The sequence below is a fragment of the Erinaceus europaeus genome, chromosome 3 (genome assembly GCF_950295315.1).
Source record: "Erinaceus europaeus chromosome 3, mEriEur2.1, whole genome shotgun sequence".
Taxonomy (NCBI): domain Eukaryota; kingdom Metazoa; phylum Chordata; class Mammalia; order Eulipotyphla; family Erinaceidae; genus Erinaceus; species Erinaceus europaeus.
In genome coordinates this window covers 42,642,808-42,746,069 of record NC_080164.1, presented here as the reverse complement: position 1 = coordinate 42,746,069, position 103,262 = coordinate 42,642,808, and the positions used below count along the sequence as shown (strand labels likewise).

At 40.9% G+C, this 103,262-nt stretch overlaps 2 protein-coding genes and 1 pseudogene across 5 annotated transcripts; 2 read left to right on the top strand and 1 right to left on the bottom strand.

The window, feature by feature from the left end:
• The first annotated feature begins 24,164 nt into the window (after window positions 1-24,164).
• On the top strand, window positions 24,165-46,793 carry ACTG2 (actin gamma 2, smooth muscle). The gene is made up of 9 exons (XM_007518944.2): window positions 24,165-24,317; window positions 33,788-33,949; window positions 34,614-34,742; window positions 37,099-37,209; window positions 37,463-37,547; window positions 39,737-39,898; window positions 40,666-40,857; window positions 44,319-44,500; window positions 46,572-46,793. The coding sequence occupies exons 2-9, from the start codon at window positions 33,824-33,826 to the stop codon at window positions 46,713-46,715; spliced, it is 1,131 nt and encodes a 376-aa protein (XP_007519006.1). The 5' UTR covers window positions 24,165-24,317; window positions 33,788-33,823; the 3' UTR covers window positions 46,716-46,793.
• A 3,016-nt stretch (window positions 46,794-49,809) lies between these two features.
• Window positions 49,810-101,471, top strand: DGUOK (deoxyguanosine kinase). Of its 4 annotated transcripts, none has more exons than XM_060187070.1 (7): window positions 49,810-50,018; window positions 69,554-69,666; window positions 83,638-83,825; window positions 91,190-91,337; window positions 98,658-98,773; window positions 99,917-100,016; window positions 100,854-101,471. In XM_060187070.1, the coding sequence occupies exons 1-7, from the start codon at window positions 49,877-49,879 to the stop codon at window positions 100,857-100,859; spliced, it is 813 nt and encodes a 270-aa protein (XP_060043053.1). In that variant the 5' UTR covers window positions 49,810-49,876; the 3' UTR covers window positions 100,860-101,471. The 4 variants fall into 4 exon arrangements, with proteins under 4 accessions (XP_060043053.1, XP_007519003.2, XP_016041828.2 ...); XM_007518941.3 differs by lacking the exon at window positions 100,854-101,471 and adding an exon at window positions 100,438-100,698 and having other exon boundaries at window positions 49,811-50,018; XM_016186343.2 differs by lacking the exons at window positions 49,810-50,018; window positions 69,554-69,666; window positions 100,854-101,471 and adding exons at window positions 78,191-78,295; window positions 78,725-78,866; window positions 100,438-100,698.
• Window positions 77,839-78,615, bottom strand: LOC107522304 (large ribosomal subunit protein uL11-like; annotated as a pseudogene).
• Window positions 101,472-103,262: the final 1,791 nt, after the last annotated feature.

Below are 103,262 nucleotides of genomic sequence, written 5' to 3'. Positions count from 1 at the left end.
AACATGTACACTCAACCAGGTATGCCACCACCCAGCCTCTCTTTTTCTTTCTTTTTTTTTTTTTTTTTTGCCTCCAAGGTTATCACTGGGGCTGGGTGCAAGCACCACAAATCCACTGCTGCTGGAGGCCATTTTTCCCATTTTGTTGCCCTTGTTGTGCTTATTGTAGTTGTTATTGTTGTTATAGCAGTTGTTGTTGGATAGGACAGAGAGAAATGGAGAGAGGAGGAGAAGACAGAGGGGGGAAGAAAGATAGACACCTGCAGACCTGCTTCACCACTTGTGAAGTGACCCCTTGTAGGTGGGGAGCTGGGGGCTCAAACCTGGATCCATACACCAGCCCTTGCACTTTGCGCCATGCACGCTTAACCCACTGTGCTACCACCCAGCTCCCTTTTTCTCTTTTCTTTACAGCTTCTAAGATTCTCGAGTGCAGTCTAGGTTGAAAACCCACTGTGCCAGTCACTTATATCTAACAATGCCAAGTCTCTTTAATTTATTTGCACATCTTTTTTTGAAGTATTTATTTATTCCCTTTTGTTGCCCTTGTTGTTTTATTGTTGTAGTTATTGTTGTTATTGATGTCATTGTTGGATAGGTCAGAGAGAAATGGAGAGAGGAAGGGAAGACAGAGGGGGAGAGAAAGATAGACACTTGCCGACCTGCTTCACCAATTGTGAACCGACTCCCCTGCAGGTGAGGAGCCGGGGGCTCGAACTGGGATCCTTATGCCTGTCCTTGTGCTTTGCGCCACCTGCGCTTAACCTGCTGTGCTACCGCCCGTCTCCCTATTTGCACATCTTAGCCACTCATCAAATGTTAGTTGAGCCAGAAATAAATTTAATGTATCAGGGATTGCAGTCATATTCATCTTTTACTTCTATTTTTGACTAAATGGCCACATTTTCTTGCCTCTGCACCTAGACACAATCAGTCTCCGTGGCTGAACTGGTGCAGGAATAAATCTCTAGGTGCCTTCTTCATACCTGCTAGAGTCTAGCTAGCACGGAGATAGTTGGTACAGGACCATTTTCCTGTCTCTTCACCCTGTCTTTCTGAGAGAGAGAGTATCAAGTTTTTCCACAAGGGAACCCAGGAACTGAGTAGCCCTGTGAGTGATAGAAGGAGCCAGAGTTGGAGGGAAAGAAGTATTAGGGGTAAAAGGGAAGCAGATCATGAAACTCTAGGAAAGAAACTTATATTGAGTGTGGCTACTCAGTAAAGAGACTGGGCTCTTGAGTTTCAAGGAGCAGAAGCTTTTCTTCTGCTCTCCCAAGCTATTCAAGTGCCACACTTACTGGTTCATGCTACCTGGGGAGAGAGAGTGTCTGGTTGCATCCTAGTGGACATGAGAGGCACAGACCCTCCACAGTGCTATGAAATAGTGTAGAAGCCTTCTGAAGCTGCTTGGTTGGGTGTCAGGACAGGGCTGTTTTTTTGTTTTTGTTCCAGGTGATCACTTTCACACATTCTTATGTAAATGCAGCCTAAGAGGAAAAAGCCATAAAGCTTTGGTGATGTTCTTTTGGGTGTCTTCAAAGGTGCCCATGGGGCCAGGAGATGGTGCATCTGGTTGAGTGCACATGTTAGAATGCACAAGGACTCAGGTTCTTTCCCCCTGATTCCCACCTGCAGGGGAAAAGCTTTATAAGGGGTGAAGCAGTGTTGCACGTGTCTCTCTGTCTTTCTCCCTCTCTATCTCCCCTCCCCTCTTGATTCCTGACTGTCTCTATCCAATAAATAAATAAAGATAATAAAAATTAAAAAACAAAAAAGATGCCCACTAGAGCAGCATGGATTCCCACATGTACTTCATGCCATCCCCACCCTGGCAGCATGCTAACTTACACCTTAAAATAATTTGTTCCTTTGTGGGGATAATGTGTTGGTGGATATTTTTTGCTTGAGAGGCAAGTTTTTCATTTTTTGTTCTGGTACCCCAGGAGTTTAAATCATAATGCCTTTTGACTGTTGATCACATGGCAAAGTCGTGTTTTTTTGGTTTTTTTTTTTTGTTTGTTTGTTATATGGAGGGTAGGATTAGTAGTTTATAGTCAACAGGAAATACAATTGTTGATACATGTGCAAAATCTCTTAGTTTTCTGAGTGCAAAACACAGTAATCCCCTGCCTAAGTCCTCCTCCACCATCCTGCATCAAGATCTGAGACACACCAAACTCAGTTCAAGTTGTGCTTTTTTGTTTCCTTTTCTGTTCTTTTTCCTCAACTTCTGTGAGTGAGATCATTCCATATTCACCCTTCTTTTTCCAATTTATCTCAACAAATTGTGCTGTTATAAACATAGGTGTGCATACATCTTTTTGAATGGTTGAGTTTGGTTCCTTAGGATATATCCCTAAGAAGAAGAATCGCCCAGTCATAGGGTAGGTCCATTTCTAGCCTTCTGAAATTTCTTCAGTCTGCTCTCCATAGGAATTGAACCAATTTACCAAGCAGTGCAGAAGGATTCCTTTGCCCCTATGCCTCTTCAGCATTTGTTGCTATCATTTCTGATGTGTGCAAAAGAATGAAATTGAACCACTACATTTCACCAAAGTAAACTTTGAAAGGATCAAGTACTTGGATATTAGACCAGAAACTAGCATATACTTGGAAGAAAATATTGGCAGAACTCTTTTCCATCCAAATTTTATAGGCATTTTCAGTGATACAAATTCAATTGCCAGGAAGACTAAAACAAAAATAAACCAATGGGACTATACCAAATTAAAAACCTTCTGCACAGCAAAAGAAACCACCACCCAAACTAAGAGACTCCTTATAGACTGGGCAAAGTTCAATGGTGATAAGATTCACTGAATTCTGCAACCTTGGTCTGTTTCAAATGGATTTTTTTTTTTTTCCAAATGGATTTTGAGAACACTTTTAGGATCAGAGCAGATACAGTCTCCCTAGAAAGCAGTTTGTCAGGGGGCTGGTGGTGACACAGCAGGTTAAGTGCACATGGCACAAAGTGCAGGGATTGGTCTAAGGATCCCTGTTCGAGCCCCTGGCTCCCCACCTGCAGGGGGTCGCTGCACAAGCAGTGAAGCAGGTCTGCAGGTGTCTGTCTTTCCTCCTCTTTGTCTTCCCCTCCTCTCTCCATTTCTCTCTGTCCTGTCCAAAAACAATGACAATAATAATAACCACAACAATGACAACAACAATAATAATAACCACAACAATGATAAAACAACAAGGGCAACAAAAGGGGGAAAAGTAGTCTCCAGGAGCAGTGGATTCGTGGTGCAGGCATTGAGCCCCAGCAGTAACCCTGGAGGCAGAAAAAAAAACAAAACTGGACTTTAAGGTGGGAGAACTATGAGGCTGGAAGATAGCTCATTTGTTAGAGCACAAGCCTTTCCATGTGCATAGCCTTGGGTTTGAGCCCTGACACTACATGAAAGGACCATGCAGTGAGGGAGGGGGGAAACTCCATGGCTGTTGGAACAACTCTATGGTATCTTTTTCTCTGTGTGTGTCTCTGTCTTCCATAAGTAAGTAATAAAAAAGTCACCCCAGTTGCATGAGAGAGGTCCAGATTCAGTTTCTAGTGCCACCAATATCCAGAGCTAAGTGGGAGCCCATTCATCAGTGCCCTAATGCATGTGTGAGACCTTGGGTTCATTCCCTAATGCAACAATGAAACAAAGAATTGTTTGATAAATTTATAATGTCATTATTTGAGAAATTAGTAAAGTAACCAAAAAGGAAAAAGAAAAGAAAAAAAAACAAAAAAATGAAATGAGCAAGGAGACACAACAAATTGTTCTTAAATCTGTAAGTTTGAACACAAATTTACAAAAACTTGATCTTTGGGGGGATGCAGACTTAAGAGACTTACACATGTATAATTCCATTCCTGCAGGTCAACTTTTCCATTTTTTATTTCAGACAGAGAAGTAAAGGGAGTAAGAGAACTAGCATAGCATCACTCTAACATCTACAGTTCTCCCCAGGTGCCAGGGCTCAAACCTGGGTCCTTGTGCTTGTTGAGGTGCACTCTACTAGCTGAGCTATCTCTCTCTTTTAATTCTTTATTATATTTATTGGATAGAGACAGGCAGATATTGAGAGGAGGGAGAAGTTAGAGAGGGAGAGAGACAGAGAGAGACCTGTAGCCCTTGTGAAGCTTTCCTCTGCAAATAGGTCACAGTACAACATGGGCGTTCAACCAGGTGCACCACTACCTGACCCCAAAGAGCTATCTCCTACTAGATATCTAGCCTCCAAAACCTAACTTGAAAAAAATCATTCTAAATTTAATTTGGAATGGACTAGGGAGATAGTGTAATGGTTATGCAAAAAGACATGCATCAAAGGTCATAGGTTCAATCTCTAGCACTTCCATAAGCCAGAGCTGAACAGTGTTCTGGTAAAGAAATAAATAATCTGAAATAAATGAAATACCCATTTTTTAAAGTTTAAAGAAGTATGTTGGGAGAAATTTTATTGCCAGATAACTTATGAACCAAGTTAAAATAGGTGTACTGATAGAAGATTGAAGAATTAGCAAACTTGTTTATTGTTGTAAGTAGTAAGACTGAGTTACTGGGCTGGAGAGATATTATAGTAGTTACGCAAAAAAGTCTTTCAGTGGTCCAGGAGGTGGCACAGTGGATAGAGTGTTGGACTCTATCCACTAAGCATGAGGTCCTAAGTTCAATCCCCAGCAGTACATGTACCAGAGTGATGTTTGGTTCTTTCCTCCTATCCCTCTCATTAATAAGTAAAATATATATTTAAAAAAAAAAGCCTTATGTCTGAGGCTCCAAAGCCCCAGGTTCAGTTTCTAGCACCACCATAAGCCAGAGTAAGTTGCTGAAGGCCACAGAACTCCATATGAGTGTTGTCATATTTCCAAACCTATACACAGCCACAGGAAATACTGAACTCAAATATACACAGATACATGCATTCATAAAAACAAATGAGTATACTAAAATATTAATAATAGATATAAGTGATGAAATTATGGTATATTGTTCTTTTTCTCCCCTCTATACTTTTTCTTTTCCAAATATTCTAGAGAGAACATGGATTTCTTTTATAATTGGACAAAAAGGACAATGCCTACTATTTTCAGAAACCAAAACTCCACTGCTCGTTCAATGTAGGAATCCAGCCAAAATCTTATTCTTGGACAGCATCAGTGAAAAGACCTTGGGAACACTCTTGGGCACAGCAGAAAAGGCATGTCATATATGGAAACCTTCCATGGGAATGACCTCACCACTGGAACCTATTCAACATAAACCATGCCTGTAAGAGTTAGTAGAGATCTGTGGACAAAACCTCCAGTGTGCAGAGCCTAGAAAGAATAGACCAAAAGAGAAAGAACTTCTGGGAGTGTGACTTGGAGAAGTCTGGTGTGTGTACCTCTATTTAGCCAATCTCTATCTGAGATCAGTTTCTAGAGAAAGATAGCTTTTCTCCGCTTCCCTCTTCGCTGGTGGGGTGGGTGGGGGTGGACACCCTACAATAGTGCAGAGTTACTTATGTCTTTTACCTGGGCCTTTGTGAGAATGTAGGCTATTAACTTGTGTTGAACAAACAGTAATGGGGTTTGGATGGGTGAACGAAGTAGAAACAGCACATCAGACTACTTTCAGGTGTCCCTAGGTCATTCCTGTGGTTAGCTTCCTTACTTCTGGCAGACTGCTCTCTCCACTTTAGTTTGCACTTTAAAAATCCAGCCAGCATCATAACTGAGGCACTCTTGTATCAAAATATAACCCAGCCCATCTGTAGCATTGGCCCCTATGCCACTTTGAATACCCCGTAATACTCCTGACTGCCATATTTAGACATCTGCATCTAGGAGTTCTCTTACCACACCTAGTAGTTATAAATTATTTTTAATTGCATCATGCTAGCCTCAGGACAGACAAATGCACACAAATATTTGAATTCACAGACCCACTGTTGCTCTTTAAGTACAAGGCTCTGATTATGGCCCCTGGAACTTCAGTATAACCTAGGAAGAAATTATATGATGAGAACAGAGCCCTATTGTTTTCTGTTTGGGGAAGGTTTTTGCTGGTACTCCATACCTGCATCATTCCACTGCTTCCAGTGGATTCTTTTTCTTTTCCCCTATTTTTTGTAGATAGAGGCTGACAGATACCACAGAACCATAAGCTAGTCCTGCTGTTCATGAAACTTCTCTTGTGCAGATGCTCCCATGTGGTGGCCAGGGGCTCAAGCCTGGGTCTTCATGCATGGTAAAGTGTGCATTCTCACAGGGGATCTGTCTCCTGGCCCCCAGACTCCTGTGTTTGTATTCTCACTACTCTGACAGACAATTCAATTATTTTTAAGAAAAATTTATTATCTTTATTTATTGGATAAAGACAGCCAGAAATTTAGAGGGAAGGGGTGATAGAGAGAGTGAGAGACAGAGAGACACCTGCAAGCCCTGCTTTACCACTTATGTAGATTTCCCCCTGCAGGCAGGGACCGGGGCCTCAAACCTGTAGTCTTGTGCATTGTAACATGTACGCTCAACCAGGTGTGCCATCACCCAGCCCCAGAGAATTCAATTCTAACTGGTATTCAGCTACAGCTGGATCTAGTGCCCATACCTATCAAGACCAATTTTATATACTGCTGTTAGATCATTCCTAGTTTTGTTCATTTTATGAAGTTTTTTCCATATAGTAACTTTGAAAGCTATAGGTCTATACCCTATCATCTTGATAAATGCTGCTAGGAAAAAAAAAACAACTTTCAAGTTCCAAAAAAAAGGTCCCAGAAGTGATTCAACTTCATCATTGGACCAATTGATGTGACCAAGGGCCTGGGTCAAGTGACTACCCCCATCTCAGTTATATGCATGGGGGTTGGTGAGTGTTCTTTCTCCCAAGGAAAATGATAACATTAAGAGTAGAAGGTGGAATAGAGGCTGGACAGACAAAAGGTGATGTTTACAATAGGTATGTAGGGGAAAAAAAAAAAAGTTAGGGACTGCTATCACTACTGTGGACAGCCCAAGGTAAGCAAGCTAATAAAAGATAAATGGGAATGCCAAGTGCTATTGACTTTAGACAATAGCCTCTGAAGGGGTGGGGGTCTTACTTTGAGGAAGTATGCATGCTTCCCATGCATGAGGTCTTGGGTTTTGATTCCTGAGACCTCCTACTCCCACTCACCCAACAGTGGATCTTAAACTGTGGTGCAGTAACTCACTTCCAAAAAGTTGGGTCACACTTGCAGGCCATTCATTCAGTTTTTTTAATTTAGTAAATTTGCATTTACTAAGCACATATTGTGTGTGCAACACTGTTCAAAGTTCACAGAAAGTTGTTAGTGTTCTTCTGTCTTCAAAGAACAAATAGTGGAATATGCTTAAAGAATCATATTCCCATGAAATAACATAGGAGCAACTTCATAATTGATGAGACCAACACCAACTTTACACAGGAAGATCAAGGGTACCCAAACAAGGGCTAAATGACCATTTCTTGTTTAATATATACTCTATTTTAATAATTTGTACTTCTTGTAGCTTATTTGTGCTTTACATACTTTCAATAAAAATATTTACTCTATGCTTACTAAATGTCAAGCTCATGCTAGACTGAATACCTAACAAAAATGTTTTCCAATATATGTAAATTGTTGTCAAGAAAAACAGTGAATTGGGGTCCAGGTTAAGCATCTGATTAAGTGCACACACTGTAGTGCACAAGGATCTGGGTTCAAGCCCTGGTCCCCACTTGCAAGGGGAAAATCTTCATGAGTAGTGAAGTAGAGCAGCAGGTGTCTCTGTCTCTTTCCCTCTCTATCTCTTCCACCATTCTCAATTTCTTTCTGCTTCTACCCATTAATAAATAACATAATATTAAAATTTAAAAAAGAAAAGCAGTGAATGCAAGAACATGAGAATATTGAATATAAGTGTGTAACAAAGAGAATTCAGTAACAGAAGATATAAATTATGGTCACTTACATGTTGCCCAGCCACATGGTATGTGATGTCATAAGTAATATAAACGTGTAAATAAAGAGCATGTAGAGGGTTCTGTTTTTCAATATAAAAGATGACATCTCTCTAAAGCACAATATTTAGATTTTTATTACCTTTATTTATTTATTGGATAGAGACAGCCAGAAATTGAGAGGGAAGGAGGGAAATAAAAAGGAAGAGAGAGAGACATACAGACCTGCTTCCCCACTTGACAAAGCTTTTCCTCTGCAGGTGGGAACTGGGGCCTCAAACCTGGGTCCTTGCGTACTGTAATGTGCTCTCAACCACCTGGCACCTAGCATAGTATTTAGTACAAGGAATTCTGTTGAATCTAGGGTAAGCAGGGAGTCAGAGTAATCTACAGTTCATCTAATTAAAGTGAATCTGGTTGAAACTAACTATTTTGCAATTATCTATGGTAAAATATGGGCTGCATCATTTTTTTTATTTTTATTTATAAAATGGAAACACCGACAAGACCATAGGATAAGAGGAGTACAGTTCCACACAATTCCCACCACCAGAACTCTGTATCCCATTCCCTTCCCTGATAGCTTTCCTATTCTCTAACCCTCTGGGAGTATGGACCCAGGATCATTATGGGGTGCAGAAGGTGGAGTGGAAGGTCTGGCTTCTGTAATTGCTTCCCCACTGAACATAGGCATTGACAGGTTGATCCATACTCCCAGTCTGTCTCTCTCTTTCACTAGTGGGGCAGAGCTCTGGGTAAGCAGGGCTTCAGGACACATTGGTGGGGTCATTTGCCCAGGAAAGTCTTGTTGGCATCATGGTAGCATCTGGAACCTAGTGGCTGAAAAAAAAAGAGTTAACATATAAATCTATACAAATTGTTGACTAATCATGAACCTAAAGGCTGGAATATTGCAGATGAAGATTTTGGGTCACTGTTTTGGAAATAGTTAATAGGTCTATTCCAAAGGGCTGCATCAATTTTAAAATGATTTGGGGTTGGGCAGTGACACACTTGGTTAAGGGCACCTTGTACTAAGTGCAAGGAACTGTGCAAGGATCTAGGTTTGGGCCTCCCCCCCTACCTTCAGGGGGGATGCTTCACTAGCATCTTTCTTCTTCCCTTTCTATCTCCCCCTCCTCTCTCAATTTCTCTCTGTGATACCCAATAAAATGAAAAAAATGGCCAATAGGAGCAGTGGATTCCTAGTGGTGGTACCACGCTCCAGTGATAGCCCAGGAGGCATCAAATAAATAATAAAACAATTGCCAGTTTCTCTAGTGACATTTTAATAAACACTTATTGACAGTGAACTTGTAATCTTTGACAAACGACTGGTATCAGGTACCATTATTTTTTTAATGTTATTAGTGATTTAATAATGATTAACACGATTATAACGGAGGTACAATTCCATACAGTTCCCACCACCAGAGTTCCATGTCCCATCCCCTCCATTGGAAGCTTTCCTATTCTTTACCCCTCTAGGAGCATGAGCCAAAATTCTTTATGGGATGCAGAAGGTGGGAAGTCTAGCTTCGGTAATTGCTTCTCCACTGAACATGGACATTGGCAGGTGAATCAATACTCCCAGCCTGTTTCTATCTTTCTCTAGTGGGGTAGGGCTCTGGAGAAGTGTTTTCGGGACACACTGGTGAGGTCGTCTGCCCAGGGAAGTTAGGATGGCATCATGGTAGCATCCGCAACTTGGTGAATGAAAGTTGGTAAGATATTGCCGGGCTGGGAGTCGGGCTATAGCGCAGCGGGTTAAGCGCAGGTGGCGCTAAGCACAAGGACCGGCATAAGGATCCCGGTTCGAACCCCAGCTCCCCACCTGCAGGGGAGTCGCTTCACAGGCGGTGAAGCAGGTCTGCAGGTGTCTATCTTTCTCTCCTCCTCTCTGTCTTCCCCTCCTCTCTCCATTTCTCTCTGTCCTATCCAACAACGACAACAACAATAATAACTACAACAATAAAACAACAAGGGCAACAAAAGGGAATAAATAAATAAAATAAATATTTAAAAAAAAAAAAGATATTGCCGGGCTGAACTTCACGGATGGGAGAGAGAGAACCAGGGACTCATGGCTGGGTGGTATGCATTTCAGTCTTCATTCATGCAGAACGCAGCACAATCTAGGCCATCTAAACTAAACTAAACACAATCCTGTCCATATATATATATATATATATATATATATATATATATATACTCACCAAGTAGGGTGTGAACAGGATGTGACATAGAGAGGGTGTTGCAAAAAGAGACTGGTGAAAATCAGGGTGTGACGAGAGGGGGCAGAGCAAAAAGACATCATGAACCAGTGGGGATTAAACCAATGCTCTGCAGGCAGGGCGGTGCTCAGTTAACAGTAGTTATGTAAACAGAATACAGTGTTAAGCAGGGGAGATTAAACCAATGAAACAGAAGGGGTCTTAGAAGCATACCAACAAGATACAACGCAGGACAAATTGTTTAATAAACAGGAACTCAAAAGCAGGACTAGAGCAAATGAAAATGGTCTGAAACAAGATCCGACACTTGGCTTCCAAACTGTTTTTTGTTTTGTTTCAATACAGCTTACTAAAGTGGGGTAAGGGAGTCTACTAACTACACTGATTCCCATTTTACTGCAGAAACTACTTAAAGTAACCACAGGGAGCCAGGCAGTGGCTCAGTGGCTTAAGTGCAAAGCTCTTAAGAATCCCAGTTTGGAGTATGGACCGACCAGTCAACGCCCATGTTCAGCGGAGAAGCAATTACAGAAGCCAGACCTTCCACCCTCTGCAACCCACAACAAAACCTGGATCCATACTCCCAGAGAGATAGAGAATGGGAAGGCTATCGGGAGGGGGTGGGATGTGGAGATCGGGTAATGGGAATTATGCAGAATTGTACCCCTCTTATTCTATGGTTTTGTTAATGTCTCCTTTCTTAAATAAATAAAAAATAATAATATCAGTTATTCAACTACAAAAAAAAAAAAGAATCCCAGTTTGAACCCCCGGCTCCCCACCTGCAGGGGAGTCGTTTCACAGGTGGTGAAGCAAGTCTGCAGGTGTCTATTTTTCTCTCCCCTCTCTGTCTTCCCCTCCTCTCTCCATTTCTCTCTGTTCAATCAAACAACAACAACAGCAATAACAACAACAACAATAAACAACAAGGGCAACAAAAGGGGAGAAAATAAAAAAAAAATTTTTAAGTAACCATAAAGTGTTTTTGTACAGGTAAAGTCACAGAACAAGCTTTTGTAGTATGAGTGTCCTTTCTTTATGAGTTTGGAAATAGCACAGGAATTCATGCCTAGATTATAACTTAAACATCAGAAGTTTTCATATGTAGCCCTTCTTTCTGCCATGACTAGATACTAGTGACTGTTAAATATATATACAGATAAGTCCTTTATCCAGGGAAATAAAGCCATATCACTAGAGTTAAGGTTTTTGTTTGTTGTTTGTTTGTTTTTTAAGCAAAGGACTATACAACCAGCTCACTCAAAGATGATAGCAGACTTTATTTTAATGAGTGAAAAAGTTCTGGTGTTAGGACTCAGCCCAGATCAACCTTCAGGAAAGCTGTCTCCCACAACCCCAACCAGCTCTGGTTCATAAACTACAATAGCAGTGCCAAATCAATTTGTCCATGGATCATATTAAGGAAAGGTTTTTTAAAAAAGTTGCAGATGATTTGATATTATCCTTAGCACTGTAAATCAAAAATTATGACTATGACCTAGAGAATAAATCTAGAGGTTATTTAAAGTGCTCTCACTCCTTATGTCAAATACTAGTCTGAGCATCCTAGACTTGTACAACTTACCTGCTTGCATAACTTTTGAGTAGAATGATGAATAAACTACTAGACTTTGAATCTGAGACACAGATTGTCCTTATTCAAGGACTCTGGGTCTATTCAAGCAGAGTTAAAATAGTAATAGTAGTAAACAATACATAAAACTAGGGATCACAACCACAATTCAAGAAAAGCATTAACAGCTCTTCTAGGAGCAAATGATCCACCTAGACACTAGCTCAAGTGTTTTGTCTGGGTAGTAATGTACCATAACTGGGCTCTGGTCGAAAGAGGTTTTCCCCATATTTATGAAACGTGGGCAGTTAACCTTGTTTTGTGAGGGCTGAAGGAAGTGAACTTCCTATGTGTTACTCAGCATTTAGTCCCACACAAACTCACTTTCTAGGAGAACAGCTCTGAAGCCTCTTTGGGAGGGAAGCTGCCCTTGTTGCCAGACTCCATTCTCACCACAAGTTGTTACTGAACTAAGATATTTTTAAGTGGAGAGGAAATGTGTTCTAAACTTTAATAAGGCCCTGAATGGCATCTTTTTGTTTTTCTTCATAACTCTACTTGACTTGTTTAAGGTTATTTTGGTTACCCAAAAATTCTTTTTCTTTGCTGATAACTTTTCTAATAAAAATGTCTGTTATCAAGACTTCTTAAATCAAGTGCAGGAAAAATAAATCCAGCATTTGAAATAACATTTCAAAATTAAGGCTGATTCCAAGTGCTTCACATTATGCTGTTACAGGAGATCCTCACCTTCAGAGCACTATAGGTATTGCTTTTAACAGTTCTCAGTTTATATCAAGTTTCAAGTATGGTTTTCCACTCAGCACCAGTGAGGAAATAACACTGAGGTTAGAAGCAGGTTGTGGGGCTAGATTGGCCTGGGATGGATTTCTGACTTCATCACTGGCTCTGTTGCTTCAGTAAGTGCCCTACTCTCCTCAGCTTCAAAGTCCTTAACTCAATAGAATGAATAATACCAGGGTGAAATAAAGAGGGTGCTTAGTATAATTTTTAGCATTTAATAAATTCCAGCAACCAATAATAACAGTAATGGAAATAATAATGGGACCTTAAGGTTAATAGCTTGCTATAAATCGTCTTATGGGGACCCTAGTCTTGCAAGGGACCATGTTTGTGTGCTTAGAAATGGACAGGATTCTGACAACCCATGTTCAGCTGAGCCTCTGAATGCTGAGGTCATTCCCAGGGAAACAACAGCCCCTAATCACTTAGGGACTTTCATTTAAAAAAATACTCCTTGGGGCCAGGCAGTGGCACACCTGATTAAGCACACATTATAATGCATTAAAACCCAGATTCACACCCTGGTCCCCACCTGTAGGGTAAAAGATTCACAAGTAGTGAAGTAGGGATGAAGATATCTCTGTCTCTTTCCCTTTCTGTCTTCCCCCCAATTTCTCTCTGTCTCTATTCAACAAAATAATTTTTTTTCTTCCAGGCTTATTGCTGGGGCTTGGAGCCTGCACTATAAATCTGCACTGTTCCTGGAGGCTATTTTCCCCCCTTTTGTTGTCCTTGTTGTTATTATTGCTGTCGTTGTTGGGTAGGACAGAAAGAAATTAAGAGAGGAAGGGAAGACAAAGGGGGAGAGAAAGATAGAAACCTGCAGAGCCGCTTCACCACTTGTGAAGTGATCCCGCCTCATGCCTGCAAGTGGGGAGCAGGGGGCTTGGACCAGGATCCCTACGCAGGTCCTTGCACTTCATGCCATGTGCGCTTAACCCGCTGCCCCCCCATAATTAATAAGTATTTTTAAAAATGCACCTAAGGATGTTACAGCTACCTCAGTGGGTAAATGCATGCCTCAACATTTATGAGGTCATGGCTCCATATTTGTCACTGCATTTGTCACAAGCTGCTAATCTGTTTACTCCTCTGTCGTTAAAAAAATAAACAAGTGGGGCCAAGTGGTCGTGCATCCAGTTGCACACACACATCACTAAGTGCAAGGACTGCAGTTCAATCCCTGATCCCCAGTTGCAAGAGGGAAGCTTTACAAGTGACTACACGTTGCTGCAGGCGACTCTTACTCTCTTCCTCTCTTCTTTTCCCTCAAGTTTTCTCTGTCTCTATTCAAAATCAGTAATACATAAATAAACACTACTTTCAAAAGACAAAAATCACTCCTTTGGGAAAGCAAACCTCATTGTCAGAGGTAGCTTGATTATTAAATGAAACATTCAGCAGGCAGGCTACCAGCCCTGTTTTTGAAGTTCTCCAGTCCCCTCCCACCTCCTTCCCTAGGAATCAGGAGTGGCACACACCAAGGACTTGCCAGTAAGTATGGGAGTGGGGGCGGGGAAGGGAATTGCCTGATAAGGAAAGGAGAGAGGATACTGGAGTCCAATAACTAGGATTTCCCCCAGGCCAGCCCAAAGCTTCGGCCTCTTGGAAACTGAAGAGGGACATTGTCTATGTCTAGCTCCTAGAAGGCTAGTGGGAAAAGAACATGTCATGTGTCTTCATTTAGCAGTTAGGTTTCAAAGTTCTCTCTCCTCTGGCTGTCACTTCTCCATTTAGCACTGACTGTTCAAATACTAACTTTCCTGTAACGATTATATGATATGGGGGGTTAGTGAGTCTTGTGGATATCCCCCCCTGCCCCCACTCATATTTCCTTTGTGCAGGAAATATGATCTAGTTCAAACCCGTTCGTTTCCCCTTATCCCCTCAAGGGCTACACCCATACATAGCCCTTCTCCTGAAGGGTCAAGAAATCTTAGACTTCTCCACTTGTGCCCTGTCTCCTGTCTCTTTCCCCACCCCAGCTCAGGTATGCACAGGGCAACTCAACTATTCCTGGACACCTGCATCTTCTGTGTGTCCTCTAAGAATTTGAACTTGCTTGACTGGGTGGGGCAGTGCCCTCCAATCCTCACAGAGAGAGGAGAGTGTGTCCCTCACAAGGGTGAGGATTCTCACTGGGACATCAGTCTCTTCTCTATAGCTTTCTCAGATACCAAGGGAGAGGGGAGCAGCTACTGCTCCCCCAAAGGAAGATGATTCAGTTACCTCTCAGTAAGCCCTGGGGGAGGTTTGGGCTCCATTTCTACCCATCTCCTAGAGCCTGTTGTATACCCTCGTGGGCCATAATGACAATTTCAGGGAAACAGAGAAATAGTCATTCAACATTCTATACACAGGTAAGATATTCCTGTTGTTCAAATCCTAGTAAGTTTTTTGTCTCCTTGTCCTAATAGTTACTGAGTAAGCTGCGTTAAGATTTCCTCATACACACTTATCTTGTTAGATATATACTACAACCACAAAGATTCCCAAGGTGAAGTTCACTCATAGCACTCCCCAAATGTCCAAAACTCAGCTGGATGATTCATGGTAGCGGGTGGCTGTGTTGCTACTTTCCCCGGTTTAATGATAGTAGGTAGAATACCCCGTCTTTCAGGCAGGGGTAGATAGCATAATGGTTATGCAAAAGAGACTGTCATGCCTGAGGCTCTGAAGTCCCAGGTTCAATCCCCTGTACCACCATAAACCAGAGCTGAGTAGTGCTCTGGTAATAAAGTAAATAAAAAAAAAAAAAAAGAAAGAATACCTGCCTTCTATTTGTGAGGCCCTAAATTCAATTACACACACACACATACACTCTAATAGGATAATAAATTTATCTGTATCTCTTTTTTTTTGTTGTTTTATTCACACTCACACATGTGGACTGATTCTTCTTATTATAAAATGTCTATCGTCAGAACTATTTTCCTTAAAATTTTGCATTTATTTGTTGATTATCCACATATATCAGATAGTCCTATAGGCAGGGAGATACAGTGGTGAGGAAAAACATTGTTGCTTCCTTGGAGCTGGTATTCCAGTGGCAAATGAAAAATGATGCGAAGTAAAGAACTGCATTAGTTTAAAGGCACTGGGTAGAGTATATCACTTTTTTTATTAATGATTTAATATTGATTTCCAAAATCGTAAGATTAGTAGGGTTATAATTCCATACAGTTCTCACCACGGTTCTGTGTCCCATCCCCTGCCATTGGGGACTTCTTTTTGTTTGTTTGTTTGTTTTAATCTATCTATATCTATGTACATATATTCCCCTACCTCTTTTTTTTTTTTTTTTTTTTTGCTTTTAGGGATATTGCTGGGGCTCTGTGCCATGCTGACACTTCAAATCCACTGATCCTGACAGGCATTTTTTCCACGTTATTGATAAGACAGAGAAATTGTGAGGGGGCTCAACAATTTGTTTGGCTTCATTTGTTAACTCTCTTTTCAGTCACCAGGTTCCAGATGTCATCAAGATGCCGGCCAGGCTTCCCTAGACTGAAGACCCCACCAATGTGTCCTGGAGCTCCGCTTTCCCAGAGACCCACCCTACTGGGGAAAGAGAGAGGCAGACTGGGAGTATGGACCGACCAGTCAGTGCCCATGTTCAGCGGGGAAGCAATTACAGAAGCCAGACCTTCCACCTTCTGCAACCCACAATGACCCTGGGTCCATGCTCCCAGAGGGATAGAGAATGGGAAAGCTATCAGGGGAGGGGGTGGGATATGGAGATTGGGTGGTGGGAATTATGTGGAATTGTACCCCTCCTACCCTATGGTTTTGTTAATTAATCCTTTCTTAAATAAAAAAGGAAGAAAAAAAAAAAAATTGAGAGGGGAAGGGAAAGATAGTAAGGGAGAGAAAAGGAAGCTGCAGACCTGCTTTGCACCTTGTGAGGTGTCCCTCTTGCAGGTGGGAGGCAGGGGGTGGGGTTCAAACCTGATCTTCGAGCTGGTCCTTATGCTTTAGTTATTATGTGTGCTTAACCAGGTGTACCACCGCCCGGCTCCCTCCCCCCCATTTTTTTTTTCCAACAGTCCTGCCTTCACTGCCTTTCTGGGTAATCCCTACACCTATTGCTACTTCCAGGTGTCTTTCCTTTTTTTCCCTTTTCCCTCAGATAATTGAAACCGTGCCTGGCTTCCTCTAGTGTTTTCCATATTTGTTTCCCTTTCATTTCTAGTATAGAAACAAGTTTCCTGGTGACAGATGCTTCCGGTCCTGGTGGAATGTGGGTACAGAGCCCTCTCGTTTATTTCCCCTATCATTTACCCCTCCAGGAGTATAGACCAAAATTCTTTTGGATGGGCAAAAAGTGGGAATTCTGGCTTCTGTAATTGCTTCTCTACTGGACATGGGCATTGGCAGGTAGATTCATATCCCCAGCCTGTTTCTATCTTTCGCTAGTGGGGTAGGATTCTGGAGAGGTGGGGTTCTGGGACACATTAGTGGGGTCATTTGCCCAGGGAAATCAGGATGGAATCATTGTAGCACCTGTAATTTGGTGGCTGAGGAAGTTGTACTTCTACGGATGTCTTAGTTTTAGTTGATGATGTTTGTTAAGTTTAATCATTGTAGTTATTTGCTTTTTAGGGGGAGCATCTGTCATAATCGTTGGTATTCCATGGTCATGCATCTCACAAATCCTGATATTACTTTTCTAAGTAAGTGTTTGTATTGAAAATGTCTGGAATATGTCTAGTTCATAGTGACTATCTGGGTAGTAGGGATGTTTATCTTTTACTTTGTAGTTTTTTTTTCCTGAGATGTTTTGAATAAGTATAATTTTTAAATCAGAAGAAAATTGGGCTGGGGAGATATCCCAGTGATAGTACACAGGACTTGCATGGCAGAGATTCCAGGTTCAAGCTCTCATACCACCAATAACAAGACCTGAATGGTGCTCTGGTTAAATAATAATAATAATAATAGCTAGGGGGTTGGGCAGTAGCACAGTTGATTAGATTAAGCACACATGTTGCGAAACTCAAGGATGGGCATAAGGATCCTGGTTCGATCCCCGGCTCCCCACCTGCACAGGGTTCGCTTCACAGGTGGTGAAGCAGGTCTGGAAGTGTCTGTCTTTCTCTCCCCCACTCTGTCTTCCCTTCCTCTCTCCATTTCTCTCTTCCCTATCCAACAACAACAACAATAATAGTAACCACAACAACAATAAACAACAAGGACAACAAAAGGGAAAAATAGCCTCCAGGAACAGTGGATTCGTAGTGTAGGCACTATGAGTCCCGGCAATACCCCTGGAGCCAAAATAATAAGAAGAAGAAATAAGAAAAATAGTAATGAACATTTATTACTAAATAAATGTTCATTAAACTAAAAATAGTAATAAACATTTATTTATTCCCTTTTGTTGCCCTTATTTTTTATTGTTGTTGTTATTATTGTTGTTGATGTCGCCGTTGTTAAATAAGACAGAGAGAAATGGAGAGAGGAGGGGGAAAGAAAGATAAACACCTGCAGACCAGCTTCACCGCCTGTAAAGCAACTCCCCTGCAGGTGGGGAACCAGGGGCTCGAACCTGGATCCTCATGCAGGTCCTTGCACATTTTAAGCCACTATGCTACCGCCCAACTCCTACTTTGACAAAAGTTTATGTTTTAGAGAGTGAATAAGTGATGCTTACTATTTCTTTCCTTCAAAGAAATTAAAAGATTTATAATGGTCATGCAGGAGACATTTTTTGATGTTAAAAACAAATGGACAGGGGACTGGGAGATAGATTACCCCAAGGGATGCACAATTTATTATGTGCAAGAATCCAGGATTGAGTTCCCAGCACCACATGGGAGTACCATGCAAAAAAAAAAAAATTATGAGCAACTGAGCAGTGCTGTTGTATCTTTTTCTCACCCTCTTTCTCTACCGCCATCTCTCTATCTCTTTTTGAAGGAAAAAAAAAAGAGTTTTATAAGAGTGGTGGACTCATGCAGACTGGAAGACCCAGCAAAGTCCTCATAACAAAAATAAATAAATGCACAAATGTAAACCAAAACTACAATGACATTAAGTAGCCAAAATTTTTTATTTGTTGCTTTTGGGAATGCAATTGGACAGTAGTCTGCAAATTTCTTATCAAGCTTAACTTGTTTATACCCTATGATCTAGCAATCAGTCACACTCCTTGGTATTTACTCAAATGAGCTGAAAACACACATCGATACAAAAGCTTGGGTGAAGATGTTTAGAACATTGTTATTCATACTTGACAACTTGGAAGCATCTAAGATGTCCTTCAGTAGGGAAATCAATTAATAAATTGTAATAATCAAACCATGAAATATTACTCAGCATTAAGAAGAAGCTACCAAGCCTTAAATTAATATGACTAAGTGAAATAAACCAATCTAAAACTTTGCATATCATACAATGACAAGCATTTGACATTCTGAAAAGAGATAAAACTAAAGAAACAGTGAATGGGCCAGGCAGTGGTGCACCTGGCTAAGCACACACACTACAGTGTGGAAGAACCCAGGTTCAAGTCCCTGGTCTCCACCTGTAGGGGGAAAGCTTCACAAGTGGTGAAGCAGGGCTGCAGGTGTCTCTCCATCTCTTTCCCTCTCTATCTACATTTTCCCTCTTAAATTCTATCTATCCACTAATTTAAAAAATTTAATATGTTGAAAAAAAGAAACAATGCAAAGGTCAGTGGTTTCCAGAGGTTTGAATGGGTAAGGAAATAGAATGAGCACAGATGACTGTTAGGGTAGTGAAACTATTCTGTTTAGTTTCACAATGATGGATACAAGTTCTTATTGGTTTCTTAAAAACTAAAGATTGTACAATATTTCAAAATGAACTTGAAATAACAACAAGATAGAGAAAATGACCGCCAGTAGCAGTGGATTTGTAGTAGATAAGTACCAAGCCCCAGAAATAACCCTAGAGGCAAAAAAAAAAAAAAAAGTGAACTTGATATTGCACCAAAGCAAAGGGCTCTGGGGAGGGAGGTGGATGGAGGAAAAGAATAAAACTTTGGGGGCCTGATACATAATGAAATTATGTGCATATGTCAATGACTGCACTGTAAAGCATTAAACCCCTCAATTAAAAAAAAAAGAACTTGAATGGAAACTATGGACTTATGGACTGCAGGTGATAATGGTATGTCAGTGTAGTCCATCAATTGAAAAAAAAAAAAAAAAAGGACCATTACATTAAGGATACTGATGGTGGAGGAGGTTGTAGATACATGGGGTGGAGGGTATATGAGACATCTCTGTACTTTCTGCTCAAAACTTTTCTGCACATCTAAAAATTCTTTTGAATTTTTTTAATTACACATGTGATGCCTCCTCAGAAAAATTAAGATGACTACTATTAAAAAGTGGTGGTAAGGCTGCCCAAGAGTTGGTGCGGTAGATAAAGCATTGGATTCTCAAGTATGAGTTCCTCAATTCAGTCCCCAGCATTATATGTGACAGCGTGATACTATGGCTCTCTCTCTCCCTCTCTTTCTTTCACTAATTAGTAAACAATTAAATCTTTTTTTTTTAAGTGTTGGTGAGAATGTGGAAAAATTGGAACTCTGTGTACTGTTGGTAGAAATGTAAAATTATGTACTGCTGTGGAAAATTGTTTAGCAGTTCCTGAAAAAAATTAAAATAGAACTACCAGGGTCCTAATACATGGTAAAGTGTGTCCTATCCCCAAAAAGAATTTTGGTCCATACTCTCAGAGGGAGTAAATTATAGGAGAAATAAAACAGAGGGCTCTGTACTTCCATTCCACCAGGATCCAAAGTGTTTGTCACCAGGAATCTTGTTTTTATATCAACAATGAAAAGAAAGCAAATCTGGAAGTCAGGAACTGTTTCTCTTACCTGAGAGAGAAGAGGAAAAGAAAAAGAAAGACACTTGGAAGTAGTAAGAAATGTGGGGGTGACCCAGAAAGGAAGTGAAGGCAGGTGGGATATATATATATATATATATATATATATATATATATATATATATATATAGGTCATGTTCATCAGTGTTTCTAATATTCTTGATTGATTGAGCAATTTCATTTTAAGAAATTTCCTGTGTAGATATACTCACACATGAACATAAAGTCACAGGTATAAAGTTTCATTAATTGTAGCAATGTTTGTACGAATGAAAAAATCTGAAGTGACCCAAGATCTCATTAGTAGGATATTGGTTAAATAACTTATGCCATAGCTCTACAGTGAAAAATGCCACTGATTTTTTTAAAATAGTATGAATTGATTTGGAAAGACATCCAAGAGGATTACTAAGAAAACATGATAAGTTAATACCAGAACAATGAAAAAAAAGTGTGACAGCATAATTTCATTTCTACAGTGTGAAGTTGGTAGAAAAATCTAAACTATTATACATTATACTGTGGCCATTACTACCTAAAAGTATATGGCAGATTGTGAGGAATGTTTCCTTTCAAATTTGTGTTCTCTGTGATTTTTTTTTGTATTGACAGGAGGAAAATAATACAAAAAATTGTTAAGGGTGGGGTTCCTCAGACTATATAAGAAGTTAAGTACTTCCATTACTGGTTTAGTCTCTGACCTCCTCTACCTCTTCACTCCATGAAAGTTAAGGTTGGAGGACCAGGTGGTGGCATACCTGGTTAAGCACACATACTACAGTGCACAAGGACCCAGGTTCAAGCCCCTGGTCCCCACCTGCAGGAGGAAAGCTTCACACAAGGTTAAGCAGGGCTGCAGGTGTCTTTCTGTCTCTCTTAACCTCTTTCCCTTTCAATTTATCTCTGTCTCTATCCAATAATAAAAATAAATAAAAATAAAAATTTTTTAAAAAGAAGATCAAGGTTGACTCAACTTTTTTTTTTTTCTTTAGCATTTCCTGAAAGCTATGGTTTATTTAGGAGCTGCCTTTTCTGATTTCTAGGCTCTTTGAACCCTGAATTACAACTAGTTCTCTTTATTTATCAGCTTATTGTGCCAAGTAGGTGTGAACATCTACTTTGTCCACAGTGTTGAGTGATTAGAAGGGAACTGTATGAGGCTGTATAGCAGATCAAGAGTCCAACTTACATTGCATAGGCCAGAATAATACTGTAGTCCTCTCTCATAAATAAATAAGTAAACCTTAAAAGGGAGGGGGGAACTGAGCTGACACTAAAGGGAAATAATGCCCACATGAAGTCCCATCCAACGCAGAGGCGATCGGTACCCAGGGAGGGACAGTCTAGTAGATCTCAGGACCTGGGCATTAGCTCTCAGTTGCCTGGATCAGTCAGGGCTGACAGTAATCTGTCTTTGCTGGACAGCTCCCATTTCATTGGCTGCTTTGCATATCCCAAGCTCTACAGTGATTTTCCAGGGTCCTGAAAGGCTCAAGGAAACTTCCCGTGGGATCTGAAATTCAGACTTAGTCCAGGCACTCAGGCCAGTAGGCAAAAGGTGAGTCTGAAGTCCTGAGCTGTGTCACCTGGACACTATAGGTAGCTACTAGATACCTGCTTCTTCTGGTGAAGGGTAGGTATCCTGGCACCTGAGTTGGGGCAGAATTGTTAAGACACAAGACTGTTGAACTTCACCCTAGGGTTTCTGACTTAATAGATCTGAGTGAAAGGCCAAAAGCTATGTTTCTAACATACTCCCAGGTCATGCTAATCTTGTCTTTAGGGGAATGGGAGACACACCTTGTTAACCATAGAGTTTGAAGATGGCAAGAGGCAGGAAGGTCCTCCCAGAGGCTGTTATGGAACCAGAGTGTCAAGCAGATGTAGAATCAGGAAAGTTTCTGAATAGAAACCCACCAGGAACAAATGCCTGGTGGTTGTGGACCTGAGGGAGACCAAGAAGGCTGGACTGTCAGTGGTTTGGGAGGATAGATATTAGCTGGAAAGACTCTTAGGTCAGGAGACAAAGCAGCACTGAAGGGAGGGGAGCAGGGATCCTTTTTGCAACATCATCTATGTGTGGTCGTCCACTAAGCAATTAGTAGTTTCTTTTTAAAAAAATATTTAATTTATGGGAGTCAGGCTGTAGTGCAGTGGGTTAAGCACAGGTGGCGCAAAGCACAATGACCGGCATAAGGATCCCAGTTTGAGCCCTGGCTCCCCACCTGCAGGGGAGTCGCTTCACGGGCGGTGAAGCAGGTCTGCAGGTGTCTATCTTTCTCTCCCCTTCTCTGTCTTCCCCTCCTCTCTCCATTTCTCTCTGTCCTATCCAACAACAATAACAACAAAAATAACTACAACAATAAAACAAGGGCAACAAAAGGGAATAAATAAATATTTTAAATAAATAAATATTTAAAAAATATTTAATTTATTTCTTAATACAAGGTAGTGGCAGTGTGGGGAGATCCAGAGCATCCTACTGTTTCTTTTCTTTTTTTTCCCCTTTTCTTGCCCTTGTTGTTTTACTGTTATTGTTATTATTGTTGTTGTTGATGTCCTCATTGTTGGATAGGACAGAGAGAAATGCAGAGAGGAGGGGAAGACAGAGGTGGGAGAGGAAGAGAGACACCTGCAGACCTGCTTCACCACCTGTGAAGTGACGCCCCTGCAGGTGGGGAGTTGGGGGCTCGAACCGGGATCCTTACGCCAGTCCTTGGGTTTCGTACCGTGTGCGCTTAACCCACTGTGCTACCGCCCAACCCCTAGCAATTAGTAGTTTCAATGTGATCAGCTGTGAGGCACTGAGCCTGTGGAATATGGACATGGAGTAATTTCCACAATGCTGGTACTGACTATGTAAGACAGAAACAACACTGATAAAGAATTAATAAACTACGGAAAATCAGAGCAAAAGCCACTGGACTGTGGAACATTCTACAAGCTTACAAGTCTTGTTAGGTGTTTCTCAATCCTAAAGCAGTTCTTTGGGTCTGCAATTCCCCCCTATTAAGGGTTGGTAGAGGGAAGGGCTCTGGTAAGGAAAGGAGAAAGTTAGAGTAGAGGGAAAAGGTCAAGCTGTGAAGTTCTAGGTAAATCAACCTAGGGCTTTGGAGCTTGTGTGAGGAGTAGCAGGCAAATAAGGCAGATTTCCTTCCCAAATGCAGATGCCATTTCCTTTTACCAACCTACCTTCATCCCTTCCTATCTCCCTTCCTTCTTTCTTTTAGTAGAGGTCTTTATTATCTCTTTAAAAGAGAGACCAAAGCTCAGCTCTGAGTTATGGGTAGTGATAGGAATTGAACCTTATAACCTCAGGCATGAAAGCCTTTTGCATAGCCATTATGCTGTCTCCCCAGCCTTTCTTTTAGCTTTTACTTGTCTAAGCTTTGCACTAGACAAGGCACAATTGCGCCCACTTTGGGGATATGCATGGCATCCCAGGTGGACCTGGGGTGGGGGGCAGCAGGCATCTGGGCCCTTGGAGGGAGGTGTGGGTGGAGGAGGCCTACTGCCATTCTTGGTATGGTTGTCTCTGCATGAGCAGAGCGACATCTGGCTTCACTCTGTGCAGCTTATAAGGCCTGGTGTGAACTTTGTTTATGCAAGAGCAGCATAAAAGGAACAAATCCACCCAGCACTGGGGCTGTTGCCATTTGAGACCTTTTGCATACATTTTTCAAATGATAATTCACTCCCCCCCCAACTCCTTTCCTCACCCCACCCCCTAGTCCGATTTATTGAAAAAGACACCTTATATGGTAATATTGCTAACACACTGTCAGCTGGCCTTTTTAGGGACGCTGTTTAAAGAAGATCCGCCTCTGGGGTTTTATATTGCTCTGGTATTTATGCCAAAGACACACCAGCCCTCAGTCACTGAGAGAAGGCCCTCTCGAACACTTGGTGAGTATACTGCAGCATGGCTTCCTTTCTGGGGCTGCCTGGCCCCTGGGATGCTTCCAGATTGGCTTGACTTCTGTGACGCTGGCCCAGGTCACATGTTAGGGTCCTCAGGGGGCAGTGGTTCCTGCAAAACATTGCCTGCCTGCCTGCCTGCCTGCCTGCCCTCCTGGAAGAGGCATTTGTGGTCATGGGGCATTCTGGGGCTGGGGCAATCCTCTAAGTGGTTACTGGTGTGCTAGCATAGGTACAGTCTCTGCTAAGTCTGCTCACCATGAACCAATGTAGACTCATACCTGATCTTCTCTGCCATGGCTCAGAATGTCTGGGAGGCTGTTTAAGACTAAGTCTTCCCAGGACATTTGAATTCAAATCCCACAATGGTCCCAGTGTTCATGAGTCTTTTGCTGGGAGATGGGAATGAATTTTCTGCAGCCCTCCCAAGTGTCTTGCTGTGCTGTTTGGTTGGGGAAAATGGAGGAAAGGGGTTCCTCAGTTCTCAAAGTTTTCTCTACAGGATGGAGACCCTCTAGGGTGGGGTAGAAGCAAATGATGTATGGCATCCTGAAGTTTGAGAGTTGAAAGGAAAGTGAGAGCCAGCTAATTCATTCTCCTCAGATGGGAATACCAAGACCCAGACAAGTTAAACAACTTGTCCAAAAGACAATCCCAGCCATGAAGCCAGATGGAAGTAAAAGTAGTAATTGTTATTGACAACTTTGTTGTAAAGATAAAATGAAATGATAATCCTATATAGTGCTCAGTCTGATGTTGTCAGGGCCTGGAGACTCAAACTAAGAATCTCCAGGAGGGCTTGCTTATTTTAAAACACAGATTTCCTGCACCACACCCCAGTTTCTGATTTGATGAGCTGGGGGTTCTGTGTGTGGGAGTGGGAGGTGGGGGGCTGATCATCTGCATTCCTCATAAGTACCTTTCTGCTGATAAGGAACCACACCTTGCAGAAGAAGGGTGGGCCCAAGTGCTTACTTTGATTATTTGAACAGATTTGGACTTTGATGTTAGCCCTTGAGTTGAAAAGACAGAGCTTCCTATGACAGAGAGGAGTGGGTGCTGGAGAAACTGCTTAGATAGAATCTTCCTGGTAGGTTTGAGAAACCAAGTATAACACTTTCACCTTAAGGCTTGATTTCTTTGCTCTTTCCCTTTGTTCATTCCACCAACATTTCTCTAGTACTTATAATGTGACAGGCACTGAATTTGCCCCTTAGTGAGCACTTCTGCAGTCACTGAGAGAGACTGGGGATGAAAAACTTGAGAGCCCTGGAGTAAAACAATGTAAGACAGGTATAAAGCTCAGGGGAAGCCCAGGAGTTATCAGGGAAGGCTTCCAGGAGGAAAGGGTACCTGATCTAGGCTCTGCAATAAGATTACTCCTGGTATAGAGGAAACATAGCTTTTAGAATTCTAATTGCTTCAACTGAACTGAGATTTCAAGGCAGGAAACAGGGAAGGCTAAGATGAGAGGGATGAGTGAGGTCAGATAAGCAGGGTTTTATACATAAAAGGATTGAGCAGTGAGGGACCACAGTTGGGTGATGGCAAGACATGTGCCCTTAGAAGGGACTGCTCTGGCAGTCGAATGGACTGGACTAGATCAGGAGCACTGTAGTAGTATAAAACTGTCCTAATTCAATGGTGTGGAATGACATAGAAGTAAAATTAAGGGAGTCGGGCTGTAGCGCAACGGGTTAAGCGCAGGTGGCGCAAAGCACAAGGACCGGCATAAGGATCGCGGTTCGAACCCCGGCTCCCCACCTGCAGGGGAGTCGCTTCACAGGCGGTGAAGCAGGTCTGCAGGTGTCTATCTTTCTCTCCCCCTCCCTGTCTTCCCCTCCTCTCTCCATTTCTCTCTGTCCTATCCAACAACGACAACAACAATAATAACTACAACAATAAAACAACAAGGGCAGCAAAAGGGAATAAACAAAATAAATATTTTAAAAAAAATAAAAATTAAAAAAAAAAAAAAGAAGTAAAATTAAGAGGACCTGGGGATTGATTGGGAGGGAAGAGGACAGAGTCAGGGTGTGGGCATGGGCTCCAGTCACGTGGTGTTATATTCTGAAGTTTCAGTCTACTTAGAGAATGCTGAAGCAGTCCTGGAAAGGGAGATGACGTGCTGATCCTGGGCTGGAACTGAGCCTGGGAAGTAAACGAGAGGCCCAGGAGAAGGTAAAAGATCAGGCCCAAACAGCAGATTCCTGAGACTCAGAAGTTATTACCAACCAGAGGTTTTAAATGTAATTCATATTTATCAACCAAGTCAAAGTATCCTGAAGTTAATTAATTGATTATATTTGTTTGTTTGTTTTGGTTGGTTGATTGGTTTTTTGTTTGTTTGTGTTTTTGCCTCCAGGGTTATCGATGGGGCTTGGTGCCTACACTATGAATCCACTGCCCCAGTGGCCATTTTTTTCATCTTTTTTTTTTTCCATTGTTGTTGTTGTTGCTGCTATTCTTGTTAGAACAGAGAGAAACTGAGAGGGGGGAGGGAAGCGAGAGGGGGAGAGAAAGCACCCCCCCCCCCCACCGCAGGTGTGGAGCCTGAGGTTTGAACCGGGATCCTTGTGCTTTGCACTATATGCACATAACCCAGTGTGCTACTGCCTGGCCCCTTGAAGGTGTTTTTTTTTTTTTTTAATGAAATTATTTCTTGCTGAACCCTATATGTGATGCAGATTCTGAAAAGGCAAAAGATTTATGTCATCTGAAGAGAAACCAGAATACTGGGATGAAAATTCTAATAGGCAGCTACTGATATATTATTTGAAGCCCTCACTTCAAAATATGTCCCTAACTGATGTTTGGTGTCTCATGACTAAAGAGACCTTCCTTTCATGGCTTGAATTTTCTACTAACATGAAAATGTCTTTAGGAACTGTCATAAGTACAAACTTTAATAACCAATGGTTTATGAAATTAATCCTTCCGTTCCTCCCAGTATGTAAAACTTAACCCTACGAGTATGTGTTAATGGTGAAAACTAAGAGAGATAATAAGAATGACTACTTTTGCAGACTTTGACAACAGGGGTTAGCAAACGTTTTTTCTATAAAAGGTCAGAGAGTAACTATTTTAGACTTTGTGAAAGATAGTAAATATTTCAGACATTGTGGGCCTCAAATCTTTATTGCTGATTCCTGAAAATTGGTAGAGTCGAATAGTTGCAATTGCATTTATAGACACTGAAATGTGAATTTCATATAATTTTCTTGGGTTATAGAATATTATTTTTTTTGCTTTTTTTCTTTTCTTTTCTTTTCTTTTTTTTTTGCCACTACCAGGGTAATTTTGGGGTTTCGATGCCTGGACAACAAATCCACTGCTCCAAGTTTTTTTTATTTAACAAGGCAGAAACTGAGAGGAGAGAGGAAGACAGGGAGGAACAAAGACAGAGAGACACCTCCACTACGTCTTCACTACTTGTGAAGCTTCTCCACTACAAATAGGGACCAGGGGCTTGAACCCAGGTCCTTGTGCATAGTAATGTGGACACTCAACCAGGTAGGTCACTACATGGACTTTTCTTTTTTTGCCTCTAACCATTTCTTTTAATGTCAAAACCAGGCTTACTTTGCAGGCCTTAATCTGTCAACCTTAATTTTCATTTGCTCCATCATCCCGAGAGATAGCTATCATTGTTTCCATTTCATAGCTGAAGCAACTGAAGTCCAGAGAGCAAGACACAGGGCTGAGACACTAGAAAGAAGATGTCCTAACAGAGAAGGGCAAAGAAAGGAGAGATGGAAGGAACTCTGAAGCTTAAACTTATTTCTGGGGTGGGGGTAGATAGCATATGGTTATGCAAAGAGAGTCTCATGCCTGAGACTCCGAAGTCTCAGGTTCAGTCCCCCATACCACCATAAACCAGAGCTGGGAGGGAAAAAAATTAACTTATTTCCTGGCAGAGGAGAGTTTAGCATCTCTGTCTCATTACTTGCTTGGGGTTAGCCAGGAAGGTGAATGAGTGAAGAAATTCTTTGCGCTCATTATGTCTTTGGGATTTTGGCCACCTTTTGGGACGGGGGTGGGGGGTAAGGAGGAGGGAACACTGTGTTTCCAGTTCTGTGAAATCCTCAATGAAGCCCAGATGTAGGAGTTGCTGAAAAAAACAGAACAATTCACTTGGCTTTCCGCAAGTGCAAATCGGCTGTGACCCCAGGAAACCACAGTGACTTTGGTTAGGCTTCAGCTAACACGCTCAAGTCTAGCCACAAATTACCAGCAAGCAGCTGTGGATGGTTTAGAATTTCTCCTGGCAGTGACATTCAGGAGTGTGTGACTCCCTGCTAAAAATCTCCCATCCTAGGCCAGCCAGGGGCCCCTGTGGAACCTTGACTCCAAGCCCATAGCCCCAATCCTGCCTTTGCCTCCCTCACTTCTCATTTGGTTCTGTCTTGCAGAGAGCAGATTTAAATCCACTGAAAGTGCTACAGAATGGTGTGTTGACAGCTTAAAGTCGTTTTGTGGCTTCTTTCAACTGCTGCTTGGGAAACAAAGTCCAACACTCTTTTTCTTTGTGTATGTGGGAGGGGAGCCCCAGGGAAGACAAAAGGGTTTATTGAAAAGCCAGACAGGCTTGAACTATAAATCACACAGAAAAGGGGACAGAGAGGACCCTTGAGAGAGGGTCACAGGGTATAGCTTTGAGACTTGGTTGTCTTCTAGCTTTAGAGGTTCCTTCCCCCTCCAGGTACACCACCTGCTATAACAGGGAAGCAGAATTGTTTGTTGGACAGCCTGTGCAGAAAAAACTGTTCCCTGTGGTCCCAAATCAGGTCCTGGTGATTGTGCTGTCATGAGACTTCATTGTAGGAACTCTCATATGCCAGAGCACTTCAGACCATGTATGGGAGGCCTACTCTGGTAATGGAATTATCAGTCACCTTTTTTTTTTTTTTTTTTTGCCTCCAGGGTTTATCACTGGGGGTTGGTGTCAGCACTATACATTCACTGCTCCTGGTAGCCATTTTTTCCATTTTATTGGTTAGGACAGAGAGAAATTGAGAAGAGAAAAGGAGAGAGAAAGACACCTGCAGACCTGCTTTGCTCACCTGAGGCTCAAACCCTGAACCTTGTGTGCTTGCACTTTGTACTATGTGCACTTAACCCAGTGCACCACTGCCCCATCCCTCAGCCAACATTTATAGAGCATCAACTACCTGCTAAACAAGTGAGCTAGAAGAGGCTATAAACATAAACCTAGAGGTGGTCCTGCCACAGGAGGGATAAACAGCTCATAGAAAAGAACACTGACCCTTTTGTCTTAGAACATTGGCAGCCAACAGGAGAGGGGGATGGTGGGTTGAGAAAAAACACCAAACATGGAGAAGTTATGGCAGTTTCACTAAGGTGGTGAGGAGGGTGCATACACAGGTTTTTGGAGTTTGTCCTGAGTTGATGCTGGTGCTGCTGCTTCCCCACAGAACTGGAGTTGGTTCTTTCTCACCTCAGAGACTTGGTGTCCAGATCTGCAGAGTAGAACCAAAAACATCTTCCCTCAAGAATCTTGTGAAGATTAAATGAATAATGTATATGACAAGCCACTATTTAAAAAATTATTTATAAAAAAGGAAACACTGACAAAACCATAGGATAAGAGGGGTACAACTCCACATAATTCCCACCACCAGAACTCCATATCTAATCCCCTCCCCTGATAGCCTTCCTATTCTTTAACACTCTGGGAGTATGAACCCAAGGTCATTGTGGGATGCAGAAGGTGGAAGTCTGGCTTTTGTAATAGCTTCCCCGCTGAACATGGGCGTTGACAGGTTGATCCATACTCCTAGGCTGCCCCTCTCTTTCCCTAGTGGGGAAGGGCTCTGGGGAAGCAGAGCTCCAGGACACATTGGTGGGGTTGTCTGTCCAGAAAAGTCTGGTTGGCATCATGCTAGCATCTGGAACCTGGCAGTTGAAAAGAGAGTTAACAGGAGTCAGGTGATAGATAGCACAACGGGTTAAGCGCAGGTGGCACAATGCACAAGAACTGGCATAAGAATCCCAGTTGAAGCCCCCAGCTCCCCACCTACAGGGGAGTCGCTTCACAAGCGGTGAAGCAGGTCTACAAGTGTCTTTCTCTCCCCCCTCTCTGTCTTCCCCTCCTCTCTCCACTTCTCTCTTTCCTATCTAATAACAACAACAATAATGACAACAGTAAGACAACAAGGGCAACCAAAGGGAATAAATAAATAAATATTTAAAGAGAGAGTGTTAACATACAAAGCCAAACAAGTTGTTGACCAATCATGGACCTTAGGGCTGGGATAGTGCAGATGAAGAGTTGCGGGGGGGGGGGGGGGGTCCTCCATTTTGTAGAAAGCTAGTAGACATATTTTAGTTATATTCCAAAGGGCTTGTGGCTATACTAGTTTTTTTTTTTTCTTTTTTTCCCCTGAGACTGAAATCTGATATGCAGGTGGATCCAAGTTATTGTCTGGGGAGATGATGTCATGACTTGAAAAAGGACCAGAAAGCTGGATCAGGGAAGAGAGTAGCTCCCTAATATGGGGAAGGGGTATAAATATTGTTGACTGTAAACCCCATTGATTTGATATGATCTGGAGCCCATATTCTGGCTAGGAGCCTATATGACCTCTGCATCCCTGTTGATCTGAGCTCACATCCTGTGGTCATGAGTAGGAACATTCCAAGCTGCCCCAATATGGACCCATCTTCCTCGGGTGTAGCATAGAGTATGTTGTCCATCCTCCCTTTGTAGGATGGAACATTCTCTACCATTGTTGATCCAACTTCAGGGTAAGGCCCTATGGGGGCCCACAAAGGGGTCTATTGTGTTGTCCCTCATAGAAATGATGGTAACAATAGAGGAATTTATTCCAGGTCTAGGACCATCATATCTGTTTGGGAATCTCAGGACTCCCCGATTAGACCCCCAGCTGATAGGGCAAGCCACCATTTTTTAAAACTTTTTTTATATTTATTTATTTTCCCTTTTGTTCCCCTTGTTTTTTTATTGTTGTTGTAGTTATTATTGTTGTTGTTATTAATGTCATTATTGTTGGATAAGACAGAGAGAAATGGAGAGAGGAGGGGAAGACAGAGAGGGGAGAGAGAGATAGACACCTGTAGACCTGCTTCACCACCTATGAAGCAACTCCTCTGCAGGTGGGGAGCCAGGGGCTCAAACCGGGATCCTTCTGCCAGTCTTTGCGCTTTGCGCCACCTGCGGTTAACCTGCTGTGTTACCACTGCCTGACTTCCCTTGCAAGACACCATTTTTTAAATTTTGTTTTTCTTTAAGCCACCAATTTTTTTAAATTAAAAATACATTACCAAAAATGGAAATAGAACATCCTGCTGTGTTTCACCTAACAAAGCACAATTTCTGTTGTGTTAATTATTCTGTCTTCTCCGATGTATGCAGGTTTCTAGTAACTAGTTTACAAACCAATGTGTTATTCATGAATAATTTTGAACATTAGGCTGTTTCTGATTTAGGTAACTTTGTTTACTTATTTGTTTAGCTGTCTTTACATAGATAGGGCATCATGTATGCATAATTTCAGTGCTTTGGTCCACTTTTGTCATTCAAATGGGGATAGAGAGGAGAGAGGAAGAGAGACACTTTATCTCCAGAGATTCCTTCTGTGCTATGGCACCTCCCATATGGTACTGGGGTTTGAGCTTGGGCTGTGTGCATAGGAAGGCACTTGCCCTACCTAGTGAGCTCTCTCTCTAGTCGCTGCTTTAGCTAATTTCAAACAAAGCTACATTTACCTGGCTCTTGGCCAGATTACTCACTCACCCTTCTGTTTCTCAAGAATAAATTCCTAGGAGTGTTTTTGTGTAAAGAAAAGTTTACCATCATCATCATCATTGCTGAGATAGAGAAACAAAGTAACAACCCACCTTTTTATGTGATACTAGGGATCAAACCCAGGGCCTTACATGTGTAAGATAGGAACTTTTGCAAGGGTACATCATCAACCCAGATACACACATTGTAAAGACTAGATCTTTTCTTTCTTTTTTTTTTTTTTTCCTTTCTCTCTCTCTGTTTCTTTCTTTTTTTAAAGATATTTTCTAATTACCCTTCTGAAAACTAGTATAAGTTTGTCACTTGTCCACTATGAGTGTGAGCCCACTTTCCCACTTTTCCTAGCAAGGGTGACCTCAAGAACCAGACACAGTATTTCAGCCAGAATTGAGGCCACAGTACACACTGTGAGTGTCCACAAGACCTCAGGTTCTGTTCACAGATGCTGTACAAGAGCATTCACACTTTAGTTGCTAGGTTCACATGCAAAACCTCATATTTACCCAGTTGAACATAATCTTGTTAGGTTTAGCTCATTTTTCTTTGCTGCTGCTTCTTTTTATTTATTTATTTATTTATTTGGAAAGAACCAGGAGTGAATATATCACTGCATCCAGGTTAAACTTGACCCATTAATTAACACCTTTCAGCCACAGTAACTCAGGAAGCTATGTAGATCTGACTTTTGTCTTACCTTTAGTTAAATATCTGATAATTTAGATCTTTGAGTACCTCCAAATTGTGTTTATGAGTTTTTCTAGTTTAAGAGTGTCCATTTCCCCACAGTTTTGCAAATACTTTTTCTAACACTTTGGATCTTAACAACAATGTGAAATGATTTTAATTTATTTGTACTTCTCTGAAAATTAGTGAAGTTGAACATCTATTTTTTTATAATTTGTGGATATTTTTGTTTCCTTTTCTAATAATTATCTATTAGTAGTCTCTCTCTCTCTCTCTCTCTCTCTCTAGGTTACTTCCTTCCTATTGATCTGTAAGAGCTACTTATATGTAATAAAAAATAACCCTTTACTATGTGTCTTGTAAAATTTTTCACCACCTTCCTTAACTTTCCTGTTTTTTAACCATTTGGTTAAAGCTTTATTGCCACTTCATGTCTTTAAAGGGCTAGTATATTTGTTTGCTAGGATTGTCTTAGAAATGTACCACAGACTGGATGACTTAAACATAAGTTTACTTTCTTATAATTCTGGAGGTGAGAAGTTCAATATGAAGGTGTCAATAGGTTTGGGGTCTTCTGTGATCTTTCTCCTTTGCCATTACTATGTCTTCACATGGTCTTCTTTCTGTGCATGTCTGTGTCCTAATTTCTTTGTTATAAAGACATCCATCCATCCTTTTGAATTTGTCACTTTAGCCCCTAGTCATATTGGATTAATGACTTAATTTTACCTTAATTACCTCTCTAAAAATTCTTTCCTCACATCCAGCCACATTCTGAGACCCTGAATTTTGAGGAGGGAACAATTCTACTTACCAGAGTAGAGGGAAGAAGCACAAATACTAGAAAGAGGGGTCAGGTGCACAGCTGTCCCTCCAAGAACTGGTTCCTCATCGTAAGTGGAATCAGACCCCAAAGTCAAGAAGACTGTTTTCAACAAGATTTTGACAAATTACTGACTAGTTGTCTTCCTCCTCAACCCTCAAGGTGCTCCAGCCTCTGGTTCACTCAGCTACACTCATCATGTGTGAAGAGGAGACAACTGCACTTGTGTGTGACAATGGCTCTGGCCTGTGCAAGGCTGGCTTCGCAGGAGATGATGCACCACGAGCTGTCTTTCCATCCATTGTGGGTCGTCCTCGCCACCAGGTGTGTGTTATCTGGACCCAAAGCCTTGAACCCCTAGGAATAAACACTATGTTGTAGAAACTGTGATGGTCTCTCTCACTCTCTCTCTCTCTCTCTCTCTCTCTCTATCTCTCTCTCTCTATCTCTCTCCCTCTCCCTCCCTCCCTCCCTCACTCCTTCCCTCTGTCTCTCTCTAGAGAAAAAGGAGTATATGGATGGGTACTGTTCTCTCTCAGAAAGTTACACAAAGAGAGACAAGCCTAGAAGAAATTCTCTATCAGGGCCAAGTGGTGGTGCACCTGTTTGAGCACACATGTTATGATGCACAAGGACCTGGGTTCAAGTCCCCAGTCCCCCCCTGCAGAAGGAAAGCTTCACGGATGGTGAAACAGTGATGCAGGTGTTTGTCTCTCTCCCTCTCTATCTCCCCTTCCTCCTGATTTCTGGCTATCTCAATCAAATTAATAAAGATAATTTAAAAAAATTAAAAGAAAGAAATTCTCCATCGTCTCTCCCTATCACCTCCACATCCACTGGTATCTGTTTGAGTTTTGTCTTCTGAGCTGTCAGCCTAGGGTGAATGGAACTTGTCTGTCTTCCTCCTCCAGAGACCCTCCAATGTCTGACTCTATTTAATGGAGACCTCAGTCAGTTCATGTCTCCTTCCTTCTCTTTTGCCCTGCAGGGTGTAATGGTAGGAATGGGCCAGAAAGACAGCTACGTGGGGGATGAGGCCCAGAGCAAGCGAGGGATCCTAACTCTCAAATACCCCATTGAGCATGGCATTATCACCAACTGGGATGACATGGAAAAGGTACCTTTCGACTCCCCTTTCAATGTGTTTATTTTAATAATGCAGTATCCCTCACGCCTCTATATCCTGCCATCTTATCCTCCATAATGTTTCTGCATCCTTCTTTCCTTCCTGTCCATCCCTTCACCCATTCTCCACCCTCCTAACTGCTAATTGAAGATTATAATGCCTTTTGGGCTGATTTCTTTTTCTCCTACCTCACTCGGCTCATTCTTTATGCTGAGGCAAAGCTTATCTTTCTAAAACCAGATCAGATCCTGTCACTCTCCTCCCTGGGAGTCTTCAGTAGCTCTTCATTAACCAAAGGTAGGTTCCTAACTCCCTGTCTGCCATTGGATGACCTGGCTTTGTCTAATTCCCAGTTTCATCCTTTCATGTGGTTTTTCAGTCCAGCCCAGTACTTATCCCTTTTAAAATGCTACTGCTGCCTCCAGAGAGAGACAAATAGCTCTCTCTCCTTTTTGATGTCTCTATCCTGACCTTATACAGGTGCACTGATGCTTTGTTACTATGATGATTTTCTAATGAAATTTTCAAGTGGGAACCTCTAGGGGGTTCTAAAAGCTGTGTGTGTGTGTGTGTGTGTGTGTGTGTGTGTAAGAAAATGTATGAGCAGTCAATTTTTAAATGGTGGTCTGTGTGATAACAAAATCATGTATGCAAAATGCTAATAGAGCTTTCCAAATACTCTTTTTATAAATTCTGCTGACAGTGTCTGAGGGTTCTTGATTCTGCTGCGATGGCCTTTTTGAAATATAATAGAGGGCTTATTGAACAGACTGAGATTGGGATGAAAAATGCTGGTTTGAAATCTGTAACTCATATATACTTTTCTCTAAAGCCTTGATTCAGTCATTTAGTTATGAGATAAATAGATAAAATAGAATTATTTTTGCTTCACACAGTGGAGTGGTTGAAAGCACAGATTCTGCAATTTGTGACAAAGAGGTCTTAGTGCAAACCTCTCCCCTAAGCCTCAGATTCCTCACTTACGGAACTAAAAATACTCTTCTCACCAATTTGCTTTGGAGTTTGAATTAGATAAGCATTTAATATAATCTCAAGGCTTGGAATATACTAAATGCTGAGTAAATGACATTTTGTTCACAGATATCTATCAATATCTAATAAAAAATATAGTAAGCAAAATTTATATTCAACAAACAAACAAAAAATGGGACCAGGTAGTGGTACACCCAATTAATCACACATAGTACTAAGCACAAGTACTGATGATCTGGATTCATGCCCCCAGCTCCCACCTGCAGGGGGAATGCTTCACAAGGGGTGAAGCAGGTCTTCAGGTGTCTATCCTTCTCTCTCCTTTTCTATCTCCCCCTCCTCTCTTTGTCCTACCTAATAAAATGGAAAAAATAAATATTAAGAAAAAAAGAATAGGAAAGCTATCAGGGTAGGGGTGGGATGCGGAGTTCTGGTGGTGGAAATTGTGTGGAATTATACCCCTCTTATCCTATGGTTTTGTTAGGTTTTTTTTATATAAATAAATTTTAAAAAAGATAAAATTTTTTGGGAGTCGGGTGCTAGCACAGTGGGTTAAGCACATGTGGCACAAAGGACAAGGACCAGCCTAAGGATCCCGATTTGAGCCCCCGGCTCCCCACCTGCCAGGGAGTCGCTCCACAGGCGGTGAAGCAGGTCTGCAGGTGTCTATCTTTCTCTCCCTCTCTCTGTCTTCCCCTCCTTTCTCCATTTCTCTCTGTCCTATCTAAAAACAATGACATCAATAACTACAACAACAACAACAAAAAAGGACAACAAAAGGGAAAATAAATAAATATGAGAAAAAATTTTAACAAGAGGGAAAATTCAGTGGAAATTATTAACCCACTAAATATATTAGCTGTCTCTCTCCCTCTCTATATCCTCCTCCCCTCTCAATTTCTCTCTGTCCTAATATATATAGTCAGGGGGCCTGACCGGGTCGTGGCGCACCAGGCTAAGCACACATAGTATGAAGTGCAAGGATCCTGGTCCAAGCCCCCGTTCCCCCACCTGCAGGGGGGTCACTTCACAAGTGGTGAAGCAGGTCTGCAGGTGTCTCTCTGTCTCTTTCCTTCTCTCTTTCCCTCCACTCTTAGTTTCTCTCTGTCCTAAAAAATGAAAATATAAAAAAAAAATAAATATATTAGCTCCAGGTCTGAGTCCTATCCTATGGATAAGATATATAGTCTGTGGATACCAGTTAGAAATTTTCAGTACTGACAGGTCTCCTGTTCAGGTTCAACTCACTTGGAGCATATCATGTCATACCTCTCTCCCCAAGCTTGGGCATGTCAGTCAGAATTTTCCAGAGAATGAGAATCTGCTAGTCTCATTTGACTTTTGCTCAAACCAGATCTGGCACCACTCCTTCTACAACGAGCTGCGGGTAGCCCCTGAAGAGCACCCTACACTGCTCACAGAAGCACCCCTAAATCCCAAGGCCAATAGGGAGAAGATGACCCAGGTAAGAGGCCAGCAAAACTTTGTCACTGGCAAAAGGGCACAACATGGGTGCTTGGTCAGACTCTTTCTCTCCTTCATGCATTAATTCAACAGAACCCTTATGGACTTGCTATGTATGCGAGACCTTATGGGAAGTGGGAGGGGAGTAAACAGGCACATTCTCAAACCTCAGAAAGACTGCTAAGCATCATATGGGCCAAAAACTGTTCTGTGAATTTTTCCAAATACTCTTTTATTCTGTATTGCTCTTTCAGATCATGTTTGAGACCTTTAATGTCCCTGCCATGTACGTTGCCATTCAAGCTGTGCTCTCCCTTTATGCCTCTGGCCGTACAACAGGTGAGTGGATTGGTTATCTATTCCCTTTCTGGCTTCAAAAATGTTATGCAGAGATTCAAAATCAGATAATCACAGGGACAGTCAAAGTCCAGGAAAACCTTGCTCAGGAATAGAAAAGGGAAGCCTGGGAGGTGGCATCATGGATAAGGAATAGAAAAGGAGGGTAGACCCCTGTGGAATGCAGATAGGTGCCTACCTTATACAGTTGGGAAAATGGTCATGTGAACAAGCCATAAGTGTTTCCTTCAGCAAGGCCCATTTCCCTTAGGGTAGTCAGTGCAGGATTTTACATATGTGTTATATCGGTACAGGGATGTTTCTGCTTATGGAGCAGCATGGGCAGAACCTGTGATGGTAGATGTGTAAAAATGTGATCTTGCTATAGAAAAATATTCTGCAAAAATTGTTTCCCCATCAATTACGATGTGGCAGTTGGGTTGGGAGAGATGTCTTATTATATTGAGAAAGCTTAATTCCTTTCATGGTTTATTAAAAATGTCATCAATAGAGCATGATCATTTCCTTTTCAAACTGAAAAGTTTATACAGTCCTTCCAGAGTTAACATTCTAATTGCTTGTGTATATGGGTAGTTTGATGTTTGAAGGGTGTGTAAATTATCCAGTGTCATGGTTCGGGAGGTGGCACAGTGGATAAAGCATCGGACTCTCAAGCATGAGGTCCTGAGTTCAGTCCCCAGCAGCACATGTACCAGAGTGATGTCTGGTTCTTTCTCTTTCTCCTCCTATCTTTTTCATTGATAAATAAATAAAATCTAAAAAAAAAAATTATCCAGTGTCACTTAAGAAATGGGCAATCTAGATACAAATTGATGTGTAGTTCATTGTCATGACAGTGCTTCAAGGAATAAATGAGGGAAATTTTACTTATTTACAGAATATTAATTAATTAATTAATTTTTTTTATTGCCACCAAGGTCTGTATTGGGACTCAGTGCTGACACTATGAATCCATCACTCCCAGCAGTCATTTTTGCCTTTTACTCATTTTGTTTTATTTCTTTCTATTATACTTAGTAGGATAGAGAGAAGTTGAGAGGGGAAGGGAGATAGGGAGAGGGAAAGACAGACACCTGCATTCGTGAAGTGCCCTGCTGCAGGTGGGTATGGGAGTGGGCATTGAACCCAGGTCCTTGCGCTTGGTAATATCTGCTTAATCAGGTGTGCCATTGAGCTCCTTTACAGAATATTTATATTTTATTTGTTTTTCAGAAGGGCCCCAGTATCAGAATGGGGCGGGGGGAGGACTCTTAGACTATAGTGAGTTTCCAAACATTTGGAAACAAATGTTTTAGGGGATGGGCCCAAGCATCTGTACTTCATTTTGCTTTATTTCTGGAATTTTTATAAAGTACTTCAAACATTTAAGATGCTCTTAATTTAAAGCCTAGAAAAACTTGGGAGAGCAATAGTATAGGTGTTTCTCTTTCTCTTCCTTTTTGTTCCACCCTCCCCCTCACTTTGTTTCTCTATGTCTTTATCAGAATAAAGGAGAGAAAAAGAAAAAGTGCCCACCAGGATTGGTGGGCTCATCAGGTAGGCATTGAGCCCCAGTGATAACCTTGATGGAAAAAAAAAGTTAGAATAATTACTTTAGAGAAATTCAAGTCTCATATTTTCATAACCATACAGCTTAATTTGAGAGGATGAATTGATATACACATAAAAGATGATTGATTATTCTCATAGTGGGTGAATTTTCTCAGCTGCTAAAGAAAAACAATGATAATTAGGGAGTCTGGTGGTAGCACACCCAGTTAAGCGCACATAGTAGAAAGCGCAAGGACCCGCTCAAGGATCTTGGGTCAAACCCCCCGCTCCTCACCTGCTGGGGGATGCGGTGGAGGGGGGGTTGATTCAAAAGCGGTGAAGCAGGTCTGCAGGTGTCTCTTTGCCTCTTTCCTTCTCTATCTCCCCCTCCAACTCTCGGTTTTTCTCTGTCCTATCCAATAAAATAAAAAAGAAAAGAAAAGAAGGCGCCTCCAGGAGCAGTAGATTTGTAATGCCAGCTCCAAGTTGTGGCAATAACTCTGGAGGCATATATATATATTAACTGAAGATTTGGTAACTGGCTCCAGAAACAAACATGTGAAAGACAAGAAAAATTTTTGTAAGTTTTTTAAGTTTTTATAAAAGTTTTTAAAGTTTTTATAAATCCTCTCTGCCCGTAGGCATTGTCCTGGATTCAGGGGATGGTGTCACGCACAACGTCCCCATCTATGAGGGCTATGCGCTGCCTCATGCCATCATGCGCCTTGACCTGGCTGGCCGTGACCTCACAGACTACCTCATGAAGATCCTCACAGAGAGAGGCTATTCCTTTGTGACCACAGGTATCCAGATCCTTTTTCTGATTCTGATGAGCTCAGAACTAAATCTGATCTAGAAGTTCTCGGGACTGATGAGAAATCTATGACCCCCATATCCTCAAACTAGGGTAGATGGAGAGGCCCTAGGCTGCTGCTGGGCCTCTGATCAAAGACAAACAGTTCAGGTAGACTGATTTTTAAGGGGAGGTTCCCAAGCTTAGGTCTACTTATCCTAAGAACAGTGGACTTAGCTCTCCTTTAACTGATTTTTTACAGCATTTCCTCCTTCCCCAGGGACCTGGTACCTCTGTCCCACTTCACACAAATCAGACCTTTTTTTTTTTTATGGGGCTGAATGGTAGTAAACATCTAGTAGTAGTCACTATCTGAGGGTACTTATGGTTAGTCTGAGGACAAATGGAATAAATAAATGTGAATTTCTAAGGTGGAGGCACCTTGTCTTTATATGTACCCACACAGCCCTCCAAGAAAGAGGTATTTTAGGTAAGGACCTTCTTAGAGTCTATATCTAGACCAGAAATATGTTCTGCAAAGCCCTCAAAAAGACCTACAGCTTTGTCAGGACAAAGTGATGAGAGGAGAACAATCCAAGAAAAGGCTCACTTGAGAATCAAGATTCTGACTACCACTTTAGAAGGAAGAATGACAACATTAATATTCATCCTGAGGCTGAATCCAAAGTAAAATTAAGAAGGAGGTTTCAAGAAAATCAAAATGGAACAGTAAAACTAACAAGCTGATTACTTAGTTTCTATTGTTTTTACTCCTAGCCGAGCGAGAAATTGTGCGAGACATCAAAGAGAAGCTGTGTTATGTGGCCCTGGATTTCGAGAATGAGATGGCCACTGCAGCCTCCTCTTCCTCCCTGGAGAAGAGCTATGAACTGCCAGATGGACAGGTCATCACCATTGGCAATGAGCGCTTCCGCTGCCCTGAGACCCTATTCCAGCCTTCTTTTATTGGTGAGGTGCAATCCACAGTCCCTTCTAATCATGAGGGCAGGTAGAGGGGTAATGAAGGATAGAAAGAGGGCAGGGGTAGATAGCATAATGGTTATACAAGGATACTATCATGCCTGAGGCTCCAAGGTCCCAGGTTCAGTCTCCCACACCAGAGCTGAGCAGTGCCCTGGTTAAAAAAAAAAAAATAAGGGGGGGGGGAAGGATGACAGACACCAGAAATCATGGACACTGCTGATGGTCTGTTCATGCCCCAGAGCTTTCCAGTAAGGACCAAAAATATATAAACAACAGAACTAGGCAAAATTTAGTTTTAAATAAGAATGTAAGGAATTAAGGTAACAGAAAATCAGCCTAGGGAACAGAACACAAAATTGAAAGCAATACTTTTTGGATCACTCAACATTTAGGGCACAGAGACTGAAATCTATAATACTAATTGGTTTGGGAAGCAGACTTGGTTTTCAATCTCAAATTGCCCTTTTAATTCCTGTCACCTTGAAGGTAAGCTATCTTCTTCAAATCTGCTTCTCATCTATAAGGTGGAAATAATGATAGTAACTATTAGTAGGGTTGTAACAGGATTGAATAAGGCAATATTTAGTATAAGGACAACTACTGTCCTGAGGAATATATAAGAAGATATTGGGTTTGGGAGTCGGGCAGTAGTGCAGCGGGTTAAGCACAGGTGGCACAAAGCACGAGGGCTGGTGTAAGGATCTCAGTTCGAGCCCCGGCTCCCCACCTGAAGGGGAGTTGCTTCACAAGTGGTGAAGCAGGTCTGCGGGTGTCTATCTTTCTCTCCCCCTCTCTGTCTTCCCCTCCTCTCTTGATTTCTCTCTGTCCTATCCAACAACAACGACATCAATAATAATTACTACAACAATAAAACAAGGGCAACAAAAGGGAATAAATAAATATAAATTTTTTTTTAAAAAAGAGGTTGGGTTCATATATAAATGTTGACCCACAATGTAGTGAGAAATAGCAAATGGGACAAAGTACTATGAGCCAAAAGTTCAGGGAAGGCTTCTTAGAGAAAATAAATATTTAGGCAGAACCTTGAAGAATAAGTATCATGCTATGGCATCTAGCGATGGAAGGAGAGCATGGAATGGTATGCAAGGTCAATGAAATGATACAAGTAAAAGCAAGGAGAATGGTCATATTCTACTTAGGACATGATGGAAAAGTTCTGTGTGTTTGTACATAGGAGCAATTGGAGAGAGTCGCTGGATCATAAAAACAGAATGGGGATTCATCATATCGGCAGCTGAGATCCCCTAGAAGTTTTCAGACAATAGAGTAGAAAAGTCAGGTTTACCGGATCCTTGCGTGGGTCCTTGCACTTTGTATTATGTGCTTAACCACCCAGCCCCTTAACAGGGCTCATTTTGAGGAGTTGCAATACTTTTTGACAACATACATGTGTACATGACTAGGCATGAACTAAAAAGTCCTTTCTTTAGCTACTAGAGTCCGATTTCTTGAAATACCATGATCATGTAATTTTCCAGTTTCATAATGAATGGTACAAATGTAATGTGGCATTGATGTAATGTGATACTATGAATTGGGCTTTCATTACAGTAAATGAAAATTTTATTTATGTGAAATACAAAAATATGCATTTTATTTTTGAAATCTGAATAAAAGGGAGCATTTTCATATTAATGAAAGAAAGAAAAGTTGGGTTTGTACTTTAGGAAGACTCTTATCTGCTATATGGAATTCTGGCACATGGAAAAAAGACTGGCAGTGGGGGAGCCAAATATGTGGATACGGGCTGACTTGGTATGCAGAACCTTTCACAGTAGAAGATTTTGATGCCACGTGAAGATAGCTAGGAAAGTGAGGATTGTCAAAGATGACAAGATGGGCATATGCATATAGTGGAATATTGTTTAGCAATAAAAAAAAACAAGTACTGACACATGTTATAACATGGGTAAACCTTGAAAATTTATGCTAAGTCAGAGAAGTCTGGCACAAAAGGTCATATTTGTATGATTCCACTTAACAGAATATTGAGAAAATATAAATTCATAGAGAAATAAAGTAGATTAGTGGTTGCCTAGAGTTGAGGAAGACAAAATGGAGAATGCTTGCTAATAGGTATGGCTTTTAAAGAACATTTCATTTATTCATATTATAGAGGAGAGATGAGAGAGAGAGAATGAGAACCAGAGTATCACTCTTACACATGTGATACCAGGGACTGAACTTGAAACCTCATGCTTCCAAGTCTAACAGTCTACCTACTGCACTACCTCCTAGGCTATAGGTTTTATAGGTATAGGTTTTCCTTGAAGGTGTTAAAAATGTTCTAAAATTAGACTGTGGTGGTTATAAATCCATTCTAGAAGTAAGTCACACAATTCTGAATGTTAGATATTACTGAACTGTATGCTTTAAAGGGGGTGAATATTATAGTTCATGAATTATGTCTCAGTAAAGTTATGGAAAAAAATGGATATAGTGAAATGGGTCTTTTAAAAATATGCCTCAGGGGGTTGGGCAGTAGTGCGGCGGGTTAAACGTATATGGCCCAAAGCTCAAGGACCCGTCGGTATAAGGATCCCAGTTTGAGCCCCTGGCTCCCCATCTGCAGGGGAATCGCTTCACGGTCAATGAAGCAAGTCTGGTGTCTATCTTTCTCTCCCCCTCTCTGTCTTCACCTCCTCTCTCCATTTTTCTCTGTCCCATCCAACAACGATGACATCAATAACAACAACAATAATAACTACAACAACAATTTTTAAAAAGGGGGAGGCAACAAGAGGGGGAAAATATGCCTCAGACAACAACTGAAGGATCAGTCAGGACAGGAGAAACTAAAGGCAGGTTTATCACTATATTGGGGATCTGACCTTATAGTCCATTTGGGAAAAGGACTGTACTGCATTAACTGCAACAACAGAAGGCTCACTGAGGAGCTGAAGGTATAGGTTTGTTTTTCTTTTCTTTTCTTTTCTTTTCTTTTCTTTTCTTTTCTTTTCTTTTCTTTTCTTTTCTTTTCTTTTTTCTTCTCTTCTCTTTTCTTCTCTTTTCTTTTCTTTTCTTTTCTTTTTCTTTGCCTCCAGGGTTATCGCTGGGGCTTGGGTGCCAGCACTACGAATCTGCTGATCTTGGAGGCCATTTTTTTTCCCTTTTGTGCCCTTGTTGTTCATTGTTGCTATTATTATTGTTGTTGTTACTGCTGCTGCTGCTGTTATGAATAAGACAGAGAGAAATCGAGAAAGCAGGGGAAGACAGAGGGGGAGAGAAAGATAGACACCTGCAGACCTGCTTCACTGCTTGTGGAGTGACCCCCCTGCAGGTGGGGAGCCGGGGGCTTGAACCGGGATCCGTAAGCCAGTCCTTATGCTTCTACGCGTGCACTTAACCCACTTCACCTGGCCCCCTGGAGGTGTAGGTTTTTATGAAGTGATGGGTCTTGACTTATGTACTGTAACCTCCACTAGGCATGGAGTCTGCTGGAATTCATGAAACAACCTACAATTCCATCATGAAGTGTGACATTGATATCCGCAAGGATTTATATGCCAACAATGTTCTCTCTGGGGGTACCACCATGTATCCTGGCATTGCTGATAGGATGCAGAAGGAGATCACAGCCCTGGCCCCCAGTACCATGAAGATTAAGGTGAGTCTTGTCCTAGTCCCCCTCATTCAGTTCTTTGTACAAAGACTTGGGAAATGCTCAGAGTCAGGCTACCATATCCATAGCTCAGTAGTCTCCTTTTAGCATCCCCCTGACTTAAGACAAATTTCATTTTAGGGAATTATGGTTCCTTGGGTATTGATGAACTGGAGACATGTTTAGTATGGGCTCTCAAGCAATCACAAGGATGCCATGTTTAAAAAAAAAAAAGAGTTGAGTTGAAAGAATTTGGGATGGGCCAGAGAGATAGTTTACTGTGTATGGAACTTGTTGTGCCATGAGAGCAAGCCTGGGAGCAAGACTTTTTACCAGGACTGTGTGTCAGGGTATCATACCTAGCCCCACTCCCAGATTCTAGTTCAACAGGCCTGTGGTGCCCCAATCAATAACAATGATGGGTAAACACTGACAGTTTAATGAAAATTCTAGTTTAGAAGCTACTGCTCTGAGTTTAACAACATGTGCCAGTCTACAAGGAATTATCTATTTAGTAGATATAATCCATGAAAGAAGTGCTTAGCTAAGGTAAGAGGAGGGGAAAGGGGTTCCCTATTGATGAAATAGAATGCATGTATAAATACCTTTTGCTGCCAAATTGGATGTTAGGATTTGTGCAGAAGTGTTGGGGAATATGAGGCAAGTTTCAAATCCATGGGAGGAGAAATGTAGGTGGTGCTGGGACTGAGATTTAGGGCCTAAGACATCTTAGAGTTTTCTCAAAGTCAGAACTGTCCAGAAATAAAGTGTATTACCTTGGGTGGAGGGGGGAGTGACTGTGAATGCTTGAGATATCTGTTCAAGAAGTATCCAGATGATTTTTGTCTGCCTCGGTAATATCATTTCCACTGACCTGAAAATAACCTGCACAGTAGGTTATGTCCCTTGCCATTTATACAGCCCAAATTCAAGCCCTGACAGTTTGGTGCTAAGGAAAGCTGTTTCTCCACCTCTCTATGTGGAATTTAAAAAAAAGAATGAGAAGTTGACCTGAGAGAGGAGAAACTGCATGTGAAAGGCCCTTGTGCTACAGAAAAAGAGAGAAAGGAAGAAAAAGAGAGGAAAGAAAAGAATTGGTTACATTTTTTTCTTATTCTGATATTCCATAATCTTTGCAATTTGGGAAATGTGAAGCATTATTCTAAGAAGACAAAAAAATTATTTCAGTGCCTGCTATTTCCTAACACTGAATCCTTAGACATTCAGAGAGTGGGACATTAGTTAATGAGTCACAGTGCATCTGAATCCACTTTTTGGTGGAGTTCAAAGTTATTTGACATGACAACTAATTGACTTCTAAAGGCTAAGCACCATGTGGTAATTCATGAATTAATTTGAGAACTTCTCAGATACACATAGCAGATAAAGTTCAAGACAGGGTCTGAGTAACAAAGGAAGACTGAGGAACAAAGGAAGTTCAATCCAAGTTGCTCATATATTCAAATTCCTGGCAAGAACAAACAGCACTGACCCTTATAGATGTATGTATTAGTCACTTACTGCTGAGTAACTATCAAATCTCAAGACATATGACAAATAAGCATGTATTGCTCATGCATTTTCTGGGAGTCAGCTGATTCATGTTGGGTTTGACTAGGCATCTCTGCAAGTCCAGTTAGCTCAGATAAGGTCCCCCCAAGTAGAACTATAGAGCCCAGGTTGAAGGACCAGTAGCTGCTTCAGGGGAGTTCTTATAAGAACAGAGGTATAAAAAAGCATGCCTGAAAAACATTTCAAAACCCTGGTTTTTAATTTTTATTTTGTTGTTGTTGTTGTTGTTGTTTTGTCTCCTTATATACCATTTGTCAAAACAAATAAGGTACCCAATTCAAAGTCACAGGGTGGAACAGTGCACTTTTCCCATGGAGGGTTTGGGAGATCAGGGAGTGAAGATTTGAATAATAAATCACAAGGTTTACTCTCACCTTTCTGGAAGCTGTTCTTTTTCAGGAGAGCCCAGCATTATAGTGAAACAATTCCTGAGTCACCTTTCCTATTCCATGAGGACTAATGCACACCTTTGTTGTTTTTTGTTTGTTTGCTTGTTTGTTTACAGATTATTGCTCCCCCAGAGAGGAAGTACTCAGTCTGGATTGGAGGCTCCATCCTGGCCTCTCTTTCTACCTTCCAGCAGATGTGGATCAGCAAGCCTGAGTATGATGAGGCAGGGCCCTCCATTGTCCACAGGAAGTGCTTCTAAAGTCAGAACAAAGTCTCTGGGGATCTTTTGGAGACTGTTCTGTTACCTGTCATGAAACATTAAAACCTACAAGCTTTACTTCTCTGTGTGAGGTTCTTTTTTGCTTGTTTTCTCTTCCAAGGGCTGTGTCTCATAATGAGCTAAGGACTTTTTCCACACTTTTCTCACAGTGACTCTGTGAGGTAGGTACTATTATTATCTTCCTATGACAGATGAGAAAAGTGAGGTGCAGAAAAGTTATGGACTTGCTGAAGACCACACAAACCAAAATTAAAATTTCAAGTATTTCTGACTCTAGAGTTAGTACTCTGCCTGTATCATCTTGTTTCCCTTTCTTTGGACATGAATAAGAATGAGGACTAGACGGCTTTTTTTTTTTTTTAGGGCTATAAGAAATAATGATTTTCAGAGATGTAAACCTCTGAACTCAAGGATAATACACAGAGAATATGAACAGAAACACAAGACTATAGGGCAGGGCATATAAGTGGTTCAAAGCCAGTGTTACCAAGTTAGGTGAAGGAAGGCTCAAGGTCCTTTAATCATTGAAAACTGGATTGTATTTAGTCCCAGAAACTAATCAAGAAATTTGTAGCACTCTTGGGTGGGGGAGATAGCATAATTGTTGTGCAGAAGGCTCTCATGCATAAGGCTCCAAAGTCTGAGGTTCAATCTTCCACACCACCATAAGCCAGAGATGAGCAGTGCTCTGGTTACTCTCTCTGCATCTATCTCTCATTAAAATAAAACAAATAAAATATAAAAAATAAATTTATTGCATTCTTAGAAATTGCCTTTTCTGGAAAAAAAAAAAAGAACATTTTTCCTTTGTTCCTCTTCCTCTCTTCTCTTTCCTCTCCTTCCTTTTTTCCTCTCACTACGTCTTTCTTACTCCCTGTTTAATTCTGCATTTACTGAATTGGGGACACCTAGAACTCCTGAGTAAGACCTCATGGGATTTATGTACCTCACAATATTCTTGGCCATAAGCATTTCACTGCATAAAGAGGGAGACAAATACAAACATAAAAAAAAAAAAAAAAAAAAAAAAAAGACAATCATTTGTGGTGAAATAGAAGTACCTACACAGGATGTTAGGGCGATCTGGCTGCGACAACTGTCACCCCATTAATCACCAGGGTTGATTCGGCTGATCTTGCTGATAGGCTGGTGTCCCCTTCCTCCCTCACGCTCCATGTGCGTCCTCCAGGAGCTGGGTGGAAGAGGACCGCCTTCCCAGAATAGAGACCGACCGGTATAGGAGGGTATAAGAGTAGCTGCGCTGCCCTGCTAGAACCTCCAAACAAGCTCTCAAGTACCTACATAATAACTATTAATGAGAAAATAAGGGATAGTAATAATAGTTAACATTTATTGGGTGGCTATGTAACTACTAGACTTTAAGTAAAGCACTTTACATAATTTCTTCACTTACCCTCATTACAATCTTAGTATCATTTCCATTTTATAGCTAGTTTACTAATTAATTAAATCATCCAACTAGTGAATGACAGAACTGGGTCCTCACTTCTGATTCTTCACCTAGCCAAGTCCCATCCTTCATGCTGAGCAGACTCCATCTAGTTATCAGCCTTGCCAGACACCTTTCTGGAGATACTTGAGTTTGTGGGAGGCACAGGGAACTCGACTTCACTCTTCCAGCGTCCCTGCACTTGTCCTCTGAGGGTTTAAAGAATCACTGTTTCAGAAATCCCTAGAGGGCTTATGTTTTAGGGTTTTCCAAAAGCGGACTCTGAAATGAAGATTCATATACAAATGACATATGAAGCAAGTGCTCTTAAAGAGAAACCAGTGAGCAGACTGGGAGAGGCTGAACTAGGGGGAGGAAACCCCACAAAAGGGAAGGGTCTCTGAAGCGGAGATAGACAAATTTTAGCCTGGTCCAGAGGGAGCCTAGTTTTCATTGTGGCCCATCAATAACATACGTAGGTGCAGCTGCACCCTGAAAGGACTTAAAGTCCCAGACTTCCCACCTGCAAAGGAAAGTCAGACACTGGCTGAAAAAGACAAAAGTACTGAGAAAAAGGAGGGATGTAAATGTGGCGAGAGGGGGGTGGGGGCGGGATGTGCAGCGCTGACATTTTCCTTTTCTCAAATCTCTGCAATCACTCTTTCCCAAAACCTCCCACCTCTCAGAGTGCTGCCTGAATTCTGGTTTGCCCGTAGATTCCGGTCTTAAGCCGTAGCTATTTACTCGTAGAAAGTGGATGTACCCTCTGACAACACTTTATGAATCATTTGTTTCAGGTCTTTATGACGGTGGAGTGTGGCAAGGCAAAGCCAGCCAAGGTCACACGTGGGGGCAGCAGCTCACAGCTGTACCTGCCCGCCGGCACGGCGCTGGGCTGCACCGAGGGGGATCGCGGCAGCCCGGCCCGGCCTCCTGCTCCTGCAGACCCCATCCCGCCTCCCGCCCCGCCCCGCCCCGCCATTGTTCACGCCCACAGAACCCAGTCTGGTTAAACGAGGTCCAGACATAACTCAAAAAACCTCCAGTCACTTCATCTTAATGGGATTTGGGGACTATTGTGCAAATCGATTGAGCAGTCTTTTTTTTTTTTTTTAAACCATTCAAGAGATGAAATAAGAGCTGGGGTGTAAGCGAACAACTGCGTTGATTTATTCAACACTGACAGCAAAGAGGGTTTTACAAAGAATTGGGGGGGAGCTCATCTGTTATGTAAACCATCAGAGTGCGTTGTTTTCCCACTTAAGGCCGTCCAATTTCCTCCCATTTTAGAATAAAAACCAAACAACGCCTGGAAAAAAATGTAAGAATCATTGTCTTTATTTGCTTTTAGTTATAAATTTTAGTTATACCAAAATGCAAAGGTGATGTGGTTCTGGACCAATGGCTTCAAAAACACTATTTATCCAACGAACAAAAACGGAGGATCCAATCCCGCTGTTCCGACTCTCCGTTATCAGCAAATTCGTCAACACCCCCACACCAGATGCCTCTCCTCTCGCAGAGCGCTTCCACAAACATCGCGATAACAAAGCACTCCTTTTCGCCCCTCCCTCGCCAGTTCCTGTTTGGCGATCTAATGACGTCAGAGGCGCGCCCGAGCGTGTGTGGCTTGGTTCTGGAGCGGAAGTGATCTTCGGCGGAAGCACGCAGTGCGCAAATAGTGGGTGTTATGGTTGGGGGCCGGCTTTTTTGGGGTTTGCTGCGAAAGCTCTTCAATTCCATGGCTCAGAGGCCTCTTGAGGGCGTGCACCTCTCTAGGGGTCTGCATGCGGAGTGCGGACTCCGAAGGCTCTCCATCGAAGGCAACATTGGTAAGGGCCAGAAAGTGATTGCCCAGTCCCGGTCTCCGCTGATAGGTGCCTGAGATGTTTGCAAAAGGAGCTGAGCCCGGTCATAAGCGGCAAGGCGACGTATTCACGAGCTACGAGGGTTTTCCCCTTAAAAAAATGTACTGTTAGCGTTTGCCTCCTTGAATTTTAGAATGGCCTCAGTAAGCTTTCATAGGAATACATTTATTGAGGTGCAGCAACTATGCCGTCTTGAATGAGACAGGAGTTGTACTTAGTTTTTCTGGTAGATGGAAAGGACAAGGGTTAGGGTGCACATTTCTTTTTTTTATTTTAGAATAGGATGGTCGGATTTAGGGAAAAATGGAAGATGCCCATTTAAACGAGGACTTAAGATGAAAGGCAGATTTTTAATGTGTAACCCATTGAGTATTTGGGCCATAGAATAAAAATCAGAAACACTTGTCTAAAATTTCACATTTAACTGTATGCCCTGGATTTTATCTGGTAGTCTATAATCTCAAGAGTTACTAAAATTCACATGGATACCACTTTCACTTGTCCCAGTATAATTTATTATTTAAAAAAAAAAAAAAGCCACTATTAAAACTTAAAAACGTGCCGGGTGGTTGAGCACCTGGTTGAGCACACGTGTTACAATGCACAAGGACCGGGTTCAAGCCCCCGGTCCCCACCTGCAAGGGGAAAGCTTCGTGAGTGGTGAAGTTGTGCTGCAAGTCTGCCTGTCTGTCTCTGTCTCCCCCTTCCTCTCAATTTCTGGCAGTCTATCCAATAAATAAGTAAAGATAACAAAAGAACTAAGAAAAAACTTAAAAACAAGGTATAGAGGCAGGGCTCAGGTGGGAGTGCCATGGCACCAGGGGAAGTGCTAGTGCTGTGGTGTCTTCTGAGTGAGAAAAGATTCTTGGAAGTAGTAAAATTGCCTCAAGACACAAAATAATATGTACCTTTAAAACATAGTTTTAAATCTTAAAATAACTGTTAGCAGAGACTAGGTGTCTTTAAAGTACAAAAAAGAAATCAAAACATTTAAGTTAGTGCTACTAAATTCTGACTTAGCACCTGCTAAGATGTTAGCCTTAAATGGGGGATTAGCAAATGTTGACTATTGAAGACATACTAGTGGCAAATTAAGAATTTATCATTTTATTCATTCAACAAAAGACCCTTTGAACCACTTTCATATGGTAGCACTTTTCTGCCATTATGGGACTGTAGAGGTAGAATAAGCACATAAATTAGGCAAAAACAGTGTTTTTAGATAATGTAGTGGAGGATATTCAGAGATAATGTAGTGGAGGATATTCAGAGATATTCAGGATATTCTGAAGAATTGAGGGAGATTTCAATTTTAAATAGAATAAAATATTTAAAATTGAATATTTTCAATTTTAAATAGAATAGCCATGACAGATTTTAGTGGCAAAGTGATATTTGAGCAAAAGCCTGATGGTTAGGGAGTGAGCTATGTGAATAACTGGAAGAAGTCTCCCAGGTAGAGAGAAGTCCAAGTACAGAGACCCTGAGGTGGAAAGTGTGTGAAGAGAACAGATAGGGAGCCATTTGCTGGAGTAGATAATGAGAGTTGGATATAACAAAGTCAGAAGGTAAAGGAGAGGGAGACAGATTATTTAGGCCTTGTATCTTTATCATGGATTTTCACACTAAGATGGGAAACTATGGGAAGATTTGAACAGACAAGTGACTTATAGAAATCATTATGACTGATACTAGGCACACTTCTGAGATTCTGTAGGTTCTGTCCCAAACCACTCCAACAAAGGAAGTCACATGTAGTTGTTGGGTTTTCGATGTAGATAAAAGTTATGTTTATCCTGTACTGTAGCTTAAGTGTGCAGTAGCAAATCTAAAAAGAATCAGTGTTCATACTTTAATGTGGTAGGCAGGAAGTAAGCACATGCTATTTGAAAAATAACACAAATAGACTTGCTGATTGCAGTATTGCCACAAACCTTCAATTTGTTTTTAACTCAATATTTATAAAACATAATAGACATCGCTGTGTTGAAAGTAGAATTGAGATGTTTGCAGTAATGAGTTGCAGTTAATTGGAGCAGGGTGGTAACAGTGCAGATGATGAGAAGTAATGGAGTCTAATTACATTTAAGGCAGAAGGCAGGACCAACTGGATTTGATAACAGATGTAGATAGAGTATGAGATAATGAAAGAAGTTGGCAACAGCTCCAGTCATTTTAGTTGAACAACTTGAAAGTTGGGGTTCTGATTTTCTTATATGGAGAAGAATGAGGGAAAACAGACTGACCTAGAGTATTGTCAGGATTTTGATTCTAGTCATGATAGGTTATCTAAGTAATAATTACAACTAAGAGACTATGTCTTGCGCATGAAAATGCTGAAGAGATTGAGGAAATAGGGAGGAGCCAAAAAACAAGACTGAGAAAGAATACATTACTGAGATAGAAAAACCAAAATGAGAATGATATTCTGGAAGCCAAGTAAAGGAAGCCAAGTTCAGGGGAAGGGAGTAATCATCTGTTATTGTAATGCTGTTTAGTGGAGCTCTGTAGTGAACATGAAAATAATTTTTTCAAGAGCTGTGGGTTCAAGGACAATGAGAGGTGAGGAACTGAAGACAGTGAGTTAAGACAACTATTTGGGAAGCCTGGGAGGTGGCCCTGTGGCTAGAGCTATGGACCTACAAGCATGAGATCCCAAGTTCAATCCCTGGCATCACATGTGAGAGAGTGATGATGTGGTTCTCTCTCCTCTGTTGTTCGTTTTTTGTTTTTTCTCGAATCTGTCACTCCCAGTGGCCATTTCTTCTTTAAAATTTTTTAAAATATTTTTATTTACTTATTATTGGATAGAGACAGAAAAATTTGAGGTGAGGGGAGATAGGGAGGGAAAGAGACAGAAACACCTGCAGCCCTGCTTCACCACCAGTTGATGGGAATAATCAGGTAACCAGAGGAAATTAGTGAAACAAGATAGGGGATGGAGTTGCTGGAGGTACTTTAGTAAGCAAGAGGAATAGAATGTATTGTCCAAGTGGAAAGTAGTTGGTTTTAGGAGTATAATTTACCCTTAACATGGAATGTATAAAATAAATGTGTAAAGATTCAAATAGGTATGATAGAACCCTGGGGAAGGTCTTTGTTGGTATCTATTTTCTCCATGAAATAAGATTAGCCGAGAATGAGTGTAAGTAAAGACATGAGTCTTGTTGAGTGAGCAAGAGAGATGTAGAGATGCTGGGCTACATAAACTCAGTGTAGATGTAGAGATGCTGCCTGCTTGAACTCAGTGGTTCTGAATTTAAAGTGAGACTTGTTACTTTATCAATTGTGTGTGTTTCTCCAGACAAATCTGAACTATCAAAAGGAGGACCCTTCTACCCACTTGATGTTATTTTTTATATTTATTTATATTTATTTCCCTCCCCTTTTTGCCCTTTTTTTTTTATTGTTGATGTAGTTATTGTTGTTGATGTTGTCGTTGTTAGATAGGACAGAGAGAAATGGAGAGAGGAGGGGAAGACAGAGGGGGAGAGAAAGAGAGACACCTGCAGACCTGCACCGCCTGTGAAGCGACTCCCCTGCAGGTGGGGAGCCAGGGACTCGAACCGGGATCCTTAAGCCGGTCCTTGCGCTTTGCACTACGTGTGCTTAACCCGCTGCGCTACTGCTCACTCCCACCACTTGATGTTATTTATTTTTCTACTTTTTATTAGTGAATTAATAGTTTACAAGATTACAGAGCTATAGTTGCATGCTGCACCTAACTCCAAAGTTCTGTGACCTCCCTAACCCCGTGTTATTTGAAGATATTCCCTATTGTACTTTGGGAAACATGTACCTGAAGAAAACTGTTCTTAGAGTCCAGAAAAGTACCAAAGAACTTCAAGAAATAATTACTTTAGATGGGTCATCAGCTGCAATTTGAGCTGCCTCTACAGATTTTTCTAATCTTTGCCTAGACTTGCAGCCAAAACTCAGTGCCCATTCTTAGGATGGATTCATGTAATAACAGCACCTGTCTTTTAAGAGCTTACAGTCAGTAAAAACAGACATTTGAACATAATTTCTTGGAAACTTGAGATCTTTAGGATAGGAATTCCTAAGGGGGAAAAAAGGAAAAAATGTTGGAGACACATAAAATAACCTTTGCCAAGCAAAGCCTTAAGAAACACATTTAGCTTTAATAACAGGGAAGTAGCTGTATGTACCCAGAGTTTAAAAGACCTGTGACAGAATGGCAGAACAAGAGATTGGAAAGGCAGAATTTGCCAGTTATTGATGGCTTTCTGGGCCTTGCTAGGAATAGTTTGTATAGACAGTGAAAGTCTTCTGAAGACTGGAAGCTAGTATGTGTCATGACCAGATTACTTTTATAAAAGGAAATTGACAAGAATGAGCAAATTAGATAGTTTCATAAAGGAGGTATTTTCTTTGCTATGTGTTATTTGCTGCAGTTTCCATAGTGCTTTGTATTCTTACAGTGCTTTGTATTCTTTTGAATGAATGAATGAATGAATGAATGGGAATAAAGTTTGGAGTAGACAGACTGGCTTTGTGACTCTTATAGTTGGAGGGAGAGCAGATGCATGCCTAAACAATTAGAATGGAGGGATAGAGAAGAGATAGTTTGAGAGTGATTTTGGATATAGGATTGACACGACATGGTGACCAACTAGTGGTAAGGGATAAGGAGGTATAGAGAATGACAGTATGGTTTATAATTTGAAGTCTGATTCTGAAAACTGGTGATAAAGGAAGAAGAAATTTGAGGATATAAGGTGCTTCTGAGATATACAAAGGTAGCTTTTCTTAGATAGATCAGAACATATACCTCAAGTTAAGAGAGAAGTAGAAGCTGAAACATCAGATATGGAAATGTGGATTTGTGGGAGTAGTTGTTGAAGCCTTGGAAATGAATGCATTTGCCTAACGAAAGTGTGACTAATAAGGAGAAGAGGGGAGGGCTTAATTTGGCTTTTTCTAATCTATTTCCTAGTGTATGCCATCACCCCACACTCCCTGATGACTCTTCCTAGACAGAATTAGTCACTGCTTCCTCTGTGCTCTTTTATAACATTTTGTACCCACAACTGCTACAGTACTTGATTTCTGTTCAGATGGTTTATATATCCAATACCTTCTCTGAGTTTGGTCTCTTTGTGTCTTAGTCATCTTTATATCATCAGCATCCAATCTGCCTGACCCATTGTACTTATTCCTTTTTTTTTTTTTTACTAGGTGTTTGAGTCCTGTGATGTAATATTCATGTAGAAGTTAGTCATTAGTACTCACAAAGGAAGTATATTAAAATACTCTTACAACCAGTTAAAGAATTTGTTAGTTATAGGTGGTATCCTCAGGGAACCTAAAAGAAGGTGAACCCTTGTCCTGTCTGAAGGTGGTTATGTTTCATTCCTGTTGTTGTATTTAAATTTTACCCTGCAAATAAGGAAGCTAGATCAGGTAGCAAGTGATGATACCTAGCATGAATTACAAAACTATATGTTCTATATGATTAGAGGTTGAAAACTTGGCACCCAGAATTTGTTAAAATTGGAAAAATAAAATGTGTGCCCTGTCTTTTAAGACTTTTCAACATTAAAATATACTCCCACCTTCCAAAGTCAGCTCCCATATGTTCACAAACCTAGGTCGAAGAAAAAGTGGCTGTGTAAAATATTATGAAAGGAGATATTTTCAAACTTTTGCAGTTTAGAGATATGTACACAAAGCAGTGGGAGCTTTCCTTGTAATACATTCCTCCACCACTCAACATTAGAGACCACTGAACATCATTAACGTGCCTCTGACTTTTCTTTTAAATGTCACCAGGGTTATCACTGGGGCTCACTACCTGCATGACAAATCCACTACTTCCAGTGGCTGGCCATTCTACCATCATATTTATTTGTTTGTTTGTTTGTTTGTTTGTTTGTTTGACAGAGACAGAAATAGGAAGAATGAAAGGACACCTGCAGCACTACTTCACTGCTCATGAAGCAGTTCCTCCTGTAGGAGGGAACCAGGAGCTTGAACCCCTGTCCTTGCACATGTTACTGTGTGTGCTCTCCTGGATTTGCAAAAACAAAAAACAAAAAAAAACCAAAACCTCCTTTGCCTCTAACTTTGAGTATAAATACTTGGTCAGGGGACTGTTAGGACAGCTTACCTGATCATCCGTGCAATGCAGATTCAAGCCCATGTACACCACTGGGAAGCTTCATTGTTGTAATGTCTCTCTGTCACTATCTGAAAAAGTTGAACCAGAGTGGTGAACCCCCCCACCACCACCAAAAAAAAAAAAATGTCAAAAGAAGCCTAGGGAAAAAAGACTTCTGTTTGATCCAAACATTGTGTATTGAGCCCCTGTTACTGTTATCCAAGTCATTTCACTCATCTATTTCCATTTGTAGTACATGACTAGAGACTCAAGATGGAAGGGGAATAAGGTCAGTTTATGTCTTCAAAAAGACAGCTCCCAGCCTAATTGGAGAGAGTGATGAGTCAGCAAGTAATTATAGTGTAAAACCTAGGTAAACCAGGGCAGGCAATAATTATCTGTGCTTAGGGATGAAGAAGAGCTGGAAGGAGTTCAAGAAAGCTTCATAAAGAAGGCAGCAGTGAAAGAATGAATTCGGGCAAAGTGGAGGAGGACATTGCATATCCAGTAGATATGGAGTGTGTGTGTGTGTGTGTGTGTGTGTGTGTGTGCGCGCGCACTTGAAATTCATTCTTCATTCAATTTTTATTGAGGGGATGTTGCTTTATAAGACTTCTCTGGTACAATTTCACATCTCCCCAAAATGTGTTGACATACCTCACCCACCACCAAAGTGCCATCTCAGCCCCTACCCTGTTTAGTAACTTCAGCTTGAACAGATGAGTTTGGTTGGTATTCTGGAATCTGTAAGAGACTTTTCTTTCTTTTTTATTTAAACATAGTTTGCAATGAAAAGAAAAGGAAGCAGAGCGAAATGTATTAAATTTCTGAAATAAACCTGCTAAGTAACTTGTATTAAGTTTGCCCAGAATGCTTTTACGCTCAGAGCCTATCTGATCCTGGCTTCTTAATCTTAGGGTTGTAATATAAATTCCTTGAAGTCAAGTTCTCATCCTAGTTCACCATCTTAGTTATAGTATCTACCACTTAATAGCTCCTCCAAACATCTTTTGAATGAATAGGTAAACAAATGCAGCATCCAGTGCAGTTCCTGAAGTAAAGGCATGGCATTCTCTTAGGAAGAATTTTTGTTTGTTTAAAGATAGACAGCTTTATGTTTATTGTCTTTGATGTTTGATAAGAAGTTTCAGAAATGAGTTTTTCCCCCACGTTTTTCATTATGTTTAAGGGAAGGAAATACGTGGAGGTGATGGTATGTTTGAGCGAGTCCTTTGAAACACAGCTGTATTAAATTTAAAATATATTATTTTCTGTTTACATAAGATACTAATTAGTGCTAGATGTTAGTAGTGGCATGATGTAGCTTTAGCAGATACAGTTTCTAGAAAAATTTGAGCCAGGCAGTGAATGGCACACCTGGTTGAGCACACAAGTTACAGTGCACAAAGACCTGGGCCTGAGCTCCTGCTGCTGCTGCTGCCCCTTGCAGCTGAGAAGCTTCATGAGCAGTGAAGCAGATCTGTAAGTGTCTCTTTTCCTCTGTCTGTCTCCCCCTTCCCTCTCAGTTTTTCTCTGTCATATCTAGTATTAATCAACATTTTTTTAAAAAGAAAAATAGCTGCTAGGAGAAGTGAATTTGTTTTGTTGTGTAGACACTGAGTGGCCAAAAAAAGAAAGAAAAAGAGGAGGAAGAAAAAAAAATCATAGGAAGAGAAAATCCATGGTTTAGGAAAGGAAGAACATTAACAGAATTCTTTGGTCACTTGTAGAGTAAGTCTTGGTGCTGATAAAAATCAACATGTTGGTGGTCCAGGAGGTGGTATAGTGGATAAAGCATTGGACTCTCAAGCATGAGCTCCTGAGTTCAATTCTTGGCAGCACATGTACCAGAGTGATGTCTGGTTCTTTCTCTCTCTCCTCCTATCTTTCTCATTAATAAATAAATAAATTTTTAAAAATCAACACGTTGAAGCTACTTTTGTTTTGCCTCCAGGGTTATTGCTGGGGCTTGGTACCTGCATTATGAATCCACTGCTTCTGGTGGCCATCTTTTCCATTTTATTGGATAGGACAGAGAGAAATTGAAAGGGTAGGGGGAGATAGAAAGATAGAAACCAAGCGCAAGGACCAGCGTGAGGATCGTGGTTCAATCCTCTGGCTCCCTAGCTACAGGGGGAGTCGCTTCACAGGTGGTGAAGCAGGTCTGCAGGTGTCTATCTTTCTCTCCCCCTCTCTGTCTTCCCCTTCTCTCCCCTTTTCTGTCTGTCCTATCTAACAATGAACAACATCAATAACAACAATAACTACAACAACAAAATTAAAAAGCAAGGGTAACAAAAGGGAAAATAAATAAATAAAACATTAAAAAAATAAAAAAGATAGAAACCTGCAGACCTGCTTGACCACTTGTGAAGCATCCCACCTGCAGGTGGGAGCCAGGGGCTCAGACCCTTGCACTTAGTACTATGTGCGTTTAACTGGGTGCACCATCTCCCAGCGTCCAAAGTGACATTCACTAAGAAAGTATTTTCCAGTCTTTATTTTTAAAAAGTTGTGGCACATAAAGTATAGTGTTAATAAAGTATAGTGATAGCTATGGCCCTATCAGAAAGTTTGATGCTGCTTGAGAGATTTGATAACTCCCAAATGTCATGATATTAAAAATATGTGTATGGATGGGTGGAGTGGCAAGTAGTGGTAACCAGTTGAGTGCACAGGCCACCAGGCACAAGGACCTTGGTTCAAACCCCAGATTCCCACTAGCTGAAAGAAAGGTCCATGAGCAGTGAAGCAATGCTGCAGATGTTTCTTTGCTCTCCCCATATCTATCTCCCTCACCTCTCAATTTTTGTCCTGTCAAATAAAATTTTTTTTAAGTATGTAGAAATAAAACCTTTTAGCAGGACTGGGTGGTGGCGTACCTAGTTGAGTGCACATATGATAGTGTGCAAGGGCCCGGGTTCAAACCCCCAGTTCCCACCTGCAGGGGGAAAGCTTCACAAGTGGTGAAGCAGTGCTTCAGGTGTCTCTGTTTCTCTCTCTATCGCCCCCTTCCCTCTCAATTTCTGGCTGTCTCTACCCAATAAATAAAGGTAAGAAAAAAATTAAAAAGGAAAAAGAAAACATTTTAGCTGTGATCAAATAGTGATAAGGAGGTCATAAAAACCTGGACAAAAGAAACTTGTCACTGTTGCCCAGTGCTGTTTGAAGAAGAGCAGTTTTTGGTAGGTACAGGTGTTGTGGTCACTAGGAGGACCACTGTGACAGTGGAGAAGTGACAGCACTGCTAGGAACATTGGAAATACTTTTAAACCTTTGTAGTGGGAGTCAGGCGGTAGCGCAACGGGTTAAGCACACATGGCGCAAAACACAAGGACCAGCATAAGGATCCCGGTTCGAGATCCCGGTCCCCACCTGCAGGCGAGTCGCTTCACAGGCGGTGAAGCAAGAGTGCAGGTGTCTTTCTCTCCCCCTTTCTGTCTTCCCCCTCCTCTCTCCATTTCTCTCATTTCATGTTTGTAGCAACGACATCAATAACAACAACAATAACTACAACAACAATAAAAAGACAACAGGGGCAACAAAAGGGAAAATAAATAAAATTAAAAAAAAACACCTTTGTCGTAGTTTAACAACAGTCAAAAATCCAGGCAGAAAGTAAACAACTGTTGTAATCAGGTATCTCAGCATTAGTTGGAAAGAAGAAAAAAAGGCATGCTATATCTGGTTTAATATAAATATGTAATTTTTAAAAATAATTACTGAATGTGTGGGTGGGGCCTAGCACAGCAGAGTTCCATTGGAATGTTATTTAAGAAACCTTGCCCTGTGGTAAATAGCCCAGGTTCCTTAAACAACAAGATGGCATAGCCCTTAGAACTTTCCACCCCTGTTTACAGTCATTCTTGGCTGAAGTCAACTTAGGATTATTAAATTGCCTTTGAGATGGGCACAGGATGGGGATGTTACCCTAGTGCAGTTGTTCCAGTAATTGGAATTATGTATTTCCCATTATATCTAATGTATTTATATTTGAGTTGTGTGTTTTTAAATGGCATTGTTTTTCTGTCCTGACTGCCCTTAGATGAACTAATAGTGTCTGATCTCGGGGGTGAAGTGGGCAATCATTAACCCTCAGGGCTTTTCCTTTCTATCTGCAGTAGTTTCTTAGGTAATTGTTTTTAATTTATAAAATGTAAATAGTTCAAGTCATCTATTGTCATTCACCTAACAAGTCAGTTACCTTTCTGTTAATTAAAATAGCTTTTTAGCTGGTAGACAAAGATAGTGTTTTATGTATAATCAACAATGCAATATAGACATTGACCATCTGTGCCAAATAGTTTAAACAAGGGGCTGGCTATTCAGAGCAGGCAATTCTGCCATACTCTTAGGCACTCCATGACAAGTCTAGAGGGTTTTATTGGTAATTTGGTGTGTGGTTTTGGAAGCTGTCATTTTAAGAAAACTACCTCTATTGATCAGATTCTTCTGCATAGCAACCTCAAGTGTAAGTACGCATCAACTACAAACACTTAGGGCTCAATCCCAGAGATTCAGTTTCTACTACGAAACCTAAATTGAAACCTCCGAAATAATCAAAGCAATTAAATGTTAAGCACAATTTGTTTGACTGAACTGCCCAGTGTGGTAGGAATTTGGCATGAACTGCTCCTAAAATTTTCTAGTTCAGGAAAGGAAAGTCTTAGACTTGGTGTAGGGGGAGAGATTTAGACAGTCCTCAAAGAGCTTTGGAAGACATTTACTCATTGAAGTGTGGGAAGAGCAGAGGCTGAGCAAATGTGTAAAGGCACAAAGTTGGGTGGAGGTAGGCTTGAGAAATGAGCATGACAGTATGAAATGCACAGATTTTATGTTTGCTTTTTACCCCATGCATCCAGAGAGGAGTTGGAGTGGTGTATAATAAATGTCACACATTGAACGTGTGGGCTTCACTGCTAATATATTTCTTCATTCCTCATCAGTAATCCTGAATGGCTGATAGAATTAAATGAGTCAGTACCTCCCCTCCTACTTTTAGTTCCTTTTGGGTTCATCCTGGGGATATAGATTACTTGGAAAATATCTCTTATACGTTGAGTTCTCAATGCATAATACTTAAGGTTCATTTAAAAAAGATGTTACAACAAACCTAGTTTCTAAAAAAACTGGAATAAATATGTTTTATTTATTCAACTAGGTCATTAATCTGGACTTTGGTTCCCAGTCTAGAGGAACCTCATCTTCTATCTGGAGAAGCACAGTTGTAATTGCAGTCTTAACTCAGAATGCCAGGGCAAGCACCAAGGAGAATTAGCTGAACCAGTTTGGTGGTTTCAGTTCTGAAAAGGCTTCACGGTGGACTACATCTGAGCAGAATCTCAGCAGACTGAGTAGGAGTTGGCCAGGTGAGAAAGGAGGTGCTCCAAAAAATGGGAAAGCACATAGTCACATTCTCCGGAGAGAACATGACATGATTAGAACTCCAAGAAGTTTGGTCCATTAAGGGCTCAGAACACAAAGAGAAGTGGAGGCAGCTATCAAAGCACGTTAAATAGTGTTTGTGTGTAGTGTGAATGATTGAATGAAGAGGAGGGAAAAGCCATAAGCAGAAAGATGATATGGTAAGAGCCTATTCAGTGTGGAGATGGGAATGGAGAGAAAAGGAAAGAAAGGGGGAAATTTAGAAAGAAGGTGCAAAAAGACTTGGTTTTGATGCTCGGCAGAGGAGAAAATTCTCTGTGATTGGTTTTTGAGTATATCAGATATTCCTCTTTGTGATATGGGAGGGAGGTCTGATGGGTAAGCAAGGTGAAGAGTTCTTTTAGGGAATAAACTGAATTAAACATGTTTGTGGGACATCTTGGTGGAGATGTGGGGAGGGCTTTTATCCTAAAGTCTGAGTCTGGAGCTCAGGAAGACATGACTATAAATGAGAAAAATATTACTTGAATGTTGTGGTACTAAGTCAATTTCTGTTTCTCTTTTCTTTTTCTCCTTCATCAGCTACTACTCAGCTCTGGCTTCTGGTGGAGCTGGGATTCAAACGTGGGAATTTGGAGCCCCAAGCATGAAAGTCTTTTTGTATAACCATTATGCCTCCCCTCCCCCATCCCAACCCTTAAATTGATTTTATCTCAAATTTCCCTTCTTCTGTCCTTATCTCTTCATCCCTGCCTCCATCTGAATAGGTTCTTACCATCTCATCTTTATTCTTATGGCTTTTTCCCTCTTCAATCAGTCATTCATAGTACACACAAATGAACACTTATTTAACACCCTTCGATAGATCTTACATACCTGGTATAGTAATTGCTTCAAAATGAGATGATGATAATGCTTTACTATGTCTAAGACCCAAGTTCCAGCCCAGGTCCCACTTCATTGGAGGAAGCTTCAGTGCTATGGTTTCTTCATCAAAGTTCAGGACTTCCCTGTCTTGTTCTATCTGTCTAAAATTAAAAAAAGACCTGATTTGAGGTTCCAAGTTCAGTCCCCAGCAACACATATGCCAGAGTGATGCTCTTGTTCTTTCTCCTTTATTCTTTCCTTCTCTCATTAATAAATAAATACAAATTTAAAATCCTTCTTAAAAAAACGAGATTGAAACTTGTCAAAACCCACTGTCACTGACTTCCCACCACCATTTTAATAGAATTCAAACTTCTTACCATAGCAGTAAGACTGTGTAGCCTGGCTCTAGCCTAACTACCTTGCTTCTCCCTCTCTTGACCTTGCCATTGCTATGTAAGGTTCTTCTAGGCCACAGATTTCTCTTCAGTTTTCTTTTCTTTTTTTTTTTTAATAATTTATTTCTTTATTGGGGAATTAATGTTTTACATTCAACAGTAAATACAATAGTTTGTACATGCATAACATTCCCCAGATTCCCATTTAACAATACAACCCCCACTATGTCATTCATCATCTTTCATGGACCTGTATTCTCCCCACCCACCCACCCACCCCAGAGTCTTTTATTTTGGTGTAATACTCCAATTCCATTTCAGGTTTGACTTGTGTTTTCTTTTCTAATCTTGTTTTTCAACTTCGGCCTGAGAGTGAGATCATCCCATATTCATCCTTCAGTTTCTGACTTATTTCACTCAACATGATTTTTTCAAGGTCCATCCAAGATCGGCTGAAAACGGTGAAGTCACCATTTTTTACAGCTGAGTAGTATTCCATTGTGTATATATACCACAACTTGCTCAGCCACTCATCTGTTGTTGGATACCTGGGTTGCTTCCAGGTTTTGGCTATTACAAATTGTGCTGCCAAGAACATATGTGTACACAGATCTTTTTGGATGGATGTGTTGGGTTCCTTAGGATATATCCCCAGGAGGGGAATTGTAGGGTCATAGGGTAGGTCCATTTCTAGCCTTCTGAGAGTTCTCCAGACTATTCTCCACAGAGGTTGGACCAATTGACATTCCCACCAGCAGTGCAGGAGGGTTCCTTTGACCCCACACCCTCTCCAGCATTTGTTGCTGTTACCTTTTCTGATGTATGGCATTCTCACAGGAGTGAAGTTGTATCTCATTGTTGTCTTTATTTGCATTTCTCTGACAATCAGAGACTTGGAGCATTTTTTCATGTGTTTCTCGGCCTTTTGGATCTCTTCTGTGGTGAATATTCTGTCCAAGTCTTCCCCCCATTTTTGGATGGGGTTATTTGTTGTCTTGTTGTTGAGTCTGGCAAGCTCTTTATATATGTTGGTTATTAAACTCTTATCTGATGTATGGCATGTAAAGATCTTCTCCCATTCTGTGAGGGGTCTCTTGGTTTGGGTAGTGGTTTCTTTTGCTGTGAAGAAGCTTTTTAATTTGATGTACTCCCATAGGTTTATACTTGCCTTAGTCTTCCTTGTAATTGGATTCTTTTCATTGAAAATGTCTTTAAAATTTATGCAGAAAAAAGTTCTGCCAATATTTTCCTCGAGGTATCTGATAGTTTGTGGTCTTAACATCCAAGTCCTTGATCCACTTGGAATTTACTTTTGTATTTGGTGAAATACAGTGATTCAGTTTCATTCTTCTGCATGTTTCAACCCATTGTTTCCAACACCATTTGTTGAAGAGACTCTGCTTTCCCCATGTAATAGTCTGGGCCCCTTTGTCAAAGATTAGATGTCCATACATGTGGGGCCTCATTTCTGGGCTCTCAATTCTATTCCACTGGTCAGTGTGTCTGTTCATGTTCCAGTACCAAGCAGTTTTGATGACAATGGCCCTATAATATAGTTTGAGATCTGGCAGTGTGATGCCTCCGGTTCTGTTCTTTTTTCTCAAGATTGTTTTGGCAATTCTAGGTCTTTTTGGTTCCAGATAAACATTTGTAGCATTTGTTCTATTCTCCTAAAAAATGTGCTTGGGATCTTGATGGGGATAGCATTAAATTTGTAGATGGCTCTGGGTAATATATTCATTTTGATGATGTTAATTCTTCCAACCCGTGAACATGGAATATCTTTCCACTTCTTTGTGTCTTTTTCAATTTCTTTGAGTAGTGATTCATAATTTTCAGTATACAGGTCTTTCACTTCTTTGGTTAGGTTTACTCCTAGATATTTTATTGTTTTTGTTGCTATAGAAAAAGGAACTGATTTCTGGATTTCAATTTCTTCTAACTTAGTGTTTGCATAGAGGAATGCCACTGACTTTTGAATGTTAATTTGATAGCCTGACACATTACTGTATTGCCTGATGATTTCCAAAATCTTCTTGCTGGATTCCTTAGGTTTTTCCGTGTATACTATCATGTCATCTGCAAATAAGGAGAGTTTGACTTCTTCTCTTCCAATCTGTATTCCTTTAATTCCTTGCTCCTGCCTGATTGCTATGGCAAGAACTTCCAACACTATGTTGAATAGTAATGGTGATAGTGGGCAGCCCTGTCTAGTGCCTGATCTGAGGGGAAATGCTTCCAGTTTTTCACCATTGAGTATGATGTTGGCTGTAGGTTTGCTATATATAGACTCCACTATCTTCAGGAATTTTCCATCTATTCCCATTTTTTGTAGTGTTTTGATCATAAAGGGATGTTGTATTTTGTCAAAGGCTTTCTCTGCATCTATTGATATGACCATGTGGTTTTTGGTCTTGCTTTTGTTGATGTGGTGGATCACATTGATTGATTTACGTATATTAAACCAACCTTGCATGCCTGGGATAAACCCCACTTGGTCATGATGAACAATCTTTTTGATATACTGCTGTATCCGGTTGGCTAGAATTTTGTTCAATATTTTCGCATCTATGTTCATCAGAGATATTGGTCTCTAGTTTTCTTTTTTGGTTGTGTCCCTGTCTGCTTTTGGTATCAGGGTGGTTGGCTTCATAGAAGCTGGCAGGGAGTATTCCAGTGTTTTCAATCTTCTGGAAGACTTTTAAAAGTAGAGGTATTAGTTCTTCTTTGAAGGTTTTGTAGAATTCATTTGTAAAACCATCTGGTCCAGGACTTTTATTTTTGGGAAGATTTTTGATAACTGTTTCAATTTCATTAGCTGTGATGGGCCTGTTGATGTTATCCACTTCTTCTTTACTTTGTTTTGGAAGATGGTAGGTATCTAGGAAATCATTCATTTCTTCCAGGTTCTCTAGCTTGTTGGCATATAGTTGTTCATAGAAGCCTCGCATGATATGTTGAATTTCTGCAGTGTCTGTTGTGATATCTCCTCTTTCATTTACTATCCGATTTATTTGGGTCTTCTCCCTTTTTTTGTTTTGTGAGTCTGGCTAAAGGCTTGTCAATTTTGTTTACTCTTTCGAAGAACCAACATTTACTTTCGTTGATCTTTTGTATGGTTTTCCTATTCTCAATGTTATTTATTTCTGCCCTAACTTTAGTGATTTCTGTCCTTCTGGTTGCTTTAGGATTCCTTTGTTGTTCTTCTTCTAGGTCTTTAAGATGTGCAATCAGGCTGTTTATTTGTGCCTTTTCTTGTTTCCTAATGTGTGCTTGTATAGCTATGAACTTCCCTCTTAGGACTGCTTTAGCTGTGTCCCAAATATTTTGATAGCTTGTGTCTTCATTTTCATTGAACTCTCGAAACATTTTGATTTCTTCCTTGATTTCCTCTTTGACCCAGAAGTTGTTAAGAAGTGTACTGTTGAGCTTCCACATTTTGGTACTGTTACTAATCTTTTGTTGATTGTTAAGTGTTAGTTTAATTCCACTGTGGTCTAAGAAGATGCTTGGGATGATTTCAGTGCTCTTGAATTGGCTGATGCTGTCTTTGTGGCCTAACATATGGTGTATCCTTGAGAATGATCATGTGGATTTGAGTAAAATGTGTATTCCAGTTTCTTGGGATGAATGACTCTGAAAATGTCCAATAGTTCTAGTTTATCTATCTCTTCATTTAGCTCCCTTATGTCTTTACTGATTTTCTTCCTGGATGATCTGTCAAGTTGAGAGAGTGGGGTGTTGAAGTCCCCTACTATGATTGTGTTACTGTTAATATATTGCTGTAGCCCTTTCAGTAGAAGTTTGATGTATTTAGATGGCTTCTCATTGGGTGCATAGATATTAATAATTGTTAAGTCCTCTTGATTGACTGATCCTCTGAGCATTAAGTAGTGTCCATTCCTATCTTTTTTAATCTTATCTATTTTAAAGTCTATCATGTCAGATATGAGAATAGCTGTTCCTGCCCTTTTTTGTGGGCCATTGGCTTGTATGATAGTTTTCCATCCTTTCACTTTAAGTCTGTGTTTGTCTTGTTGAGTTAGGTGAGTTTCCTGTAGACAACATATTGTTGGGTTGTGTTTTCTGATCCATCTTCCTACTCTGTGTCTTTTAATAGGTGAATTCAGGCCATTGACATTTATTGATATCAAAGATTGAAGATATTTTAACGCCATTCTTGTAGAGTTTTAGAGTGTTTGGATATATGTCCTATTTGTGGTGGTCTGGTTGTTTATAGGAGACCTTTCAGAACTTCTTTCAGGGCAGGCTTGGTGATGGTTGCTTCCTTCAACTGTTGCTTGTCTGAGAAGGTTTTGATGCTTCCATCTAGTCTGAATGACAGTCTAGCAGGATATAGTATTCTTGGCTGAAAGCCTTTCTCATTGAGCACTCAATAGATATCTTGCCATTCTCTTCTGGCCTGTAGTGTTTGTATGGAGAAGTCTGCTGCTAATCTTATGGGTTTTCCTTTGTAGGTGACTCTTTGTTTTTCTCTTGCAGCCTTGAGGATCCTTTCTTTATCCTTATTCCTTTCCATTCTAAGTATGACATGTCTTGGTGTCTTTAAGTCTGGGTTAATTCTGTTTGGGACCCTCTGGGCTTCTTGAATCTTTATGTCTTTGGTCTTGTCTAGACTAGAGAAATTTTCAGCTATTATGGCCTGGAGAATGCTTTCTTCCTCTCCTTCTCTTTCTTCCTCTAGTAAGCCAATAATGCGTATATTGTTTATTTTGAAGTCATCCCATAGGACTCTGTTGTTGTTTTCAGCATCTCTTAATCTCTTTTTGAGATCTCTTACTTCTTTTTTAGTTGTCTCTAGTTCATCCTCAATCTTGCTAATTCTGTCTTCAGCCTCATAGATTCTATTCTCTCTGCCCTCTACTGCTTTCTGGAGTTCATCTATTTTGTTGCCCTGCTCTGATACTGTTTTAGCTTGTTCAGCTAGTTGCCTTCTTAGCTCAGCGATTTCAGCTTTCAGCTCTCTAATAACCATGAGATTATTAGAATTTTCTTCCATATTCTCATTTGTTGTTCCTGCAGTTCTGATTACAATTTTTTCAGATTCTTTACTCACTCCTGTTATTATTTCCTTAGCTAATGTTTGGATGTTGATCTCGTTGTTTTGTGCTTCACCCTCTGGAGGACTTTTAGCTGGACTCTTGTCCTGGTTCAAGTCTCCAATATTTTTTCTTGTTGTTTTAACCATTTTATATATTATGTTATGAGTTCCCTTTATCAGTACTTTTCAAATTATTGATCACTATTGCCTGGATTGACCTGTGTCTAAGTAATTTAATTAAAGGTTTTAACCGTGGTGGAAGTTAACAGTTTTTTCAATCCCTGAGTTGGAGCTCAGTGATGTAAAAGCCTCTTTTTTTTTCTTCCCTGTAGGCTATGGGAGCCTGAGGGCTTTTAAACTATCAATAGGCTTCTTAGCTTAATCACTGACTCCTGACCAAGAGATAAAGCAGGGTGTGGCAGAGATAATCCAGTGGTTATGCAAAGAGACTTTCACAGCCCCTCAGCTATGCCACAGAGGTATAGGTCTTCTCCTGAGTTTCCCGGTTAGATCTCTGTCCCCTGGTGTCCCTCCCTGTTGCTGCTCCAGATTCTGAGGATAGTAGCAATGGAGACTCAGAGTTGCACTTGGTGAGTCTCTGGGGAGTCCTTTCCTCCCTTCAGCTGTCCCCTTGTTGTGGAGCAGACTGGAGATGGTGTCTCCACTGATAAACTGTTGAACTGTTAGCAGTCACTTAATCTCTCCTTAGACCCCTCTCTCCTCTCTGTCACCAGCCACGCGTGTTTGTACTCACGGGTGATTTACTGGGTTCCTGTGGTCATTCTAGTCCTGTCTTGTTTCGGTCCGGGTGGTCTCCTTTGGTATTCCTAGTTGATCCGGGAGAGGAGAGGAGAGGAGAGGAGAGGAGAGGAGAGGAGAGGAGAGGAGAGGAGAGGAGAGGAGAGGAGAGGAGAGGAGAGGAGAGGAGAGGAGAGAAAGCGATCTGCTGCTCGTAGCTCCTTCAGTTTTCTTACATGCTAAGTTCTTTCTCTTTTTCTATCATACTGTTCCCTCTGGAATAATCTGCCACCACCAATGGCCTGGCTAACTGTACATTTTTTCAGATCTTACCTCACATAGTATTTCTTCAGAGAAACCTTTACCTCACCTCCTGTCTTATATTAGAGCTCTCCTGCATTCTTCTTTTCTAGAGTGTAAGACAATTTATCACTTGTTATTTGTTTAATATTGATCTCCCACATAAGCTCAGTGAGGGCAGAATGCAGTCCAGATAGTCCTGAGTATGCAATAAGCATGCCATGAAGATTGGTTAGATTTGTTGAATGAGAATCATAATCTTCATTTTCTATCTTGAAATTTTGACTTTGACTGCCATAGAATAAATAAAACTGATTCAAGATGATTTTTTTTTTTACAATTGTTCCATTTTTAACTGTTATTAAATACTGGGTCGGGGGAAGGAGATATTGGAACATTAATATCACCAATAAAGTCTTACCTTTTTCCTCTCTGGTGTCTGTATTCGTTGTGGTTGCTAGTTATCTTGCCCTCAGCCCTCTGATGATGGTATAACAGCTACATTTTGAAAACAAACAAAAAACTGGCACTTGTTCCTTTGAGGGGTGCATGTGATGCAGTTTAGTAGTCCCATTCTTGGGCTCTGATTTGGGAAGTATCCCAACAATACATGCTATTTGCATTGCAGCTGTGGGAAAGTCTACCTTTGTGAAGTTACTCACGAAAACTTACCCAGAATGGCACATAGCTACAGAACCTGTAGCAACTTGGCAGAATGTCCAGACTTCTGGCACCCAAAAAGTAAGTTTTTTGTTGTGGTGGATAGTTGGCTGGCTGACATAGGTGAGTAAACTAATTGTCATGGTCTGATTTGCTTGGGGTAGATGAATAGCACAGTTTGAGTCTTCTTTTTAAAAGACCTTCACTCCAGAAAGCAGACCACATACATCAGAGAGGATAAGACTTGTTTGAATATGTCTAGTTTTGATATTTGTGACTTGAATGTGTCTACCTAAAAGTTCTTTGTGTTTTCCTAAGACATGTCCAGCTATCCTAACTTTTAAGATTAATTTTTCTCATTCCCACTCTTAAGTATTTATATTATTCTTACTGAGAATCAGGATTAATAGTTTGTCATGAAGTCTTAGGAAATTGAAAGGAACTTTAGGAGAGCATCTTGTCTTTGATTTGACGCAGAAATAATAGCTAACCTTTGTAAAGCACAACACAGTAGTTGAAAGTAGTGATTTGTCTGCTCTTTTTCCACTTCAGGTTTTCTCTTTCAAGCCAAACACCATTTTTGTCCAGACTACTTTGCATTTTTTTTTTTTTTTTTAACCAGAGCACTGCTCAGCACTGGCATATGATGGTATGGGGAATTGAACCTGGGACATTGGATCCTCAGGCATGACAGTCTCTCTGCATAACCATTATGCTATCTCCCCACCCGTACTTTACATTTTTGAAGTAACTTTTTTTTTCAATTTTTTTATATTTATTTATTTATTTACTCCATTTTGTTGTCTTATTGTTGTAGTTATTATTGATGTCATTGTTGTTGGATAGGACAGAGAGAAATGGAGAGAGGAGGGGAAGACAGAGAGGGGGAGAGAAAGATAGACACCTGCAGACCTGCTTCACCGCTTGTGAAGCAACTCCCCTGCAGGTGGGGAGCGGGGGCCTCAAACCGGGATCCTTACACAGGTCCTTGCGCTGTGTGCCACCCGCTCTTAACCCGCTGTGCTACCGCCCGACTGCCAACTTTTTTTTTTTTAAAAGACTTCTTTATATGAGAGTGAGAATGAGTTCAGGTACATATAGTGCTGGGGAGTAAATGTGGAGCCTCAGGCATGCAAGTCTAAGTCTAGCACTCTGCCAATTAGGCCACTTCCCCAGTCACATTGAAATAACTTTTTCAAAGTGACAAGCTCTCATTTGCTCACGTTTCCATTTAGATTTAACTAAGACTAACTCAGAACTAAACAGGACATTTTGGATATATCCAAAATGAATTTTGGATATGTCATATAACTTGTCTGCCTGCTCTTGGTGTTGGTCTCCGGGATTATGTTAACTTTTTTGACAAACCCATGCTTTATTGAGCTGTTTTTATTTTTCCCTACAAGGGTTGTGCTAAGGCTTCCCACTTTCATGATTTCACCATTCTTAGTGAACTCGTTTTTTTTTTCCCTTCCAGCTAAAGGGAAAGAGAGTAGAAATATCATAGTACTGGGAGTTGGGCAGTAGTACAGCAGGTTAAGCGCACATGGTGCAAAGCACAAGGGCTGGCGTAAGTATCCTGGTTCGAGCCCCCGGCTCCCCACCTGCAGGGCAGTCGCTTCACAAGTGGTGACGCAGGTCTGCAGGTGTCTATCTTTCTCTTCCCCCTCTGTCTTCCCCTCCTCTCCATTTCTCTCTGTCCTATCCAACAACAGCTATGACAACAATAACAACTACAACAAGCACAACAAGGGCAACAAAATGGGGAAAAACAACTTCCAGGAGCAGTGGATTCGCAGTGCAGGCACCGAGGCCCAGCAATAACCCTGGAGGCAAAAAAATATATATATATGTATATATATATATATATATATATATATATATATATATATATATATATAACTACTCCACTGCTCATGAAGCTTGCATTTTTGCATTTCACTCCCATATAGTGGTCATGGGCTCAAACTTGGGACCTCATACATACTAAAGTTATAGTTTTGGGGCCAGGCAGTAGCACACATTACAGTGTCCACGGACCCAGTTTTGAGCCCCCTAGTCTTCACCTGAAGGGGGAAAGCATCACGAGTGGTGAAGCAGGGCTGCAAGTGTGTCTGTCTCTTTCTTTTTTTTTCCTTTTGCCCTTGTTGACGTTGTTATTAGTGTTGTTGTTATTGCTGTCATTGTTGCTGGATAGGACAGAGAGAAATCGAGAGAGGAGGGGAAGACGGGAGAAAAAGATAGACACCTTCAGATATGCTTCACCACTTGTAAAGTGACCTCCTGCAGGTGGGGGCCAGGAGCTCGAATCTGGATCCTTGGCTTCACACTATGTGCACTTAACCCGCTGCGCTACTACCCACCCCCTGTCTCTTTTCTTTTTATCTCCCCCTGCTTTCTCAATTTCTCTGTGTTTATCTAACCATACAAATAAATAAGTAAATATATTTTTTTAAAGTAAGCTTATAGGTGCCAGGTGGTGGTGCACCTGTTTAAGTGCAAGTAAAGTTGTAGTTTTTAGGCTGGCATAATAATTCACTCGTGAAATGACTCCCCCGCAGGTGGGAAGGGGGGCGGCTCCAACTGGTATCCTTACATCGACCTTGCGCTTTGGCCACATGTGCTTAACCCACTGTGCTATCGCCTGAATAACTCACTTGGATAGTGTGTTGTCTTGCCATGTGTTACCCAGTTTTGCGCCTGCCTCCCTGCCCCCTCCCCCCTCCCTCGCATTAAAAGAAACTTAAGTGCTATGTTTTCTTTTTTTAAAATATTTATTTATTTTGCTGGATAGAGACAGTCAGAAATTGAGAGGGAAGGGGGTGATAGAGAGGGAGAGAAACAGAGAGACACCTGCAGCACAGCTTCACCACTTGTGAAGCTTTCCCCCTGCAGGCGGGGGCCAGGGGCTTGAACTTGGGTCCTTGTGTACTGTAACATGTGTGCTTAACCAGGTAGGCCACCACCTGGCCCTAATTGCTATGATTTCTTTTTTTTTTTAACTTTTTTTTATATTTATTTTATTTATTTTTTCCCTTTTGTTGCCCTTGTTGTTTTTATTGTTGTAGCTATTATTGTTGTTGTTGTTGTTGTTGGATAGGACAGAGAGAAATGGAGAGAGGGAGGGAAAGACAGAGAGGAGGAGAGAAAGATAGACACCTGCAGACCTGCTTCACCGCCTGTGAAGCAACTCCCCTGCAGGTGGGGAGCCGGGGTTCAAACCGGGATCCTTATGCCGGTCTTTGTGCTTTGCGCCACCTGCGCTTAGCCCGCTGTACTACAGCCCGACTCCCAGTGCTATGATTTCTTTCCACCTCTGTTTGCTCCTCTCTTTCTCCAAAATAATCAAAAGGTTATATTTTTCTCAAAATGCCAGTTATTTGTAAGAGTTTTTCAATATGCATATTTCATTTGTACTTTCTTTCCTTAGATAGATGTTTTGGAACAATATTAAATAATAGTGATTTTTTTTTTTTCAGTCATTGGCCTTATCTGACTGTTATTAGTGGAACCATCTCTATTGAATCTATGTTAAAATTTGTAGCTCTTAACCATTTCAGTAGACCATATGGAATAGATACCTTTTTTTTTTTCTAGGATACTAACCTTTTATCAAGATCAATGTTGAATTTTTACCAGAACCTCTCATAGTATGTAGTATGGTTGCCATAATATTTGTCTTTTTTAATTTTAGTTATAGACTTGATAATGATACTATCTTTACATTCCTAGAATCCTTTTTGGTCATGGTTCCATTAATTTCTTAGTATGTTTCTTCAAATTTTGTATGTATATTGGTAAAGTTGATATTACTGTTTAAATGTATTGTCTGTGACAGATTTTACCATCATGATTATGAAAATGAATCAGTGAGCTTTTTTAAAAATAGTTTTTATCATAGGAATTAATTTATCCCGTAAAAATATGATAGAAATCATTTTTTAAAATTTTTGTAGATTCAGAATTATGTTAATTGAAATTTCTTATTTATTTATTTGTTTTGCCACCAGGGTTATCTTGGGGCTCAGTGCTGGCACTACAAATCCACCACTCCCAGTGGCCATTTATGTTTCCTTTTTTTTTCTTCTTTTCCTATTCTGTTTTGATAGAACAGAGAGAAATTGAGAGGGGGAGGGAAGATAGAAAGATAGACACCTGCAGCCCTGCATCATCACTTATAAAGCATCCCCCTACAGATGGGGCACAGTGTGTGCTTAAATGGGTGTGTCGCCATCCTGCCCCTTGATTTTCTAAAGAGCTTGTAATTGTAGTTTTTGTATTTTCCAAATAATAATAATAGTTGCTATTATTATTTGCCTCCAGGGTTATTGCTGGGGCTCGGTGCCTGCACTATGAATGCACCACTCCTGGTGGCCATTTTTCCCATTTTGTTACTCTTGTTGTTGTTACTGTTATTGTTGCCACTGTTGCTGTTGTTGTTGGATAGGACAGAGAGAAATCAAGAGAGTGGGAAAGAAAGACAGACACCTGAAGACCTGCTTCACCACCTGTGAAGCGACCCCTCTGCAGGTGGGGAGCCGTAGGTCAGTCCTTGCACTATGCGCTATATCTGTTTAACCTGACGCACTCCCGCCCAAACTCCCCAATAATTATTATTTTTAAAGACTTATTTATTAATGAGAGAGAGTGGAGGGGAGAGAGAATCAGAGCATTGCTCTGACATATGCAATGCTTGGGATTGAATTTGGGACTTCATGCTTGAGTCCAGTGCTTTATTCACTGTGCCGTCTCTCAGCCTGACCCAGTAATTATGTTTTTAAATAGATATATTATGTGCACTAATTTATTATTACTGTTTAGATTTTGTTTTATTTGATAGGGTAGAGATAAATTGAAGGAAATAGAGAGAGGGAGAGAGAGACACCTGCATCAATCACTGCTTCACCACTTGTGAAGTGTCCCTCCTGCAGGTAGGGCCTACGGGCTTGAACCAGGTCCTTGTGCATGCCTGTATGCGTGCATAACCAACCAAGCCTGAATTTATTATAAATTTCTTATTTTTGTTATGGTCAACAGTGGTTTTACAATTTTTTGATTGGGGAAACTTACTGAACTTTTCCTCATAGCTTATGTAGGATCAGTTTCTGTTAATGTGCCATGAGTGATTTACAAACTCATCTTATTTACATTTAGGGATTTATTCAGGAGGACAAGAGATAGCTAAATAATAGAATGCACACTTTACCATATGTGAGGACCTGGATTTGAGTCTGTACTGCTACATAAAGGGTTAGCTTCACAAGATTGATGGGAGTGCTTTGGTGTGTCCCCTTTTCTGTTTGTTTCTCCCTGTTTCTCATGCTTTGTCTAGAAAAGGGTGGGGGGTAGTGAGGGCTGCCTGCTGGGAGAGGTGACCCAGTGAGGTCCTGGTGACTAAATGGACCAGCCAGAGAGCATACTGGCACAGGTGCCTGCTTTGCTATGCCCATTACCTAGCTTCAAACTCGGCCCTCATTGCACTGAGGAAAAGTTTGATGCTGTACTGTTTTTCTCTCTCTACCTGTGTCTCTCTAGCTGAGAAAAGTCAGTCTGGAGTAGTGAAGTCCCAGCAGTGACCAAAAAAGGATTTGCTTATTTTATATGAGGTGGAGAAGCCAAAGTACCATAGATATATATATATGGAGTGCTGAGCAGTGAATCAGGAGCCTGAGCTACATGTCTCAAGTGCCACCAATTGAGCTATTGCCATACTTCCTGGGCCATGAAGTTTGGTGTGACATTTTGTAAATTCTAAGCTGCCACTGATGTTAAGATGCACAAAATAATTGAAGGTGGTTTTTTTTACTGATTTTATTTTATTTTTTAATCTGTATTTACTTATTTATTATTGGATAGAGGCAGAGAGAAATTGAGAGGGGGAGATAGAGAGGGAAAGGGACAGAGGGACTCCTACAGCCCTGCTTCACTACTTGTGAAGCTTTCCCCTTGTAGATGGAGACCAGGGGCTTGAACCTGGGTCCTTGTCCACTGTAATCTGTATGCTTAACCAGGTGCATCACCAGCTGGCCCAGTAATTGAAATTCCAAGTTTAATTTATCAGCTAGGGAGTCGGGCAGTAGCTCAGCGGGTTAAGCGCATGTGGCGCAAAGCAAGGATCCTGATTTGAGCTGCTCCCCACAGGCAGTGAAGCAGCTCTGCAGGTGTCTATCTTTCTCTCCCCTCTCTCTGTCTTCCCCTCCTCTCTCCATTTCTCTCTATCCTGTCCAACAACAACGACATCAATAACAACAACAATGAAAAACAAGGGCAACAAAAGGGAAAATAAATATTTTTAAAAGTTATAAAAAATATTTTTAAAAAAGAATACTAAAAAATATTTTAAAAAATTATCCCCTAGTCTAAGTTGTAGACTAGTTTTGCATATGTTTAAAAATAAAAAGGGCAATTTAGAGTCCTATCCTCCGTGCTCCCATTTTTTAGGTTCTTTATTAAATTCTGAGATGCATGTATTTTGTGCATTTGTATTATGCCCGTTACTTCTTGTATTTTTAATTATCTTTGCTCTGTGTTTATATATCCCAGTGTGTTCTTTATTTCTTTCATTTATTTTTAATCTTATTTTCCTGTTGTATAAAGACAGAGAAATTGAAGGGGGGAGGGAGATAGAGAAAGAGAGAGAGATACCTGTGGCTCTGCTTGACCACTTGTGAAGCTTTTCCCCTGCAGGTGGGGACCATGGGCTTGAACCTGGGTCCTTGCACACCATAATGTGTCCCCTTAACCAGCTGCACCACCACCTGACCTCTGTGGTGTTTTTTTTTTTTTAATTTTTCTTTCTACTTTAATTTTTATTTGACAAGACAGAGAATTTGAGAGGGGAAGGGAGACAGAGAGGGACAGAGAAAGACACCTACAGACCTGCCTCACCACTCATGAAGCATTCCCCCTGCAGGTGAGGAGAGGAGGCTCAAATCCTGCTTCTTATGCCTGGTGATTATGTATGCCGCCACCTGGCCCCCATTTTTGGTTTTTTGTTTGTTTGTTTGTTTTGTTTTATTTCTTGTCAAATCTTTCACGACTTGTTTTCAGAGTCTTACCAGTAGGGGGGAAAACACCTTATAATATTTGATGCTTTTAGTTCTTTTTGTTTGTTTTTAGTTTTGTTACATCTGCTTTGCTCTCTTCCCCTCTCCCCTGTCTTTTCTTCCTTTCCTTCCTTCCCGTTTGTTTGTGGGCAGGGCAGTACAAAGAGAGCTCTAGCATCGCTCTTGCATATGCAGTGCTGGAGAATGCAACTCAGGGCCTTGTGCTTGCCAGCCCAGCGCTCTCACCACTGCAGTCTCCTGGACTGCCATCTTCTTTCTTTCTGTTTCTACCTACAGGACGGATTTTGCTGTTCCTTTGATATTAGCCAACCTATGTCATCTAACTTTTGGTGTTTCTCTTATGAATAGGATTTTTACTTTTCTTTTTTATATATATTTATTCCCTTTTGTTGCTCTTGTTTTATTGTTGTAGTTATCATTGCTGTTATTGATGTCATTGTTGTTGGATAGGACAGAGAGAAATGGAGAAAGGGGGAGGACAGAGAGGGGGAGAGAAAGAGACACCTGCAGACCTGCTTCACCGCCTGTGAAGCGACTTCCCTAAAGGTGGAGAGCTAAGGGCTCAAACCGGGATCCTTAGGCCGGTCCTTGAGCTTTGCACCATGTGCACTTAAGCTGCTACAATACTGTCCAACTCCCGGATTTTTACTTTTCACCCAGGCTTAAGTTTTGCTTTTCCTGAAAGGTTAGGTTATGCCTTTTTCCTTTGTTCTAATTGTGTTCTTTAAAATAAAACAAAGATAAAAAATGCAGTGCCTGGGGTTTAGCTATGAACCTTGTGCGTACAGTCTGCTACTGAATCACCTCCACAGCCTATTGGTTGATTGATTTTGCCACCATATTTATTACTAGAACTCGGTGCCTGAACAGTTATTCTCCCTGCCTTCCGGCATTATTTTCTTTTCCTTTCTTCCCTTTCTTTTTCTTTCATTTTAATACGACAGACAGAAATTGAGAAGGGGGAGGGAGACAGGGAGAAAGAGACACCCATAGCACTGCTTCACCACTCCTAATGCTTCCCCCTTGCAGCTGTGGACTGGGAACTTGAACCTGGGTCCTTGCGCTTGGTAGCATGTGTGCTCAACTGGGTGGGCCACCCCTCGGCCCCTTCATTTATTTATTTATTTATTTACTTACTTATTTATTTTCAAATAATCCTTTATCAAAGCATCTTCTTTTGTAATTCTTAACTAGCTGGGCATTCCACAGCACCGCTGTTGATGTCATCTATGATGTCATGAGGATGGCGGCCATCAACACTGCAACCCATAGATTGAGCAGGCCCCAGGATTTCTTTGATGGTTCCAGAGAGTTCTCTAGCTAAAGATTGGTGCCTCATTTGCTGGGCAATGTTGACAATTTCATCAAAAGTTATGTTTCCACTGTACTTAATATTTTTCTGCTTCTTTCTGTCTCTTCGTGGTTCCTTGAGGGCTTTAAGGATGAGGGCTGAGGCAGAGGGCAACCACGTCAATCTGGGCCTGTCTGTTCTGGATTGTGAATTTTACTGTAATCCTCAGACCCTTCTAATCACCAGTAGCCTTGGCAATGTCATCACCAACATTTTTTGGAGACAGACTGAGCATCCCGATCTTGGGGGCCAGGGCTGAAGTGGCGCTGACTTCCCCACCGGTGCATCTCAGGTACACGACTTTGATCTCATTGGGGTCAAACTTTGGTGGCATGGTGGAGACATCAGGTGTCGGATGAACCTGGATTCGGGATGACCGAAGAGAGTTGCACCTTGGCCTCCTCTGAGCCAAAAACCGAAGCAATTTTTTATTTCTTATGAGAGAGAATGAATGAGAGAGGGAACAGAGGAAGTGGTGAAACAGAAAAACACTGCCCTCTGCTAGTGAGAAACTTCACTTGTCTTTGTCCTTAGTGATCTTATGTGGTGCTAAGGATTGAACCCAGGCTTCAAATATGGAAGATACTAGTTCTGCCTACTGAGCCATCTTCCTGGCCTCAAAATACTTATGTTTAATTCCTGCCATTTTGACTTATACTTTCTTCTTGTTTTTTCTTTTGTTTATATATATTTTTTCATTTCTCACCTTTTTTTCATATAGAAAATTTACCATTTTCTACCGTTAGTAGAAGTACTTAGAGATGTCCTTGTTTAACTCTACCTATCAATGTTAATGGAGTACTGTGGAAGAGATCAATGAAATGCTAATACTCTAACATTCTTCTTCAGACTCTATCTCCAAGGTATATTGAAATCATTTGAAAGTTTACAAACTGAGAATGTTTCCTATTGTGAAATTTTTCTTTTAACAATAGAAATTGTTCATAATCATACTTGAGCAGTTTATACTTCACTCTGTTGTACCAGTTGACCATTCACCTTACCTTTCAGTTTCTTAATTCTTTATTCATTTTTCTGCTTTAGAGATTTTTTTTTCATAAAGGTTATGTGGGTGGTATAATTTCTGAGTGATGGCTTATCTAAAAATGTCTTTTGCACAGGCATATAAAAGGTAATTTCTGAAAGAAAGAAAAAAAGGTAATTTCTGTTGTAGAGAAATGTTAAATGGTGTTCATTAAAAAAAAAAGTAGTGATATTGTTTTACACTGATTAAATTTTGTTTTTATGAGTTGTTGACATTTTGCCATCATAGATCCAGTCGTGACAACATGTGTATGTGAGAGAGAAAGCTAATATATAGGTATATACTGGCTCTTCTGATACACAGGGAACTTTTCTGGTGGGAAGTGTCACATTTCAGACTAATTGTTTTCTTTGACTTTAACTTTTTCCCCTATCATTTTCTTCAGACTGTTATTCATAATTGCATCATGATTTTAAATTGGATATCTCACTGAAATACCAAGAGATATTACTCTTCTATATGTAATCTAAGATGTGGTATTTAGCCAAACTGTACTGCTTGTAGTTGCCTAACCTTTTTTCCCTTTTTCCTTCCCTGAACAGCTAATGCTCTCTCTCTCTGTGTGTCTTTTTTTTCTTTCCTTTTATTATTTTTTTATTTCATTTTTACCAGAGCAGTAATAAGCTCTGGTTTATGGTGATTTGGGGGATTTAACCTGGGACTTTGGAGCCTCAGGCATCAGAGTCTCTTTGCATAACCATTATGCTGTCTACCTCCCACTCCCATTGCTATCTATAACCCTCCCCCCAAAATATGTTCTCTTCTTAATCCCCATTTCCATCCATGGAAAATCCACATTTTACTTCCATTTACTTCCCAGTTTAACTCCATGTTTCCCCAGATACTTCCTCAAACTTCATCCTCCATATTTAATTGCCCATGATGACATGTTCTTTCTTAAGTTGTAGCTCTTTCATCCTTGTCATTGCTTTCCGCTTATATACTGAGCTCCTTGAGCTTGGGAACTACTTGTTATGTAGAAAAGTATTAGAATGAAATTAGAGGAGTACAGATTTGAGTTCTCATTCAGTACTTACTCCTCATGTAACCTTTAGAAAAGTAAGTTAACCTTTCCGAATTGATTTTCTCCTCGGGAAAGTGTACTGAGCAGTAGCATCTATTGGGCTGTCAGAAAAGTCATGAAAGATTTTTCTGTGCAAAAATGCATCGTGACTTTTCTGACAACCCAATAAGGAAACGGCTATAGAGTGCATTCATGAGGCCCCAGGTTCAGTCCTTACCAACACGTATGCCAGAACAGTATTCTTGACTCTCTCTTTAAATAAATAAGTCTTTGAAAGAAGCAGTAGGGGGGCCAGATGGTGTCACACCTGGTTAAGCACACACATTACAGTGCTCAAGGACCTAGGTTCAAACCCCTGGTCCCCACCTGCAGTGGAAAAGCTTCACAAGTGGTAAAGCAGGGCTGCAGGTGTCTTTCTCTCTCTCTCTCTCTCTCTTTCACTCACGAGCTCCTGTTCCCCCTCAAGTTCTCTCTGTCTCTACCCAATAGTAAATACAAATAAAGGTAAAGAAGCAGTAGCATTGCCTCATGAAGCTATTTTGAAGATGAAGTGAGGTAAGAATGATGAATATTGAAATGAATCTTTTTAATGTTTTTCAAAGTTATCTTTATTAATTTACTGGATAGAGACAGCCAGAAATCAAGAGGGAAGAAAGGGGGATAGAGAGGAGGAAAGACACCTGCAGCACTGCTTCGCTTCTCATGAAGCTTTCCGCCTGCAGGTGGGGACCAGGGGCTCGAATCCAGGTCCTTGGGTACTGTAGCATGTGTGCTCAACCAGGTGCGCCAACTCCTGGCACCTATCATTGAAAAAGATCTTAGATTTGTTTACTTTTTGTTTCAAGAACCTTTATTTATTAATGAGAGAGGCACTAGAGCATTACTCTGGCACATATAATACTGAAGATTGAACTTGGGGCCTCGTGCTTGAGAGTCCCAACAGTTAATCACTGTGCCACATTCCAGGCTGTGAGTTTATTGTGTGTGTTTTTTTAAATTTTTTATTTATAAAAAGAAAACATTGACAAAACCATAGTATAAGAGGGGTACAGGTTCACACAATTCCCACCACCAGATCTCCGTATACCAACCCCTCCCCTGATACCTTTTCTACTCTTTAACCCTCTGGGAATGTGGACCCAAGATCATTGTGGGGTGCAGAAGGTTGAAGGTCTGGCTTCTGTAATTGCTTCCCCGCTGAACATGGGCATTGACAGGTCGATCCATACTCCCAGCCTGTCTCTCTTTCCCTAGTGGGAAGGGCTCTGGGGAAGCGAAGCTCCAAGGCACATTGGTGGGGTTGTCTGTCCAGGGAAGTCTGGTCAGCATCCTGCTAGCATCTGGAACCTGGTGGCTGAAAAGAGAGTTAATATACAAAGCCAAACAAACTGTTGGACAGTTGTGGACCTAAAGGCTGGAATAGTGCAGGTGAGGATTTGGGGGGGGGGGGGTCCTCCATTTTGTAGATAGCTAGTAGGCATATTTTAGTTATATTCCAAAGGGCCTGAGCCTGAAATCTGATATGCAGGTGAATCCTAATTATTGTCTGGGGAGATGATGTCATGGCTGGGAAAAGAACCAGAAAGATGGATCAGGGAAGAGAGTAGCTCCCTAATATGGGAAACAGGTATAAATATTACTGTATTTTTGTTGGTTTTTTTTCCCTTTTGTTGCCCTTGTTTTTTTATTATTGTTGTTATTGATGTCGTCGTTGTTAGATAGGACAGAGAGAAATGGAGAGCGGAGGGGAAGACAGAGAGGGAGAGAGAAAGACAGACACCTGCAGACATGTTTCACCTCCTATGAAGCGACTCCCCTGTAGATGGGGAGCCGGGGCTTGAACTGGGATTCTTACGCTTTGCACCATGTGTGCTTAACCCACTGTGTTATGACCCGACTCCCAGTTTTAGTTTTTGTGTCCTTTGAAGCATCTGTCCCATATAGTACCTCATCAGTTAATGATAACTGACTGAATGCAGATCCAAAGTGCTTTGTACAAAACTTACTTTCATCCTGAGCCAGTAACTAGGGAAGAATTCAGGGCTCTGGAGTATCCCACATATATTCCTTTACTTTCACATGATGAATAAGTGGCTCTTAAAAATGCCTTTCACGGGAGTTGGGCAGTAGCACAGCGGGCTAAGCGCATGTGGCGCAAAGTGCAAGGACCGGCCTAAGGACCAGTGTAAGGATCCTGGTTTGAGCCCCAGCTCCCCACCTGCAGAGGCGTCGCTTCACCTGCAGGTGTCTATCTTTCTCTCCCCCTCTGTCTTCCTCTCCTCTCTCCACTTCTCTCTGTCCTATCCAACAATGACAACACAAATAACAATAAACAATAAGGGCAACAAAAAAATGGAATAAAGAAAAAAGAAAAAAGAAACAAAAAATGCCTTTCATAAATCCTCTAGAATAAAGGAAAAGTATTGTTTTTGCTTGCCTAATAAATTGTGATCTTTCTATTAGAAGGAATTCAATTTGTTTGGTTGACTTTTTATTTATACTGGCTCCTTTCTTGTCTAGGTTGAAGGGGTTTTTTTTGTTTGTTTGTCTTTTCTTTTTTTTTTGGCAGGAGTGTGGCACTGAGACTTTGCACCTGCATGCTTCCACTGCTCCCAGCAAACTTATTTGATTTATGTATATTGTTGTTGCTGGGGCTTCACTGTTCTGGACTGACTTTTTCAGGTATAGCACCAAAACTTCCCCCAGTAGAACTGGGGCCTGGAAACTTGCAGACACCTGTCACAGGGAAATGAGAAATTGTACTCATGTGTCAACAATTATACTATAAATTATTAACCTCCTATAAAGTGATTTGAGGGAGAAGAGAGAGAGAAGGTGAGATAGCATAGCACCTATTGTCACACATGGTGCTCTCATGTGATGTGGGAGGCTTGACTGTCCTCTAGTCCTCATGCATAGTCAAGAGTACACTCTACCTGGTGAGCTATCTCCCAGTGCCTTGGTTAAAATTTTATTTAGAGACGATAAAAGCCATATGGAGTGGGAAGATAGTTCCTTGTGTAGGGCTTGTACCTTGCCACGCATGCATCCCAGGTTCAAGCCCTGGTGCCACATGGGAAGTACTGTCGCTCGCCTGCTGTCTCTCTCTAATTACTTGAATGTGAAAGTGACTTGAGTGGTGACATTATGCTTGTGCCCAGCTTTAAAAAAAAAAAAAGAAGGCAACATCATGTTAAATGGAAAGATAGTTCTGGTTCCAAGCAGAGTTTTAGATTGTTAACTTCTCTACCTCAGAAAGACTTCATAAAACTCATCAGTGAGTACACTAGCTTTATATGTGATTCCTCTGATCTATGATATGTTGAAGATGGCATGCCATCTCTTCTCGATCAGATTCTTACCCAGTAACTCAGGAAAATCTCTTCCTTGATGGTGTAACCTTTATAGACTGGGAAACATGATTGTATCTTTTTTAGTGGAAGGGCACTTTTGTAATTGCTCCCTTTGTTGATTATTAAACATACTGGGGGAAGGAGAAAAAGTAAACACTGTTGAAGTAAATATGCCTTCTAGGAAATTTTCCTCTTTTGTAATTCCCTTTTAGGCCTGCGCTACTCAAAGTCTTGGGAACTTGCTGGATATGCTGTATCGAGAGCCAGCACGATGGTCTTACACATTCCAGACATTTTCTTTTCTGAGCCGCCTAAAAGTACAGCTGGAATCCTTTCCTGAGAAATATTTACAGACTACCAAGGCAGTGCAGATCTTTGAAAGATCTGTGTACAGTGACAGGTAAGTCCCTAACCCTGAGTCCTCAACTGGTCACAAGCCCTGTGCTCAGTGCTGCATCATCATCATCATCATCATCATCAACATCATTATTATTATTCAGATCCTAGTCATTGAAAGTTGTACTTTGAAATTCTGTCATTAGAGACTTTCTAATTGAATATTTTCTTTCTTTATTTATTGGATAGAGATAAATCTAGAGGGATGAAGAAGATAGCAGAGTAGAGAGACAAACATTTACATCACTACTTCACCACTTGTGAAGCTTTCCCCTGCAGGTGGGGACTGAGGACTTGAACTTTGGCCCTTGTTCATTGTAACGCGTGCAATGAACCAGCCGTGCACTGAACCAGGTGTACCACCGTTCGGCCACCAGATTTTGTTCTTGCTTATAATGCCACAAAAGTTATATATGTCAGAAAAGGAAGTGTTTTTATAAACAATCCATGTAATTTCTCGTATTTCTGTTGATTGTTTTCTGGCACAGAAAGAAGCTGCCAGCTACTTAGTACAGCCATTTCATCCTAATGGACACTTACGTAGCAGTGTACATTCTAGCAAACCAAAATGAATCAGCTGTTGGATGTCAGCTTGAAAAAGAAAACAAATAAATTAAAATTTGTGTTTTCTGCAAATGATATAAAAGATATAGTCATCCTTTTTTGTCGTTCAAGAAAAGGTTTTTTTAGAAGCTAAAGAGCTCACTGGATAATGTGCACTCCTTGCAATGTATGGCCCAGGGTTAAATTCTGGCACTGCATCGGGAGTTCCATGGCACCGGGGGAAGTTCTGTTGCTGTGATGTCTTTTTTTCTGTCTGTTTCTCTCTGTCTCACTGTCTGAATAAAAAGGTGGTCTGAGAGCTATGAAATCACTAATGTGTGAGACTCCAGGCCTGCAAAAAAAGAAAAACTTTTTAAAATAGCATATCTGTAAAGCTGACTTCAGTTTCAGATTCAGTCTCCCGTGTCCCCTCCATAGCACTGGTGCTCATGTATGTGAGGTTCCATCATTCCTAGGTGAATCTTTTCATTGTTTTTGTTTTTGATAGAGACAGAGAGATACCACAGCTCAGTCCTACCTTCCATAGAGCTTTCCCTAGTGCTATGGTGCCGGAGCTTGAACCCAGGGTCTCAGGTATAACAGTGTAGATGGTCTGCCAAGTGAGGTACTTCCTGTCTGCAGATTGAACACTTTTTGGCCTCTTTTTGTGTGACAGGGCTTATTGATGACCAGAGCCTATAATGAGTCAGTGAGGACTAGCAGCTAGCTTGGACAATCTGCCCTCAACTTCAGAGGAGCTAGTTCATCCAGGCTTGTGACTTTGCCACAAGCTGTTACTTGTGTCTAAATCATTTGGAGATGAAATGAAGGTGTCTTAAGTTAGACACTACTGAGGTCCTTTTCTGAAAATTATGAATGACCGGTGTCAATGTGAACCGGTGTTTTAAAACATGATAGTTTGTTTTATCTCTTTTGAGTAACCAAAATGCTAAATGTTGTGTTTCTACTGTCTGTTCCTTCAGAGGACACTTCAGTTTGCTACTCATTCCATTCTAAATTAGACAGATTAGTTCTGTGGTTTCTATTTCTATGTGCTACCATAGAAATAATTAATTTTACCATAGAAATAATTAATTTTTGAATTAATTTATTTTACTTATTTTAGGTAAACAGAGAAATTGAGAGGGAATGGGGAGGTAGAGGGAGAGAGAGAAAAAACTGCAGCATTGTTTCATGACATGTGAAGCTTCTTCCCTGCAGGAAAGGACCAGGGGCTTGAACCTGGTTCTTGTGCATTGTAGCATGTACACTCTACCATAGTTGTCATTGCCTGGCCACTTCCATAAAGTCTTCTGGAGGAAAAAAAATTAAACTATACATGTCTTATAATTTCACAATACCTAAAAATCATTCAGAAATATGTAAAACTAACCCTATGGACTAGATAATCTCTCTGTACTCCAAGAGAGTCTACTCTTTACTCTAGGAACATATGTGAGCTATAAATGGTTAACTATAAATGAGTTGTAGGTTTTGGCTCATTTTCAACTGTCAGGTATATGTACTACCACCTGTTTCCCTCTTCTTTCCCCAGCCATGTCACTTGGACTAGTAAAGTGAATTGCTTTAAATGACCTGCGTCACCTGGAAACATATTTACTAGGGATCTTTCGATTTCTAGCTCTTTAGTGAGGAAAATGTAAGAGGCCCTATAAGAGCTAGAGGTACTTTGTTTAGAAACTCTTCACTATTAACAAAAGAAGAGATGAGAAATGATTGCACTATAGGCAGCTACAATATCCTGATGTTTTCTTTAGAAGGGATATTTTATTTATTTTTACTATTGGATAGAGACAGAAATTCAGAGGGGAGGGAGAGTTAGAAAGGGAGAGAAACAGAGAGACACCTGCAGTACTGTTCCACCACTTATGAAGCTTTTTACCATGCAGGTAGGGACCAGGGACTTGAACCCAGGTCCTTGTGCACTATAGCATGTGTGCTTAACCAGGTGCACCACTGCCTGGCCCCCCTCAGAAGGCAAATTTTAGTGACAGAAAGGATTTTATTAAAAAGAACTCAAAGTTGAATCTTAATGGTAATTTTAACCTTTCCATTCTTTTGAAAATTCATTTATTTTTTGCTCTTTGAGTCCATACTTACTGAATGCTGCCTGTGTTCAGACATCAGAATGGAGCAGGACTGTAGCAGAGAGCAAAGCTGAACCAGTCTTTATCTTCTTGACACCATTTGCCCAACAGAAGACTCAGACTGTGCACATACTGCATGTATAGTGTGTGCTCTGATGAAGAACATGAATTGTTGGGATTCGGGTGTTAGCACAGGACTTAAGCACAGGTGGTGCAAAGCACAAGAACCGGCGTAAGAATCCCAGTTGGAGCCACTGACTCCCCACCTACAGGAGAGTCGCTTCACAAGCGGTGAAGCAGGTCTGCAGGTGTCTATCTTTCTTTCCCCCTCTCTCTTCCCCTCCTCTCTCCATTTCTCTCTGTCCTATCAATAATAATACAACAATAAAACAAGAGCAACAAAAGAGAATAATTAAATATTTTTTTAAAAAAGAACATGAGGGAGTCGGGCTGTAGCGCAGCGGGTTAAGCGCAGGTGGCGCAAAGCACAAGACCGGCATAAGGATCCCGGTTCGAACCCCGGCTCCCCACCTGCAGGGGAGTCGCTTCACAGGCGGTGAAGCAGGTCTGCAGGTGTCTATCTTTCTCTCCTCCTCTCTGTCTTCCCCTCCTCTCTCCATTTCTCTCTGTCCTATCCAACAACGACAACAACAATAATAACTACAACAATAAAACAATAAGGGCAACAAAAGGGAATAAATAAAATAAATATTTTAAAAAAAAGAACATGAATTTTTTGGGTAGTAGATGAAAGAAAGGACAAAGGGCTGAGGAGACAGTTTAATGTTTATGCAAAAAGCCTTTCATGCCTGAGACACCAAAGGATAAGCCAGAGCTGAGCAGTGTTCTGGAAAAAGAGGGAGATAGGAAGAAAGAGAGAGAGAAATCTAAATCTTTTCTTTTTTCTTTTTATAGCTACCAGGCTGCTACCACTATGAATCCATGGCTCCTAGCAGCCATTTTTTCCTTTTTATTTATTTTTTCTTTCTACTTTTTTTTTTTTGACAGGACAGAGAGAAATTGAGAGGGAAGGGGAGATAAAGAGGGAGAGATAAAGATAGACACCTACAGACCTGCTTCACTCTGAAGCATCTTCCCTGTAGGTGGGGGGTGGGAGCTCAAACCCTGATCCTTGCACATGGTGCTGTGTGCGCTTAAGCAAGTGTGCCACTGCCTAGCCCCCGAAATCTTTTCTGATTGTGATTTTTTTTAAAGGAAGAACTCTCATACCTAAGTCTATAAACTTGAGCTGCTCAGCCCCTCTGCATTCAAACTGCTTATCTAGCACTCAGCAAAGCACCCTGCTATTTCCTCTCTCCCTGTCACTGTCAGTTTGGAGAAATGAATGATGATACCCCTCACAAAGGCAAGGCCCTCTTTTATAGTGCTTATTAATAGCTAATTTCTCTAAGATCTTAATTTTAAATTGCTTATCAAGAAACTGAAGACAAGCAAGGAGATCAGTCATTCACCTAGTAGAGCATAGACTCCACTGTGTGTGAGGCCACCACATGGGAGTGTCATGCAAAGGGAAGCTTCACCAGCGTTGTAATGGTGCTGTGGTTTCTCTCTCCCTCCCTCACTCCCTTCCTCATAATCTCTCCCTCTCTGTCCCTTTTCTTTTTTTTTATAATAATTTTTCTTTTTTTATATTTACTTATTCCCTTTTGTTGCCCTTGTTGTTTTATTGTTGTAGTTATTATTGTTGTTGTTATTGATGTCATCATTGTTGGATAGGACAGAGAGAAATGGAGAGAGGAGGGGAGGACAGAGAGGAGGAAAGAAAGACACCTGCAGACCTGCTTCACCTCTTTTTTTTTAATTTAATTTTTTTTTCTTTTTTTATTTAAGAAAGGAGACATTAACAAAGCCGTAGGATAAGAGGGGTACAGTTCTACACAATTCCCACCACCCGATCTCCATATCCCATCCCCTCCCCTGATAGCTTTCCCATTCTCTATCCCTCTGAGAGTATGGACCCAGGGTCATTGTGGGTTGCAGAAGGTGGAAGGTCTGGCTTCTGTAATTGCTTCCCTGCTGAACATGGGCGTTGACTGGTCGATCCATACTCCCAGTCTGCCCGTTTCCCTAGTAGGGTGGGTCTCTGGGGAAGTGGAGCTCCAGGACACATTGGTGGGGTCATCTGTCCAGGGAAGTCTGCTTGGCATCGTGCTGGCATCTGGAACCTGGTGGCTGAAAAGAGTTAACATACAAAGCCAAACAAATTGTTGAACAACCATGAACCTAAAGACTGGAATAGTGCAGATGAAGTGTTGGGGGGTATTCCCTGCATGCTCTTGTGTACTTCTGCTTTCAGGTATATATTTTTCCGTAGTTTATGGACACGTGAACATATGCTCTAGGGGACCTGGACTATATCTAGGTTTAGGGACTTTATTGGGGAGTGGACCACCTGGAATGGAATTAGAGAATACTATGAAAGGAAAGGTCTCACCCGAGTGATGAAGCTGAAGGGTTGTCATTCCACACCTGAAGTCTCTGGACACAGTCTGAAGTGAAGCATGCTGGGGTGGCACTCGTTGCGTTGATTCGGTTGTGATTGGCAGATGCAATATTATTTGATTTGGATTGAGAGAAGCATGCAGGAAAGTGGGCCCAACCCTGAGGTTCCAGAACTGGGGAAAATATAGGCTCCATAGTGGAAATGTGAGGTTCCTACTGTCTTAGGATTCAAGAAGACAATGGATAGTTATTGTTATCATCACATTATTTGGTGATTGGGTTAACTTTGAAAAGTCCCTTTGTTAGGGTTTGGGGTATAATACCCAGCATCTTGTATATAGCTGTGCTACCAGTTGCTTCTGTTCTCCCTGGTCTAGGCTTCTGTTCTCCCTGGTCTAGGCTTTTGAGAGAGTCAACATATAAAAGACAGCCTATGTATTAAAAAGACAGTCTGTGTTCTAGACATATGATCAATTTTTCCCCTCTCATATTAATTAAATAGTGGTTTATATATCTACACTTTAATAGAAGTGTACATAAACACCGTTCCCACCACCAAAAGACTGTGTCCCATCCCAACCACCCTCCCCCACCCCCCAACCCCCCACCCCCTGCCGGGAAGCCTAATGGCCACTCTCCCCTTCACCACAGGGTTTTTACTTTGGTGCCCTGCTCTCTGCTTCACCTCTTGTGAGGCGACTCCCCTGAAGGTGGGGAGCCGAGGGCTCAAACCGAGGGCTCAAACCGGGAGTGATCCTTATGCAGGTCCTTGTGCTTTGCACCACATGTGCTTAACCTGCTGCACTACTGCCTGGCTCCCTCTCTGTCCCTTTTCTATGTAAAAAAGAGGGGAAAATAAAAGTCCACTGTCAAATTGCACAGGTATGGAGTTCCAGAGAGCCGTGGTGGTGGTGTGGTGGTGTGTTATGGCATTGTTCAGAAATTTAGTTATAAAAGTCACCTCTTTTCTTTGATGCCCTAGCTGGGCTTCAGTTAAACCATTCTAGGCTGAAAGGGTTGACTGCTGAAGCTCCCAAATTAGTTTCTCCATAGCCTAACAAAGGAATAGCTAATCTTAACAACTAAGATGTCTTGAATATTATGTACCAATCATTCTTTTAAGCACCTTGTGAGTATTATATACAGTCATCAACAACAAGTCTATGAGTCAGTTGTACCATTATCTTGAACAAAGGAAGAAACCAGCTGAAAGGTTTAGATGGCTTGCCCATGGTGATACAGCTAGTGAAATTTGGAGCAGGATCAGATGCAGGAGACTCTGAGACCCAGTCTCTTCATGGCAGTTCTTGCAGCCTGGTGGTGTGTACTTCTCTGAATCACACATACACAAGGCTTCTGAATTTTATTTTCCCAGAAGTGGCCAGTTGCTGAGCGTTGCCTTAGAAACTCGAGTTCATTGTTTAGGATGTAATTGTGTTTTGGATCAAGATGCCTGAGGTTTGAAAGCAGAATTGACTGTTCTGAAGTGATGGTTTCTAGTTAGCACTAATTTCCTATTTACCAGCTGCTCCTTTAATTGTGGAAGTAAGCAAGAGGCAAAGCTATTTTGGTTTTAGATTTTGCTTTCTTATATCTGATTAGCAGTTCAGCAGCAGAGGAAGCAAGTAAATAAGAGCTTATCTGTGCTGTGGAAGAGAGTCTGATATTCAGTTAGTAAGAAATATATTACCAGTTCTATGGATGATACCACATAAGAGAGTTCCTTCCACTCTCACTAGACAGAATGGTGGCTCAGTATTCTTGGCATTCAGATACCCTCCACCCTTCCATGAAATGTGGTGGGTGACTTTTTACTAGATTGTTCGTGGCTTGGTACAGTAAAAGAAGGTAGTCTGTAAATTTGAGTTAATGTATACTATTTGCTACAGATTCTGACTGGTTACAGCAGAGAAAAATTGTTAATGAGCATTATTTTCTTCCAGCCTCCATTCTCTTCCAGTGGATCAATCCATCTGGAAAGATGTGATTTAGGTTTCTAAAGCCTTGATTCTGTTTCTCATTTCAGTGTTGAACATGGAAGAGGATAAAGGTTTAAGAAACCACTATTTCCCCAATAAAATGATTTGGGGGAGAAAAAGAATTCACAGTCCTTAAAGATTGATGAAAAGCTAAGCGATTAAGTGATTTAGACATGAAATAAGTTGGTTATTGATTTTCTGCTTTCTCTCTTTTACCCTTCATTCTATTTCCCATTCTTCTCCCTTCCCCTCATCTCACTTACATTTCCAACCAGGTATATCTTTGCAAAGAATCTTTTTGAAAATGGCTCCCTCACTGACATCGAATGGCATATCTATCAGGACTGGCATTCTTTTCTCCTGCAGGAGTTTGCCACTCAGCTCAAATTACATGGCTTCGTCTACCTCCAGGCTACTCCCCAGGTAACTAGAAAAATAGGTAAAATCTGTAAGAATATGAAGAAATCTATAAGAATATGAAAAATAGGTAAACTCTGTAAGAATATGAAGCTTAAGGTGTAAACTTCACCTACCCCTGATGCTCTTTTTGGAGAAATAATATAGCAGATATTGTCTGGAGAATGGAAGCAGCAGGTAAGCACTCTCCCATCCTTGTATTGAGCACTTCACTCTCCACAGGCTGTCTGCAGCAGTAGGCTAAAGCAATAGACTCTATTTAAAAAGTGTCTTGGTGGCCTGGGAGGTGGTGCAGTATATAAGGCATTGGACTGTCAAGCATGATGTCCTGGATTCAGTGCCTGGTATCAGTGTGCCAGAGTGATTCTCTGGTTTTCTCTCTCTCCCGCCCTTCCATATCTGTCATTAGAAAGGGAGGAAGGGTTGTACTGTTAATGGGAAACTGGGGGATGGTATGCATGTACAAACTAGTGTATTTACTGTTGAATGGAAAACACTAATTCCCCAATAAAGAAATAAATTTAAAAAAAAAAGAAAGGAAGAAAGGGAAGAAAGAGTGGATGAATGGATCTCTTGATATACAGTAACTTGGAATACATCTGTTGTTATGTCTGAGGTATCAGAGGTCCCATGTTCAATCCCCAGCACACCATAAGCCAGAACTGAGCAGTAAGTACATTAGTAAAAAAAATAAAATAACAGTAACAGTAATAAATAAATAGGGCCTGTGGTTTGTTTGCTTTTACCAGAGCACTGCTCAGCTCTGGCTTGTGATATTAGGGATTGAACCTGAAACCTCTGGTGCCTCAAGTATGAGATTCTTTTTGTATAACCATTATGCTATCCCCCCAACCTAGGGCCTATGGTTTAAAGTGAAACTGAAACAGAGAGCCAGTTAGGCCAGAAGGCTGAGCACCTTTTATGAAAAGAACCAAAGTGAGGTCAGATGCATTAGTTATAACTGGGTGGGCCACATCTATGTGACTTCTATAAATAGTCTTCATTGCCTGGGAACAGGAATAAGAGGCAGATTTTGAAGGTGATTTTACTTGAGGGATAACAGGTAGCGTTAGGACTGGAGGAAAAAGAGACCTCTTGCCGTGAGGACAAATTGAGGTAGCTGTGTGTGCAGTTCAAGGTAAGAAGAAGGTCATGGCCTAGGATGGTTCATGACCTGAGGCAAGGAACTTGGACAGGGTAAAGACTGTGGCTAGGGGAGTCAGGTGGTAGCGCAATGTGTTAAGCGCAGGTGGCACAAAGCACAAGGGCCGGCGTAAGGAGCCCAGTTCAAGCCCCTAGCTCCCCACCTGCAGGGGAGTCACTTCACAAGCGGTGAAGCAGGTCTGCAGGTGTCCCCTCCTCTCTCCACTTCTTTCTGTCCTATCCAACAACGATGACATCAATAACAACAGAAATAAAACAAGGGCAACAAAAGGGAATAAATAAATATTTTTTTAAAAGACTGGCTAGAATTTGAAGAGGTGGCAGGCCACAGGTTTCCTAATCAGGGGTTAACTGGCTGAAAGATATAGTAAGTTACAGAACTGAGCATTGGGAGAAGAATTGAGAAAGTTGACCTAACCTTTCCTAAGAGAAGTAAGGTTTCAACCATTGAGATTTTTTTTTTTAAGATTTATCTATTTTTTTATGAGAGAGACAGAGACAGAACCAGAGCATTACTCTGGCATCTGTGATGCTGGAGATCAAGCTCAGGATCTCATGCTTGAGAATCCAGTGTTTTACCCACTGTACTGTCTCCCAGGCTGCCTGTGAAAACAGTATTGACTTCAGGAAGTGGGTATGAAACATGGTACTTGGCTAGATGCAGAGGTTTTGTTACTGGGATCCAGCAAGGAAATCTCACTACTCTGTGCATTCAGAATGATTTTGTGAGAAGGGAATGATGATGATGATGGCATAGCTGATACCATAATAATGGCGGGACTAAGGTAGATCGATTGGGGTAAAGTGAAGGGAGTTGAAGAATTAGTATAATTTAATGATATAAAAAGCAAAATAGCTTATCCAGTTTAACATAGAATGGAGATATAGATGTTCATTTTGATTGTATTAGATCCAAGAAACAAGAAATATAGATAGTCCCTAAAGTTAACACCTTCTTTAAGATTCAGAGGTCATTATACCCAAGAGAAAAAGTAGAACTGAAACATCTCTGTGTAAACATCTGCAGTTATCCAATACTCCAGTGCAGAACTCTGGTAAATATTAAATGTTGAGCATGTGAGACAGAACTTAGTAGAAGCTTGTGCTTCTCACACCTGCTTTCCTATAAATTCTAAAAAGCAAGCAAGCCAACAGTGGAGGGGGGGGAGAGAAAGGAAGAGAGAGCAAGAGAGAAGAGAAAGGGGAGGAGAGAGAAAAAAGGAGAAGACATTTCAGACGGAAAATGGCTAGTTTTCTTTGTCCCGACCAATAGAATCAGGAAGCACATGCAGCTGACCAATGGGCCTCAAAGAGCCAGAACCTGTTAGGTGCTACTTGCAGCATAGAGACAGCTTGTGAAAAATTGGCTGGGAACAAGTGGCAGGCTTTAGCTTGGAGACAGTAGAAAGATACTTCTGGTCTCAGTCCAGCCACTGTCTCTGACTCCAAACAGCCCAAGCAGGAGCACTTCCTTGAGAGGTTGGGGGTAGATGAGGGAAGCAGGTTAGCGAAAGAACCAACCCACTTGCCATTTCACCCACACCATCTTGGTTACTCATATTCGGATATGTCCTCCCCTCAAAGACTAAAAGGAAGAGAGGCCAGACTAAGGCACCCTGATAATCATCATATTTTCACTGAGTCTTAAGGGTTAATTTTTGCTTCTTTTTTCTTTTTTTGTCAGTAGAAATGAACTCCATTACACCACTGCTGGTGTAAAAGAAAGAAAAGAGTATCAGAAAAAAGTTCATCTCAATGTTTTGCTGAATGGTTCAGCTAAATGTCCCTGAAGGATCTCTCTCTTGGACTGCTCTGTTCCTCTCTTTGTTTATTGTAACTTCTTTATTGGGGGATTAATGGTTTTATAGTCAATGGTAAAATACAATAGTATGTACATGCATAACATTTCTCAGTTTTCCACATAACTGTTCAACCCCCACTAGGTCCTCCTGCACCATCATGTTCCCCCACCCCAGAGTCTTTTACTTTGGTGCAATACACTGTAGAAAACCTTTTGACTTGAAGTAGTTCGATTTGATTATTCTTGCTTCCATTTTCCTTGCCAAGAGAGAGTTGAGTTTCCCAGTGTATCTTTGGTGTTGAGGTCATGGAGTGCATCACCATTGTGTTCTTATATGTATTGTATGTTTTCAGCTCTAGTTTCCAAATCATCAATCCATTTTGAGTTAATTGTCTATGTGGTCTTAAACTGATATAGGCTCCTTCCTTCCTTCTTTCCTTCCTTCCTTCCTTCCTTCCTCTCTTTCTTCCTCTCTCTCTTCCTCTCTTTCTCTCTCCCTTCCTTCCTTCCTTCCTTCCTTCCTTTCTTTCTTTCTTTCTTTCTTTCTTTCTTTCTTTCTTTCTTTCTTTCTTTCTTTCTTTCTTTCTTTTGTGGCTGTCCAGATTTCCCAACACCATTTGCTGAGGAGTGTACAGGATTTAAATAATAACAACAATAATAATTTGTTGTATCAGTAAAATAAGAATTGTGACACATGCTTGAAAATGTAGTCTACCAGACATCTGATGAGGGAATTTTTACTCTTTTAGGTAAATTCATAGTAACAACGGAATTGTTAGCCTATTTTAGGAGAAGCTTTAACATCAATGTTTGCCTACAAACAATGAATGAAATAATTTTTATAAAAAATTACTCTGCCCTTGTGTATAATTGAAAACACAAAGCCTTATTTAAAACATAAGCATTTTTATTAATTCTGATATTTGTCTCTCAGAGAAGAAAACTAAGTATCTTACTTTGTTTAGAAATCCTGAAGCTACCTTGCTGACAAGGGTGTAAGTTGACTAGCCTCTAAGGAGGCAGTCTGGCAGAATACACTAGCAAGTGCACATACCTTTTGACCTATTAATCATACTCTTTGGAATTGACTTCATAAATATTCTCCCATGTGGTCAGAGCAGTTCTCTGCAAGGAAGCATTGTTTCTAAGAGCAAATTATTGGAAACAACACAAGAAGTTATCAGTAAGGACCAGGACTAGGTGAATACATTATGCTCTATTCTTGCTCTGGGAAACTCTGATACCATTTTTAAAAATGAGAGGTCCGAGAGTCCGGCGGTAGTGCAGTGGATTAAGCGCATGTGGCGCAAAGCGCAAGGACCGACAGAAGGATCCTGGTTCGAGCCCTTGGCTCCCCACCTGCAGGGGAGTCGCTTCACAAGCGGTGAAGCAGGTCTGCAGGTGTATATCTTTCTCTCCCCCCTCTGTCTTCTCTTCCTCTCTCCATTTCTCTCTGTCCTATCAAACAACAATGACATCAATAACAACAACAATTACTACAACAATAAAACAACAAGGGCAACAAAAGGGAATAAATAAATAAATTGAGAGGTCCAGGCTCTTGCAAGGAGTCCCTCTAGGACTGCCAGAGTTCAGGTTGCTGTTTCCCTTGTCTGAAGTGGTGTAGTGAATATTCAAACTTCATGGTTGAACTCTTTATTCACTAACTAAATTAGGGAGATCTGAGGACAAGGGCATTATAGTGGTTTTTTGTAGTTTGTTTTTTGCTTTGGTTTGGTTTTTTTGAACCAAAGCTTTGATGTGTGGTTTCAGTACTCTGAGTCTCTTCCCCACCCACCCACTCCCCTTCTTTTCCCCCATTCAAATAGGGAGGCGGAGAAAGAAAGAAAGGGAGAGACATCACATCACCAGAGCGTCCTCTTTGCCATACACCTCCCATGCGAGGGTTTGAACCTGACCATGCATACTACAATGTAGGCATCCTATCCAGTGAAGTATCTCTTTTTTTTTTAATTTACTTTCCCTTTTGTTGGCCTTGTTGTTTTTGTATTATTATTGTTGTTGTTGATGATGTCATTGTTGATAGGACAGAGAGAAATGGAGAGAGGAGTGGAAGACAGAGAGGGGGGAGAGAAAGATAGACACCTGCAGACCTGCTTCACCGCCTATGAAGTGACTCCCCTGCAGGTAGGCAGCCGGGGGTTCCAACTGAGATTCTTATGCCGGTCCTTGCGCTTTGTGCCACGTGCGCTTAACCCACTGTGCTACCACCCAACTCCCTTCCAATGAAGTGTCTCTTTGGCCCCATGACTTTAAGTTTGGGACTGTTATTAATTGATTTAAGGGAGCAGTGAGAAAGGATGAACACTAAAGTCTTGACTTCTTAGATCTCTACTGATAAATTTGAGAAGTATGGATAAGGTCCTAAATGAAATGTTACGGTTTTGTTTCCTTAGAAGAGCAGTAGGGTATGAGAGAATAGCAGTGGTCTACTGTATTTGGAGAATAACATTTTTAGGTGTTCATTTGAATAACAAGATATTTACCAGGCAGAGAGAAGAGGAGAGGTAATTAAGGCAAAATAAGTATTTGGAGCAAAAGCTTTGAGATGTGAATGACCTTGTCTTACTTGCATAAGATAAGATCTAACTAAAGAATAGAGTCCAGGAGATGAGCTAAGGAAGCTGAGGTTGGAGATACAGGAAGGTGCCCAGACTTCAGGACAGCCTGTGTGACAGATACAGATGATATCCTCTGAGCCAGTGTGAATTCTGCATATGGAGAGGAAATTTGGGGGGTGGGCAAGGGTGGGAGATTACGCTCACATCTCTTTTTTTTTTATTTTTTTATATTTTCCCTTTTGTTGCCCCTGTTTTTTTTATTGTTGTTGTAGTTGTTTTGTTGATGATGATGCTGTCGTTGTTAGATAGGACAGAGAGAAATGGAGAGAGGAGGGGAAGACAGAGGGGGAGAGAAAGTTAGACACCTGCACACCTGCTTCACCACCTGTGAAGTGACCCCCCTGCAGGTGGGGAGCCAAGAGCTCCAACCAGGATCCTTACGCTGGTCCTTGAGCTTTGTGCCACATGTGCTTAACCTGCCTGACTCCTGTCTCATTTTTCTTTTTTTAATTCTTACTTTATATTTTTAAAGATTTATTTATTTCATGAGATAATTGATTCACATGAGAAAAATAAGCCAAGAGGCCAGGCAGTGGCACACCTGGTTTAGCACACACACTGCAGTGTGCACATCGACCCAGGTTCTAGCCTGGGGTCCCCACCTACAGGAGGGAAAACTTCACAAATGGTGAAGCAGGGCTACAGGTATCTCTCTGTCTCTCTCCTTCTCTATATTCCCCTCCCCTCTCAATTTCTCTCTGTCTCTATCCAATAATTAATTAATTAGTTAATTAATTAATTAAAAAGAAAAATAGGCCAGAGCCCCATTCCAGTATATGCAGTGACAGATCTTAAACTGGGAGCTTACAGCATACAAGTCCTGTACTCTGCCAGCTGAGTTACTCTCCCCAGTTATTTTACTACATTTTTCATCTAAAGGTTTATTTTATGAAGAGAGAGGGACCAAATACACCACTCTGCAATTTGTCGTGCCAAGGGTCAAACCCACAGCCTCATGCATATAAGTCCTGCATTCTACTTGCTGAGCCACCTACGTTTTATTTTGACCTATTGAGATTTTGCATTCTGCTCCAGAGTGAATGTTTGGTGTGATAAAGACTCCTGGAGTTATGACTATAGTCAGTGAGGAACCTGTGAAGTGTTTAGCAAAGAGAATTATGCCATTATTACTGAAGTACTATGAAAGGGTAGATTGAAGAGAAGCAACTGGAAGAAAGAACAGCATTTGCCAGGAGCTTGCATTTGTGTTACCTTGGTGAATCCTCACAGTGATGTGGGGTGAGTAAAGGATAAGGAAATAGAAGCCCATGAAAATTGCACCCACTCACACATGATGAAAGCAGAAACTGAATGCTGAACTTTATGACTTTAAAGCTTGTATTTTTCCTATATGCTTCACCCTCTCCAGAGAGCAGAGAGCCAGAAGGCTCTTGTCATAGTCCAGGTGAGAGGAGATAGGGACTGACTAGGGCAGACGTAAAAGTGCCACCAGGATAGAATCACCTAGAGAGAAGTTAAAGAGACTTGAGTGACTTCCTGAGTGTGGTTGGAAGGAAGTTAAAGAAAGGCAGGTCTGGATTCCTGAGATGGGTGATGTTTGCCATTGACTTGTGATTGAAGAAGAGGTGGGGGAGGGGGGACAAGCAAAGCCATGGCTTCTAGTACCCATGATAGTATGAGTTGAGTCTGAACTCCTACCAAAACACTGTACCAGCCAGTATAATGATGTATTCAAATGGCCTGGGGATTATCTTTCAGGTGTGTTTGAAGAGACTCCATAAGAGGGCCAGACAAGAGGAGAAAGGAATTGAGCTGGAGTATCTTGAGCAGCTTCATGATCAACATGAAGCCTGGCTTATTCACAGGACAACGAAGTAAGTGGAGAACAAAACCGCAACAGCAGACAGATACCTTGTTAAAACATAAGAGATGAGGGGAGGCTGGGCGGTAACACAGTGGGTTAAGCACACATGGCGCAAAGCACAAGGACTGGAGTAAGGATCCCAGTTTGAGCACCCAGCTCCCCACCTGTGTGGGGAAGCTTCACAAGTGTTGAAGTGGGTTAAAAAAAAAAATTAGAAAAGGAAAAAATAAAACACAGAGATGAGATGTGCAGCCCAATAATAAGGTTCAGAATATTCTGGAAGTGATTGGAAATGTCAGGCATTATCCCACTCAAAAATGTAATATTGGAGGTATTCTGTATATTCCAATAGATTTATTAGATTCAGTTTCTCCAGCTTTTCTGTTGCTCTTCTATATTGAGCATTATAACTTATTTTTAATATATATTTATTTCCCTTTTGTTGCCCTTATTTTTTATTGTTGTAGTTATTGTTATCATTATTGATGTCGTCATTGGTAGATAGGACAGAGAGAAATGGAGAGAGGAGGGGAAGGCAGAGAGAGGGAGAGAAAGATAGACACCTGCAGACCTGCTTCACCACCTGTGAAGCTACTTCCCTGCAGGTGGGGAGCTGGGAGCTGGAACTGGATCCTTCTGTGATCCTTGCACTTTGAGCCACTGGCACTTAACCTGCTGCGCTACCGCCCAACTCCCAAGCATTATAACTTATAATGATCATATGATCATGTAGTTGGCTCAAGGTAAAGGAACAATTTTAGAGAAATTATCTTTTTTTTTTTTTTTTTTTGCCTTTTAAAGAGAATTTTATTTGAGTGGTTCTTACAAAGATTGTTGCAATATGAAAGTCATTTGTTTGATAGAAATTATCTTATTTTGCTAAATTATCTTATTTTGCTAAATTAACATTCCTAGAAGCAGCTTTAAAACTAAAAAGCAAAAAATAATAATAAAAAAAATCAACTTGTCTTTCCTTATTCAAACTAGATTTGTTTAATTTTTTTTTTTTTAAGGCTGATTTTGTGCTAGTTCTTGATATGCTGTGACATTAGATCTGTTCTCTGAATTATTAAGACCTGGTGAGCACACTTTAATGTTATCTCAGCTTTCTCTTTCTCTTTTTTATCCTCTAAATGTCCATTGCTTCTTATAGACCTCACTCTGAGTCTCTGTTGAACACTCCAGTGCTAGTATTGGATGTCAATGATGATTTTTCTGAAGAAGTAACCAGACAAGAAGAACTTATGAAAAAGGTGAGGAGAACCTTAAATCCTACTTTCTAGTAGTTTTATCTTTGCTTTAGTTTTCATTATAATGGGACTCATATTTTATACCTAAAGCTGCACTTCACATGGAACCTTATACAAGTTACATGTGTATTCCCTAATCTCTAATGTTTGGGCTAGTGATTATTAATTAATTGACTAGGCTGTGTACTTCCTAGTTAATTTCCTCAGCTGAGATATTTACAACAACTAAAAGAAAGTCACTTCTGAATTCTGTTCCCAGCTCAGCCACTTGATTCGATATGATCCTGGGTGGTTCACATTTCTTCTCTGTGTCTATATTCCTTTTCTCACAAAGTCATTGTGGGCTTGGCTACATATGCATTATAGATAGGCTAGTATGCTGAAAATGTGAAAGTTAACTTTTTGTTTTTTCTTTTCCCCTTAGGTAAACACCTTTGTAAAGAATCTGTAATCATGTTCTGTTGTGATTTGGACTACTATGACTTTCTGCAGCTTAAAAAAAAATATATATATATATATATATATACTGAGTCAGTCACCCACCTTTCCATTCCAGTACCTCTCTCTCCTTTTACCCCTAGAGCTCTCTGACTCAGATGGATAATTTGTGTTATCCTTTGATGTTGCCATTTTTTTTTCTTTTATATATATATTTCTTTGATAAAGTTTATTTAAGTTTAGCTTACTTTGTTGATCCAGCTATTCATTTGTCTAGTGTAATTCTGTTGGTGCCTGCTCTCAACTCCGTTCTCTAGACTGGTAATTTTCACCTGAGATAAGTCAGCTTTTTCCTCCACCAGCCAAACTTCTATCCATTCCCTGTTTCCCTCTAACCTGCAGGGATAGAATTACTCCTAGGACCTCCATCTAATTCCCCTCAAAGACATACAGAAGGGAATTACTGTCTCAGGGATGAGTGGACCCTCAAGTGTGTGTCCCCAGATGTAGGAAATGGAGTCTGGGATGTGAGAGCGATCTGGCTGGAACACCTGTCACCCCATCGATCGCTAAGGTTGATTCGGCACATCTAGCTGGCTAGGTGGGTGTCCCCTTCCTCCCTCACTGCTCCCAAAGCTGCTTGCTTGATCAAACATGACGACCTTCCCCAAATAGAGACCAGTGTTTGGTTGGGTTCTAGCACTCCCCTGCTAGAACCTCCAAACAAACTCTCAAGGAAATGGAGTCTGAACTCCGGAAAGTTCTTTTATTCCCATCTAATACTAGTAGAGGGGAGGGAGGGGATATGATTTTGACCTTTGTCATTGAGCTAAAGAGCATGGACAAAAGAAAGTGGAGGAGAGAAAGACAAGTCAGGAGTCCAACCACTGAGCATCTAATATTTAGGGTTTGGTCATCCTAAGTCTCTGCCCTGCTCTAAATACCTAGTGGATTTTCTGCAGCCTTAATGGAACAAATCTAGATATCAGGAACAAAATAAAGTAAGTACTTCAAGTTTCAGACAGTTTATTCTTCAGTTCCTATTGCTTAGTGACATTACAGTGCTCACTGCCAGTGTATTAAAGGAGCCATGGATGACCCAACTCCTCTTCCAAGATGCCCTCCTGAATTGCTATGCCAGAAATAGAGACATACACGTTGGAAAATAATATACACTCTGACATTCACACAATGATGAAATTGTGTAATAATGCATTTCATAGAACATATATATCCATTGTTAAGCAACATATGGCTTTACTTTTGAGAGAAAAATATGTGTCTCTACAGAATTGAGGTGCTCATTGCAGGAAGTCTGTAGGTCCTTGATTCACCAAGAGTAGAATTCTTCCACTGAGCTCTTGACAGTTGTACAGCTATACAGGAAAAAAAAAAAAAGAGTTAGGGGAGTCGGGCAGTTTTGCAGCGGGTTAAGCACATGTGGTACAAAATGCAAGGACCAGCGGAAGGATCCCAGTTCGAGCCCCCAGCTCCCCACCTGCAGGGGAGTCGCTGCACAGGCAGTGAAACAGCTCTGCAGGTGTCTTTCTTCCCCCTCCTCTCTTCATTTCTCTCTGTCCTATCCAACAACGACGATATCAACAACAATAATAACTACAACAGCAATTTTTAAAAAAACAAGGGCAACAAAAAGGAAATGAATATTTTTTTTTTTAATGAGTTAAAGACTTTGTGTTGCAGAAGACTGAAGCATGTATTTCCCTTTGCTTAGGGAAAGGAGTGTGAGATTGGTTTCTGGAAAACAAGATTTTTTTTAAATAAAAGCACAAGTTTTATTTCTTTATCCTACTTTTAAAAAATTAACAGTGGGGAGTCGGGCGGTAGCACAGCGGGTTAAGCACACGTGGCGCAAAGTGCAAGGACCGGCAGAAGGATCCCGGTTCAAGCCTCCAGCTCCCCACCTGCAGGGGGGTTGCTTCACAGGCGGTGAAGCAGGTCTGCAGGTGTCTGTCTTTATCTCCCCCTTAGTCTTCCATTCTTCTCTCCATTTTCTCTGTGCTATCCAACAAGGACAACATCAATAACAATAATAATTACAATAACAGTGAAAAACAACAAGGAAAACATATATAACAAACATAACAAAAGAGAAAATAAATAAAATATTTAAAAATTTTCAATTAACAGCTTTACCGAGATGTATAATTCACATACCATATAGTTCATCCATTTAAGATGTACAGTTCAGTGATTTTTAATACACTTAAAAGGTTTTGCAACTATATCACCACAAACAATTCCAGAATGACTTCATTCTCCCCATAGTGAAGAAATGCCATACCAGTTAGTAGTCACTCCTCACCTCCCACTGCCCTGCAACCCCCATCCATTCCCACTCTGGTCTAGGCAACCACCAGTCTGTTTTCTGTCTCTACAGACTTGTTTGTTCTGGACATTTTATATAAATGGAATAGGGCCTTATATGACTAACTTCTTTCACATGCAGGTTTTCAAGTTTCATCCATGTTCTATCATATCAGTATTTCATTATTTTTATAAGTAAATATTTCATGTTATGAATATACTATGTTTTATTTATTCATTCAGCCATTGATAAGACATGTAGACTCCACTTTTTTGTTATTATGAATAATACTGCCATGAAACTCCATATAAGATTATTTGTGTGTTTTCATTTCTCTTGATTACATACTTAAGGATGAAATTACTAGGTCAAATGGAAGCTCTATTTAATTCTTAGAGGAACTGCTAAACTTTTCCAAACTGGGTGCATCATTTTCAGTTCTCTCCAGTCACATCTGTGGAGTTATATTTCTCTCAATCTTTGCT

What these genes read in the sequence shown, in the direction of transcription:
- DGUOK (XM_007518941.3), top strand. Translation starts at nt 49,877, where the DNA reads ATGGTTGGGGGCCGGCTTTTTTGGGGTTTGCTGCGAAAGCTCTTCAAT. An exon ending in AGACTTCTGGCACCCAAAAA is followed by an intron (nt 69,667 to 83,637) that starts GTAAGTTTTTTG and finishes ATTCCCTTTTAG; the next exon opens with GCCTGCGCTACTCAAAGTCT. An exon ending in AAGAAGAACTTATGAAAAAG is followed by an intron (nt 100,017 to 100,437) that starts GTGAGGAGAACC and finishes TTTTCCCCTTAG; the next exon opens with GTAAACACCTTTGTAAAGAA.
- ACTG2 (XM_007518944.2), top strand. Translation starts at nt 33,824, where the DNA reads ATGTGTGAAGAGGAGACAACTGCACTTGTGTGTGACAATGGCTCTGGC. An exon ending in TGCCTCTGGCCGTACAACAG is followed by an intron (nt 37,548 to 39,736) that starts GTGAGTGGATTG and finishes CTCTGCCCGTAG; the next exon opens with GCATTGTCCTGGATTCAGGG. An exon ending in CCAGTACCATGAAGATTAAG is followed by an intron (nt 44,501 to 46,571) that starts GTGAGTCTTGTC and finishes GTTTGTTTACAG; the next exon opens with ATTATTGCTCCCCCAGAGAG.